Below are 144179 nucleotides of genomic sequence, written 5' to 3'. Positions count from 1 at the left end.
TCTCCATTCCAGGCTAAACAGGCAGCTCTTTCATCCATTCCTCATAGGTCCCCTCACCATCCTGGATGGCAATGTCTAGCTGGTCAATGTCTGACATAAAATGTGGTACCCAGAACTGGATGCAGGTAAGATTAGAAGCTAGGCACTTGATTGATGGGTTTGCTTGGTAGCCATGGGGGAAGCACAGTGAACGTTGGTCTTGGCCCCCAGCCACAGCAAGGTGTTCATCTGCAGCTCCTCCTAACAACAGTCTTACTTTTTTGATGCTTCATTTTAACTGCTCAAAGAGCATAGGGTAAGAACCAACCTGTACAGGTTTCTCCTGCTCATCTTCCAGCTTGGGTCATGTGAACGGGCACTAACAAAGACAGCAAAATAGGGATGGGGGGGAATAGTTATTAGAACAGCAAAGTTCTTCTAAACCAACCATGTTCCTTTGCATTAGGGACTGTGGAAAGAAGAGGCACGGAATTTTGATGCTTAAAGTGTCTGTTTCAGAGTTTAATATCTGAGGTCACAACAGCTGTAGTGAGCCAAGCTACTTAACAAGTGCTTCCCCCAGAATTCCCTTCATGGTTTAGTCAAATAGAAAATGTGGGGTGGATGAGTCTGAAAATTCACCATGGGTTGTATCTAACATAGTTGTTTAGCTTGTGCAATGGAACGTCCCCCCTTTCCTCTTCCCCCCTGGGGCACTGTGCACCCTAAACATCTGCTCCAGAAGGTTGGGGAACTCTCTGGAGCAGATTTAGGGGCACAAGGGGAGAGGAGAGGAATGGGAAGCCCTATTGTAGAATCATGGAATTGTAGAATCAGAATCGTAGAGTGGGAAGGGGACTATAAGGCCATTGAGTCCAGCCCCCTGCTCAATGCAGGAATCCAGCTTAAAGCATACCCAGCAGGTGGCTGTCCAGCTGCCTCTTGAAGGTCTCCAGTGTTGGAGAGCCCACCACCTCCCTAGGTCATTGGTGCCATTGTCATATCCCTGTGTTAGGAAGTTTTTGTTGATGTTCTGCCAAAATCTGGCTTCCTGTAACTTGAGCCCATTATTCTGTGTCCTGCACTTCCAGATGATCAAGAAGAGATCCTGGCCCTCCTCTGTGTGAAAAACTTTCAAGTACTTGAAGAGTTACATGCTGCTTGTGCAGTGTTGGATGCAGTCCCATGGTTTCATACAGGAACAGCTTGGATGAACCAGATAATATTTAGTCCAGTGTTTAAATACAGATATGCCCATCCCCTTTGTGTTGCTTACTGAATTCAGAGGTGGTTGTGTGGAGGCCCCTGATTTGTACCATGAAGACAGCCACCTTCAACAAGGCATTTGATGTTCCTGTCCATCTGCCAGGTTGCTGGGCATTGTTCCCATGATCCCCAGCACAGATGCACTGCTCATGTGCAGACAGATGCACTACTCATGTGCAGACAGATGCACTACTCATGTGCAGAAATGTCTAAGCATTCAAGAAGCCTGAGGATGACTTCACACCAAGAACTGAGAGCTCCCTGGCATTTGTTCTGTCTCTGGTAAGCCAGGGGTGGGCACATATCAAGCTTAGAACATAAGAACACTGGTGGATCCATCAGGTCCATCTAGTCCAGCATCCAGTTCTCACAGTAGCCCAACAGGACATGCACACAACAGTTTCCAGTTGCTGTAAACAGGGCCGGTTCTAAAGGGTGGCCAGGTGGGGCACTGGCCTGAGGGCCCCTGGAGCTACAGAGGCCCCTGAGGGGGCCCTCAGGTCCCATCCTGCGATCTGCGGATGGTGGGTGGCTCAGAAGCTCCTGTCCTGCGATCTGCGCTCCTGCTGCAGATCAAGGAAGGGGAGTGGAGGGGCCCGTGGCAGGCTGGTGCCCAAGAGCCCTGGCATGCCTGGAGCCGGCCCTGGCTGGAAACCACAGGAGGGGAGAGGCACTATTGCTCTTAGGCCCTGCTTGTGGGCTTCCCATGGGCATCTGGTTGGCCACAGTGGGGAACAGGATGCTGGACTAGATGGGTTATAGGCCTGATCCATCAGGCTCTTCTTATGTTCAGAGGAAAACTGCTTCTAATACTGCGGCAATACAGACATCATGACTTGCAACCATTCTCTTCCATGAATTTGTCCAATTCCTTTTAAAGGTGTTCAAATTGGTGCCCATCACTACCTCTTGTGGGGGCAAGTTCCATAGTTTAACTCTGTAGTGTGTGAAGAAGTATTTCCTTTTTTTTTTGGTCCTGAATCTCCCACCATTCAGCTTCATTGGACAAACCCTGGTTCTAGCATTATGAGAGGAGAGCATCTCTGCTGAGTCCCTACTTTCTCACCTCTCTAAGCTAAAATGCTCCACATGTGGTAACCTTTCCTCATGGGGGAGTCACGCCACGCCCTTGATCCTTTGGTTATTCTTTTAGGCAGCTCCTTTATACTGAGTCAGGTCATTGGTCCATCTTCCTCCATATGGTCTATATTGGCTGGCAGCAGCTCTCCATGGTTGCAAGCAGGGGCCACTCCCAGCACTACCTGGATGTAGCAGGGATTGAACCAGGGGCCTTGTGCATACAGAGCAGGCGCTCTACCACTACACAAAGACTTGGGGGTAAAAGCAACCAGTGTTCCCATCGAAAGTTGGAATTCAAGAACATCTGGAGGTCCACACATTCCTCACCCCTGACATAAAATTCAAGAGTGCTCTGACCAACCAAGGCTGCCTTCTTAGAACATCTCTACCAGATTATACTTCCCAGGCTAGGAGGCAGGTGGTTCTTTTGACATATTCACCTTCCAATAGTCCAATCATGCCCTGCCCCTTAAACCCAGATCCCAGTGTCACCTTGAGAATGACTCAGATTTAAGCAACACACAAGTCAACTCACAGTCAAAGAAAGCCCTTGGCACCCCCTCCTACCCCCTATCTGACTTGAGGACATGACTCTCCCATTGTCCTCATCCTCTGGTGAGGTCTTGCAGCTTCTCCTATTCCACAGCCATGCAGGAACACATAGCTGTAAAATAAGTTGGAGAGCCTTAAAAGACTGATGATAGATCTCCCAGGGGGATGAAACCATTTTAGGGAAAGGCCTCAATGTCCTTCTTCTACCTTCACATGAGTTTGGTCATTTGCTGAGGCAAGATCATCCAAACCTCAACCAGCACTGAGACCTGTCCAGGGTCTTGATTTGCCTTGTATTACCTTGCCTTGCCTTGTCTACGCAAGGTTCTAGCAATTGTTACCACTTCTCCAGTGATTCCCAAGCCCCAGCAAAACACTGAAACCTGCAAGTCTGACCCCCTGTCTAGTGAATGCACAGGATTGCCAAAATTGCATATGATTAATTGTAGCTCCAGTAGCTAGATAAAAGGTGGCCACCCTCCCACTCATCAGGACATCCCACTTTGTAGTTCATCTAGACATCCAGCCTTGAGGCAGAGTTCCATTCCACTTACCTTATGTTCAAAAAGAAGACAAATAAATTGTTGCGAGTGAGATGAAAACAATTAAACAAGAGCAATATCCACTCAGTAACTGATTACTAACGATGGGCTATCACATCATTCCGAAAATGAAGTAATTCCAAAACTAACAAGCATCCAGTGTAATAAATAAATAAGAAAGAAATGTTATGTTCAAAGGATTAATAATGCGATCAAAATGGAGCTGCAGGATAATTAACAAACGAGATGGCAAAACTTACAAACATTAATAGTGAATTACTAGGCAGTAAATCAAATCTAAAGATCACAAACATGAGGCGTTTTAACAACTGTGGCTAATCAGATAAGGGACCCAAAAATAATTCATTTATTTATTAAGAAGTTTGGCGTAACCTCATCCCCCATTTACATGGCCTTGGGAAAACAGCAATTCTTGGAGCAAAAATAAGTAAAAATAAAAATATTTAGAATAAACACTGTTTATTTATTTATTATTTATTTATTACATTTATATCCCCCCTTTCTCCCAGCAGGAGCCCAGGGTGGTGGTTAAAAGGACCAATGAAGCGATTTTGTCATACACCATCAAAAAGATCTAATATGGGGGGAAGAGTCAGGAAAAACACACTGAATTATTTTAGGGCAATTATCTCTATATAGAAACCCAGTTTTCAACTTACTTATTTATTTGTATCCTACCTTTTTTCCAAGGAGCACAAGGTGGTATACATATTAATCCCTCCCCCCATTTTATCCACACAACAACCCAGCAAGGTAGGCTAGACTGAGAGACAGCGACCGGCCCAAGGTTGCCTAGTGAATGTTATGGCTGAGAGCGACTTGAACCCTGGTCTCCCAGTTCCTCAGTCCAACATTTAGTCCATCACTCTAACCACAATGGCTATACATTTAAATACATGTCAAAATGCATATATTTATATGAATCTAAATATACATTTTCTCCCAAAATGCATATTTAAATAATACATTAATTTAAACTGTTGAGAACTGCATTTGGAGAAGTGTGAAGTCTGTTGGGGAACTAAGTTCTGATGCTCGTGTTAGTCCAGAAGGTGTGGACCTGAGCCTTTCCTGCAGGAATGTGCAAACATCAAATCCCTTTGCAAAATCCCTAACTCTGGCCTTTCCAGGATCTCAGGTGACAAGGTTGGGAATGGCCGCTGCCTGGGACCCTGGGAGAGATTTGCCTGATAGAATAAACAACTCTAGGCTTGTTGCACCAGGGTCTGACTATATATATATGGCAGCTATGCATGTTCATGTGGCAAACATTAATGTTGCAGTGCATGAACTAATGCAACAATTCAGTTAACCTATCCTGAAACTGAGACAAAGAACCCCAGAAAATATAACTTCGGCTGCTGTTCCGTGTATATGTAAGACAGGGATGGAGAACCTCCAGTCCATGAGCCAAATATAGCCCTCCTGATCTCTCTATCCAGCCTCTGGGATTCTCACCAGGCCACACTTCCTCTCCCTAGGCTAACGGTCTTACCAGCCCTACTTTGTACCTTCCTTGAGTGCTTTGGTCTGACTGGAATGTGTACTTGAAAGGTGACAATAGCTCTTATTTGCTTAAATGGAGGACAGAGGGGTGTGTGGCTGTGTGTGTGAACCTATGGCTTTTGCAGGGTTGGAATGTGGCCTACTGTACAAAGAGAGGTGCCACACATTTGATTAGCTTTGACTCAAACCAAGGCTTTCAGTATGGTGCTGCCAGCCCTTCAGAATACCCTTCCCAATGAAAATTATATAAGCACCTGGCGACTCTGATGTCAGTGGGGCAGTGAATCCGCACTGGGTTTTAGTCCGGATCTTCAAGGAGCTGTCCAAGGTGTTTTCAGCTTCTTGAAAGTTCAGACTAAAACCTGGAGTGGATTCACTGCCCCACTGACATCAGAGCCCCCAGTCTCCAACCTACAATTCTGATGAATAGTTGCTTGCGGGGAAAACATTTTTGTCCTGTCAAGCATTTTTAGAGAATTATTCATTGTTTGTCATTTGATCCAGCATGTTACATTTATTTATTTATATCCCGCCCTTCCTCCCAGCATTATTATTATTATTATTATTATTATTATTATTATTAAAACTGAAGGAGCCCAGGCTCGTAAATTTTGTTTAACTTGTTGTACACTGCTGGGCTATTTTATTATGTGCTGATGATGTATAAATATCCCTATAAACAAACAAAGGAACAAACAATTAAATCCTTTGTTCCATCTGCTGTTGGCTGTGGCCCACCCGCCATTGGCATATAGACCCTGGAAGATTCCCCATGAGGGAATGTGGCCTCAGGCTAGAGAAGATTCCCCACCTATACATCTATACCATATATGTCTACTGAGAAGTAGGTCCTATTGAGTTCATTGGAAATTACTCCCAGGTATAGGATTTCAAGCCCTACTTTGGTGTCCTATAAATCACTGGTGGCAAATTCCACTCCAGTTGACATGTATCCATTTAAATTTCTGAACAGAACTTTGGAGGAGTAAACGTGTGTAGGATTGGCTTGTTAAGTCCTACATCCTTTCTTTCTCTTGTAAGTCATTTCCCATTGGGCCTGTTTAGGGAATGAGCCAATTTCATATGAATGAAGAGAATCAAAACATTTCCTCTCCCAAAAGATAGCACTTCAGTTATTTGCTATTCTATTTTCCTTCATCAGTAAAAGTCCCTTAGTGAAAATACTCCTGCTGGGAACTGACTGCGATCAAGTTGGATGTTCATAAATATTTGCCAATAAAAGAAAGGAATTTGCCTTTTTAAGTTCTCTGATTGTGGCGATACGTTTAAAACTCATGGGACATTTTTGAAAATAGAGAGTTTTCTAGGAGTGAACCTATAAGTATCCTTAAAAATGTATCTTCAGCTACCTTGTAACTATATAGTGCATTTTTTACTTTAAGCCTATTTTTTCCCCTCTTTACCGTATGTGGAATATTTTAATTTTAACATTTGCAAATTTCTGGGAATGAGTGAATTTCAAGGCAACTTGTTCCATCCCTTCCCCCCCCAGGCCATATCTGTACCTCTGTACCACTTTAAACAGTTCCCCAAAGAATCCTGGGAACTATAGTTTGTTAAGGATGCTGAGAGTTGTTAGAAGACCCCTGTATCCCTTACAGGGTTCCAAAGTGGTTTAACAATCAATCCCTCTCCCCAGAGAACTCTGGGAGATGTAGCTCTGTGAGGTGAATAGGGGGCTCTTAACAATTCTCTGCACCCTTAGCAAACTACATTTCCCAGGAATCTTTGAGGAAAGCCACAAATGTTAAAGAAGTATAATACTGCTTTAAATATAAGGTGCAGTTTTGGCTTCAGATTTGAGGGACAGTTCTTAGACAAAGTCTAGGGGAGTTGCCCCCAACTGTCTGGGTCAGTTTCCCTCCCACTTCCCAAGCAAAGTTATCCTTAGGCTTGTTCACCCACTGCACTGAACAGAGGTACAAGCTGCCTCGACACATGTGCACTTTGATTTGTACAGCTCAACGACGGTGTAAGCAGGCACACAGACTTGAATAGGTGTGTTCACATGTCGCTGGGTGGCTCTGTTTTGATCTGCAATATTGTTTTAAATTAGGAGGCTTCACAATAAAATGTGAAGCAAAACATTTCTTCCCCATCCCTAGTGGCAAAGGACCTGCTTTGCATGCAAAAGGCTCCAGGTTCGATCCCTGCCAGCTCCACATACTGCTGGGAACAGCCCCTTGCCTGAAACCCTAAAGAGCCGCTGCCAGCCAGTGTCAACAATGCTAAGTCAATGTGCTGGGGATCTGAATGGGTACAAAACAGCTTCATATGTGTATTTTGAACTGTTGACAACATCTTATAGGACAAATCTGGTTTTTTCACATATATCTTTAATCAACAGAACAAACAACAAGGCTGCTTTGGCTTTCCAATCGGTAGAGAATAGGAAATGAGATAGAGTAGAACCTTCAACAATGTAGAATAAAGGAGATAATGATCCTCGGTATAAGCTTAGGGGTGTTCCAGGCACGTCCCATTCACAGTCTGGGGTGTTCCAAGCATGTCTTGCCATTTTCATCTGCAAAATATTGGGAGGTAAAGATACGCAGTTCCACCTCTAACGAGACAAGCCTGACTCTCTCAGGAAGCCTGATATGGGAAAAGAGAACCTTTTTGTCTCTTGCAAGCCCCGGACCAGATGCCTCATCCTTCTTGCTTGTCTCACAGTTTTCCATCTGCTATTTATCTTTTTAAGAGCAGCTATAACAGTCAGCATGTGGTTCCATTTTGCACATATTCCTTAACATCTCTGTTTACACCATGTCACAAGAAAGAGCCGTAGTTCTCTTTGGAAAGATTTTTTTTCCAAGTGTCTGCGCTTTTGCATACTAGATTCCAAAAGGGTTTCCCCCCAGGGCAACTGTGGCGGCCTCAAGCTTTGTGGGGCCTGGTGTGAGGAGGAAGGCTCTCAAAGGAACAACCCCTGCTGTCTGGACCCTGGAGTCCGTGCGGTAGGTGGGCTGCCTGAGGGTATATTACATCAAACAGAACATCACCTGCAGGTCCTGCAATATAGTTTACATCATCGAGTGCAAAAGACCAGGATGTCATATCCAATATGTAGGAAAGACCACAACTGACCTACGCACGTGCTTCAGGAACCACAAGTCGGCAATCTTGACAAGAAAAAGTGAAGCAACCAGTTGCAAAGTATTTTAACATTGAGGGTCACAGCCTGTTGGACTTTTCCATTACAGCGATAGAGATGCCAGCAGATCCAGCAGCATTGACCAAAAGGGAGAACTTTGGGATTTACTCTCTGGACACATTGGCACCACATGGCCTGAACCTGGAGGACAGTACCAGCATCACTTAGCTTCTGCAAATGAAGCCCCTCTGAGCATTCCATCCTCAAAGCTCTATAACTGCCGCCTTGGTAACAGCATTTGTATGTTGGCAGCTGATGAAGGCGGAAGCTGAAACGTTTTGTTAATATAATAAAAAACCTGTTTTGTTAATCACAATTACATTCATATTATATATATATATATATATATATGTTTGAGAACGTAGAGAGTCTGAAGGTTAACTTCAGGTAATACAGCTGCTCATGTCTCAAACCCTTCAGTTTAATGAGGGTTTTCAAAGCAGTACTGAACCAAAGTTTGGGAGGAGGGTTGGATCAGCTCTTCAATAGGCATTGGGGTGGTGTTAGCGACAGACGAATCTCCCACTTTCAGATCCTCTCAGTTTCTCATTTTTTCCGATCTTAAGTTCAGTTCTCCACATTAACCCATCAGTCTGCAAACTTTGTTTTAAGACGTCATAAAATTCATCAGCATTTTAGTGCAGATTTTTCCCAATATGCAGATATTTATATGTAATTTTCCCTTATGCGCACAGTGTGATGGAAACCATTTTCCTAATATAATGCATATTTTCACAAGCATACATATTTATGGATGCTTTCCCCTAACATGCACAGTTTTGTACACATTTTTGCCTCACAAAATCGTAAATTTTGAAGGATGGCTGTGCTGTTCGGGACGTACTGATTAGGTGGGAACCAAGTTGAACTGAGCAGGGGGCTGGACTCGATAGCCTTATAGGCCCCTTCCAACTCTACTATTCTATGACTTCATGAATTTCTTCCCAATTCTTAGGTGGGGTGTGGGTTGCCAAAAGTGGAGCTGAAAACCGCTAGCCATCACTAGGGATCTCTATAACTTTCATTAAGGGGCTTATGTTGCTTTAAAAAAGACAAAAGGTTTGGGACTGTTTTTGCATTTAAAAAGCAAAGGGGAAGGAGGAGAAATCCAATAGTCAGCACCGCTCCCAGCAAGTCCATCCCCTGCAAAATGGCTGAGAATTCCTCCTCCAAAGACACTCCAGAGAAAATGGCTGCCCCTGTTCACTACCTAGGGGACGTGTTTAGGGCAGCCATTCAAACCCAGCACTGCTTTGAAATGGTGGCATCACGTGCGGTTGTTTGAGGAGTAAGCTTGTTTCTACACACACTCAGAGCTTGGAAAAAGCTTTAAAAACATCTTTAAAAATAGGTTTAAAAACATTTTTTTAAAAAAATAAGGTTTAAAAACATATTAAAAAGCAATTCCAACACAGACGCAGACTGGGATAGGACAGGTCTGAACTTAAAAGGCTTGTTGAAAGAGGAAAGTCTTCAAAAGGTGCTGAAAAGATAGCAGAGATGGCGCCTGCCTAATATTTAAGGGGAGGGAATTCCACAGGGTAGGTGTCGCCACACTAAAGGTCCGTTTCATATGTTGTGCAGAACGAACCTCCTGATAAGATGGTATCTGCAGGAGGCCCTCACCTGCAAAGTGCAGTGATCGGCTGGGTATATAAGGGGTAAGACGGTCTTTCAGGTATCCTGGTCCCGAGCTATATAGGGCTTTGTACACCAAAACTAGAACCTTGAACTTGGCCTGGCAGCAAATAGGCAGCCAGTGAGCCAATCAGCATAGAAGGGGAGTGTGCTGGCCGCTGAGAAGAGGCTTCTAGCAGGCTTCCTTGTCCTTTCCTGCTAAATGGAGCCAAACTAGGGTTGCCAGGTTCAGGGCCTGAGACTGATCTTGCATCTTTAGGAGAAGAGAAAGTCAGCCAAGTGCAGCTGTTCTTGCAACCCTGTAATGGGAAAAGCCACAAGGTGGAATTCTCCCTTCCCCCTGCACAACTTTTAAAGATACAGAAGACCTCTTGGAGGCCGGGCCTGGGTGCTAAAACAAATTAAACCAGAACTATCACTAGAAACTAAAATGATGAAACTGAGGTTAGCATACTTTGGACACATAATGAGAAGACAAGATTCACTAGAAAAGACAACAATGCTAGGGAAAACAGAAGAGAGTAGAAAAAGAGGAAGGCCAAACAAGAGATGGATTGATTCCATAAAGGAAGCCACAGACCTGAACTTACAAGATCTGAACAGGGTGGTTCATGACAGATGCTACTGGAGATCACTGATTCATAGGGTCGCCATCAGTCATAATCAACTTGAAGGCACATAACAACAACAACAGCAGGGGATTTATTGACCAAAAGGACAGAGAAGGAGGGTATCATGCTGACTACAAGTACAGGCAGCACACATACAAAATAGGGGTGATCTCCGGGGGAGGTCCAGGTGACAAGTGCATTTGTGCTGGACCAATAAGCAGAGCTTGGAAAAGTTACTTTTTTGAACTACAACTCCCATCAGCCCAATCCAGTGGCCATGCTGGCTGGGGCTGATGGGAGCTGTAGTTTTAAAAAGTAACTTTTCCAAGCTCTGCCAATAAGAGAGCTAGAAATTTACCTTACTGGTGACGTTACAGTGGGTTTGACAAAGGCAAATTATATTTAATTAGGTGCAGGGGAAACAGTGAGGGTCTTCTCTTTGGAATCTGAGGTCCCACCACCCAGGGTGTAAAATGTCTTCACGTGGAGTTCTGTAATTCTAAGACGCTCTGTGCTGTGTGAGTATTGATCTAGTGATGTTAACCTCGAAGGTTTCTTAGGGAAGGGACAGCACCACCATTGAGAAGAAACCAGGACAGCTTGGTGTGGGAGTTATGGGGCTGTGGCATGTCTCAGTGTATTCCACATTTGGTGGAATTTGTGCAGTTTGAGCAACCAACAATGAAAGTAACCTTTAAAACTTTTAGAGAAATACATTTTTTTCATTTATGTGCCAGAACATTTCAAGTTATTTTTGCTGTTGTTAGGATTATGTTTTGGTATTCTGTTGTTGGAGCTTATGGATTGTAAGGGTATTGTTTCAATTTATTATATATTTCTTAATGAGATGTTTTCTTTAACTTACTGTTAGACTATTTTAATTTTGTTTTGCAACTGATTGAATTATGTAACTTTTTTTCATGGTGTGAGCCGCCTTGAGCATAGATGCTTATGGAAAGGCAGCATACAAATTAACCATGATGATGATGATGATTCTGTGTTAGTAGGGTTGCCATATTCCAGTTCCACAAATCAAGGCAGGCTAATTTGCATATTATGCAAATTAAGCATATTAACGGATGCATTGTCCAGCCATTTTGTTTTTGTGCCTAGTAATTACCACCAAAACTGGGGAAGGATGTGAGGAATCTTTTTTAAAAAAAACACACATTTTCAGTCTTAAATTCCTAGACTCTAGTTTCCAACACTATAGAATATTTATTTATTAGGAGGATTTATATCCTGCCCCTCCACTGTTAAAAACAGATCTCAAGGCAGTTTACAAAGATAATAAAAACAATAAAAATACACAAAATATAAAAACACAATAAAAACACAAAATAGAAACAAACATAAAACAAGTCAATGCAGCAGTATAAAAATCCAGCATAAAACAAAAAAAAACCCAACAATCATCAATTAAAAGCAGTATTGTGACTGAGAGGATGTCTGTACCAACAATTAGAAAATGTGAAATGGGAAGAAATGTGAAATGAACACACTGCTACAACTTGTAACACAGATAAGGCAGACATACTGTATGAGAAGGGCCCCTTTGCACTCTGCCCAATGTATGGGTGGTGCCCATATTAACAGTCTTTCTCTCCTTCCCCCCCCCTACAAAGCTTAGCAGAAAGAACTTTTAACTCCCATCAAACCTTGGGAGCAAAAAGAAAATTGAAAACAGAGGAGAAGGTCAGAGAAGCAAATATAATATTTTACCTCAATATAGGAAACTGTTGTATTATATTATTATGCTTAAATATGAAGGGGTAAGAAGTTAACCTTAATAATTACCTATTATTACTTTTGTTCATTTCATATTTTGTTTTTGCTGTTGTTGCCTTATTTTGTAATGCTTCTATGTAATCGAATTGGAACATTTTGTACTGTTACTTTATCTTGAATAAAATAAAATAAAATAAAAAAAGAGAAGCAAATATAATATTTGCCCAGAATTCTCTTTTTCTCCCATAAATAAGGTACAGGGAAGAAATTCACTCCTCTCTGAGATATTGCACTGCCCTACAAATTTGTCAAAATGCAAGCACAATTTGGCTTGGCCTTTCAGTCTAATCTACTTACTGTGTAGCTTGGAAGAATTTAGTAACATGTGCGTCTGAGCATATGGTGAGTGGTGAGTGGTTTCCCATGTTGTTAGTCCTAGGATAGGTAAAACTGACCATGGGGGAGGAGGGGGGAAGAGTGGAGGGGAGGGGGGAAGAGCAGAGGGGAGGGGAAGGGCAAAAAGGAGTGGGAAGGAGGGGATTGGAAGGGAATGGGGGAGGGGAAAGGAGGGGCAAAGGAAGGGAGAGGGAAGGGGCAAGAGGGAGGGGATAGGAGGGAGGAGGAGGGGAGGGCAGGTTTGATCATTTGCATGCTTTTTGAATTCAGTGGGATCTACACCTGTGCAATCATGCTTAGAATCGGTAAAACTGACCTGGGGGAGGGGAGGAGGAGGGCAGAAGGGGAGGGGAGGAGATTGGGTGGGTGGGCACTGGGCAGAATGGAAGCCCCTTTCCTTTCCAAAAGGAAAACATGAACAATATCATTCTTTTTCACGGTTTTCCCCACTTTTTTATTCTACAGCAGGCACATTTAGTCTCCCACCCAAATTTAAACCAAAGCTGTCCCTGGCTACATCCACACCAGAACTTTAGACAGTCATGGCATTTCCCAAAGAATCCTGGGAAGTGTAGTTAGTGAAGGATGCTGAGAGTTGCTAGGAGATGCTCTGTTCCACTCACAGAGCTTCAATCAGAATGGTTGACTGTTAAACCAGTCTGGCCACTGGACCTCTGTCAGGGGAATAGGAGTCTCCTCTCAGCCCCCTTCACAAACTACACTTCCCAGGATTCTTTGGGGGAAGCCATGACTGTCTCACATGAAATCAAAGTCTGGTGTGAGTGTGGCCCCCTGATTAGACAAGCCCAGCAGCTGGGAGTCTGGCTTTTAGAACACTGACAGATGGTTCTTACTGAGCATGCCCGACACTATCATTGGGTTCAAGCCAAAATTTATTAAATTAATTAAAAATCAGTCAGGCATTTTTGTAACTTTTAAACTGCAGAAGATGAAGGTCAGAGTATGGGGCAAGGTCAGTAACAGGGTTACAGGTATTCTGTGAACATGCTTTTTAATTAATTTCAACAGATTATGAGAAGTCCAAAAGGGCTCTGGGTTTTCTCTCTCTCTTTTTACACTCTGAACTCTTGATTCTCTCTGACTGTTTTGTGTATCGCCATGAAAATTTAGAGGGTTGTTAAGCAAGCGTTTCTGAGTTCAGGACTATAAGTTTTGTTTTGAACTGAGCTTATGGGAAGGATCAGAATGGCATGGGGGTATTTTCAATTTAACATTGTGGAATGTGAAAAATCCATGCTGACTATAGTATACAGCCACTCTCATGACTGTACAACAACAAGGACATAGGAAGCTGCTTCATACCGAGTCAAGTTCATTTAGCTCAATACTGTCCACACTGACTGGCAGCAGCTCTCCAGGGTTTCAGACAGGAGACAGTCCCAAGCCCTGCTGGAGATAGCAGGGACTGAACCTGATGCCTTCTGCAAGGGTAGCAGGTGCTGTACCACTCAGCTATGGCCTTTCCCCATGGCTGGCTGATACCCCAGTGCCAAAAATGTGTGGACCTTGCAGTTATCATCCAAAGCCCCAATGGCCGTATGCCTGAACTGCAGAGCGAAAACCTGGTTACTAAGCACCACACTCTGTTCCAGATTGGTTAGTTAGAGACGCAGCTTTTGTTTTCTCCATTGGTTTACAACCTTTTATTTATACAAATGTAATTAGCCAGATTACGGGATGCCACGTGTGACTTTCAAGTTGCTGAAAATGTTTTGTGCTGCTTTATTAGGCAAACACCGTTTGATTGGGCTGCTGCAATGAAGCATAATTAATGCTGATCAGGTGACACACACCCCACCTTACCGTTGTCTTTGCTTGATCGTGGAATGCTGAATGCTCATTCTACAAGCCATTTTCTGACATTATTTTTTATTTAAAGGCACATGTGCAAACCTACAAAAGTAGCTCAGTGTCCCCTACATTGGGATGAGAAACTGGATCTGGCCAGGGAACTGGATTGTAATCTCCCCCACCTATACATCCCCCAAGATCACAACAACCTCAGGTGACCTGCTATGGAAGACAGTGCTTTGAAAACTGAGTATCTGACAATCAGATATTCAGTTTTCAAAGCACTATGTTCATAAGCACATAAGAAGAGCCTGCTGGATCATTTCAGTGGCCCATCTAGTCCAGCATCCTGTTCTCACAGTGGCCAACCAGGTGCCTGGGGGAAGCCCGCAAGCAGGACCCAAGTGCAAGAACACTCTCACCTCCTGAGGCTTCCGGCAACTGGTTTTCAGAAGCATGCTGCCTCTGACTAGGGTGGCACAGCACAGCCATCATGGCTGCTCCACGAGCTAGAGGGAGCCCCAGCTGACGAAGCGTCAAGGCGAGTTAAGCAGCAGAGCGAGTTCGGCAGCAGGGCGAGGAGGCCAGGGCCCCCCACTCTGCCCGTCTGTTCCCTGACCTCAACTAAACCGCAGTCTCCAACCCATTGACATAATAAACCTTAAACAAAACTATACAGGTAAGAAGCCAGCAGGGGTGTGGGGGCTTTCCAGTGTTTTGCACCGCCTGCAGCATGTACGACTATCTGCCTGTTGGACAGAAGTCGTGGGTATGCTCTCGGTGCAATGAGCTCCTGGCTCTCCGGGAAAGACTTCATTTCCTTGAGGCCAAGGTGGCGGACCTGGAAAAGCGGAGAGAGGCAGAGAGGTGTGTGGAGGAGGCCTTCAGGGACGTTATAGCTGTGTCCCACTCCAATGATGATAGCTCTCCTGCTATCATGGACAACGATGGTTTCGGGGAAGGAGAGCATCCAGCTGAGGAAGAGGGAAACGATCCCTTAGAAGGGACCCATTCCTTGGGGGATGAGCAGCTATCCTCTCGTGCCGAGGATATATCTCCAGGGGTGGAGGGATCCTTGTAGTGGGTGATTCGATCATTAGGAACATAGACAGTGGGGTGTGTGATGGGCGTGTAGACTGCAAGGTGTTTTGCCTGCCTGGTGCGAAGGTTGCGGATATCGCCCGTCGTTTAGATAGTTTGGTAGACAGTGCTGGGAAGGAGTCAGTGGTCGTGGTGCACGTTGGCACCAACGACATGGGGAAATGCAGCTGTGAGGTCCTGGAAGCAAAATTTAGGTTGCTAGGTAGGATGCTGAAAGCCAGGACCTCCAAGGTGGCTTTCTCTAAAATGCTACCAGTTCCACGTGCAGGACCAGCCAGACAGGCCCAGCTTTGCAGTCTCAATGCGTGGATGAGACGATGGTGTCGGGTGGAAGGGTTCGGATTTGTTAGGCACTGGGGAACATTTTGGAACAAGCCGGGCCTGTACAAAAGGGACGGGCTCCACTTGAACCAGAATGGAACCAGACTGCTGGCACTTAAAATTAAAAAGGTAGCAGAGCAGCTTTTAAACTGACTGAGGGGGGAAACCCGACAGGAGCTGAGAAAGGTCCGGTTCGGAATAAACCTCCCCCCTGGGATAAAAACCAAAGAAATGATGAAATTTTAAAAGGGGTAGGCCTAGAAGTAGGCATTGTGAGAGCAGGGGCACAGGATATAAATTCAGAAGAGCAAAATTACCACAGGCCTAACCACAAGTGCTAAAGACACTTGAAGAGAGACACTGCTTACAAGTGCCTGTACGCTAATGCTAGGAGCCTCCGAACCAAGATGGGAGAACTGGAGTGCTTGGTCTTATAGAAGAGCATTGATATAGTGAGCATAACGGAGACCTGGTGGAATGGAGAAAACCAGTGGGATACGGTTATCCCTGGATATAAACTATATCGGAAGGACAGGGAAGGACGTATTGGTGGCGGAGTCGCACTATACGTGAAAGAAGGCATTGAATCCAGCAAGCTCGAAACCCCAAAAGAGGCAGACTCCTCCACAGAATCATTGTGGGTGGTGATACCGTGCCCCAGGAGGGACTTAATACTGGGAACGATCTATCGTCCCCCTGATCAAAATGCTCAGGGAGACCTTGAGCTGAGATATGAAATTGAGGAAGCATCCAAACTAGGAAATGTGGTAGTAATGGGTGACTTCAACTACCCGGACATAGACTGGCTGCATATGTGTTCCAGTCATGACAAAGAAGCAAAGTTTCTAGATATTCTAAATGACTATTCCCTAGACCAGTTGGTCATGGAACCGACCAGAGGGACGGCAACCCTGGACTTAATCCTCAGTGGGGACCGGGACCTGGTGCGAGATGTAAGTGTTGTTGAACCAATTGGGAGCAGTGACCACAGTGCTATTAAATCAAACATACATGTAACTGGCCAATTGCCAAGAAAATCCAACACGGTCACATTTGACTTCAAAAGAGGAAACTTCACAAAAATGAGGGGATTGGTAAAAAGAAAGCTGAAAAACAAAGTCCAGAGGGTCACATCACTCGAAAATGCTTGGAAGTTGTTTAAAAACACTATATTAGAAGCTCAACTGGAGTGCATACCGCAGATCAGAAAAGGTACCGCCAGGGCCAAGAAGATGCCAGCATGGTTAACGAGCAAAGTCAAGGAAGCTCTTAGAGGCAAAAAGTCTTCCTTCAGAAAATGGAAGTCTTGTCCGAATGAAGAAAATAAAAAAGAACACAAACTCTGGCAAAAGAAATGCAAGAAGACAATAAGGGATGCTAAAAAAGAATATGAGGAGCACATTGCTAAGAACATAAAAAACAACAACAAAAAATTCTATAAATACATTCAAAGCAGGAGACCATCTAGGGAGCCAATCGGACCCTTGGATGATAAGGGAGTCAAAGGTGTACTAAAGAACGATAAGGAGATTGCAGAGAAGCTAAATAAATTCTTTGCATCTGTCTTCACAGTGGAAGATATGGGGCAGATCCCTGAACCTGAACTAACATTTGCAGGAAGGGATTCTGAGGAACTAAGACAAATAGTGGTAACGAGAGAGGAAGTTCTAAGCTTAATGGACAATATAAAAACTGACAAATCACCGGGCCCGGATGGCATCCACCCGAGAGTTCTCAAAGAACTCAAAGGTGAAATTGCTGATCTGCTAACTAAAATATGTAACTTGTCCCTCGGGTCCTCCTCCGTGCCTGAGGACTGGAAAGTGGCAAATGTAACGCCAATCTTCACAAAGGGATCCAGAGGGGATCCCGGAAATTACAGGCCAGTTAGCTTAACTTCTGTCCCTGGAAAACTGGTAGAAAGTATTATTAAAGCTAGATTAACTAAGCACATAGAAGAACAAGCCTTGCTGAAGCAGAGCCAGCATGGCTTCTGCAAGGGAAAGTCCTGTCTCAGTAACCTATTAGAATTCTTTGAGAGTGTCAACAAGCATATAGATAGAGGTGATCCAGTGGACATAGTGTACTTAGACTTTCAAAAAGCGTTTGACAAGGTACCTCACCAAAGGCTTCTGAGGAAGCTTAGCAGTCATGGAATAAGAGGAGAGGTCCTCTTGTGGATAAGGAATTGGTTAAGAAGCAGAAAGCAGAGAGTAGGAATAAACGGACAGTTCTCCCAATGGAGGGCTGTAGAAAGTGGAGTCCCTCAAGGATCAGTATTGGGACCTGTACTTTTCAACTTGTTCATTAATGACCTAGAATTAGGAGTGAGCAGTGAAGTGGCCAAGTTTGCTGACGACACTAAATTGTTCAGGGTTGTTAAAACAAAAAGGGATTGCGAAGAGCTCCAAAAAGACCTCTCCAAACTGAGTGAATGGGCAGAAAAATGGCAAATGCAATTCAATATAAACAAGTGTAAAATTATGCATATTGGAGCAAAAAATCTGAATTTCACATATACGCTCATGGGGTCTGAACTGGCGGTGACCGACCAGGAGAGAGACCTCGGGGTTGTAGTGGACAGCACAATGAAAATGTCGACCCAGTGTGCAGTAGCTGTGAAAAAGGCAAATTCCATGGTAGCGATAATTAGGAAAGGTATTGAAAATAAAACAGCCGCTATCATAATGCTGTTGTATAAATCTATGGTGCGGCCGCATTTGGAATACTGTGTACAGTTCTGGTCGCCTCATCTCAAAAAGGATATTATAGAGTTGGAAAAGGTTCAGAAGAGGGCAACCAGAATGATCAAGGGGATGGAGCGACTCCCTTACGAGGAAAGGTTGCAGCATTTGGGGCTTTTTAGTTTAGAGAAAAGGCGGGTCAGAGGAGACATGATAGAAGTGTATAAAATTATGCATGGCATTGAGAAAGTGGATAGAGAAGAGTTCTTCTCCCTCTCTCATAATACTAGAACTCGTGGACATTCAAAGAAGCTGAATGTTGGAAGATTCAGGACAGACAAAAGGAAGTACTTCTTTACTCAGCGCATAGTTAAACTATGGAATTTGCTCCCACAAGATGCAGTAATGGCCACCAGCTTGGATGGCTTTAAAAGAAGATTAGACAAATTCATGGAGGACAGGGCTATCAATGGCTACTAGCTGTGATGGCTGTGCTCTGCCACCCTAGTCAGAGGCAGCATGCTTCTGAAAACCAGTTGCCGGAAGCCTCAGGAGGGGAGAGTGTTCTTGCACTCGGGTCCTGCTTGCGGGCTTCCCCCAGGCACCTGGTTGGCCACTGTGAGAACAGGATGCTGGACTAGATGGGCCACTGGCCTGATCCAGCAGGCTCTTCTTATGTTCTTATGTTCTAGTAGCCATTGGAAGTCCTGAATCTTCCAGTATTCAGCTTCTTTGAATGTCCACGAGTTCAAGCATTATGAGAGAGGGAGAAAAACTTTTCAGAAGCCCCTTTCAAAGTACTATCTTGTGAAGGGCTTTGCAGTCTCTGCTGATTAGCTGATTGGCAGTGTGTGCAAGCTGTCTTTTGGCTGATCCGGGTTTTTACCTGACCCACAGTACACATGACATCATATGACGGGTGTGCATGTGTTGACCAAAATGGCCTTGCAGGCCAAATGGGGAGGCGGGTGGGCCAAATTAGGCCCATTGGCTGGAGATTCCCCAAGCCTAGTCTACACTGCCTGACAGCGGCTTTCCAGGGTTTCAGAGAGGGGACATTCCCAGCCCTATCTGGTGATGCTGGGAACTGAACCTGAGACCCCCAAGCAATGGAAATACATTGGGAAACCAGGATACAAGTCTGTCCCCCTGCTGTACATCTACCCATACAGAACCAACGTTGGAGAGGATCCCTTTGTTGTTGCCTATATCCATGACTATATTCAGACATTTGCTCTATACGGGCCAACAGATCCCAAGAGGAGCATCTCCAGTGCTTTCACATTGTTCGGGACTGCTTACAACAGACTGACACAAAACTGCAGAACCAAGTAAGACAAGGTTCTTCAAAACAAAGTCTAGTTCTTCTGACTGCATGTCTCATCCAGGAAACTGATATTCTGACAATATCCTTTTGCACCCCAAATTTTTAGAGGTGCTCTTTTATACAACTTTGGCCCCATGTGCACTATGACATGTATAACAGTATTTTACCACGTGGCTTCCCCCCAACAAATTCTGGGAGCTGTAGTTTGTTAAGGGTGCTGAGAGTTGTCAGGAGACCCCTATTTCCCTTCCAGAACTACAATTCCCAGAGTTCCCTGTGGAGATTGCTTGTTAAACTACTCTGGGGAACTGTACCTCTGTGAAGGGAATAGGGGTCTCCTAATAACTCTCAGCATCCTCAACAAACTGCAGTTCTCAGGATTCTTTTGGGGAGCCATGACTGTTACAGTGATGTAATAGTGCTTTAAATGCACGGCACAAAAAAGGTAAAGGCGTCCCCGCACTTGTAGTGCGAGTCATTTCCGACTCTTAGGGTGACGTCTTGCGACGTTTACTAGGCAGACCGTATATATGGGGTGGGATTGCCAGTTCCTTTCCCGGCCTTTTTTTACCCCCCAGCATATGCCGGGTACTCATTTTACCGACCACGGATGGATGGAAGGCTGAGTGGACCTTGACCCCTTTTACCGGAGATTCAACTTCCTCCTTCCATTGGAATCGAACTCCGCCCATGAGCAGAGCTTCGGCTGCATTACCGCCGCTTACCACTCTGCACCACGGAGGATCTTGCATGCCACAAACATGGCCTCAAATGCATTGCTTATTAGACTCTCAAGCTCTTTCCCCCTTGTTTACAATCTCAGGCCACATTCACATCATATGTTTATTCCACTTGAAACAATCATGGCTTCCCCCAAAGAATCCTGGGAACTGTAGTTGCTAAAGGTGCTGAGAGTTGTTAGGAGACTCTTATTCCCCTGACAGAGCTATAATTTCCAGAGTAGTTTAACAATCAATCTCTCTTCCCAGGGAACTCTGGGATTTTGCAGCTTTGTAAATATTTCTTGCCGCTTTACCCCAAACCAAGTAGGATTGGTGGTGGAAGTGACAGGTATCCTGTTCTCCATCCTTGGTTGGCTTATGCTCATCTGTAAAAGGTTTAAGAACCTTGTCATTCTCTGTATCCAGTCACTTGATCATCAGTATGCTTCCAAATACTACTTGCTGGAAACCACAGAAGGAGTGAGTCAGGCCTCTACCTGGGGGGGGGGAATGGGGGCACCCCCTAGAGCTGTGCTTTGCCCACCCTAGGATTTTTTTGGGGGGAAAATTGTCTTCTTTTTAATTTGTGACATGACCGACAATGGTAACCTCCTTTTAAAGAATGACAGCTTGTTTTAAGAACAGGAGCAATTTAAGAATAGGAGCCTCTGAAAAATTCAGTGAATAAGGCAGGGCAAGTACACAACAAAAGCCTCATCTGGAAGAGCACCTAAAGCTGCACACTCAAAATTTTCCCTGAGGGTGGATTTCTCATGATCACAATCACCCTATAATTACTTATGTGAACCTGAAAAAAAAATCCAGCCTGTATAGTGACATGATCCTTGAAGAGTTAAATATTAGAACTTAGGATTAGACAAATTCATGGAGGCTAAGGCTATCCATGGCTACTAACTATGATGGCTGTACTCTGCCTCCATAGTTGGAAGTGGTATGCTTCTAAATGCCAGTCGCTGGAAACTGCAGGAGGGGAGAATGCTCTTGCACTCAGGTCTTGCTTGCCGGCTTCTTGTGGGCAACTGAATGGCCACTATGAGAACAGGATGCTGGACTAGATGGGCCATTGGCCTGATCCAGCAGGGCTCTTCATAGGTTCTTAGGAGTATTAATACATCTAATTCCACATCTGCCTCTTTATTTCAAGACATGAAAGGCCTTGCCATGGGATAGTTCTAAATATGGTCTTAACGAGCCTGTGGCTGAAGCAATCTGGATTCTCTGCCTGTGTCAACAAGATATGTTGCTGCAGGACAACAATCCTGGATTCACAAGTTTGTTGAATAAATCTTGTCTGTCCAGGCATCGATCGTAGGAGGACACGAACAGGCAAAGCATCCAGCTCAAACAGAGGCTCCATCCCCATCTGTTCATGCAAGCAAGGAGATCTGTGCCACATCAAGCCGTTAGAAATGTAATTGGAACGGATTTAACCCATCTGCTAAATCGGCGAACATTTCAACTTTTTGAAGAAGGAAGCTTTTAAAGCAACTACCTAAATTACCTAGGAATAATAATTACTAAGAATCTTTAAAGTGCAATCAAATCCAGCTTTGATCTGATTTAGACTAGCACGAAGTGCGATGCAGTTAGGAAGGAGCAATTAAATAGACTCTATGGGGCAAAGCTGACTGTACTGACAAAACAGCCTCTTATCTTAACTTGTGCTCCCCTTAAAATTGCCTTAAACATTTCCCAGGAAATATACACCAGAATGTCTTTTGAATTCTGCCCTATGTCTTTCTCTTCTGTCCTTTGGGTGCTGATTTCACTCCGACCCTCTTTTCCTCCTTTTCAAAGGCAGAAAACAGTACACTGAACCCACAGTAAGGAATGAAACAGAAGATCTCTCTCTCTCTCTCTGTCTCTCTCTCTGTGTCTCTCTCTGTGTCTCTCTCTCTGTCTCTCTGTGTCTCTGTCTCTCTCTCTCTCTGTCTCTCTCTGTCTCCAGAAAATTGCCCATGAGGTCTGAGTACGGATTGAGGTGAAATTCAGTTTCGTGCGCCTTTGAGTAACAAACTACCTAATTCACACTTTTTTAACCAATACACAAACTGAAATCTATCCTTCAAAATCCTCCCCTCTCCGAATTTTGCAATGCAGTTCTCCAACCAACCAATGTGCACAGCAATACAACAATTAGTGAAAAGAGTGCATTCAAATGAATATATCAGTGAAAATAACATTAAAATACAGTGTATTTAGGGGACATTGCTTGCAAAAACAGGTCTATTAGTCAAAACTGTATACAAACGTGTGCATATTAGGAGAAATTGGTACTCAAGAGCTGACAACTTTTCATGAGGACTTTTTAAAAACAAAATTTTAAAAAGCAAATTGCTGCAGAAATGTGGAGAACTGAAGATTAGACCAATGAGAATCTGAAATGGACAGATTCGTCCATCCCTAAGTCTGAGCATACTCAATAGCAGTGGGATATAGAATGATGGGAAATAATGGAATGGGGAAGGAGGAATGGAATAAGCCCTCCTTGGAAGGAGTGGCAGGCTGGAACCCTGATCAGGAGCTCTCTTTGTAGGATGTACTGCAAGATTTTGTTGCAGGTCCCACTTGTACATTATACACTCAATATCTGCAGCCAAAAAACTAAATAAAGAGCTTGCTAAGTCAAACTGATGTGTGGAATGTAGCCATGCTGTAACCGCCAGTATTGTTTCTTGGGTTTCACTCCTAGTTATGGATTGCCATACCACAATACTGCAGAGATGGTAGAAGCTCCAACTGGCCAAATTCCTTCTTCAGACCTCATCCTCCATTTGCCCTCCCTTCATCCTTCTTGCTGCAGCTGCCTCCTTAGCTTCCCTGCTCCTTGGACTGCTTCCAGTCCCTTGCCTGCGCCGCAAAGGGTGCCCTAGAGCCTAGGTAAGGTTCTTAATCTCTGCTAAACTGACAACATACCCTTTCCTCCCAGAAGATGGATTTCCAACTCTTTAGGTGCTGAGCAACTGAACATTCCGTGCAACTCCATCAACACAGCCAATCATTACTCGGGTCTTCACTGCTAGAAGTGTCATGAATATAAGTCCTATTCAGGAGTCCCTAGCACCACCACATAATTCCATGTGCGTTTGTGTGTGTGCGTGCGTGCACGCGCACATAACATTAACAGATTTGTCAATCCCTAATGAAGGATGTAGATTATCTACTAACAGTGTTGCATATTTTATGCAATACAAACAAAAACCCTCCAAGGAAGTGGTACCCTTAATGGAAGAGAATGTCTGGTGTGTGTCTGGTGTGTGCTCCTGTGGAATGGAAAAGAATTAGGGGATTCTTGTGCTCGGTAGAATAAAAGTGACTGCCTTTCAAGCAGGCAGCTATACGGCTGATAATACACAGCACATCTAAAAGGATACATTTCCTGACCTCTTTTATTGAGCGTGTTGATTGAAAAGTGGTTAGCCTTGTGCTAAAAGCATTTTACTTTGATCATACTTTCATAATGGTGACTCACTGATTGCTGCACGTACCTTATAGAAGTATCTCTCCTCCCCTGCCCCAGCATCCCCTTGGCTAGACTGCCTGTAAAAATTATAGTGCAGTTCTGTCTGTGTCTACCTCCTCAGCCCCTTCTTTGACACGCCCCCAGAACGTGGAAGATAGATTTCTCAATGAGCAGTCTTCATCTCACCTCCTCACACTCCCCCATCCTGTCATTCCCCCTATGTGGCACTGTTTACATTTCCCCCCTATCATTTTGGAGATGGACTATCTGGCTTAGATCCCAGCTTTTCTTAAGTGAGTATCTCCAAAGGGGGGGGCATTCACTTCAAATTGCTTTACAGGGGGGAAGGCTCGCCTCACTTCAGAGGGCCCCTACTTGGTCCAAATATGCCCGCCTCACTTTGGGATTCTGATGAAGCAGTTGCACAACCCTAAAATTCACCCAGCGTCTTTGAGGAAAGGTTGAAATGCATTTTAAAAGCAATCCATTGAAAGACAGTAAATAAAACCTAGACACATATTAAACCTTGACCCTTGTCTCACAATTTTGTAAGAAAGGCAAGGGTAATGTAGAGATTTGCTCGAGAGTTAATGCTATGATCTATTACAGCCCTGCACTTAAAATTAACCACAAATATCCTAGGCTAATTGTACAATAGAGTATTAGATATAAACAAACTCTATTATGGTAGAACATTCTTTTAAATTCCCCATCATTTAGAAACACAGAACAGGGACAAAATCTGCTACTGTCACTGCATTCCACGGAGATACTAGATTAGACTTCTGTGCGTCTTGAACTAGAACTGTATCCCCAGGCAACCAAACCTATTAACCTTTTTTCTCTCTCTCTAGCAGCTGGAAAAACACAAAAAAGGAGGGGAAAAATCACTTAACCTGCTTTAGCTTATACTGAACTGAAGAGAACCAGAGACCAAATGGGGTGGGAGGAGGAAAATCATGCAGAATATCAATTGCAGGAGGAATGTGTGAAAAAACAGCAGCCTGTATTGGAGTTGGCCAATTATAAGGCATGGAATGAGATGGACGGCCATTTGGGCCCCATCCGCATCGTACATTGAAAGCAGTGTCACACCACTTTAAATAGTCATGGCTTCCCCCAAAGCATCCTGGGAACTGTAGTTTGCTAAGGATGCTGAGAGTGGTTAGGAGATCTCTGTTCTCCTCTCAGAGCTAGTTATTTAGTTAGTTATTATATTTATATCCCGCTTTTCAGCCTAGATGAGCTCCCAAAGCAGCTTACAATACATGTGAATACAAAAATTACAAGTATTACAGAGATGAAAGGTATGTTTGGCATAAACATCTGAGGGTCTGAGAAAGGCCTGGATGGCCGCATTTGGCTTCCAGGCCTCAGGTTCCCTCACCCTGATGCAATGTAAATCTTACATTCAATTCTATTGCAATCTATCAAATACTGTCAAATATCGGGTTGTAAGTCACACTCAAAATAAACCCACTGAATATAATGACAATGAGTAACTTAGGCCTATTAATTTCAGTGAGTCTAATCTGAGTAGATATTAGTTGAATGCATCCCTTTGATCACTACTGCATGTTGGCTATCAGATATTGTCAGTAATGGACTTGTTATATGCGTTCAAGTCAATTACAATTTATGGCGACCCTATGAATATATATTCATGGCCTGAACCTGGAGGACAGTACCACCACTACTTAGGTCTGCAAATGAAGCCCCTCTGAGCATTCCATCCTCAAAGCTCTATAACTGCCACCTTGGTAACAGCATTTGTATGTTGGCAGCTGATGAAGGCGGAAGCTGAAACGTTTTGTTAATACAATAAAAACCTCTGTTTGGTTAATCACAATTACGTTCATATATATATATATATATATATATATATATATTCTCACTGGGTTTTTGAAAAGTATCATGAAGGAAGAGGCCACACAGATGATCTAAACAACAACAAGAACTTTACTATAACTAATCATATATAGGGAACAAGGCCCACAGCATGCTGCTTGTAAAGCAGGCCTGGAACGGAAATTGCCATAGCCTGGGGATGACTCAGCAGTTTCTGGTATGGCAAGCCTGGAGGGCCAATACACTACAGTTTTCACAGTAAGAAGTAATCAGAGTTGATTTACCATTGCCTTCCTAAGTCTACGGCACAGCTTGGAAAAGTTATTTTTTTTGAACTACAACTCCCATCAGCCCAATGCAGTGGCCATACTGGCTAGGGCTGATGGGAGTTGTAGTTTAAAAAAAGTAACTTTTCCAAGCTCTGGATGGCACCTGGTATTCCCATCCAAGTACTAACCAGGCCTGACCCTGCTTAGCTTCCGAGTTTGGCCATAGCTTCAGTAATGGACTGTTACATGTAATAAACTGTCAACATAAGAACATCAGAAGAGCCCTGCTGGATCAGGCAATGGCCCATCTAGTCCAGCATCCTGTTCTCACAGCGGTCAACCAGACGCCTGTGGGACATCTCCCCTTCTGTGGTTTCCAGCAACTGGTATTCACAAGCATACGGCCTCCAACTGTGGAGGGAGAGCATAGCCATCCTGGCTAGTAGCCATTGATAGCCTTACCATGCATGAATTTGTCTAATCCTCTTTTAAAGCTATCCAAACTGGTGGCCATCACTGTCTTTTCTGGGAGCGAATTCCATAGTTTCACTTTATTTATTTAACAAAATCTATATACCGCCTGATTGTAAAAAAATCTCTAACAGGTTTACAATTTTTAAAAAATATATCAATAAACATTTGAAAACAAATAATTAAAACATTTTTAAAATCTTTAAAATAGCAACAGACTGAAAATATTAAAACACATCAACATCTATGTATCTGGGTAGGCCTGCCTAAACAAAAATGTTTTAAGCAGGCATCAAAAGGAACACAGCAAAGGTGACTGCCTGATGTCAATAAGCAGGGAGTTCCAAAGAGTAGGTGCTGCTGCCACACTAAAAGAACAATTTCTTACAAGTGCAGAACAAGTCTTATGTGGCACCTGTAGCAGTGCCTGTTCTGCAGATGAACCAATCAGCCTCACAGCACGTCTTTTGCCATTTGCACTCTAGCCGTTGTCTAGCCTGTTTCATTGCCCTTAGTTCACTGGTGTACCAAGGTGCAAACTGGGCTCCACAATGCCAGAGAGGGGCAACCATGTTAAGAGGCTGACACATCTCATTGTTCCATGCCATGATAACGGCTTCAACAAAGTCACCTGCTCTATCTACTGGGAACTCCCTCAGGGCATTTAGGAATCCAGTGGATTTCATTAGTCTCCGGGGGCAGACCATCTGAATCTGTCCACCACCCCTGCAGGGGAAGATCGGAGCCATAAGTATAAACTTCACCAGGATTCAAGCTTAGCTTATGTTCCTTCATCCATCCCACCATTCTGTCCAGGCTCCTGATTCTGATGTTATGGAGAAGTAGAGCTAAGTGTCATCAGCATACTAATGGCACCTTTCCCCTAAACTCCTAACGACTGCTTTCAGCAGCTTCATATAGATATTAAACAGCATTGGGGATAAGATGCTACCCTGTGGCATCCTACAGAACAGTTGCCAGGGAGCTGAGAGACAATCACCCAATGTTACTCTCTGGAATTGGTCCTGTAGGTAGGACTGGAACCACTGTAACACAGTATCCCCAATTCCCATTCCACAGAGGCAGTCCAGGGGGATACTGTGGTCAATGGTATCAAAAACCACAGAGAGAACAAGAAACAGGAGCAAGGTTGCACTCCCTGTCTTGCTCTTTGTAGAGGTCACCCAACAGGGCAACCAAGGCTAACTCAGTCCCATGACCAGACCTGAACCCAGATTGGAATGGATCTAAATAATCCGTGTCATCCAAAAATGCTTACAGTTGCCTAACCACTACTCTCTCCACCATCTTCTCCAAGAAAGGGGTATTTGCGACTGGCTCTTTATTCCCTTGATCGTTTTGGTTGTACTTTTCTGAATCTTTTCCAGCTCTACAATATCCTTTTTGAGGTGAGGCAACCAGAACAGTACTCCAAATGTGAGTGCACCATAGATTTGTATAAGAACATTATGATATACAGTAACAATACTTTCTACCAGTTTTACGAGGACTGACGTTAAGCTAACCACCCTGTAATTTCTGGCATTGATGTTACATTGGCCATTTTCCAGTTCTCAGGTATGGAGGTGGATCAGGGGAACAAGTTGAATATTGACTGTTACTGCATGCCAGCTGTTAGATACCATTAAGTGGGGAACTCTACTGCAAGATCTGTGGATGTCCAGTGTTGAGGCTACCAAGATAAACAAATAAAAAACAATAACCAAAGAATGCATGCAGAAAATATGGACTGCAATAGACTATTATGGAAAACATTCACCATCAAAATCCACAAATGAGATCTTCTGGAGCAAAAGTAATTCCAGCTTTGCATTTCCTCTTATTTTCTTTTCCTAAGATGGGTTTTTTTTATTCCTTGTAAGTGTTGTTGCTACAGTCTTTTTTTAGTGTAAAAATATAGTCCAGATTTTGTGCTTTTCCGTATACAGAATAAACTCTTTTGTTGACTCCTGTTTGGACCTGTCTACTAATGAGAGCACAACTGAAAAAGAATTAGCATATTCATTGCTTATTTTTACAAGAACCAAGGAAGAAAAACACGAAAAGAGATCCTGCTCCTACCATTTTAGCTGCAAGGCCAACACATTTAATTACAAATCCAGAAAGTTGCACGCACATTAAGCTACCTGTATTTGATTGCAGAGAAGCCCATACAGATGACTGTTGGTTATCATTCAGAGAAGTGGGGAAGTGAGATTTTTACCACACTTCAGATGCAGATATGTGGCAGAAGATGTAGTGCTTACTGACCTCTCATATTGTCTACAACAGCTACAAGGGATGCTACTGAATAAGTGAATTTCTTTCTCTTTTTTAGGTAATTTCCCTAGATAATCATTATGGAATTTTGCAGTAATTGCCATGGAATTATGTCAAGTTTTATTTTCACTTTGGAATCTAGCAGACATGTCTGCAAGGTAATAGAGAAAAAGATGTGTAACAGCTTTCTCAGAGACTTAGTGAGGGCAACAAACCAGGCAGAGAGTACTCTATCAACTTCTTGTGCTTGCAGTCTTACATAACAAAGCATAATAATCTATTATTCTCTGAAAACAATGCAGTGATTTCCAGAAGTAAACATGGATTTGTCAAGAACAAATCCTGCCAGACTAACCTTATCTCATTTTTTGATGGGTAACCTCCCTGATAGACTGTGGAAATGCTGTGGATGTAATATACCTCGATTTCAGCAGAGCTTTGGACAAAGTGCCCCATGATATTCTGATTAGCAAGCTAGCTAAATGTGGGCTGGATGGAACAACTATCAGGTGGATCCACAGTTGGCTACAGAATCGTACTCAAAGAGTGCTTATCAATGGTTCCTTCTCAAATGGGGGGGAGGTAATGAGAGGGGTACCTCAGGGCTCAGTCCTGGGCCCACAGTGCTCTTCAACATTTTTATTAATGACTTGGATGTGGATGTTCAGGGAATACTTACCAAATTTGCAGATGCTACAAAATTGTGTGGGATACCTAATACCCTGGGGAACAGAAACAAAATTCAAAGTGATCTTGATAGGTTGGAGCAGTGGGCTGAAAACAACAGAATGAAATTTAACAGGATTGTAAGTGCAAAGTTCTACACTTGGGAAAAAGAAACCAAATGTACAGTTATAAGATGAGGGATACTTGGCTCAGCAATGCGACATGTGAGAAGGATCTCGGGATTGTCGTTGATCGCAAGCTGAATATGAGCCAACAGTGCAATTTGGCTGCAAAAGGGGAAAAAAATTAGGCTGCTTTAACAGAAGTATAGTTTTCAAATTGTGTGAAGTACTAGTTCCCCTCTATTCGGCACTGGTTACTCAGAGCTTGGAAGATTACTTTAAAAAAGTAATAAATTACAGTTACAATTACATGGCCCAAAAAGTAGTAATTACCGTTACAATTATAATTGCTCTGAAAGTAACCAATTACTTTTTCTCAAAAGTAATCACTACAATTACATTTCAGTTACTTTTTTAAAAAAACGGCTACAAGGTGCTGGTATCTTAAAAAACTTCTTTAAAAACAACTTTTAAAATGTCTTAAAAAGTAATTCCAACATAAATGCAGACTGGGGTAGGGTCTCTACTTAAAAGGCTTGCTGAAAGAGGAAGGTATTCAGTAGGCACTGAAAAGATAATAGAGAAGGTGCCTCTCTAATATTTAAGGGGAGGGAATTCCGGAGTGTCGATGCCACAGCACTAAAGGTCTGCTTCCTATGTTGTATGGAACGGACCTCCTGATAAGATGGTATCTGCATGAGACCTGCAGACCACAGTGATTGATTGGGTATATAAAGGGTAAGACAATCTTTCAGATATCCTGGTCCCAAGCTGCAGAGGGCTTTGTACACCAAAACCAGAACCTTGAACTTGAGCTGGTAGCTAATAGGCAGCCAGTGTTGTTCTTTCAGGAGCAGGGTAACCTAGCTTGGAAAAGTTACTTTTTTGAACTACAACTCCCATCAGCCCCAGCCAGCATGGCCACTGGATTGGGCTGATGGGAGTTGCAGTTCAAAAAAGTAACTTTTCCAAGCTCTGGGTGATACCCTGCCCCAGTGAGCAGTTGCGCCTGTGCGTTTTGCACCAGGAGCAGTTTCCAGACCAACCTCAAGGGCAGCCCCACATAGAGTGCATTACAGTAATCCAGCTGGGAGGGTACCAGTGCATGAACAACAGTGGTCAGGCTATCCTGGTCCAGAAATGGTCACAGCTGTCTTACTAGCCGAAGCTAGGAAAAGGCATTCCCAGCTACTGAGGTCACCTGGGCCTCTAGCGACAAAGATGGATCCAGGAGCACCCCCAGACTATGAACCTGCTCTGTCAGAGAGAGTAAAACCCATCCAAAGCAAGCAATTGATCAATATGCATATTATGCACCCTTTAATTATCCTAGTACATGTAGTTTTGGACACATTACTTGGCTGAAGAACTGCATTGCAAAACCTGGAAGAGTGCCAGCTTCAAAGGATGGCTGCGTTTACGTTTGCACATTGTTTAGGAAAGTGCACATTAGGTGGGTTTGCCTTTAAATTAAATTTGTTTCTTGCCCATATCCCTGACCACTGGCCATGCTGGTTGGGACCGATGGGAATTGAAGTCCAACAATATCAGGATGGCTACAGATTCCCTAGTTCTGTTCTCAAGAGTTCAGTCCAGGAATGACTCCTCATTTTTTTCTGCTACATGTTAGCTTACATATAATGTCTTGAGTAATTTCACTGATATTTAATTTGCCTTATACCAGGGCCCTGAGAAAGGGGTATAACTGAGGTTCTGGTGGCCAGAATGTAGAAATGACCAACTACCATATTGCAGGTTCCATTCAAGTATGTGTGGCTTATTGGAATTGTATACCTGAGGACTAGGAACTTGACACCATTATGAAAAGTGCCAGGGATCGGAAAATACTGTAGAGCAGGGAAATTGTAATTAAAAAATGCTGGAATCTTTGAAAAGGCACATGGAATTGCATAATTATGACAGCCATTCTTCAAACTTTAAAAGAAACTTTAAAAAAAAATAATAATCTCATTTCCAATTATTGTGCATCATTAATTACCACTCCCTACATTTCCATCTCAAAAGGCTTTAAACTAATCGTAATACAGGGTTGTCAACTGTAAATGTTAAAAGAAAAATTGACTTAGAGCCCAGATTGTTTTAAGAATAAGATTATAAAGAATATTCATTGTGGTTGGGTGAGCTGAACCTGTGGGATGCAATGTAGGCCTGAAGCAGCAGTCAACATAAGAACATAAGAAGAGCCTGCTGGATCAGGCCAGTGGCCCATCTAGTCCAGCATCCTGTTCTCACAGTGGCCAACCAGGTGCCTGGGGGAAGCCCGCAAGCAGGACCCGAGTGCAAGAACACTCTCCCCTACTGAGGCTTCCGGCAACTGGTTTTCAGAAGCATGCTGCCTCTGACGAGGGTGGCACAGCACAGCCATCACGGCTAGTAGCCATTGATAGCCCTGTCCTCCATGAATTTGTCTAATCTTCTTTTAAAGCCATCCAAGCTGGCGGCCATTACTGCATCTTGTGGGAGCAAATTCCATAGTTTAACTATGCGCTGAGTAAAGAAGTACTTCCTTTTGTCTGTCCTGAATCTTCCAACATTCAGCTTCTTTGAATGTCCACGAGTTCTAGTATTATGAGAGAGGGAGAAGAACTTTTCTCTATCCACTTTCTCAATGCCATGCATAATTTTATACACTTCTATCATGTCTCCTCTGACCCGCCTTTTCTCTAAACTAAAAAGCCCCAAATGCTGCAACCTTTCCTCGTAAGGGAGTCGCTCCATCCCCTTGATCATTCTGGTTGCCCTCCTCTGAACCTTTTCCAACTCTATAATATCCTTTTTGAGATGAGGCGACCAGAACTGTACACAGTACTCCAAATGCGGCCGCACCATAGATTTATACAACGGCATGATGATATCAGCTGTTTTATTTTCAATACCTTTCCTAATTATCGCTAGCATGGAATTTGCCTTTTTCACAGCTGCCGCACACTGGGTCGACATTTTCATCGTGCTGTCCACTACAACCCCGAGGTCTCTCTCCTGGTCGGTCACCGCCAGTTCAGACCCCATGAGCGTATATGTGAAATTCAGATTTTTTGCTCCAATATGCATAATTTTACACTTGTTTATATTGAATTGCATTTGCCATTTTTCCGCCCATTCACTCAGTTTGGAGAGGTCTTTTTGGAGCTCTTCGCAATCCCTTTTTGTTTTAACAACCCTGAACAATTTAGTGTCGTCAGCAAACTTGGCCACTTCACTGCTCACTCCTAATTCTAGGTCATTAATGAACAAGTTGAAAAGTACAGGTCCCAATACCGATCCTTGAGGGACTCCACTTTCTACAGCCCTCCATTGGGAGAACATTTGACAGTGTCTGACATTTAACAGTCTGCAGTGTTTTCCAGGTTCTCTTTAGAATTATAAGAATTAGAATTTTCTTTGGTGAAAAATAGCTGAGAATCTGAGAGCTTCCAACAGAGAGGAACCATTAAAAAAAAAAAGAAAAAACCTACAAGGCTAGGCCTACTGAACTGGTTACCAGTCTTCCTGAGCTTGCAACTTTGGCAGGTGAAATAGGGTTGCCAGGTTCAATCCCTGAGACTGATCCTGTATCTTTAGGAGAAGGGAAAGCCAGCCAAGTGCAGGTGTTCTTGCAACCCTATAATGGGAAAAACCACCAGGTGGAATTCTCCCTTCCCCCTGCACAACTTTTAAAGACACAGAAGACCTCTTGGAGGCTGGGCCTGGCTGGATCAAGTCAAGTTAAATGATGATGACCATCATCAAAACAGAAAAAAACACCTGTGTCCAGTCTAAAATGAACACAGATACACAACCTCCCAGGGTATATTCTATCAAATTGTGTTTTGGTCACACCATGATTGCAACATAACAATAGCACACACTTATGCATGTCTGTCCATACATAAGTCCCATTGAGTTCAGTGGAATTTACTCCCAGGTCACTTGGTATAGCAGACGTAGGGAATCTCAGCCCCAGGAGCCAACTGTGGCCCTCCAGACCTCTCTATCTGGCCGTCAGGACTCTCCCTAGGATATTCCCCTCCCCAAGTTATCACTCATCGGCCTTGCCTCAAATACTTTGCTTCATCCTTGAACTGTGATAATGCCTCTTCTTGCTTGGATGGAGAGGTGAGTGTGTAGGGAAACCTCTGGTTTTTGCTTGGCTGGAAAGTAGTAATTTGTATTTAAAGCCAAATTTATCAAATTTGCACTTTCTGAAACAATATGAGAAGTGAAACATGGCCATCCTTCAAAATGTTCATGTACCCGAATTTTTGTGATGCAGTTGTTTTTGTTTGCAAACATGCATATTTTAGGGGAAAGTGTGCATAACAAGGAACATATCCATGGTAATAACATACAAAAATGCATTATATTAGGAGAAATTGCTTGCAAAAATGTGTTCATTAATCAAAACTACATACAAACGTGTTTATTAGGAGAAATTTGTACTAAAATGCTGAAGAATTTCCATGACAATTTGATTTTTAAAAAAACAAACACAAATTTCTGCAGAAATGTGAAGCGAATTTAAGATTGGAAAAATGAGAAACGGAGAGAGGTGAAAGTGACAGATCCTTCCATCCCAAATTCCTCTTACAGGTTATTTTGATACCCTGGCTACATGCATCATTGGGTATTCCAGAAATGTGTCAGGATACTCCTCATCTGAGGAGTCCTCTGACGGGGCCATGACAAAATGTAACATTAATGACCGGTGCGATGTCACACTACTCATGCAATGGACTTCTTGAACAATAAGCCAAGCTTGGATCTTCCTGCACACTCATCCTTCAGTGGTTCTGCCAAGGGATTGCCTCTTTTTCTGTATTAGTACAGTACTTATTTCATAGGTCCACATTGGAGGGGGGGAGCAAATTGCTGCAGAAATGTGGAGAACTGAATTTAAGATTGGAAAAAATGTGAAACTGAGAAATGAAATTGACAGATCCTTCCATTCCTATCTATCACTGAATAACAGTTCTTCCCCAGTTTTCTGTCTCTCCCCTAGGGTTGCCAGGTCCATGGCCTGAGACTGATCCTGTATCTTTAGGAGAAGAGAAAGTCAGCCAAGTGCAGGTGTTCTTGCAACCCTGTAACGGGAAAAATCGCAAGGTGGAATTCTCCCTTCCCCTGCACAACTTTTAAAGATACAGAAGACCTTTTGGAGGCTGGGCCTTTAGTGTGATGGCACCTACCCTGTGGAATTCCCTCCCTTTGAATTAGGGTTGCCAGGTCACAAGCATCCCAAAACCTGAGATTTTAGGGGCGGACCCAAGTGATGTCACGGGGTGGGCCCGAGTGATATCACAGGGCAGGCCAGAGTGATGTCATTAAGCATGATACATTAAGCATCAACCACAGTTGCTTGGAGTGTACAATTAAAAAAAATATCTGACTGGAAATTAAGCTAGACATCTTAGCTAAAAGATGGAGCCTGGGTAAGGAACATTTAATCTGGCCTACTTGCTTTCGGCAAGAAGGGTCTAAGTGCCTTCAGGCCAGGCCAGTCACCAGAAGGCCACTGTAGGAAGAAAGGAGCCTAGTGTTATGGAGATGTTAGATGGGAGCATTCGGGAGTAAAGATGGATGCCCCTGAAGGCTGCAATTCTAAACATACATACTAAGGGACTAAGCCCCCATAGAACTCAACAGGACTTACTTCGAGTAGATATAGTTTGGATTGTGCTGTTGGTAAAGCTTGACTAGGGATCCTCTGCAAAGACATCCATATCCAAGCAGGGTTGGCAACCCCCTGCCTGGAATGCCCTCCTCTTATCTTTTAATGTGGCTGCTCCAAACTTCTTTACAGATTTGACCCTTCACTTCAGAAAGAGGTCTGAGAAATGAGTAAGAGTAAGAAGATTCTCTACCTTTTCTGTCTGCATAGATGCCCTCATCCTTCCCCTGCATCCAGCAGAAGCTCTGGGCCAGGTGGGACACAGTGGCATCTCATAGAGGACACCCTCCCCTTTCATGGGGTGTATGATTTGTCCCTGCCCAGAGCAGATTTTGGGGTGGGCACCCCCAATTATGATATCATTATATATTTATGATAATATCAGAAGCCTGATGATTTTGATTGCATACATGTATTGTTATTCTTGATGGGGAGAGTCCCCCGATCACAGTGATATATCATACAGGGTACCCCAACATATATTTTGGGGTTCAGAGACATGTTAATTTTGGTTTGAAGTTGCTGTAGTTGTCAACTCTTCTTTTTTAGTGTTTTGAACTTTCAAGCAAATAAGGAACTGGGAACTAGGAACCAACTTCAGCGTCGTTTCAGTTAAATAGATTAAACAGTTGCGGGGGGCTGCTGATGTTTTGGTGTATATCTCGGGAACCAGACCACCTAGAAACTTAATTTTTTAAAAAAATTGAAGCTGAGAGTCCCGAGATTAAGGGGTGCTAGCCAGAGAGCTAGAGGGGCCCCCCAAAAACTGGAGACTCCGGCCAAAAAGCAGAGACCTGGTAACTCTACTTTGAATATTAGGCAGGCGCCATCTCTGCTATCTTTTCGGCCCCTTTTGAAGACTTTTCTTTTTCATCAAGCCTTTTAAGTTGAGAGCTATCCCAGTCTGTGTCTGTGTCAGAATTGCTTAATATGTTTTTAATACTGTTTTTAATCCTTTTTAAAAGTTTTTAAAATGTTTTTAATGCTGTTTTGTCTTAATGTATTTTAAGAATTGTTTTCATGATGTTTTAAAGTGTTATTAGTGCCTTGTTTGCTGCCCTGGGCTCCTGCTGGGAGGAAGGGTGGGATGCAATTAAATAATAATAATAATGATAATAATAATAATTTTGTTATGTGCCTCCAAGTCGACTACGACTTATGGCGACCCTCTGAATCAGTGACCTCCAAGAGCATCTGTCATGAACCACGCTGTTCAGGTCTTGTAAGTTCAGGTCCGTGGCTTCCTTTATGGAATCAATCCATCTCTTGTATGGCCTTCCTCTTTTTCTACTCCCTTCTGTTTTTCCCAGCATTATTGTCTTTTCTAGTGAATCATGTCTTCTCATTATGTGTCCAATAATAATAATAATAATAATAATAATAATAATAATAATAATAATAATAGAAACTTGTACAAATATCTTTTTAAGTTATCTCCAACATTTCTTCTAAAGGCAAAACAGGAGCAGTGATTTACCAAGGACCATGGCAGAAAAAAATAGGGGTTTTCTCTGATAAGATGACTTGTAGCAGGTGTTAGAATTCAAAGTGTACAAGAAGTTATTCATTGTGGGATTTGCTCAGTGTGTACAGTAGCCCTTACTCACAGAGTAAGCTATTCCTGTTTATGGCCAAGCTGAGAGAATGTAGGCCTTTATGACCCAATGACAAGCAAAGTGAGTCAATTTTCTCTATAAACATATAACTTTGAGACTCACTTATGAAGTTGCTGTCACTGTCCATTCCACTGAAAGAGACTCACTCCACATTTCATTTTGTGCTTTGCCTCAAGGTCATTCTATTATCAGCGAGTACATCAACATCTCTTACAGGAAATCTAACTTCCTCTTCTCTCTAGAGAAAGCAGTTCCACCTCCCTCCAAACACAGGAGGTCAATCCACTATGCTCACAGTGCTAGCGCAGTGGATTCCAATTAGAAAAACCAAACAGAACGCCACCTATAAGTGGTGTTTCTTCTTTACATTTTTTTTTAAAGTGTGAATGGGTTAGGGGCCATAAAATCACCTTGCTAGATCAGACCATCACTCTTTTCCCAACAACAAACAGCCAGGTTCACAAGTAAGGAATAAAGATAATAGCCATCCCCTCTTGCTTGCCTGTAGAAGATGGTACTCAGAGATACACTGGCTCTAAAGATGCAGGTTCCTTTATACCAATAGCTAACTCAATTGCAGATGGTAAGAGCATTAAGATCAACAAATGGAACCTATTTGTCATGACTTCCCCCAAAGAATCCTGGGAAGTGTAGTTTGTGAATGGTACTGAGAGGTGTTAGGAGACCCCTATTCCCCTCAGAGCTACAATTCCCAGAGTTCTTTGGGAAAAGGGACTAACTGTTAAACCACTCTGAAAACTGTAGCTTTGTGAGGAGAATAGGGGTCTCCTAACACCTCTCAGCAGCCTTCACAAACTACACTTCCCAGGATTCTTTGGGGGAATTCATGACTGTTGAAAGTGGAATAATAGTGGAATCAATGTATGGTGTGCAATGTGGCCTGAATGAGCTCGTTTTAGTGTACATTTAAATTGTTGATGCTTATTTTAATGCTTTGATGGAAATTTTGTTATTGTGTGTATTATGTGTGTGTCTGTGCTTTTGTAATTGGTTGTACACTTGTAAACTGCTTAGAAGACACATTGGCAATGAACCGTCATCATCATCGTCATCATCATCATCATCATCATTATTCAAGTGCAGATCTATATGTAGCTGAAACTTGTGCTGTGCTGGAATCTGTTCCCCATTTTCTCAAATGTTATGTGGGTGTGGGGTGTTGAGCTTACCTTATTGTTGTGGCCAGTCATGGTGTGTGTTTGTTTCTCTTTCCAGGAAACATTTCTCCTGGACTCTGCAGCCTCCCTGGCTCACTGTGCTCCCCAATCTGAAAAATCCCCATGGGAGGAGTTACATGATGATGTATCCCCCCCAGGCTTTGATTGAACCTTGGGCACCTGGGAAGGCTCAGAGTGCTGATCACTAGTGAGATGATTTGCAGAATGAAAGAATATCATTCCTGCTTTTGCTGCAGGGGTGTGTGCGCGTGTTTGCCTTTGATATAAAGAAGACTTGGGAAAAGGACTCTCGAAAGGAGGGGTGGCCACATGCTTGTCACTGGCCAATGGGAAAGATGCTGGACCATGGCTTTATAAACTCGCTCTTCCTTGAGCTCTCCCTCCTTGGTTGTACCCGTCCGCCCTCCCCCTATGCAGTGTGGGCTCTTGCTTGCCTGTTCTAAGGGGCTGAGTAGGATTTTTTTTTAATTAGCCTTAGGATCCCTCCTTTTTCGCCTGTTTCACACTGTTAAGAATTTTTTGATCAGCAATCTGGAAATGGTGCGGACTGATTGCTCTTTGGGCATTGAGTGCGGAGGAAGGGGAGAAGAGAAACATTAAATAAATAAAAAATAAATAGATAAATAAATCAGGTGTGCTGAGGCATCATTGGGTTAAGCGCACCCTTTCAGGATCTGCCAGTGCGTCATACCTGCCAGGACTCAAGGGGGTGCTCTTTAGGCATGACATGCACATTTTGGGTAAACGCTCAGCAGCAGGGCCTGGGTGTGCGTGCTGAGTACACATACCCAAGGCTCACCTAACAAGGAGGGAGTAATTTCCTCCCCAGACAGCCGCTGCAGTACATGCCAGGGGCAGTGAGGGCTGGTGCCCACTGGGCCTGGTGGGTAGGGATGGGGCTCCGTAGCTGGTTCCTATCCATTTGAATTCTGACAAGTCTGGCTTTCAGTACCGATCCATCATTTTTTTGTTCCCAATTGTTTGTGCAATGGCCATTTTGCGGGGGAGTGGGTTTCCCAGCGAAAAAAATAACATAATTGCTAACAAAAATGATAATGAAAATGCTTATGCTGGAAGCACTTGTTCCACTGAGTTACGAATGCATCAGCTTAGAGGAAATCTGGTTATGAAGACAATAACGTAAAATTCAGGGCAGATTACAAAAAAACCCAAAACTTGCCAATGACAGCCACGACCGCCGCAAGAAATCAGTGCCGGTCCAGACACACAATGCAGATTGTCGGATTATGTCAAAATCCGGTAATAAATCCAATTTAGCGAATATTCTCCCCCATCAGCAGTGGGGTTGTGGCCAATCACTACAATCCCACTCCTCCCACAATACATATGTGGTGTTTGCTTGAAAAGGCACAAGGCTGGGTTGTAATTCCAACTACTGAACATTTCCCATTTTCTGTTAGCATCTCCGCTGCATTAGAAAGAAAAACGGCATTGCCTAGAGCTCATCTGGATCAAGACATTTAGTGCCCTCACTCTTTTTCAGCGCTGATTAGTTCTTTGCCGTCCCCTGTTTGTAATATACTGTATATGAACCGGAGCGGACAATATAACTCACCTCTTTCTTCTGAAATCACACGGGATTTGCATTTGAAAACTGTAGCACAAGCCTTTGCAAAAATACTTGCACCTTTGCACATGTGGACATAGGGAGGGAGGAAAGGAGTGGCTGGTTGGCTCATCTTTCTCTATAAGTTGTGCAATGTTTCAGCACCCCAGTCCTGCCAGACTTGTATGTTCTGTGGGTTTGGCTTCCTATGGCCCAGTGGCAAATGCACCCCTCCAAGTCTTCCTAACAAACTGGGCCTCAGAACTTCCCCAGGCCACACCCCCTCTCCTCAGGCCACATCCCTGACTGACCCTGTTTCACATTCTGAATGTTTTTGCATGGCTGGAATATTATTATTGAATAAAAATAGGTGGTATTCAATGTTAACAGCTGTTATAGCACAGTGGGGAGGAGAGCCTGGTTGGGAGTCCAGAATCTGTGAGTTCAAATCCCTGCTCGTGTCTCCTGGACATCAAGGGCCAGCTAAAGATCACCCCACAGTGAGTGGCTCAGGGGTGACGTGCCCTGCCACCTGTGCAGCCGTGGGCAAGCTGCATAGTCCCAAGGAGCCCAGTTGCCCCCCAGCTGGTAGTCGCGGACAAGGAAGGGCCTGGCTTGTGCAGCTATGGCAAGCTGAGCAGGCCTTAGCCAGCTGGGGAGGACTAGCATCAAAGAGAGGCCATGGGAAACCCCCTCTTAATACCACTTACCATGAACACCCTATTCATAGGGTCGCCATAAGTCAGGATCGACTTGAAGGCAGTCCATTTCCATTTCATTCAATGTTAGTCCTATTCAGAGTAGTCCCGTTGATGTTGATAAACATGACTAAATTAGGGTCATGAGTTTCCATGGGTCCACTCTAAGTAGGACTTAACGGAATACCATCCAATGTCTCTTGCTTGTCTGGGTGGTGGATAGAGAGGGATGTGCAAGTAGGTGTAGAAACTAGCCTATTGTACAAAGGTTAAATTTATATTCTTTGTTCCGCCCACTTTTACCTCTGGCTCAGCCCACCGCTGGCACGTGGCCCTCAGAAGGTTGCTGAGAAGGGAATGTGGCCCTTGGGTTGACAAGGTTTCTGGGTTTTCCCCACCCAGCCCAAACCCAACAACCACAGACCACATGAGGCTCGGCTGTTTTTCAAGCCTTGTCTCCAGCAACGGAACCAAAGCCGGCACTGACAATCGTGCTCAGTAATTCTGTAATCCAAAGGTTTCTGGGCTCCCAGCTCAATCAGCCCCAGCCAGGATGGACAAGGTTTAAGGATGATGAGAGCTGCAGGCCAACAACATATAGTAGCGCTGTAGTCATGGAACCAAAATCTCTGCTATGGTGAAGAGCTGGATGTGTGGATTCTGTATTCTAATTTCATAGGAGGTTTGAAAGAAGAAGGAGCTACACTACTTTTTGTCTTGCCTTTTCTTTTTCAATGCAAGGAGCTAATTTCAGCTCCGGCTCTGCACATGCATATATATGACTCCTAATTCCCCCTTCTTTGTTTGCCTATAATAAATTTTCAATTAGAGAAAGGGGGAGAAAGCTTCTGTTTGTGCTCAAGTAGACTGGTAATTAGGAAGGAAGGGAATACACAAAGGTTTTGTGTTTCTTCTCTTCCTTTAAAGCAAATTGGTTTTATAGTTTGCATTCATTGGCCTGAACGTGCTGGAGGTGCATTCAGTAAATATGCTGAAGGGAAACAATGAGGAAATTGTTGGTGTGGGAGTTTTGTTTGCTATTTGGGATTAATGATGGAAAATATCCCAAGCTCCGCTTCCTGAACAGCAGTTGTCTTCACACTGTTTCAGTGAGGAGATGGGAAACCATCAGTATCACACCCAAAACGGGCCATCCAACGTTATGATCACTTAAGCTTTAGGTGAAATCTAGCTAATGCATTCATTTTATGTAAATGCTATCAAAATGGCAATATTTTGCAGGGATTTGTCAGGCAACTGCTGTCCTGTTTGATGACTGTCAATTTCGCTTTCTCACTTTTTCACTTCTCTACATGTCCACATCAGATCACAATTTTTTAAAAAAAATCTCATGAAAATTCATCAGCATTTTAGTGCAAGTTTCACCTAATATGCAGATGTTTGTGTTCAATGTTGCCTAATATACACATTTTTGGAAAGCACATTTTCCATAATGTTTATATTTTCCCTAATAAAATGCATTTTTGTATGTTATTTGCATTCATATATGCATTTTTAGGCACATTTTATCCCAGACTGTGTCTGTGTTGGAATTGCTTTTTAATATGTTTTTAAACCTTCTTTTTTTAAAAAAAAAAATAGATGTTTCTAAAGCTTTTTAAAAAAGATGTTTTAATATGTTTTTAATGGTTGTTTTGTTTTAATATATTTTAAAGTTTGTTTTTATGATGGGTTAAAGTGTTTTTAGTGGTTTGGTTTGCTGCCCTGGGCTCCTGCTGAGAGGAAGGGTGGGATATAAATCTAATTAACAACAACAACAACGACAACAATAGTAGGTGTGTGCGTGTTGTACACATTACTTGACTGGAGAACTGCACTGCAAAATTTGGACAAATGCAAATTTCAAAGGGTGGCTGTGTTTTCGTTTCCATATTGTTTTGGAAAGTGCGAATTAGGCACATTCACCTTTAAATGCAAACTGAATTGAATTTCTCCCCAGCCCTGCTTGCAACAATATTCTTCAGCTCATAATCCCCAGCTGCTAGCGCATTGCCTCTGATGCTGGAGGCAATACAGTGATTAGGACTATCAAACATTACTCTGGCCCACCCAACTGATCACTTGCAGGCCTGAGCCCACCTGGCTCGTTGCCATTTCCCATAGAAATACCTTCTTCCACTCACTTCTGTCAGAGAAAATTAAGGGGTGCCCTCAGGGACACTGCTGAGGCGCAGATATTCCAATACTACAATAGGGCCTGGGGAAAAACGATGAAGTGTTTTTACTACACCAGTCTGTTAACATTGGCTGGAGTAGTAGATACACCCCCCAATGCATTTCCGAGACATTTTATGTCCCAGGTGTGTTTTTTTTATTTCCAGAAGGAAAACAGTAATAGGTAACTGGCTGAAATCTGGGAACAATTTTTAAAGAAAGCTTATTTATTATAGACGACTTACAAAACGGTGAATTGGAAACATAGGTGAATCATGGAATTGGCAATGGAGCTGTAGAAAGCAAGGAGAATGTACAGTTGCAAAATAATATCCACCCTGACACTTTATAAACTGCAGGCTAGGGTGGGTGAAAGTCCACGGTTGGAATTAAGTGGATTTTTCGCCACCCCACCTTGCAGCCTGTCTTTTGCCCCAAGGTGTAGTAACTCCTCTTCCTGTTCCTCTTCCTCTTCAGTGGTCTGGCCCTTCTGGGGAGCCTGTTGCTGAGGCCTCCACTCTAACGTTTGGCCCGGGGGACCTGCCATTTCCATCTCCATAGTGGTGGTGGGAATTGGTGGATTAGAGGGGGCCAGGAGGGGGCTGCCTGCAAAAAAGTAATGGGACAGTGTCCCGACACATCTCAACAAGACTACACAGCTGCATGGACACATGCACATTATGTGTAAAGCGTATATGGATGGATTATACAACTGATATTTGTCTATACTGTACTCTTTTTATTTACTTTTCTAATAAAAGAAGAGTATATCACGGTCATATGAGTTAGAGCTGTGCACTAGATTTGTGTGAGTCCTGAGCCAAATGGGGCCTATTGGGGGGGTTTCAGGCCTCAGCCGAGTTGGGCTGAGACAGCCACAGATAACTGTGGATCCAACTTAGGGTTGCCAGGGCTGGGCCTGGCAACCAAGAGGTCTTCTGTATCTTTAAAAGTTGTGCAGGGGGAAGGGAGAATTTCACCTTGTGGTTTTTCCCATTACAGAGTTGCAAGAACACCTTCACTTGGCTGAATTTTCTCTTTTCTTAAAGATACAGAATCATTCTCAGGCCCTGAGCCTGGCAACAAGGGTGTAACTAGGGTGGTGCGGCAGGTGTGGGCCGCACCGGGTGACACCACAAGACGAGGGTGACACCCAGAGCTGCTCCCCCAGGCACCGCTGGGAAGCGGAGCAGGCAGGCGGAGAGCTGCGCTGCCCTGCTCCCGCCCCGCGCTAACATGTGGAAGGCGTGGCACGGCTGCAGCAGCTCGCTCACCTCGCTGTTGGCTAGCGCACCTAGTCTGGAGGAGAGTGTGCGTGCCAGAGCCTGAAGGGATGGCGGGTGGGCAGAGAGACGGTTTTAGCCTGGCCCGGAGGCGCTTTCAGTGCCTGCCGCAGCAGCGGATCCTTCTCCTTCCTCCCCACCCACCTCTGGCCGCTCTCCACCTTCTCTCTTCCCTGCTGCTGCTGCTTTGCCAGGCAATCCAGCCTCCCTCTCGGTCTTCACTACTGGGTCAGGCTTGGAGGACAACGAGTGTGTGAGCCAGACAGACATATCCCCACCTCGCTCCCGCCTCCTACTCCAGCATACACAGCCCGCCCTCCCCCTTCTCTCTCCCTTTCATCCAGTTACTGTACAACTAGTATTCTCTCTCTCTCTCTCTCTCTCTCTCTCTCTCTCTCGCACACACACACACACCCTCGGCAGAATCCTGGCTGCTGCTGCATCTGCCATGGCTAGCAGCTCACACCGCGCGCGCAGCTAAAGAAATGGAGAGGGGGAAAGAGTCGCCCTTCCTTCCTTCCTTCCTTCCTTCCTTCCTCCCTCCCTCCCTCCCTCCCTCCCCCATTCCTCATCCCCTCTTCATCCTCCTTTCTCTCCCCCAGTTCAGGGAAGAGGAGCAGTAAGAGCAGGAGCAGCCCTCACCCGCCCCTCTCAGAGCCTCCCCCTCCTCCCCTTTTTCCTTACCACCAGCTAAAAGGAAACTCCAAGGACACCCCAAGGCAAAAGAGAGAGTGAGGGGGGAATAAAAGGGGGGGACAGCCCATCCCTTCCCCTGACCCCCCCACACGGCAATGTCCAAGGGCTTGAAGAAGAAAAGCCACTGGACTAGCCGAGTCCATGAGCGTATCATAGTGAGGAACCAGGCAGGGGCGTCACTAGGGCGGTGCAGCAGGTGCAGGCCACACCGGGTGACACCAACCCTAGTGACACCACTGCCTGGCAACCCCAATTATTCCGACTGGATGATCCAGAGTGATCTGGGGCTGTCAGGGGGCAGGGCATCAGACAGGAAGGAGAGGCAGCCATCAGGAGAAAAACCCAAGAAAAAGCTGAGTCCAAAAAGGTAGGCCCAGCGGTGCAGCAATCCTTCTTGCCTTACTGCTGCCCCACAGGAGCAATGTCTCCACTCAATAGCTCTTAAGCTGAGGGAGTGATCAAGTGGGATGTGGGTGCTCACTCCCTGGTGCAACAGCACCCTGCAGAATTGACCACCACTCTTGGTTGGGAAGGGAGGAAGGAGATGCAATGTCTGCTTCCCCATCCCCTCCCATCGTATGTTTAATTAGGTTTATCTTTACCCTCATTACACTTTAGCTCTGCCCCAGAACTTATTCAAGAGTGTCTCCAAGGCAGGGCAGGTAGTTCAGAGGTCAACCCAGGGTGGGTCGGCCTGATGCCCCCCCCGATCAAAGCTACAGCCCACTGCCTCCTGGGTCTGATCTCAGATACCATTGTGGTGTCTGATTAAGGTTCCCAGTGGTTGGAGGCTGCCTTTAATTCACCTTCACCTTCTCCATGCTTGCAAAACCAGAATAAATTATTCAAAATTAGGGGAAGTCTGTAAGTCTCCTAAATTTGCATAATTGACATGCACTCATATAGTGTAGTATAGCTTTCCTTGGTACAGAATATTGATTTCTACATGCCACCCCATACGTGCTCACTCAGCTGCTCTGATATGAGGGACTTGCACTTTTACAAGTGTCATTTAATGTTTGTTCTGCACTTGTGTCAAATCAATCTTCAGTGTGGCAGCAGCCATGCTCTGGAACATCAGGCAGGAACCTTCATTGCACTGTTTTTGATGCCTGCTGAAATCATTTTGTTCCAGCAAGCATAACCAGACATCTTGTTTAAAATTCTGTGGATCTGATCTGTATTTTTGATAATTTTAATATGTGCACTTGTTTTTAAAGTTTGATGATTTCTTTGGTATTTTTGGTAAACATTTTAAACAATTTACACTGGAACCTAACTCCATTCAGCTCAGTCACATGACCTGGAAACGTAAATGAATTTACACCAGTGTAGGTCAAATCCTATTTTACAGGCTTGTTTTCCCTCCACCAGGCTTGCGCTGGCTCAGCTAGCAGTTGCCCCACTCTGAACAGGGTTTGGATGTAGCATGCTTTGAAATGGAAACGGCCCGCCTTCAAGTTGATTCCGACTTATGGCGACCCTATGAACAGGGTTTTCATGGTAAGTGGTATCCAGAGGGGGTTTCCCATTGCCTCCCTTTGAGGCTGAGGCAGTGACTGGCCCAAGGTCACCCAGTGAGCTTCATGGCTGTGTGTGGATTTTTACGCTGGCTTAATTTAAAGCAGCATAAATTAGGCCGGCTTCCATGACTCAGGATTGCTCCCAAAGCTGCCAGCAACTTGCTTATGCAATTCTCTTGTGCAACAACGTTCTGCTAGCATAAAACATTTTGCCAGTGGATCAAGGATACCGCTAAGTGATAAGGGAGCAACCCAAACCCAAGATGTGCCAGGATGAGCAAGTTAGGATCTGGCAGATCTCCAGCTCAACCAGGGCTATGTTGGTGCAAGTTCCCTATCCCTGCTCAGCCGCATATACACTGGCACAGAGCTTGTAAAAGTTACTTTTTTGAACTACAACCCCCATCAGCCCAATCCAGTGGCTATGCTGGCTGGGGCTGATGGGAGCTGTAGTTCAAAAAAGTAACTTTTACAAGCTCTGCACTGGCAGCATCCCGTTTCAGTCGGAGCTCAGTTGGCTCAGCTCAAACCAGGTCAGTGAAGGCCAACATCAGTCCCCACAAAAGGGGCATTCTGGGGGTATGGTGAGGGTGGGAATGGGGGGGGGTTAAGCTGGATACTAACTCTATTCAGCTCAGTCATGTGTCCTGGCAACACAGGGAAACTTACACCAGCAAAAAGGGTGATGTAAGTCAAGCTCTATTTTCAAGGCTCGTTTTCTCTCTTTCAGGCTTGAACACTCCTGAACGGGACTTGGATGTGGAGTACTTTAAACCGGCTTAATTTAAGGCAGCACAAATTGCTCTGGCTTCCCATAGCACTACACTGAATACAGCCCATGATCTTTAAGCGTAAAGGCCCAAAGAGTCTAAAAAGCACAAAACACATGTAAGAGAATAAACGTGAAGATGAACTAGAAATCATTCCAGCTTCTGCCCCCAAACAAATGTGATTCATATTCAGTTCACCTGGAAATTATGGGGACTACTTTCAGATCAGGCCCTGGACGCAACCACTTTCTGATTAACCAATGACATGAGTTTAAGCTTGCGTTTTTAATGCCAGACTCAGGAGGTGCAGAATGATACAGTGCAAGAAAAAAAAAGAACAGAGTGAATTACTCATCCCGTGACTGAGGATTAGTGTTGTTATATCAGGCCTATATTACAGCATGACTGCATGTGCGTCATACAGCCCCTGTATACAGGGCAAGAACAACAGACAGACTCTAGCTATTGTGAACCATCTGCTGTGCATTTGGTGTTCATACAAAGCTGAAAGGCCCAGGGATAAAATTCTGCAGATACATCCTAGGAAATATTTGATGAAAGGTGGGGAAAGAGGGGCCAGTGTTTTCCTACCAAGTTTCAATCCCTGTTTTTATGACAATGGTGAAAGATGTAGAAAACAAGGACTTACACATGACAACTTTGATGTTAGGGATAGAGGAGAAATTGGTCTGGTTCACATTTTCAAGTGAACCAACCAAATGTCCCAGGCCCAAATATATGTGTGTATCAGAATGCAGGTATGAATCAGATTACACATTTCTCTGAATTTTGCAATGCAGTTTTGGTTCAAAAGCTGCATACAAAAATGGGTATTGCAGAGGGAAATGCATTAAAAAGATATAAAAATGTGTATTTTAAGGGAAAAGTGCACACACAATGTGAATGAAATGCACGTATTGTATTGTAACCCTTGCTGGATCATCACCTTGCAGTGGTGAGTGGGCATGCGTGCTCCAATGAACCCTGTGAGCGATGCCGTCGGGAGTCATGTACTCCCAGCAGTGTCACCCATGGCGGTAAGGTCAAGGGAGAGGAACCAGACAAAGAACGATCCAAGAAAGTCTTCAATGGCAGAACAGGCAGAGGATAACAATGTGTATGTTACAACGGCTGTGAAGGCGGATGAAGGCTGCAGCAGATAAAAGACTTCCAATTGTCGTGGTATCCATGCCATTGGTTCAAAGCCTTTTTCTGTCAAGATTGTGTGTTGATCGTCGTGCACCGATCTCCCCACATAAAACAAATTCACACACAGGTGTCTTCCAACCAAGCCAAAAGTCCCATGGCGATCGGCGAATGGCAACGAGGGCAGGACTGTCATGCCCCTAGTCATGGACCGGCACATGGGCGGTGGATACAGACTCAGTCATCCTGGCTCAAGGACTGAGGCAGTTGAGGAGTTCGGCAGCTGTATCAACAACTGAGCAGTCCTATTCAGGATCCACTCTGCTCACCCCACATGGGGAGGGGGCTAGGAAAGGTGCCCTAAACATAGTCTGCCTCATCTCTCTTCCTGACTGGATTACCGTGTCCAGTGGGGTCACCACTTAGCAGTCACAAAAGACAAATGAACCTTGGAACGTGGAATATACGGACATTGATGGACAATACAGATAGTGAACGTCCTGAACACAGGACTGCCATCATTGCAAGGGAGTTGAGACGTTTTAATATTGACATAGCAGCACTCCAAGAGACTTGAAGAGCAGGAGAGGGACAATTGAAGGAAGAAAAAGGAGGTTACATCTTCTTCTGGAAAGGACTGCCTGAACAAGAATGATGAATACATTTAATTTGCTATTAAAAATGATCTTGTGAAGCTCTTGTCAGAAATTCCTACTGGCATTAATGAACGACTCTCAACTCTCCGATTAAAACTCACCAAAACCCAGCAGGGAACTATTCTAAGTGCTTATGCACCAACATTAGATGCTGATGAAGACACCAAGGAAAATTTTTTTTACCCAGCTGGACACCATCTTATCAGAGATACCTAAGGAAGATAAGCTTCGGCTATGGGGCGGTATACAAGTGCAATAAATAAAAATAAATAAATAAATAAATTATCCTCCTGGGCGATTTCAATGCAAGAGTTGGGCGTGATTTTGATTTATGGCCAGAAACCATTGGGAAAGAAGGAGTTGGCAATAGCAACCTGAATGGCATTCTACTTCTGACTAAATGTGCAGAGCATAATCTTGTTATTACAAACACACTCTTTTGCCAGAAAGATAAATTTAAAACATCATGGAAGCACCCTCGATCGAAGCACTGGCATCTCCTGGATTACGTAATTGTCCGTGCCAGAGATCATCGTGATGTACTCCTCACCAGGGCCATGATGAGTGCTGATGACTGCTGGACAGATCACCGATTAATTCGATCCACTATGGCCATTAATATTGTTCCTCAACGTAGGTTCCAAGAAGAAAACCAAGCCGTAAAATGAACATCCATGCCCTTCAAGATCCTATTAAGCGAGCTTGCTTTCAAACAACTTTCAAGAAACATCTACCTACGGAACTCCCTGACAACGTTGAGGAACACTGGATTAAACTGAAGACATCCATTATTGCAGCATGGGAACAAACTATTGGATACCAAACTAAGAAACATCAGGACTGGTTTGATGAGAATGATAGTGAGATTGAACATATCATTGACAAGAAAAGGAAAGCCTTCCAGATATGGCAAAAAGACATTAACTGTGCTGCTAAGAAAATCTATGCCAGTGCAAAGGCTGAGGTCCAAAGAAGAACTAGAGAATTTAAGAACGCCTGGTGGATAAAGAAAGCTCAAGAAATCCAGCATTTTGCAGATGCTCATGATGCACGGGGCTTTTTTAATGCCACAAAGGCCATCTACGGACCAACAAATTATGGTACAAATCCCTTACGTTCAATAGATGGTACCAAACTTCTAAAGGACAAAGAGTCTATTGCACTGCATTGGAAAGAGCATTACCATGACCTCCTTAATCGTAACTCTATTGTGGCTGATGAGGTCTTCTCGCAAATCCCACAACAACAAATTAGAGATGAGCTTGCAATACCTCCTAATTTGGATGAAGTCAGTAAAGCCATTAATCAAATGAAGAATAACAAAGCTAGTGGACCTGATGGGATTCCTGCAGAAGTCTTTAAAGAAGGTGGGCCTGAATTTACACAACAACTTCATAAACTCATCGAAAAAATCTGGATGAGGGAGGAGATCTCGGAAGACTTTAGGGATGCCATAATTATAACTCTTTTCAAGAAGGGTGATAGAACAGATTGTGGGAACTACCGAGGCATCTCTCTTCTAGCTACCAGAGGTAAAATCCTTGCAAGGATCCTTGCAAATCACCTCCTACCTATCTCAGAAGACATCCTGCCTGAATCCCAAAATGGATTCTGCCCTTCCAGGGGGACAGTGGACATGATCTTCACTGCACGACAGCTTCAAGAAAAATGCAGGGAGCAAAACCGACCTCTGTATATGGCGTTTATTGATCTAAGACTAAGACTAAGGCCTTTGATACTGTAAATCGAACTGCTCTCTGGACCATCCTTCTGAAAATTGGATGCCCTGATAAATTTTGCTACTCCTCCATGACAACATGACGGCAAGAATTTTGGATAACAATGGCTCTCAAAGTGATCCATTCAAATTGGGATCAGGTGTCAAACAGGGATGTGTCATTGCTCCGACCTTATTTGCTACTTTCATCACCATGATTCTTGAGGGGAAACTTCCCACTGGCGTGGAAATCACATATCGAACAGATGGAAAGCTTTTTAATCTCAGTAGGCTGAAAGCAAAAAGTAAGGTAATTACAACCTCTGTCATAGAACTTCAATATGCCAATGATAATGTAGTCTCCGCATATTCAGAGGAAGATCTTCAAACTATCCTAAATGCCTTTGCAGAAGCATATGAAAAGATTGGTCTCTCACTTATCAAAAAAACCAAAGTGCTTCATCAGCAAGTGCAAACCAATCCCTCTGTAGCACCATCAATCCAGATTAATGGTGCGATGCTGGAGAATGTCGATCACTTTTCCTATCTTGGCCGCCATCTTTCTGTAAAAGCTGACATTGACGCTGAAATCAGCATCGTCTGAGCTCTGTGAGTGCCACATTCTCCTGAATGAAGTGTAGAGTGTTCGAGGATTGGGATATTTGCAGGGAGACCAAAATGCTTATTTACAAAGCCATTGTACTACCAACCTTATTGTACGCCTGTGAAACATGGACCATCTATAAACACCACTCCTAATTTCTTGAAAGATTCCACCAACGCTGCCTCTGGAAAATTCTGCAAATTATTTGGGAAGATAGGCAGACTAATGTTAGCGTATTGGAAGAAGCAAAGACCACCAGTGTTGAAACAATGATCATCCAACATCAACTTTGCTGGACCGGCCCTGTTGTTCGAATGCCTGATCACCCCCTTTCAAAGCAGCTACTTTACTCCCAACTTAAGGATGGAAAATGGAATATCGGTGGACAGCAAAAGAGGTTTAAAGATGTTCTCAAAGCTAATCTAAAAAAAATGTAACATAAGCATCGAGAACTGGGAAGCCTTGGCCCATGAGCGTCCCAATTGGAGGTCGGCCATTATCAAAGGTGCAATGGACTTTGGAGAAGCACGAGTACAGGGCGAAAGGGACAAACGAGCTAAGCGGAAGGCACGTCAAGCAAATCCTCATCGTGACCATCTTCCATCTGGAAACCTGTGTCCTCACTGTGGGAGGCTGTGTGGATCCAGAATTGGCCTCCACAGTCACTTACAGACCCACCGTTAAAGACCTTATCTTGGAAGACAATCTTACTCGGCCATGAGTGATCACCAATGAATTGTATTGTAGAAGGAAGCCTCTGTGTGTGTGTGCGCATGTTTAAAAAATCCACAAAAATTAGCTGGAAAAAGGCTATGGTTCAGTGTATGCAAAGCTGACGCTATCTACCTACAGGAAGGAGAAAAACAGAGGCAAAGTCATAAAACTTGATTAATTAGGAGGAGGAGACAATGGGCTGATTAAATCTATTTATTTATTTGGCTAGGCGACTTGCAACAGATATGAGACTAGAAGAGAAGACAATGACTGATTAAACTAATGAGCTGATTGAGAGATGCCCCTATAAATTAGGAAAATATTGGTTCAAATTTTGCTTCTGGTATGAATTTACCTGTGGCAAGCCACACTCTTTTGACCTCAGCCCTCACCCTCATCTCCAATAAGGGAACAACAGTGTTGATCTACCTTGCAGGGCTGTTGTAAGGATCACAGGATGATCGACCTGTGCAATTCTATTTGGTATCAACATCCACACCAGATCATTCAAAGGAGAATTTGTTGAAGCAAATTCATTTTGGCCAGAATAGCGAGTCTCCTACGTGGCCTCATAGTGGGTTGCCTTCAGCTTTTCCAACTCTTCATGCTACCACCATACGCTGAAATCTGCAGCGTCACTTTTGTGTTTCGTAATTGCCTTTCCCCCATTATATACTGACTATAAACAGAACCAGGACTCAGACTATGCAGCCCCATGCTGGGCTGATCTGCTACCTGTTTATTATATGTGATTAGAGAATGCAACAGTGACTTTGAAGTGCCAAAGAAGCCTGCAGAATGCAAATATATTGTTCCAACCTCATTTCCAACGTACACTCAGAGGCCTGTAATTTTCTTAATCTTCTTAGACCTTCTTGCTTCTCTGTCTACAACCTATGATTATGATTCTCCCACAGAATTAGATAACACATGCTTCCTCACCCCCCCCCGACTCTTGGGTATATGTTGTTGGAGAACAGAGAGAAATGAAAAGACCACACGATAGGTATGATTCTCCTTTTGAGAGGTGTTTTAAATACCCTGGGAATTTCCCCCCCTGATCTTCTGCTTCCAATTCCTCTAGAGACCTTGATGGAGGAGAACCGTTCCAATCAGCTCGGCCAAGAGACCAGCTGCTGTTGGCTATCCCGAACTGTCAGCTAGTAGCAGCACCCATTCCATAAGGTTGCACCAGCAAGAGAAAAGGGAAGCAGGGCTATTCCATCGGTTCTGCTAAGAAATCCAGCTGTCACTTAGCAGCAGCCATCCCATCAGGCTACAGTAGAGGGAGAGAAGGTGAAACAGAGCTATTCCATTGGTTCTGCTGAGAAACCAGTGGCCTTTGGCTCTTCCCAACAGTCACCTAGCAGCAGCCATTCCATCAGGCTGTGGCAGCAGGAAAGAAGGCAGAGCAGGGCATGTGTATCAGCTCTACTGAGAGACCAGATGCCTTTGGCTCTTCCTCAAATGTCACCTAACAGCTGCCATTTCATCAGTCTTCCTGAACTGTTTTCATCCCAGCTGATCATTATAACAACTGTTAGAACTGGTGTCTTGAGTGCTTTTTCCCTCCTCCCTCCTCATCTTTTTTCTTTTTGTGCTCTGTATTTTAGATTGTAAGCCTGAGGGCAGGGACCACTTTGATCTGTGAGATGCTCAAAGACCCCTTTCAACGAAAGAGTGGAGTAAAAACCCCTCACTTTCAGCAAAATGTATTTAAACAATTTTCACATTGATAGACACAAATATGTCCAATCCATTCTCCACCCACTATTCTTCAGGGAATTTTACTCTCATCAAATTACTTTAATTTGAAATGGCTACTGAAGTTTTTGCAGTTGAGTGGAAATTTGCCTAACATTTTACCTAAGGGAATCTGATGGAACCTCCCATGGTTAGCTTCTGCTGGGTGCCCTGGGTGCCCTGGTATTTAGCATCTATGGGGACAGTGTGACTGAAAGGCATGGGGACTAAAGGGGAAAAATGCCTCTCTCCTTGTATCTTGCTATTTGCCTTCACTGCTGCTCCCACCATCAAAACCTGCCAACTTGACAAATACCCTCCCTCTCTTTCCTTCCCTTTAAGTCAGGGATGGGAAACCTGTGATCTTCCAGATGTTGTTGGACTTCAACTCCCATCATTGGGCCAGAACACTGATTGCTTCATTCCCGTGACCAAGCTGAAACATTATTTTGCCGTGGACACGTCTATGTTGGCAAAAAGCTGGAGTTGCTCCTGTTCCGTTTCCTGCACCAGGACTGGCAGGTGTAGTACCAGCAGGACACCCCAGTGGCACCATGCTTTGATGTCAACGCATTGATGTTAAGAACTAGTAGACACTGTCAAAACATTAGGAAAGGACTGGTTGTTAATGTATTGTTATTGAAAGATGTTGCTGTTGCTTTTTTAACAATGTTAATAGTTCCTAATTTAATTTTTTTGTAAACTGTATTGTTCTTTTCTGATGTGTATTTTGTGTTTGCATTTAACTTTTGTGAGCCGCCTTGAGGGCCTTTTTGGCCAAAAGGCAGCATAGAAATAAACCATAACATAACATAACATCATTCCTGACTAGGGTTGCCAGGTCTATGGCCTGAGACTGATCCTGCATCTTTAGGAGAAGAGAAGGTCAGCCAAGTGCAGGTGTTCTTGCAACTCTGTAATGGGGAAAACCACAAGGTGGAATTCTCCCTTCCCCCTGCACAACATTTAAAGATCCTCTTAGAGGCCAGGCCTGGCAACCAAGAGGTCTTCTGTATCTTTAAAAGTTGTGCAGGGGGAAGAGAGAATTTCAGCTTGTGGTTTTTCCCATTACAGGGTTGCAAGAACACCTGCACTTGGCTGACGTTCTCTTCTCCTAAAGATACAGGATCAGTCTCAGGCCAAGAACCTGGCAACCCTATTCCTGATCATTTGCCGTGGAGGTTGGGGCAGATGGGAGTTATAGTCCAACAACATCTGGAGAGCCACCAGGATCCCCATGCTTGCTTTAAATGGGGAGAATGGGGAGTGTAGTAGAGAAGAGAGTAGGGGCTGGAAATTGTTCCTAGCTCTGATTTTGATGACAGCCCTAGAAGAATTCAGGACTTGTAAAGATTGCTTCTCATTTGAGTCAGTTTTTGCAAGCCGCTTAAGTTCATTTCTGAGCCTAACTCAGGAGAACTTCACCAGTATCTCTATACAAAACGCTTTTCAACCCCCTCCTCCCGCAAACAGTTACTCATAGTTTTTCGACAACTCAGTGAGCAGTAGATGACCACTAACTCTCCCATAACAAATGATCGGTTGGAAGTGGGGCAAGAGCAACTCCTGTTTTGTTCTTTTGTTTAAGCTCCAGAGGGAAGATAGGGCTAGGGTCCTCCAGATGGATAGGCTTTGTTTACCTTTTACCTGAGATGCTCTGACTGACTTCCTTCTGTCGCTAGACTGGGACGCCTTTAGGGAAGCTTACCTGCCCCTCTTCCTTCTGCCCTTTCCATTCCTTTGTCCTCTGGCTGACCAGGAAAGAGGAGACTCCCTTTGTCTGTGCTCTCTCTCCGAGCATGGGGCTGACTCCTACTTCTGGGAGTTATGCCTCCAACTTCGCTAGTTAGTTAGAACTAGGTTTGCCTTTTCTATCTACTATGTATTTCTATAAATAAAGTAGCTTTTCTTATTTTACTAAGTCTCCAGTCTCAGTGAGGCTGATGCAGGGTAAAAGCCTGCTTTCTTAGGCAAACGCACGCACACGCTGGCACACTCGCATTTCAGCATCTGCTGTTACTCTCTGCTGCTGTGGTGCTGCTTTTAAACGAAATTAAGCAACACAACTACACACAGCGCAACATGATCAAAATTTCCCAAAGACTTGGCATTCAAAATAGGCACCAATGCAGAACATCTCAAATTGGCCAAACATGGCTGATTTCATTTTTGGCTATTCAGTGGAAGCCTATTAAATATACATTTTTTGCAGTGTCCATTAATCACAGAAAGACCTGTTTTGAGTTACTCAATCATCTGACATAATGTATTCTGTTCCTGCACCTTGGGTGAGCAATCAAAGGGAGATTGACTTTCTTCGTTTAGTCAAATAGATTTATCTGAGCCATGTTTCAAATGACTAGATTAAGTGGGGTAATGCTTATTCTTTGTGTCAGTGGGGGAAAAATAATTCAGTACAAGTGTTCCTTTGATTTCAGGCTAAGACTTACCATTAAAAGTACCATTTAAAGTAGTGTTCTTGTTGTATCTCCTTGTATTGCAAATGGGTGAATATTCATCATGTGTGACACCTTTGCAAGGAGGGAATAAGCACACTTTGGACCAAAAGAGCATCTTAGAGGTTGCTCACAAATGTATCCCTGGTGCAAGTGGTGTTTGGAGGATCTGGCTAATGAAGATGAGTCTTTTGCAGGATCAGATCCAGAGTGGAATCAGTTTTGGGACGGTGTGAAGTAGGACTAGAGGAGAAATTTGATTCTGTTCACATGTAAATCCAAATTTATCAAATTTGCTCATCCTGAAACAATATAAGAAACGCAACAAAGCCATCCTTTGAATTTTGCACTTATTATTATTATTATTATTATTATTATTATTATTATTATTATTATTATTATTATTATTATTATTATCTTTATTTATAGCCCGCCGTTTTTCCAAATTGGAACTCACGGCGGCTTCCAGATAAAAAGCAGATACAATTAAAACCTACCAAAGTTAAAAGCATATAATACATAAATAAATAAATATAGACAGATATAATTAAAAAATGAACTCTAATTTAAAATAGCATCAAACTGTTTCTTTATAATTAAAAACTATACTCATAAAAGCAGAATAATTAAAAAATAAACAAGCAAGAACAATATAACCTCCTTTTGGGCCTATCCTTAGCCGCCTTCGGAATCAAAGGCTTGCTGAAATAAGAAAGTTTTTACCTGTTGACGAAAGGACTGCAGGGAAGAAATCTGAATTTTGTGATGCCATTCTTCAAGCAATGCTTACAAAAATGCATATATTAGGGGGAAAGTGTTTATAAAAATGATATGAGTGAAAATAACATTTAAAAGGCGTTATATTACAAAAATTGCTTGCAAAATGTGTACATTAGTCAAAACTGCAAACAAAATATGTTTATTAGGATAAATTTTGCACTGAAATGCTGAAGATTTTCCATGAAGATTTTATTTTTTAAATTGCGTGTTGCTGCAGAAATGTGAAGAACTGAATTTAAGATTGGAAAAATGAAAAAAGGAGAGAACTGAAATTGACAGATTCTTCCATCCCTAATATCAAGGTAAACTTGGGTTTTGAAACATTCAGGCATAGGGGTGGGATGTCACTATTGTGCTGGCTTCCTGGCTGCGGTGGCCAAGATGGGGTGAGGCAGGATGGCAGTGAGGGTGGCAGGTACAAGTGTGTGCCCCGCTGCACCTGCTGTCATCAACCCACTGCTTCCCCCTGTCAACCCTGACACCTTGCCCCTATCCCATGCAGGTCCTGACCAATGGCAGCACCCTCACCTCACAGCAAGAGCCATGACATATGCCCTCTGGAAGGTTGCCTAGATCGGAACATGGCCGTTGGTGTGAAAAAGGTTTCCCATCCTTGCTATACAAGCTGAACTGGGAGAGTCCCATTGAACTTGATGGGGCTTACATCTGAGTAGACATGTATAAGATTGCATGGTTAAAGGCATTAGTTTACATTTCACTGCACTTGACACAGGAATTCTAAACTAATTTCATTATATGCAGCAGAGTACAAGGGAGCAATTCTTAAAACTTAGCTATAAAAAGTATTATCAGTAAAATAAACAGATGCCCGTTCTCTGCCCATTAATGACGTCCAAACTTTACTTCATGCTTTACTGCCTCACTTTACTTCATGATAGGGCCAGCACTGTTTGACAAATGAGCCCTGGAGTGATGCAATATTAAACAGCATGAGTGGAGTGTCTATTGGTTGGAATGTTATGGGAAAGGTTTTTTTTTTTTGCCAAGAATTGATTTCCTTAAAACGACCAAGAGAAAATAACTTGTTTTCGACACTCATAAGTCATTAGTCCCAGTGTTCTTTGAAACTGATGAGTGCAATTAGCCGGCTTTGGAAAGCTTAGTTATTTCAGCATGCCATTTAAATAATAGCATGGATTGAAAAACATGGTGCATGAGTGGGGCCTGCAAAATGCTGCAGCACATCCTTGCCCTTTAACAGGAGAACTCTGTGATGTTTCATTGTTATACGTGATCATATATGCTGTTGCGAAGTCTGAAGCGGGAGGTGAGATGGCTAGAATGCTGGTGGCGGAAATCTCGCTCTGACGATGATCGAACACATGTTAGAGCGGCGGCGACAGCCTATCATGTGGCAATGAAGGCAGCAAAGAAAGATTTTTTTGCTGCCTCCATTGCATCTGTAGAGTGCTGTCCCAGGAGACTGTTCCAAGTGGTCCGGAGCCTGGTCGGTCCAGTTGCTCTGAAACCAATGGAACATGGTAAGGTCTCCTGTGACGAGTTTGCAAAACACTTTGCGGAGAAAATTGATCGTATTAAGAGTGCTATTCCGTACGCTGTGGACACAGTGAGTGAGCCAGAGGTGACCAATGGTGCTCTGGTGTTGTGGGATCGGTTCCAGCCTCTTCCATCCGATGAAGTGGACAAGGTGCTTTCAACTCTAAAGCCAACCACCTGCCTACTTGACCCGTGTCCATCATGGCTCATTATGAGCTGTAAAGATAGACTGAGTGAGGGGATCAAGATGGTGGTAAATACATCACTTGAAGAGAGAGTAATGCCATCAACTCTCAAGGAGGCAATAATTAAACCAATCTTAAAGAAGTCCTCCTTGGATCCCCAAGATCTGAACAACTACCGCCCAATCTCAAATTTGCCATTTTTAAGCAAGGCGGTAGAACGGGTGGTGGCAAAACAGTTGCAAGCGCACTTGGAGGAAGCGGATTATCTGGATCCATTTCAATCGGGCTTCAGGCCTGGACATGGGACTGAAACAGCCTTGGTCGCCTTGGTAGATGATATGAGGAGGGCATGGGATGGGGCGAATGCACCTTCCTTGTCCTCCTCGACCTCTCAGCGGCTTTTGATACCGTTGACCACGCTATCCTCTTGGACCACCTGAAGAGGTTGGGTATCGGGGGCACTATTTGGCAGTGGTTCCGTTCCTTCCTCTCCGGTAGGTACCAAAGAATAGCATTGGAGGAGGAGGTTTCGGATCCCTGGCCTCTCACTTGTGGGGTGCCACAGGGTTCTATCCTCTCCCCGATGCTGTTTAACATCTATATAAAGCCACTGGGGGCAATCATCAGGAGATTTGGGCTGCAGTGTCATCAATATGCAGATGACACGCAGCTCTATCTCTCATTTAAATCTTCACCAAGGTTGGCTGTTGAAACCATGTCCAAATGTCTGGAGGCGGTGAGTGGCTGGATGGGAAGGAATAGGCTGAAGCTGAACCCGGACAAGACCGAGGTACTGTTTGTGGGTGACAAGGGAAGGTTGGGGGATGTGGACCTTGTGCTTAATGGGGTACGATTGCCCCTGAAAGAACAGGTCCGCAGCCTGGGGGTCATTCTTGACTCCCAGCTGTCCATGGAGCCTCAAATTTCGGCTGTAAGCTGGACGGCGCTGTATCAACTCCATCTGATATGGCGGCTGCGCCCCTACCTCCCCAATCATCTGCTCCCACCAGTAGTGCATGCCCTGGTCACCTCTCGCCTAGACTACTGTAATGCACTCTACGTGGGGTTACCCTTGAAAACAGCCCGGAAGTTGCAGCTGGTACAGAATGCGGCGGCTCGTCTGACTAAAGGTAGTCGCTCACAAGATCACATCACTCCTGTATTGAAGGAGTTGCACTGGCTACCAGTTGCTTACCGAACTCAATTCAAGGTGTTGGCTTTGACCTTTAAAACCCTATACGGTTTTGGACCAATCTATCTGAAGGAGCGCCTCCAACATCGTCAGGGATGCCGCTCAACAAGATCAGCCTCAGAAGACCTTCTCTCGATCCCACCGGTTAAAATAGCCAGACTGGTGAGGACCAGAGAGAGGGCTTTTTCAATAGTGGCGCCCACCCTTTGGAATTCTCTCCCAAATGATCTCCGTCATGCCCCTTCTTTGATGAGCTTCCGCCAGACCCTGAAGACATGGCTCTTCAGGAAGGCTTTTGGGATGGCTTAGGCTTTTACTGTCGTTTTTAAATTTTAATGTTTAATGTATTGTTTATTCTGTACGTCGCCCAGAGTGGCTGGTGAACCAGCCAGATGGGCGACTAATAAATTCAATAATAATAATAATAATAATAATGTTTGATATGGGTTGGTAACAGGGACCAGACAGTCCGAATATATAAAACCGATTCTGGCCCGCTTGCACTGGCTGCCTCTATGTTTCCGAGCTCGATTCAAGGTGCTGGTATTGACCTATAAAGACTTACACGGCTTGGGACCACAATACCTGATGGAACGCCTCTCCTGATATGAACCCACCAGTACACTACATTCAAGATCAAAGGCCCTCCTCCGGGTGTCTACTCCGAGGGAAGCTCGGAGAATGGCAACAAGGGAGAGGGCCTTCTCAGTGGTGGCCCCCAAATTATGGAATGATCTTGCTGACGAGGTGCACCTGGCGCCAACACTGTTATCTTTTCGACGCCAGGTTAAAACTTTCCTTTTCTCCCAGGCATTTTAGCATGAGTTCTATATTGTTTTAAATTTTTTAAATTGTGTTTTAAATTGTTTTTAAAAGATGTATTTTAAATTGTATTTGTTTTTAGTTATTGTAAACCGCCCAGGGAGCTTCGGCTATGGGGCAGTATAGAAGTTTAATAAATAAATAAATAAATAGGTTTGCATTAGGGTAAATATGGTGAGTAAGAGAGGGAGGGAGGGTGAGGAAGTGAGTTGCAATGTTCAGGAGTGCTGTGTATTGACTGGCTGAATGAATGTGGGTTGGTGACAGATAAGGCATGATCTTGGAAACAGAGATTTAGTTTGGAAGGGGGGTTGGTAGAGGGTAGAGTAGGCAGAATCCATAATCACATGCTTTTAAAACCTAAGTATTAAATATTCTTGTTTTGCTTTACAGCTTCTGTTGAAAAAAATTGATTTGGTTTGAACACGCGCCTAGTTCTTAACAAGAATCACGAAGAACACATACATTGGCAAAAAGTACACAAAGGTTGAAACAATAGCTTATGATGGCAGCAAACTTTACCACAGTGAGAGAAACAGGTACAGGTTTCAGGCAAGCAATCCATAGCTGTGATCTTTAAGTGCAATAAAGCAACCAGAGGAGTTGTGGCTATCTGTTGCCTGAACAAGTAATAAGCAGAGGTATTGCTTAATGGTAACATGTAAAAAAAATTTTTTTTTCCTGCTTAAGGCAGAAAGTAATAGCAAGGTGACACAACAAGCTCCTGTCAAGGGTCTCTGCCAGATAGTCAGCCAGCCAGCCAGCCAGCCAGCCAGCCATGCTCTTACCCAATGAACTCCATTCCCTTCCCTCCTTTTCTTTTCCAAATGACAGTCAACATTCCGTGGCTTATCAGCATGCACAGACCACATTGCGATCTAATTTCTTTCAAGCCCCTTCAGCTTATGCATGACTTCTACAAACCCCAGGGCTTCCCCCGAGCATGCTGATATCTCTCCCTTGATTCTACAGGATTGTATGGGGATGGGCCTCAGCCCAGGAGTAGAGCATCTGGTTTGCATCCAGAAGGTCCCGGGTTCAATCCCTAATGGCATCCCCAGGAACAGCTGGGAGAGAACCCTGTCTGAAACCCTGGAGTGCTGTTGCCAGTGATTGTGGAAAATATTGAGCTAGATGGACCAGTTGTCGGACTTGGTAGGCAGCTTCCTATGTTCCTATTCTAGGTGGCCTTGCTGGACCTCTATTTCTGTTAGCACCAACCATCTGAGCTTTCTAGGGAATGATGGGAACCTTGTGACATTGTTTTACAAAAATATTTAAGCTAGATCTTATTCCATATATCTAAGGTACGCAAGCTTCCATCCTAGGGCCACAGCAGTTCAGGCACTGGTGACTTCAAGACTGGATTGCTGAATGCACTCTTTGTGGGGCTTCCCTTGCACTTGACCTGGAAACTGCAATCAGTGCAAAATGCGGCAGCCACATTGCTGATAGGAGTGAGACTCTGTTAGCATATATCACTTCTGCTCAGAGATCTGTAATAGTTGCTAATTTGTTACTGGGCCAAGTTCAAGGTGTTAGTACTGGCAGGGGCGGCTCCAGGAATGCTGGGGCCCTTGGGCATCAGCTTGCCCTGGCCCCCAGCATGTGTATGTGCGTGCCCCCCACCTACCTGTCTGCTATCTTTTACCATTGCCCTTAACGAAGATGCCGGCTGTGGTTTCCCTAAGGGGATGACGCCTCCACCACCATTTTTGTTGATGGCATGCGTGTGTGCTACTCGTGTACATTTCTGCCATCAACTAAAATGGCGGCAGGGGCTGCAGTACCTTAGGGGAACCACGATCGCCATCTTCATTAAGAGCAATGGTAAAAGACAGAAGACAGGAAGGTGGGGGGGCGTGGAGGGGCATGGATCATGGAAGGGGAGTGAAGGGGTGGCTGAGGGGCCCCCCATAGCTCCAGGGGCCATCGGGCCAGTGCTCCACCTGGCCGCCCTTTAGAACCGGCCCTGAGTACTGGTATATAAACCTTTAAAAGCTTGTGACTCGTTTATTTGCAAGACTGACTTAACCCATATGTGCCCACTGGAGCACTTCAGTCTGCAGTACTGGCTCTGTTATAGGTGCCAGATAATATTAGTTCCACACTTGTAAGAAATTGTTCTTTTAGTATGGCAGCACCTACTCTGTGGAACTCCCTGCCTATGGACATCAGGCAGGCACCTTCGCTATACTCCTTTTGGTACCTGCTTAAAAATGTTTTTGTTTACGCAAGCCTATCCAGACACATAAATGTTGACATGTTTTAATCTTTTTAGTCTTTTGCTATTTTAATTGTTTTTAAAATCTTTTAGTTACTTGTTTTTAACTATTTTATTGATAATCCCCCCCCCGTAAACCGTTTAGAGGTCTTTTACAATCAAGTGGTATGCAAATGTTAAATAAATAAATAAATGCAGCCCTTGGCCTAATTTTATCTGTACTCATTCTGATTTGGAAATCTCTTTGCAAAGAACCAACTCAGACCTGTAGCATAGCGGTGGGGAACCCGAGGCTCTCGTATCTAATTATTTATTTATATTTCATTATTGCTTTTATATGCCACCTTTCCTCCAAGGAGCTCAAGGTGGCATACAAAACATGGTTCTCTCCCTCCTGATTTTATCCTCACAACAACCCTGTGAGGTAGCTTAGGCTGAGAGACAGTGAGCTTCATAGCCAAGAAGGGAACTGAACCCAGGTCCCAGTCTGATACTCTAACCACTACAACACACTGGGTCTCTAATGTGCCCCACTCTCTGATTAGGCCCACTCGGCCTCTCCATTTGGCCCATAAGGATATTTCAGGCATGTTTAACCTACTCCACACTTGATGACATTTTATATGATGTCAGGCATTGGGCAGGTAAAGACGTAGCTGAACCGAAATGGCGCTTTGAAGCAGCACTAATCAATGGCACCTTCAAAGCCCTGTGTACTGGGCTTCGCAAAACTTGGTAATCAGCTGGTTGCCAGTGTTTGTGGAGCGCTGTGCATGGAGCTTTGCAAGACCTGATCATTGTTGCTTACAGAGCTGGCTATACAGCAGCTGATCACTGGTGCCTTGATTTCAAACCATGTGGGCAAAAATAGGTCACCTGATATCATCCCCCCAAGAGTTCTAATTGCCCTATGTTAGATTGGATTAAGCATTCATCTTTTTTTTTAATTAACAGAGCAATCCAAACTATAGGAAGCCAGCATAATTTACACTAGGGTCACTTATGCCAGTGTAATTTACCCCTGTTCTAAACTCCATTCAGGAGCAGGGCTACTGCCAGCTCAAACAGCCTGAGCCTGGCGGAAGGAAAAACAAGTCTATAGAGTTTGATTTACACTATCCTTTTTGTTGATGTAACTTCTTCTGGGTCGTCAGGTCACTAAGCTGATCAGAGTTTGGAAGAGGGATAAGTCTCCCCTTGCCCTGCCTCTGCCACACCTCTACGATGTCCCCCCTGGCTGAGTCCTGGCTGAGCTGGGTTGGATTGCTAATTTTCAAGGAGGCATAATTTAGTCGTAATAATGGGGGACTTCAATTACCCCGATATCTGTTGGGAGACAAATTCTGCCAAACCCAGCCACACCAAGAAATTCCTGACTTGGAGATAAATTTCTCCTACAGAAAGTGGAGGAAGCAAGTAGAGGATCAGCTATCCTTGACTTGATTCTGACCAACAGAGATGACTAAATGGATGAAGTGGCAGTTACGGGAACTCTGGGGGAAAGTGGCCAACATTATAATTGAGTTCTTGATTCTAAAGGAAGCAAAAGTTGAGAGTAGTCATACTCATACCCTGGTCTTTAGGAAAGCTGATTTTAATAAACTCAGAACAATGGTAAGTTAGGTTCCATGGCAAGCAACCCTCATGAGAAAAGGAGTTCAAGATGGGTGAGATTTTCTCAAAAAGGAAATTCTAAAGGCACAATGGCAAACAATTCTGTCATGGAAAAAAGGGGAAAGGCAGCAGAAGAAGCCAGTGTAGCTTCACAGAAAGCTTGGAGATGATCTGAAAACAAAAAAAGACACATACAGGAAGTGGACGGAAGGCCAGGCCACAAAGGAAGAGTACAGGCAGGTAGCACGGAATTGCAGGGGAGGGAGTCAGGAATGCTAAAGCTAAGAATGAGATGAGATTAACGAGAGATGCCAAAAGCAACAAAAAAGCTTTCTTCATCCATAGATGACAGAGAAAAGAAATGGTGGCTAAATGTGGACTGGATAGAACAACTATCCACAATTGGCTACAGGATCATACTCAAAGAGTGTTTATCAATCGTTCCTTCTTAAAGAAGGGGGGAGGGAGGTAATGAGTAGGGTACTGCAGGGCTTGGTCCTAGGCCCAGTGCTCTTCAATGTTTTTATTAATGACCTGGGTGAGGAGGTGCAAGGAATGCTTATCATATTAGTGGCCTTCTCAAGTCGGGGAGATGGCTGAATGCAGACATCCACATTTTGCTTAGTGGATGTTTAAGTCTAGTGAATTAGAGCAAACCCAGAAGTTGTTGATGTTACTTATAGATTCAAAACCTCTTTATTTGTTTCTGTTCCCGTTTCATTGGGCTTTAAAAGACAATTAAATGGGGCTGTTTAGGAGTTAGTTTAATGGCTGCTGCAATCACATACTTTTCCAGCACCCAAACGTAGTCAAAAGCTTCCCCTTAACTCTGCATCTATCACCCAGCAAAATGTTGTTTCCTTGAATACGATACAGAGAGATCATTTCAATAAATGCAACTGCTCAGGGTGCAGCGTTAATTACAAAATGTCCCTGACTGTTCCTTTTGGAAGAAGAACAAAAATAGCACTTGGACAAAGAGGGAGAAAGCAAAGATGTCAGGGCCAGCTGTAAGAGAGGAGAAGGTTGCCTCATGCTCTCTGTGATTGACATTCCATTATAAAGACCCTGCCTATTACCCATAGGCTGAGGTCACCACCCAAAATGCTGACACAATGCACTAAATCCTGAAGAATCATATTCAGGAGGAAGACTTTTTAATGGACAAAACAACCCTGGTTTTGCACATCTTTGCAAAATGTTCCATGCAGGTACATGAACAATGAATTGCAGTGGAGTGAAAACGAACTACTTTTCGGGGTGGGTGCATGGGGGAAGGTGAAGGTTATTGGCAGTGCCAAAAAAATTAGTCTTGTTTTGGCTTTGTTTTTCAGCACTGTTTGCATAACTATTTGATTATTTACTTGCATTGCTCTCAGTCTCAGTTGTTCCCACTTGCATCCGCAATATCACCAGAAAACCATTCTCTTATTAGCTATGTAGCATTGTGATGTAATCAGTACATGTTCCCTGACTGAGTGGGAGAACCCATGTGGCTAGCCAAGGAAGGGCAGCAGCCATGGGGAAAATTTAGCAGTGAAATCTAGCAGGGGAGGGAATGACAATCATCCTCTCGTCCTTACAGAAAAGTGACATCCATTCCGTTACACATTAAGCGGGAACTGGCTCTAGATTCGCCGCTGGCAAGTGTCAACACTAGTGTGGAAGAAGGCAGTGCAGAGGTGAATAAGGCAATTTTTATCCTTTTGTATGATTGCTACTTTGTCCTGCTAGATGCACATTCCTACTTCAGATCAAGGATGGGGAACCTCAAACCTGAAGGTAGCCCTCTAGACTGGCCTCTCTGTCTCCCCATAGGGATCCACACCAGGCCACACACCCTCCCCAATGCCACCCTCTCTACTCAGGTCACGCCTCATTTCCCCAGGCCATATCCCTCACTGGCACAGCTTTGCACTCACCTCAAGTGTTTCTTGCCTGGCTACAACGTGTCCATTGTACTCTGATAATTAGCATTTGGTGCTCTGCCCACTTTTGCTCCTGGCCCTGCCCACCAGTGGCATGTGGCTGAAAAAACTTAGCAACACAGAACAGACAATGTTACAGGTAGGGGTGGAAAGGTCTGTCCGTTTCGGACCTCCCTGTTTCTCATTCTCCCAATCTTAAAATCCAGTTCGGCAGCAGTTGGTGATTTTCTTCAGCATTTTAGTGCAATTTTCTCCTCCTCCTCCTCAACACATTTTTTGAATGCAGTTTTCACCATTGTGCACATTTTTTGCAAGCAATTTCTCCTCATAGGATGGATTTTTGTATGTTTTTTCCGCTAATATATTTGTTTTTACGGACATTTCCCCTTAATATATGCATTTTTGTAAACATTGGTTGGCTAGAGAACTGCAGTGCCAAATTTGGATAAGTGTGAATTTTGACGAATGGCCATGTTTCAGTTCTCATATTGTTTTGGAGAGTGTGAATTTGATAAATTCAGCTGTAAATGTCAACTGAATTGAATTTCTCCTCCATCCTTAGCTACAGGTTATAATACTCCGGAGATCTTTGCTGCACCTACATGGGGAAACCAGAACTTTCTGAAAAGTTCTTTTCTCAACTTGTCTGCTGTGCGACCTCTCAGTTATCCTTAGGGAAGCTGGTTCTAATTTGCTTGACTTTTAGTTAAAGAGCAACTCAACTTGGCAATCAATTCCTGCCCTTTGGGTATTGCTTATGGCAGGTTTCCTCATGTCTTTAATTTGTGCTATTTCTATAAAGACAACTTCAGGAAATTAACACCTGGAAGATCCTGGGCATCAATTCACTGAGGATAAGTATCAGAATAGGACTGTGGAGAGGTTTTTTGGTTCATTATGCCCCAAATTTATCCAGTTCAGTCATTTTCTACTAGGTAATAAGATCAAAATCAAGTGGATGGGTAGAATTTAGGGTTATTGTTAGAGGATCTATTATTTATTATTATTTTAATGAATTTACTGTTATACAGATTGGTTTGGATCCAGACATTGCCCCTGCCAGGAGGAATATTGCCCACTGTGGGTGGTGAGGAAGGCGACTTTTGCTAATTTCTCCAGTCCTCTGCATCCCTGAGTGCCATTTCCCATGGACACTCTTCCAGGTGATTGGGGGAAGCACCTGGAGCAGTGTGGGAGGTAAAGTCTAGGGACTACAGAATAAGGATGTGCTAGAATTCCTCCCAGTTTGGATTTGGTACCAAATTTTCCATTAATTTGCTAATTCTCTGTTGTTGCAGATTGGATTTTAATGTAGTGATTTTCCATGGCAATTTTTGAAAATAGATTTCCTTTAAAAATACCCATATCAATATCAATATTTTTTCATTGGGGAGGAGGATTGGAAAAAGCAGCCGCAAGCAAAGAACAAACTTGAACTGATACTGGCACTAGCCAATGGGTCCCATCCCTACTGCAGAGGGACGGGCAAAGTTGGTTCACCTGAAGGATCCCTCCACTGGATAGTAGCCTTCTATGGATGGAGGGCAGTAGCAGATGGCGTGATGTAGCACTAGTGCTGACCTGACCTCCCGACAGCTGAGTCACTACTGCTTAGCAGGAAGGACAAGGGGAGGCAGCAGAGAGGTTTGCACTGTGCAAATGCACTAGCAGGAGCATCAGATTGGCTCCCCCTGGTGTGTTTGCCCCACACCGAATGCCCTGCACCCTTGCCCCTCTTGATCGCCTTCCTAGTAAGCAGCAGTGACTCAGGTGTTGGGAAGTCAGGTGAATGCCACTGTCTCGCTGCACTGTCCACTACTGACGGGGCGAGCCATTCCATCCAGAGAAGGTGAAATCTGGATCCACAACAGTAATGTTTACAGCACCATCAACATTCACAGTGCTTTATAAAGCAAAACAGAAAAAGAAAAAGAAGGTTCTTTGCCCAAAGGAATTTGCAATCAAATGTCAACGGGGAAGACAAACAGAAGATGCAGAGGGAAAAAAGGAACGAGAGAACTAAATGCAACAGGACGAATGTGCACACCTGTCATCATGTGCAGGGATCACCATTTACACATCTCTACACATGTTTATTCCATTCTGTTAAGTTTCTACCTTCAGTTTGTGATTATTTTCTAATACACACACACACATATAGACAAAATCACATTTAATAAACACATTTAAATATGTATTTATGAATGTATTATAAAATATGCATTTCTAAACATTTCTAAGTGTATCCTATCTCAAAATTTCAATTACATTGCAACTACAATGGAAATGTGCATTCCAATCCACACATTCATCTGGGACAGCCTTTCCCAACCAGTGTGCCTCCAGTTGTTGTTGGACCACAACTCCCATCAGCCTCAGCCAGCATTGCCAATGGTCAGGAAAGATGGGAATTGTGGTCCAACAACATCTGGAGGCACACTGGTTGGGAAAGGCTGATTTGGGAAACCTAGATCATGTCAACTCATATTGGAATCCACAAATTTCCCAACCATTCCTAGTCACATGCCTCCTGGTGTCATTTCAGTGGGGCCATGGCTTTCAGCATACGAAGGCACACACAGTCTGTGTCCCGACTATCTCAGGGACTGACCTCTGCTATATAAACTCTTCAGGGCTTTAAGGTTAGCTGATAAAGAGCTACCATGTTTTTAAGGACTGGGATTGTAGTCCACACAGAGCACAGCTTCTTTTCTTAGGGCTGCAGGGCTGGAGTTTGAAGGAAAAAAACAGACAGTGCCATGTAAAGCCGGTGTGGTGTAGTGGTTAGAGTGTTGGACCTGGAGCTCAGAGACCAGTGTTCAAATCTCTACTCAGCCATGATGCTCACTGGGCGACCTTGGGCAAGTCACTGTCTCTTAGTGCAACCTACTTCACAGGGTTGTTGTGAGCATGAAATTGGGAGGGGGAGAACCATGTGCACCACCTCAAGCTCCTTGGAGGAAAGGAGGTTTATGAATGTAAAAAATAAATGAATGTACCCGATAGGGCAAGGGTTGCCAACACAGCACCCGTGGGTGCCCTTGTGCTTGCAAGTACCTCCTATGGCACCCATGAAAGATCTTAGTAAATATCCCCTCAAAAATCCACAGTGCATTAGAGACTGTTTGCTTTTCCTGCTCAGTCCCTGTCTGCTCTAGCCTGGCCTCTCCTATACTGAATATACCCAGATTTCATTGGATGACAGGACTGGACACTCAACCTCCCTTCTGTTCTAACAAAGTCAAGGTGCAGAGAGCTTTGCTCTTTGAGGAAGCACAGTGGTGACTGATGTAGGTGCCATATTTCCCATTGATGGAGGGGAGGCTGATTGGGGGGTATGGCTATACTATACTGGCATTCTGTCTCTTTTTCTGCTTTTCTCGAGGGGGCAGCCATATTGCATTATGCCTTGGCTGCACAGCAGCCATTTTGTCTCAAGCCACACACACCGCGGCAACCATTTTGTATTATGCCTTACCCCCACAGCAGCCATTTTGTGTTAAGCCACACACACCCTGGCAGCCATTTTGTGACTGGCACCCATAGCACTTTGTCAACATTCCAAATGTGCCCACTGGCCCCCCAAAAGACAGCAACCCCTGCCATAGGGACAACAACTTAAAATATGTCATTTTCCCCACACAGATCACCCTCGCAAACAAATTGGTTTAAGAAAAAGAAAATAAAGTATAATGGATTTAGAAGATTTGGGGGGGGGAACTCTCTAAGCATAGCAGCAGCTAAAGAATGGAATAGGCTGCTCAATAGGCCAGAGACTGGCTGTCCTAACTTAGGGTAGCTGGTTGAACCCTATAATTTGTCAGATCTCTTCAAAATAATTATTTGATGAGTTTTTTCTTCCCTATCTCATGTTGCAATTAAGTATTTAAATCATTAAAGCAATCTGAGCATTTTTCTTTTGATTTCTAAGCAACACAGCCATTTATAAAAATATTACCTGAGATAGGAATAAAACCCGACAAAAAGCAATTAAATTGGCTTCTAAGACAGACAAATTAGCCACTTAAATTTACATGAAAAGTGACTCCTTATTTCATCCTCGCTTAATTTTTTTTAAGATGCAATTTTTTTTAAGATGTAAAATGAAATCAACATCAAACACTCGATGTACTAACTTTAAAATTACAAATTAGAGGGCAATCCTATATTCCAGGGATAGGGAGCCTCAGGGCCAGGAGAAGAGCTTGGAAGTAATTCGTTAGGAAAAATGAATTACTGGATAATGAATGAGTGGATAATTTCTTTACATTTTGATTGTAAAAGAACAAGGAGTTATTTTATTACTTTTGAGGTGTAATTGTAATGTTTCCAACATTACTTCTGGGCATTACTGGGATTCAGGGCTTCTGCGCAATGTTGCTGTTCCTTCATGCTCTGTGGGTGTTTAGGAGGCGACAAGGGAGAAGGTGGAGAGCAAGATGGGGTGGAACAGAGAGAAAAAATTGTTTTAAAAAATGGACGGTGGTGAAGAATGGAGTGGAGGGATGAAGAAACAGGTTCCTATCACAAGGAACAAATCTCGCCTAAAATCACAAGCATTGCAACAAACCAAAAAAAGCAAAAATAGAAAAAAACCCCAAATTTTTCTAAAAATCAAACATGAACTTCCGAAATTTATATAACTTATTAGATCCCCCACAACGAGCCACAAAAATAAAGAAAATAAGGAAAGCGAGAGCCAAGGAAAAGAAGGAACGTAAGAAGCCTCAAGAGACGGAACTTGCCCGAGGAGCAGAGGCTGTCACATTGATACAACATACCCCACAAGGGACTATAGCCCAGGGGATAGAAGAACAAAACTGTTCTTTATCAAATCAGACACTATTGGAATACAAAAGCAACAATGAGGTGACACCAAATCACCCAAGGAGTCAACACTGGCAATTGAGTTTAAATTGAAGGTAATTCTAAACTTTCCCAAACCTAAGGGTTGGCTTACACACATGGATAGAAGACATCATCTATGGCAACTACTTGAGGGAATAACTCCTGGTCTCATTAATATAAGTTCTATCATAGCGGTGCAATACCTCTTCTATAATTACACTTCGGCCAGAGCAGTAGTCACGTTTCAAGATATCGGATCCACCAACCTGCTATACAAAAATAAAGATAAATTTTTGTATTATCAACTAGGGTTAACAAGATATTTCGAAAACCATGCTAAGCCGCAAAACTTGATGAATCTCCGACCAACAGACTCGAACCTATGTAAGCAACCAAAATCATTAAAAAAGACCGAAAGGGTAACGAGGGATATCAACTCACTCATAATGCTAGAAGAACAACAACCAAAGATGGAATCTACTAAGCCTGATTTACCAAATACACATGATAAACTCAAGACACTGAACTTCTTACCTGAAGAACAGCTGCTTCTTGATTCTTTCCCCGACTTCAACTCCAAAGAACAACTGGAGACTATTAGCAGACTAAAAAATCTAATACAGACATTGGAAAATGTAAGGATTGTACCCAACTTACCTGACTTACACAAATCCTTAATTGTCTCCACCCCCCAGGACGATACAAAGCTAATAGATGACCATATTACAAAAAGATGACTTTCTACTATGCAGGAAGATCTACAGCAAGACGGACATGAACAATCTGACCTGGACTTATTAGGGGTAGGGGGGCCTGCCTGGGCATCAGGCACGGAGGGGGACATGTGCATAGCGGAGAGGGCCATAGTGGGGAGGGTGGGAAGCCACGATATTAAGAGGCTAGGCGGCAGATGCTGGAAAGGTGCAGGTGGCAGGCCATGCCAGTTTAGGGGAAGAAGGGATAGATGTATTATATCCATCCCCTGTTCCGGGCCTGTTCATAGCCAGAAGATAACTGGGGGATGTACGACTCCATCCAACCTTCGACTGCTGTTGTGTAATGCCAGGTCTGTGGTACAGAAAACAACACTCATCCATGATATGATTGTGGATGAGAACGCAGACCTGATGTGCATCACGGAAACCTGGCTGGATGAGGCCTCAGCCCCGGTGCTTGAGGCCATGTGTCCAGCCGGTTTCCAGTACGCACAGCAGCCGAGGGTTGGTAGGCGGGGAGGGGGAGTGGCAGTTATTTATCGTGAGTCTTTGATTTTTGCCAGACCCCCTCTCCATGAGACCAAGTTTGTTGACTGCATGTACTGGAGGTTGGGCCCAAAGGGCAGTTTAGGGATTCTACTCGTGTACCGCCCACCCCGCTGCACAGCAGACTCCCTGACCGAGGTGCTGGAGGTTGTCTCTGGTGTGCGGGTCCTTTCCCCCAACTTACTGGTTTGGGGGGATTTTAACCTGCACGCCGAGGCAGCTCTCATAGGAGCTCCTCGGGATTTCATGGAAACCATGACTTCCTGGGAACTGCACCTGAGTAATACTGAATCCACCCATGTAGCCGGTCATGCGCTTGACCTTGTGTTTGTCTCGGGGGGGAGGAAGTGCTCTGAAAATGGGGGCTGTTGTGTTAAACCCCGTGTCATGGTCAGATCACTATCTGGTAAATATAGACCTCTCAATGCCGCACACCCTCCGCAGGGGACAGGGACCTACTAGGATGGTCCGTCCCAGGCACCTGATGGAGCCTAAGGGATTCCTGAATGCGCTGGGAGATTTGGAGTTGTCTGAAGGTCGCCCGGTCGAAACCCTGGTGATGGAGTGGAATAGGGAGATCACCAGGGCAATAGACCGGGTGGCTCCGAAACGTTCTCTCCCCCTGAATAGAACTCAGACTGCACCCTGGTACACGCCACGGTTGCGGGGTCTGAGATGGGAGGTGAGACGACTAGAGCGCTGGTGGCGGAAATCTCGCTCCGAAGTCGATCGGACACTGGTTAGAGCAGCAATAGCAGCCTATCAAGTGGCAACAGAGGCAACAAAGAGGGATTTCTTTGCTGCCTCTATTGCATCCGCAGAGTGTTGTCCCAGGAGGTTGTTCCAAGTGGTCCGAAGCCTGGTTGGTCTGGTTGCTCAGGAACCCATGGAGCATTCTAAAGCCTCCTGTGACACATTTGCCAAACACTTTGCTGATAAAATCAAGCGCCTGAAGAGCATGATTCCGTATACCGTGGATACAGGAAGTGTGCCAGAGTCGGCCAGTTGCATTCCGGTCCGGTGGGATCGGTTTCAGCCTCTTCCCTCTGAGGAAGTGGACAAGGTGCTCTCTACTGTGAGGCCGACCACTTGTTTGCTTGATCCTTGCCCCACATGGCTCATTTTGGGCTGTAAGGAGAAACTGAGCGAAGGGATCAAGGCAGTGGTGAATGCTTCCTTAGAAGAAGGTGCAATGCCATCAGCCCTCAAGGAGGCAGTAATAAAGCCCATTCTGAAAAAGTCCTCCTTGGATCCCCAAGAGCTGAACAACTTTCGCCCAGTCTCTAACTTACCATTCTTGGGCAAGGTGATCGAGCGAGTGGTGGCCAAACAGTTACAGACACACTTGGATGAAGCAGATTATTTGGATCCATTCCAGTCGGGCTTCAGGACTGGACATGGAACTGAAACAGCCTTGGTCGCTCTGGTAGATGATTTAAGGAGGGCGTTGGATAGGGGAGAACATGCATTCCTCGTCCTCCTGGATCTCTCAGCGGTTTTCGATACCGTCGACCACGGTATCCTTTTAGATCGCCTGGGGGGAATGGGAATAGGAGGCACTGTTTTACGGTGGTTCCGTTCCTATCTCTCAGACAGGCATCAACGGGTGGCATTGGGGGATGAGGTTTCAGACCCTTGGCCTCTCAATTGTGGTGTGCCACAGGGTTCTATCCTCTCTCCCATGCTATTCAACATCTATGTAAAGCCGCTGGGAGCCATCATCAGGAGATTTGGGCTGCGGTGTCACCAATATGCGGATGACACCCAGCTCTATCTCTCGTTCAAGTCCTCACCAGAGTTGGCTGTGGAGACCATTTCCAAGTGCCTGAAGTCAGTAAGCGAATGGATGGGAGGAAATAGGCTGAAGCTAAACCCGGATAAGACTGAGGTGCTGCTCATGGGAGACAGGAGAAGGTTAGGAGATATAGACCTGGTGCTCAATGGGGTAAAACTACCCCTAAAGGACCAGGTCCGCAGCCTCGGGGTCATCCTTGACTCCCAGCTGTCCATGGAGGCTCAGGTATTGGCAGTGAGTCAGGCAGCTTGGTATCAATTACATCTAATACAGAGGCTGCGACCCTACCTTCCTGTCCATCTTCTCCCACGGGTGGTGCATGCCCTGGTCTCCTCTCGCTTAGACTACTGTAATGCGCTCTACGTTGGGATACCCTTGAAAACGATCCGGAAATTACAGCTGGTACAGAACGCGGCAGCACGTTTGATTAAGAACAGCCGTCACCGTGATCACATCACTCCGGTGTTACAAGATCTACACTGGTTATGAGTTGTCTACTGGGCCCAATTTAAGGTGTTGGTATTAACCTTTAAAGCCCTATATGGTCTCAGCCCAGTTTATCTGAAGGAGCGCCTCCAGCTTCAACAAATATGCCGCCTGACGAGATCAGCCACTCAAGACCTTCTCTCGGTCCCACCAGTTAAAACAACCAGGCTGGTGTGGACCAGGGAGAGGGCATTTTCGATTGTCGCCCCCACCCTCTGGAACTCTCTGCCTTATAATCTTCGCCATGCCCCCTCCCTGCCAAGTTTTCGCCAAGCCTTGAAAACCTGGCTATTCAGGCAGGCCTATAAGATCCCTGGGGTAGTTTAATTTATCTTGCTATAGCTATGGGTGGTTTTAGATTAATTTTATAGTTAGGTTCTCGGTTGATATGTATATTTTATATGTTGTTTTTACCCTATGTTGTACGCCGCCTAGAGTGGCCGCGACTGCGGCCAGATAGGCGACATAGAAATAAAATTTTATTATTATTATTATTATTATTATTATTATTATTATTATTATTATTATTATTATTGTTATTGTTGTTGTTGTTGTTATTATTATTATTATTATTATTATTATTATTATTATTATTATTATTATTATTAAAGGAGCCGGAGGTCAAGGATGTAGATGAAGGAGGAGAAGGAGGAAGCAGTGGAATGGAGATGAAGAACTGTGGAGGTAAGAGATGACGGTGTGTGTGTATGTGTTAATAATGTGTTTGCACTTGGCACGCCAAGTGGCCTTCATCGCCCTACATAAGAACATAAGAAGAGCCTGCTGGATCAGGCCAGTGGCCCATCTAGTCCAGCATCCTGTTCTCACAGTGGCCAACCAGGTGCCTGGGGGAAGCCCGCAAGCAGGACCCGAGTGCAAGAACACTCTCCCCTCCTGAGGCTTCCGGCAACTGGTTTTCAGAAGCATGCTGCCTCTGACTAGGGTGGCAGAGCACAGCCATCATGGCTAGTAGCCATTGATAGCCCTGTCCTCCATGAATTTGTCTAATCTTCTTTTAAAGCCGTCCAAGCTGGTGGCCATTGCTGCATCTTGTGGGAGCAAATTCCATAGTTTAACTATGCGCTGAGTAAAGAAGTACTTCCTTTTGTCTGTCCTGAATCTTCCAACATTCAGCTTCTTTGAATGTCCACGAGTTCTAGTATTATCGGAGCCCGCCCCTGACTAGTCTATTTTAACTATAAACCCCTTGGCTTGTTTTTCTTTTAATGTATTTTAGGTATTGTGTGTGATCACTTGTAATAGGAGTCTTTTATAGTTTATATGGTTTTATTTGCCTTTTCCTATTTGATTGGTTGTACTATATTGTGATGGCCACTGGCTACAAACAATAAATTTACCTACCTAAATAAATAAATAAATAAAAGTTCTAGTATTATGAGAGAGGGAGAAAAACTTTTCTCTATTATTATTATTGTTGTTGTTGTTGTTCTTGTCTTTATTTATACCCCGCCCTTTTTCCAAAACTGGAACTCATGGCAGCTTCCAGATAAAAAATACATATAATGAAAAACATACAAAGTCTACATTAAAATAAGATTAGACTATTTCCAATATTAAAACCATACACACACATAGCTAAAAGAGTTCAAACTAGTTTAAAAATGATATAATAGCCATTAGCAATGCAGCACCCTTCACGCCCGATCCTTAGCCTTCAATTCCAAAGGCTTGTTGGAATAGGAAGGTCTTTGCTTGTCGGTGGAAGGACTGAAAAGAGGGGGTCATTCTTATCTCCCTAGGAAGGGAATTCCAAAGCCTAGGGGCAGCCACCACTTTCTCAATGCCATGCATAATTGTATACACTTCTATCATGTCTCCTCTGACCCGCCTTTTCTCTAAACTAAAAAGCCCCAAATGCTGCAACCTTTCCTCGTAAGGGAGTCGCTCCATCCCCTTGATCGTTCTGGTTGCCCTCTTCTGAACCTTTTCCAACTCTATAATATCCTTTTTGAGATGAGGCGACCAGAATTGTACACAGTATTCCAAATGCGGCCGCACCATAGATTTATACAACGGCATTATGATAGCAGCTGTTTTATTTTCAATACCTTTCCTAATTATCGCTAGCATGGAATTTGCCTTTTTCACAGCTGCCGCACACTGGGTCGACATTTTCATCGTGCTGTCCACTACAACCCTGAGGTCTCTCTCCTGGTCGGTCACCGCTAGTTCAGACCCCATGAGCGTATATGTGAAATTAAGATTTTTTGCTCCAATATGCATAATTTTACACTTGCTTATATTGAATTGCATTTGCTACCTGGCTACTTTGCTGCATTTGCAGCGTTGTTACTTGTTTGCACCGTGGGGGACAATGTTTGCTTGGGTGGGTGTGCCTTATTTGGTGGCAGGGCAGGGTCCAGGAGGTGGTTGAGTGAGAGAGACAATGCTTGCTGGTTGGGGAGGGGTTGCACTTGGTTGATGTACAAAGCTCTGAGCAGTGGCCTCTGCCTCCCTCATCAGCAGAGAGACCACCTTTGCTACTCTCTCTGTGTTTATTTTTAATGTTGCTTTAGGTGACTTAGGTGTGCAGCAGCCAAGGCCAGCACCTTGTAGGCACTCTAGTTTTTTTTTAAGTAACTGTAGTTGTAATAATTACTTTTGAGTAACGGTAAAGTAATCACTTCATTTCAGAACAATGGTAATGGTAATGGTAATTTATTCCTTTTTGGGGCCATGTAACAGTAACTGTAATTTATTCATTTTTTAAAGTACCTTTCCAAGCTCTGGCCAGGGGCCAAATGTGGCCCTCAAGGATCCTCTGTCTGGCCCTCTGGACTCTCCCCATGTTACATGCCCTCGCAAGCCTCACAAGCCCTGCCCCTTCCTTGAGTGGTTTTGCCTGGCTGGAGTGTGTCCTTGAACTCTTTTCATGTTACCTGCTTCCCGGGGGGAGCATAGAGGGGACAGTGGAAACCTAATACCTTTCAAGTGTACACATTACAGTAATACCTCAGTTAACAAATCCTCCAGGAAAAAAACTCCTTTTAACAGTCTTTTTTGGGTGGGGGCGCGCACACTCTGACATAGTCAGAATGTGGCTCGTCTACTGGGCTGCAGATGCTGCAGGCAGCTCTCTCACGCGGGGCTGGAATGGTGCTCCTTGGCACGTGGTGCAGGCACCTCCACAGTAAACAGTGCTTTGGGTGCCCTGGAAGCACTGTTGACTGCAGACACATCTGCTCGAGTGTAGGGAAGGGTGGCAGAGAGAGAGAGACCCATCACAGGGGTGATGTTGGCGGCTGCCCCTTCCCTGCCTACTGGAGTGTACAAAGCCTTGAAGTGGCCTGTATGCAAGGCGTCCCGGACCTGGTTGTTTCCTTTCAGACATGCATATTGTTAGCTTTGAATAAAAAGTTTGCTGAAATATGTTGAACTTTATGGCTTAGGAACCTATCCCTATTCTCTCCTGTTATTCCAACCTCTGGAACCAAGGTTTCTGTTAAAGAAGTAATGTCCAGGAATGCCTCTACTTCGTTAATTCAGGTATTACTGTACTTCCTCCAGTCCCACTCATGCTTCGGTGTAAAGAACTGTCTGTTTTCTAAGATGTAGGTGAGATAGTATGGGCATAGCACCAGTGAAGCATGAATGATATCTGATTATCATAATTAGAACTCCTGCAATTATGCTGCTCGCTCATTTAAATGAGCCCATTTGGAAGAGATGGGTGGGGGGAAAGGAAGTTCTTAAAGGAGGCTAAGATCTCAGGATCCATCCTGTTCTATTTCACCCTGAGTAACCATGTTCTTATTTATTTTTTAAAAAGTTAGGGTGTTGCAAAATGTCATCAATTATGCCTCAGTAATCCCTCCAAGGCTCAGGGAGCCTTCTGAATAGAGCGAATGAAGGATAATTCATATATGCACTACTCCTATGCCTCTTCTAAGTAAAGGGGAGCCAAAATGTACCTCTCCCATTTTCCTGCCCTGGTGAAATGGGTAGGGAGCATTTTATAGATTTTCAAGAGAAGGATGGGCAAAACTGAGGTAGGGCAAAACTCAGATTTCAACTGGAAATCAGGAAAAACTTCCTAACTGTTAGAGCCATACGACAATGGAACCAATTACCTAGAGAGGTAGTGGGCTCTCCGACACTGGAGGCATTCAAGAGGCAGCTGGACAGCCATCTGTCGGGATTGCTTTGATTTGGATTCCTGCATTGAGCAGGGGGTTGGACTTGATGGCCTTGTAGGCCCCTTCCAACTCTACTATTCTATGATTCTATGATTCATTGCAGCCTTTATTGTTTATTGAGTCCATTATAGAACAAGGGGGTTATTATTTTTTCGATAAATTCTATTGGAATTTTATCATCCGTGTTCCTCTCCTTCCGGCATGCTGGGGCTTCCCCCTTCCCTTCCCTCTCTCTCTCTCCTCCCTCATCAAGAGCCCGACAAGATGAGGTCAAAGGCCAATCTATTCCAGCTTCCTGTTCCCTCAGTGGCCAACTAGATGCTTATGGGAAGCCTGCACATGCTTTCCCCATTTGTGATTCCCAACAACTGATATTCAAAAGCATATTGCCTCCGACAGGGGAGGTAGTAAATAGCTGTCATGGCTGCTAGCCATTGATAGCCATATCCTCCATGAATTTGTCTGCCGTTTAAAGCTGTCCAAGTTGGTGGCCATCAGTAGCTGTTGTGGTGGTGAATTACATAGTGGAACTATGTGCCTTCACACTATGCCCTGAGACAGTATTGTGTTCTCCTCAGTGAATGGCATTTCTGCTCTGTGGGTAAATGGAAATTGCATTCCCTCCCTCAGGGAACGGGATCTGAGTGAAGTAACCTTGTTTAATAAGCCTGGCAAGGGTTCAGACAAATAGTTCCAGGGGCCATTTTGCTAGGTGATTTTACCTTCCTTATACAGAAAAGTTACTGGGTGTTTGTTTTTTTCTTTATCCTGAGAGAGAGAGAGAGAGAGACAGAGAGAGATTATTTTAATTGTTTGTGATGAAAAAGAATGATTGGGAAAGAAGCAGGCCACCCCAACAGTCTAACCAGTGGTGGCCGGCAGCTCCATGTCAGTGGGGCAGTGGAATCTGCTCTGGAAAGAGAGGTTGACTGTTGAACCACTCTCTCTATATATTAGCTCTGTGAGGGGAACAGGGGTCTCCTAACCACTGTCAGCACCCTTCACAAACTGCGCTTCTCAGTATTCTTTGAGGGAAGCCATGACTTTAAAATGGAACAATAGTGGAATTCACTAATAGGCAAAAAAAGTCTTGCGGTTTAAGAATTTTCTCGTAGCCAACAGATATTTCTATCAACCTTAAAAAGCAGGGAGATTGGGCAGCTATAGTGAATGCACCAGGGGAGCAGGAGACCTCACCTCCTCTCTGAGATATTGGACTGCCCTACAAATTTGTCAAAATGCAAACACCATTTGGGTTGGTCTTTCACAGTACAATCCACTTGCTGTATAGCTTGGAAGAATTTGGTAACGTGTGTGGTGTAAATGTAGCCCCCATCTCATAATACTAGAACTTGGGGACATCCAGTGAAGCTGAATGTTGGAAGATTCAGGAGAGACAAAAGGGAAGTATTTCTTCACACAGCACATAATTAAACTCTGGAATTTGCTCCAACAGGAGGCTGTAATGGCTGCCGAGTTGCATGGCTTTAGAAGAGGTTTAGACAATTGGAGAATAAAGGCTATGAATGGCTACTAACCGCGATGGGCATGTTCTACCTCCACTGTTGGAGGCAGTATGCTTCTTGAATACCAGTTGCTGGAAACTACAGAATGGGAAAGGGCTGTTGCACTCAGGTCCTGCTTGTTGGCTTCCCAGAGGCATCACACTGGCCACTTTGGGAACAGGATGCTGGACTAGATAAGCGACTGGACTGATTCAGCAAGGCTCTTCTTCTGTTCTTATGTGCTCCTGGCCATGAGAGCTTGGAGTTTCCCCGGTCAGCTTGGTTTCATTTCTCCAAAAATAAAATAAAAGGTTGTGCATTTAATGTTTTGGAAAACCAGAGCTACTCAGAAGGTTGGGGACTCCCTGTCCACCTTGACCTACCTTGTTAACAACACAGTCCAACTCTGCCCCAAATCATCTTTATTTGCCTTGTTATTCGGGGTGCACACACAGCTGATGCATACCCCTAGCATGCCATTTTAACTCCAGTATAGTTTCCTAGAGAGCCAGTGTGGCATAGTGGTTTGAGTGTTGGACTACGACCTGGGAGAACCTGGGAGAACCTGGGAGGGGAGAGTGTTCTTGCACTCAGGTCCTGCTTGCGGGCTTCCCCCAGGCACCTGGTTGGCCACTGTGAGAACAGGATGCTGGACTAGATGGGCCACTGGCCTGATCCAGCAGGCTCTTCTTATGTTCTTATGAATCCTCACACAGCCATGAAGCTCACTGGGTGACCTTGGGCCTCTGGGTGACCTTGGGTCACTGCCCCTCAGCCTCAGAGGAAGGCAATGGTAAACCACCTCTGAATACCGCTTACCATGAAAACCCTATTCCTAGGGTCACCATAAGTCGGGATCGACTTGAAGGCAGTCCATAGTTTCCTAAGATGTTGCAACAAAGAACATTGTCATAACCACAGCAATCAAGAACACAGAGAAGACCTAATGACTTATGAATATGCTGGAACAGAAGTGCTAACAAATCATTACCAGAGGAACGTGTAATTACAATGCATTGGTTCAAGTACCCAAAACCTGATTTTCTTTTTCTTTGGCAAACAAAGGTCTCAGTAACGGATAATCAATTAAAAACCATCAAAAGCAAATTGATGCTATAAGTGGCTGTATTAATCCTGACAACTGCATTCAAGTCATGGTGCTTGTGGAGTCGTTGATATGTGTGTATGTGCTTACTCACACCTGTATTTAAGTCCTAAATGCAATCCTATATATACTTACCTGCAAATATACACCACTAAATTACTTCTAGTAGACGTATAAAATCACATTGTTAAAGACTCCATGCAATCAGAGACCTATTCATGTATACACAGACATTTGTCCCACTTTGTTCTATGTGAGCACTCTCAAGTGAGCGTGCATGGATTGCAGCACATATTTAATGGTGGGCAGAGCTGTCCAAACCCAATGTGGGGTTATAATCTGTAATTTCTAGCTGTCAGAAGCATTGATTTGGATTCCAGATTGAGGCCTGAACAGATTGGGCCTCTGAGCTTTGTGTTCAGAGCTTAGAAAGCTCTATTTAAAAAAGAACTAGCTCTAGTTCAACTTCAACATGTCCAAAAAGGAACTAATTCCATTTTCCCTAATGTACATATTTTTGTATGCAATTTTTCATAATACATGCATTTCAGCAAATAGTTTTTCCCTAATATAATGCATTTTTGTACACGTTAATTCTTCATTGCTAAATCTGGAGAAGTGTGAATCTTGAAGGATGGCTGTGTTTCAGTTCTCATAATGTTTTGGAAAGTGCAAATTAGGTAGATTTGCCTTGAAATGTGAACTGAATCAAATTTCTTCCACACCACCAAGTCAGCCATTTTCTGTAATAACATGCCCCCATGGCAACCGTTTTGTGAATGGCACTCATGACACTTGCTTAAAATCCCAAATGTGTCCATTGGTCAAAAAAGGTTTGCGACATTCTAGAGGAGCATCTAGGGAATGTGCAGAACCCTGAGAAATTGTTGTGTTATTCAAAACCCTCTCTCTCCCCCTGCCAACATTCTGCAGCTGTTCCACCTGAAGATTACTCTCTGTCCTAATTTTGCTTCCAATTTCGTGGCAACTTTCCTGAAGGTTATAGGCTCATCTACATGGTGGTTTACTGTGAGTTTGGTGCTGTTCACATCTCCTTTTAATTTGCATGGTTCACATGACGTTACTGGCAAACAGAAGCTATTGCACAGTTCTCCCCTGTAAATAAGTACTAACCCAATCCGCTGATAATACGAAAATTGGAGGTAAAATCATGTCAACTGCCCTGAGCTCCTCCTTGCAAGTGCTTTGCTACTATTCTTTTAGGTGGGTATGTCAATAGTTTCCCTCTCCATGCCCACCATCTCCTCCTCCCTTCTTTCATTTTGTTTCCTGTGGGCTGACAAGCAACTTCCAGCTGCTCTCCTCAGTTCTGCTGGCCTTTTTTATGTTACTACAAACAGTGCTGTTATTTCCCCCCTAACTTGTGCAAAAAAAATAGTACTGCTCAAACAAAATTTGTATTTCAGCTGTATCGTACCAGTGAAAATACAAATAGTTACACTTATGGGTTGTTTTTTTTAAATGGATCCTGTTGCACCTGGTAAAACAAACTGAGCATGCCCAGTTGCCAAGAAATCAGAGGGAGTGGAAATGTTAAATTAGAGGACTTGGTCATTAGGAAACTGTGGGATTGTTCCTTCCCCTCAGCATGAATAGAAAACACCATGTTTGCAGCTGGCATTGAGCCCTTACTGTTGACGGTGCAAATAGAAAATGGAGGTAAAAACAGTGTCTTTAGTACAAAGTAATGCTCCCATATGTATAAGCCCTATATCACAAAATACTACTACTACTACTAATAATTAGTATTAGTATTATTAGTGTTAGTATTATTTAATTTGTTCATTATCCACCCTTCACCAGCAGATCCCAGAGCAGGTTGCAACAAAATTTTAAGTTGTTGAATATTGTTGTTGTTATGTGCCTTCAGGTCGACTACAACCCATGGCGACCCCATGAACCAGTGACCTCGAAGACCATCTGTCATGAGACACCCTGTTCAGATCTTGTAAGTTCAGGTCCGTGGCTTCCTTTATGGAATCAATCTATCTCTTGTTTGGCCTTCCTCTTTTTCTACTCCCTTCTGTTTTTCCCAGCATTATTGTCTTTTCTAGGGAATCAGGTCTTCTCATGATGTGTCCAAAGTATGATAACTTCAGTTTCATCATTTTAGCTTCTAGTGACAGTTCTGGTTTAACACCCAATTATTTGTCTTTTTTGCAGTCCATGGTATGCGCAAAGCTCTCCTCCAACACCACATTTCGAATGAGTCGATTTTTCTGTTATCCACTTTTTTCACTGTCCAACTTTCACATCCGTCCATAGAGAATACCATGGTCTGAATGATCCTAACTTTGGTGTTCAGTGTTCAGTGATACATCTTTGCATTTGAGGACACTTTCTAGTTCTGTCATAGCTGCCTTCCCCAGTCCTAGCCTTCTTCTGATTTCTTCACTATTAAACACAGTTAAAACAAATTACAGTCACCAGAATAGGGTGGGTCCTGAAAGCACACATCTCAGGTGTAAAAAATCATCATCATCGTAAGCATCAGAATGCAACTCTTTCTTTCCTTCCCAGGTGCTCCTTCCCTCCTTTTCTTTGCCTCCCACAACCCCTCACAACAATCCTGCAAGGCTGCTACTTCTTTTTTTGGTACAAGAATGTTTATTGTTTATTGAAAATGAACACCATATATAATACCTCCTCCCTCCTCATTAAACCAAACACAGTTTACTGAAACATGACCATTACCTCCAGATGTTGTTGGATGGACTATAACTCCCATCACCCCTGATCATTAGCCTAATGAGAGCTGTATTTCAACAACACCTGCCGGACACCACATTTCAATCCTGATCTACACTGACTAGCAGTGACTCTTCTAGGCTCCAGAGAGGAATCTTTGCCATCCCTACCTGACAGAACCTGAGACCTTCTGCATGCAAAACATGTTCTCTACCACCAAGCTGAAGCTTTTCCCCACTCCTTTCAGGGATTTACTGAACACCCTGACAAATTTAGCCTAATCAAAACTCATTTCATTGCCAGTGAAATCCCTTAAATGCTTTGCCCGAGGAGAAAACCGCCATAAAATTTTGCTTTATGTGAAATTTGGTGGCACATCAGCGCAGCATTAAAATGCACAGCTCCTTTGTGTTCATTTTTACACCTTGCCTTTCCCCCTCTTTTATTTTAAACCCTATCCAACCATTTTAAACCAGCTTAAGCCAATTCAGTTCTTTAATTCTGATGCCTGTGAAAACAATTGTACAGTTTGAAAATGGCAGAGCTGGAAAACGGGCTGTGCAGCATAACTACAAATGTGCTTTGTTTAAACAAAGCCATCTTATCGGACAAGTACTCAATTATCATCTGCATGTGAATATATCTGGGTCTTATTTGCTCAGAGCAAATATTAATTTCAGCACACAGGATGGACAAAGCTGAGGATCCTGAAGTTCTGTTTTTGAAAGGTTTAGAATCTTTCAGGCAATCAAGCTGGCAATTCTGATTATTAAAATGGTTTCCTGTGATGATTACTAAGAAGACTCTTGGTATTCCTTAATCTTTAATTACTGTAGTTCATACTGAATTTCTTTTAAAAACTGATCTAATGCAGAGGGTCCTGCTCAGGCAAAATGCAGAAGAGAGAGGCTAATTCTTGTATGTATAAGAATATATGCAGACAGATTTTCCATGATCCTGCCCATTGTTCCATATGAAGGTGTAAGGAATACACACACACACACACACACACACACACACACAAAGATATTGCAGAGCTGGTAAAGGTACAGAAGAGAGCAGCCAAAATGATAAAGGAACGGAGCCATTCACAGTGAAAGGTCACAAGGTTTGGGGCTTTTTAGTTTAGAAAAAAGGCAAGTAATGGGGGGGCATGTTAGCGGTGTGTAAAATTATGCACTGTGTGAATAATAATGAAAGTTTTTCTTCCTCTCTTATAATACTAGAACCAGGAGTCCTGTAATGAAGCTGAATGGTGAGATATTCAGTACAGACAAAAGGAAATATTTCTTCACACAGTGTGTAGTTATACTAGTAAAAACCATAACCATAGTTAAACTATGGAATTCCACAAGAGGTAGCGATTTGCCGCCACTTTGGATGGCTTTCAAAGGGGATCAGGCAGATTCACGGTGGGCAAGGCTATCAATGGCTACTAGTTCTCCAGCATCAGAGGCAGAATGCCGCTGAACTTGACTGGCTGGAGATCACAAATGGGAGAGTGTGGTTGCACTTGTGTTCCGCCTGTGTCATTCCCACAGGCATTCGGCTGGCCTACCTCTATCGAAGCTCCAAAAGGTGCCTTTTTAACTCTCACTGAATTAGGGACGGGTGAGGATTTCGATGCAGTTCGCATTTCAAGCAGAATTTATTAAATTCACACTTTCCAAAACAATATGACAACTGAAACACAGCCGTCCTTTGAAATTCGCATTTATTAGAATTTTGGGATGCACTTCGCCAACTAAACAATACTTACAAAAGTGTATATATTAGGGGAAAGTGTGCATAAAAATGAATATATGAGTGAAAATAACAGGCAAAAATGCATGATGTGATGAGAAATGGCTTGCAGAAATGTGTACCTTTGTCAAAACTGCCTACAAAAATGTGTTTATTTGGAGAAATTCGCACTGAAATGGAGGAGAATTTTCATGAGGATTTTTTTTTAAAAAATCGCAGGTTGCTGCAGAAATGTAGAGGACTGAATTTAACATTAGAAAAATGAGAAACTGAGAACCGAAACTGACAGATCTTTCCATCCCTACCCTGAACTGACGTCCCCCTCGCCTAGGTGTCACTGCCACTTGTTATGGGCTGCAGTCAGACTCCTGCTGGCTTCCTCAGGGCCCTGTTGTCTTCCCTTTTCAAATGGGATGCTCAAAGGACCGTGCTAAGCATGGTAGCTGCCCTTTTCAGGGATTCTTGGGGTGCCACCCCTTCACGTTCTCTTTTGTGTTTAACTGCTCATGTTAAGTGGTCTATGCGTTTGAACACATGGAATTCTTGAGGAGGGCATCCATGGAAGTTTACAGATCAGCTTTGATGAGTCTGGCATGCTCTCAGATTACAAACCGCAGCTTACGGAGGGTGATCTGCTGCAACTATCTGTGAGATCTCTTCTCTGATGTTACATTACCCACATGGAGAACCTACCTCTGGCATTCTTGCTTGTGAAAGGAAGGTGGCAGTTAACGAACCTAAGTTAGTCATGTCTATTAATGTCAATGGATCTATTCTGAGTAGGACTAACACTGAATACCGCCTAGTGAACCTAAGTTAGACATTTCGATTCATTTCAATGGGTCTTCTCTGGGTAGGACTAGAACTGGATACAACCTTCTCTCCCGTGCCAACAGCACTCTGCATCTCATGCAAACCTGGCTGATTAAAGTGTTGCCGAGCAAAGGTTCAACCTAGATTGCAATAATTGTCTGCTGGCCCCACAGGCTAACACCAGCTCCCCAAGTCTTATAAAGTCATGACCTCAGGGCTGGCCTACCAGTCTGAGCATTGGTAGAATCCTGTTGCCTCACCTTGCCTCATTGGATCTCGAATCTCAACTGTGCTTAGGAACATGGTGAATTGCCTTATTCTGAGTCAGACCACTGGTCCATCCAGCTCAGTATTTCCTACACTGACTGGCAGAGGCTCTCCAGGGTTTCAGGAAAGGCACATTCTCAGCCCTACCTGAAGATGCCAGGGATTGAACCTGGGGCCTTTTGCATGCAAAGCAGATGCTCTCCCACTGAGCTATAGACTCCTCCCCAACTCTACTACTCCTGGACCCTTGTATCCTCTTTTGACTGCTCCAGGTTCATCCATGCCTGTATGGACCACATCCTCATCTTGACACCCGACAAGCAAGAACAGACCTCAGTTACCAAATGAACCAGCAAACTCTTTTGACTGCATTTCCTCAAAAGCAAAATTTGTGGCAAATTTGGAGGGTTGTCTCACATTCAGCTGAAGCGTCTGCTATAATTTCAAGGGAAGTCAAAAGAATTTCTGTGAGTTTTGTCCCTTATTTATCAATGTTATTTTGGCTTCTTCCACCTGAGGAAGGAACATGACCACCTAAATTCACTTCAGACATAGTGGCCAACTAGTTGATATTAGTAACAGTACTTCTTTGCTTTAATATATTAATATTTGTTCTGCAATTATCTAATTATTACAAATGTACACTATGTAAAAACATAAAACAAGCATATGATCAGATACACACTTGTACATTAAAACAACTATCACACATACATACTTATCCAGCTTTGATATTTAAATACTACATCCTCTTCATGTGAGGAGAATGCTGGTTTAGCTATCAGCCTACATACTGTTATGTTGGCCCATGTGACGCCCTTCCCTGGTTCTCCCTGTCAGGTTCCCACCTGCTTATTTTATTTATTTATTTATTTTATTATTTTTGTTTCATTTTTAAACCGCCCATAGCGAGTAGCTCTCTGGGCGGTGAACAGAACAGGATTAAAATACAATATACAATAAAATCAGTGACGAACAACAGCAAATTAAACAAAAACATTAGATAGAACATATTGACATTAAAATTGAACATTATAATAACATTAAAATGCCTGGGAGTATAGCCAGGTCTTAACCTGGTGCCTAAAAGAAACCTGCTTGTGGCTACTGCCTTTCACTAGGCACCACCAGGGATACCACCAGTCCGGACCGTCCTTTACATGGTTTCTCACTCCGCTCTAGCACAGATCTCACTAGATCCCACTGCTAGGCAGCACCACCACTCACGTCCTGTAACCAATACTCCCAGAGACTTTGCCTGAGTCTCTCTCTAGCTGGTTACTTTTGTGACTGAGTGCTTATGCTGTTCCCAACCCCCTTGTATCTTTATATAAAAAGCATACAACTCTGGGTTGCTCTGGATACTTGACTTGTTACAATTCCTCCCTTCACCGCTGCCACCATTAGATACTGTTTCTGTTCAGCCTTGGTAATTAGCTGCCCTCCCTTCTGGTCTGTATATTCCCCAGCCAAGGATCAGGCCTTTGGTAAACCAAATAAGTATTTATTTACTAATAACAGGAAATAACAAGATTACTTTAGGAATGTTTCACAAGCGTATGGTTTCATATATGGTCACTCTTTATGTTTCTGTTCAAATATATCCTCTTTAAATATCAGCCAAATCCAATCCAAACTTCCCTCAGAACTCTGCCAACCAACCCTCACCAAACGACCTCACTCCAACCAACTCAACAACCTCTCTCCAACCGACTCTCTAACCGACTCTCCAACTCTCTTCATCACTCACAAACCTCCATTTATACCTTCAGCCAGCCAGCCACTCAGCCAATCATCCTCCAGCACACTTCAGCTTCTCACCCATGTACTACCCCCTTCTCTCTCAGTCAATTACCATACATCACCCAATAGACCCGCACTTACCATATTTACAGATGCTAACTTATAGGAACATCACAGCCCACCCCAGCTAAATCAGAGATTTACATGTAATGGTCCACACAAAATTAGTAGTAAGTTGATCAACCCTTCCTTTGGGCTGACTGATTGATCGCCATAATTTTGAAGGATTAGTCGTTATACATTTTTCTTTCCGTCAGGGAAAGTGAAGTGGAAAGGGCTATGGAAATAGAACCCAAGTCAGTAATGCAATCTCTCCTAAGTGTATGTGTGTTTGTGTGACAATACTGAGAGAAAGCAGGCCATGCCAAAGAAAATTTATGTCCATTAATAACACTAGATAACTGCAACATGAAGAAAACCCAGTTGAAGTGAACTTCTGAGCTTCAGAAAATATCCAAAAAAGAATGAATTCAGAATCAAAATACGATTCAGTGCTTTTTCTAGGACATTTTATCTTACTATATAATATTTTTGTAAGCCATCATGCAGCATGACAACAGGATTCCATGGTGAGTGTGAGGTAAGCGAGATGAAGGCACGAGGCAAGCAAGGATGGCAGGTGAGTGAGGTGGGTGGGTGTGACGCGTGTGAGCATGCAAGGTGGGTGTGCGAGGCAGCCCAGGCATGCCACAGAGGACAGGCCGGGGCACTGCCTCAGCAAATGTGCTGCTCTGCTGCCTTCCCACCGCAACAACAATGCTGTTTGAGCCTCAGCAGTGGAGGGCGAGGAGGACAGAAGTGGTAGGAGAGGAGGACATTTGATGAGGTGCTGCCCCAGTCACTCCTGACTATTCCTGTGTAGCTCGCCTCAGCCGGCCACCACCAGCCTCTGCTTCCAACCAGATGCCATATGGGAAGCCTGCAAGCAGAACCTGAGGGCAAAGGGCTCTCTCCCCTCTTGCAGTTTCCAGCAACTGGTATTCAGAAGCATACTGCCTCTGACTGTGGAGGCAGAGCATATCCATCAGGGCTAGTAGCCACTGATAGCCTTATTCTCCATGAATTTCTCTAATCCTCTTTTAAACCCATGCAAGTTGGTGACCATCACTGCTTCTTATGGGAGTGAATTCCATATTATGCAGAAGTAGTTTCTTTCATCTGCCCTGAATCTTCCAACATTCAGCTTCATTGGAGTTCTAGTGTTATGAGAGGAGAAAAACTTTTCTCTGTCCACTTTCTCCATTTGTTGTTATATGCCTTCAAGTCAATTATGACTTATGGCCACCCTATGAATCTTTTTTTGGATATATTCATAGGGTTTTCATGGTAAGAGGTATTCAGAGGTGGTTTACCATTGCCTTCCTCTAAGCCTACGGCACCCGGTATTCCCAGACGGTCTCCCATCGAAGTACTAACCAGGCCTGACCCTGCTTAGCTTCCAAGATCAGACCATACCAGTAAATACCAATCATATTCGCTGGACTTCCATTCCGGATGAGACAAGTAAGCGACCATCAGCCATTTCTGCTCCCATTCCTATACAGTATCTGTCTGAATTCTCTCACATCCCTAACTGGATACAGCCCATATTTTTTTTTAATTCCTTGTTGATGGAGACTTAAAAGAAAAGAAAAATCAGTCTTGCTGAGACATTTTGAAATAATCTATTACATTTTGAAACAAAAATGTATGCCTCTGAACACCATTTGATGGAAATCTCAGGAGGGGAGAGTGCTCTTGTGCTCAGGTCCTGCTTGCTGGCTTCCCATTGGGGCAACTAGTTGGCCACTATGAGGATGCTGGACTAGATGGGCCGTTGGCCTGATCCCAGTGTCTTCCTATGATTTTAATCTGCCAGTGCCCATGAAAAAGTTGTTGCTCTATTTATTCATTTCTGCAGGAAATGAGAGATGGATGTCACTGCAGAATCCTCTGAGACAAGCTCCCATTTCCCTTGGCAGGTATTTATTTATTTTATAAAAAATATGTATAAGCCACCCACTCATATAAAATATCCAGGTAGTGTTCAACGATATATCCAGGTGCAATGAAGATACAGTTTAAAAAAATGATGCAGAATAATCCTGAGAAATGGCTGTCTCATCTTAAGAAAATGTAAACAGCTGAATAGATATGTCAAAATAATAATAATAATAATAATAATAATAATAATAATAAAAGGTCTTCAAGAGATGTCTGAAAGTTAGCAGCGAGGAAGAATACTCTGCTGGAAGAGTGTTCAGCAGGATGGGACTGGTGACATTAAGGCTGCATTTGGACATGGGGTTTATTGCGTTGGTTTTACTGAGAGGCAGAGCTTCTGTCCTGATTTCTAACATTCCTTTCACAGGGTAGTACCTATTGCCTTATGGAACTGTGACATTTTGACTGATATACCACCATATCGTGCTAAATTTCATTCACACCAGTGGGCATGGTGTGACACAAAAATGAATGCCACTGAACGTGTTGTTACTCCCCCACCCTTTCCGCACATGTGCACATCTGTTCCCATCTCATCTCCCCATGAAAATGGGGGCAGGGGGAGAACTCTATGTCGCTACACCGCCCCAAATTTCATCACTTCACTCCACATTTTTTTCTGGATGCAATTGATGCAGAAATGATCACTAAACTTCTACTATATTCTGCTAGATTTCCAGAAGTGTCTTTTAGATCATGTGAAAGATTACATAAAATGCAGAAATCAGATAAGGAAAAGCTGGGGAAACTGAACCAACTGCTATCTGAATGCAGCCTTAATACCTGATTTCTAGTTGCAGCCAGTCAGTTTTCTGAAACACGGAGGCATGCTTGGAGGCCAAGAATACGAACAAGGAAATAATTCATTTGGTCAGCTTTTTGTAGCAGACTGACTTTATTCAATGCTCCTGAACTTTCTTGCAGATTGGAACACCTCCCAACCAGATCATGTGCTTCTCTGGATTTTGTTATGCATTTTCAGTGTGCAAAAAATAGCATATCTTCCATAAAAGATGCATACAAAATGCATCTGAATGCACTGTAAAAAACGGCATGCAATGGGATGGAACAGCATACAATGGCATGCCATGGGAGAGGATGGACCTGTGACAGAGTGCCAATGAGACCAAAATAGGATGGAATTAGCTGCTCAGCTCATCTGTAGCCAAGGAGAAGTAACTCCCTTGTGCTTCGTAGAGCATGAGGGAGTCACTAGTGAATATACTTCTTCAAGGTTTTTCTCAAACTAAAAATAATAACTCCACAGGCTCTGGTTGCACCACAGGAACCTCTGAGGTAATTATCAACTCCCTTCAGAGCTCTGCTCACCAGGAGATAGACAATCACCCCAGAGGGCCCTGTGATTATTTCGGGGATCCATTGGCTTGTCTTCCATTACTTGATGGGCACATTTCCACTCCCTCTGGTTTCTTGGCAACTGGGCATGCTCTTGATGGAGGAGCTAGCAGAGAGTGATTTCTCTTGTGCTTTGTTCATTTTGCTGCTGCCCGGCTCTTCTGCCACTGAGAAAGAGGGAACTGTAATAGATGGTGGGCCCTCTGCCAGGGTGTGGGGCACCGGGGAGCGTCCAGCTATGCCCACCCTTGGTGCCAGGCCTGCATATCAAAATGTTAAAGTTCAAGATATATCTCAAGACAAAATACACATGTAAATTGGTCTTTAAAATATATATTTAAACGGTAGGTTGAGATTACAACAACAGATTGATGAGGAAATGGAATGGAATTATATGCAAGAACATGCAAAGGTGTCTCGGAGCAGAAAGAGGCCAATTTGCCTATCCCTCCTTCTCAGGAAATTCCTCGGATGTCACACCCATACAGAAACCACCAAATTCACCTTGCATGCAAAAGGCGGCGGCAGGGGAGTTAATTTGCTTTGTGTATATTTGGGGTTTTTTTGCATTTCATTCATTGAGAGTGCAAACCAGTCCCCTGAATTTTTCCTTGGAGGTAAGTGCCACTGTATCCAATGGACCTAGTGTCTCTAGCAGGGATGGAGAACCTTTTCAATCCTGAAAAACACATTCCCTTCTGGGCACACCACCCATGAAATGTTCACCAACAGTATCACTCTCCTTTCATAATTTTCCAATTCAGTTTCTATTCTCATAATGGATGGAGGATTATCTGAGAGTAGTAATGTAGTGGCAAATTCAGAAGTGCAGGGTCCCTTCATGATAGTCACAGCCACACCCTGTCCCATCCTTCTCCCCATCCCCCGCTGGGATGAGAATGAGATCCTTGTTAATGCCTTCTCCCACAACAACAGATGTCCCTAGGAGCCAACAAGCATAAAGGAGGAGAGTGTTAGCTACTAAGAAGAGTCTTCTTAGCAGCTGACTCACCTCCTTTCATTCTGATTGGTTCCAATCAGCAGGAAAGGATGAGGAAGCATGCTAGTAGATTCTTCTTAGTGGCTAACACACTTCCCTCTCATGCTAATTGGTTCACAGAATGCTGGAGACATAGGGACCCTGTTGGGACCCTGTTCCCAAAAACATCAGGAGTCTAAGACCCCCCTGAGTCCCCAGATAACTACACCCCTTTCTGAGAATATGCAGGAGAAATGCTCAGTACAGCAATAATATATTCAGAAGTATGACCCCCATCTGTACTATACATTTAAAGTTTGTAGTTTGTGAAGAGTACTGAGAGTTGTTAGAAGACCCCTGTCCTCCTCACAGAGCTACAATTCCCAGAAGAGGAATTGACTGTTAAACCACTCTGGGAACTCTGGGAATTGTAGCTCTGTGAGGGATGTGAAGAAATGTTTTCTTTGGTTTAGACATTTTTGGTTCCTTTGCTCAGACCTCTGGGTAGACTAATGAAGCACAATGGGACATTGGAGAATATTTTTAGATATTTTTATAATCGTTATATTTGCCTTGTTTTATTTATTCTGTTATTATGATGTATTTTGTTGAGATGTATTGTTTAGTTATGTTTATTTAAAATGTGATGTATTGTTTTTCCTTGTAATTGTACCAAATATGAATTGTATATCGTATATTGATTTTTATGTTGTACACCGCCCAGAGAGCTTCGGCTATGGGGTGGTATAGAAATTTAATAAATAAATAAATAAATAAAATAAAATAAATATTGGCCCATGTGAAAAAAAGTTTCTTTCCCACTGATCTGAGTTCATCCTCACATCGGTGTTGTTTGGTATGAGCTAGACTTCAAGGCCACTATGGGTGGTTTTGTTACTTGGATTAGATGCCTCTGTGGTAAAAGCTCACGTATCCCCAAATTCTGGAAAGTTCCAGCCAACTAGCCTTCAGATTGTCTGAGAGAGTTGGTTTGCTGATGCCTTGTTCCATAAAAGTGATTTAGTTCCTTTGATCTGTGCCCCATAACTTGTTGCTACACAACTTGGATCCTGACACCTGTGAACATTCCTCCTCCACTTGCTGGTTTCCTGTGGGGTCATTTGCTCTACCTGGTTTGTAACAGTGTTGGACAAGTTAGCTAGTCTGGCTTTTAGCTCTTGTTCGCTGAATCTCAAGGAATGTCTCAAGGCATACAGCTTGGGGACTCCTGACTTCCTCAAGCTGGAGTGGAATTAAGGAGTGATGGCAGCATTCTGCCTTGCAGGGTTAGTTTTACCCTGGTCGTGTGGCATGTACAACATCAACAAAACTCTGCCCCTATGTTTTAGGACCAGCAGTCCTTGACAAGGGAAGAGGGAGTCTCCTTAATAATTCTTATCACCCCTAATAAACCACAGTTCCCAGGATTGTTTGGGGAAAGCCACGACTGTTTAAAGTGGTGTGATACTGCTTTTAATGTATAGTGCAGATGGGGCCTCAGTCTCATGTTTAGTGGGTTTTATGTCCAAGTAAGTGCAAATGGAATTGCAGTTTCAAGCTTTCAAACTGCAGGCAGGATTGCAGCCCAAGTTAGAAAGCCAGAAGAGTTTAAAGGAATTCGAGCAGACCCATTGGATCCTTTCTTTATGACACGCAGGAGCTATCTGCTCTCTTTCAAAGCCAATCTTACAGGCTAAAAAAGAAAGACCAAAAGAAAAAGAAATCAATGGCAGGTTGAATGTTGTGCCTTTGAGTTCTCTGACATATCGCCCATTTAATGAAAGGATTTGACCGGTCATAGCCACATGCAATAAATACACCACAGTTTACATGCTCCCATTTAACAAGGTCATTTTGAAATGATCCATCAAGCAGGCTGCGCAGGTGCTTTAGGAAGATGGAAGGAAATGGGACATTTCATGCCGTGCTCCTTGACTGACAGAAATGTAGAAAATGGTCTCGGTGAAGAACGAAGAGGGTCTTGGATGGGATGCGACGGTGGAAGGGCTCTTGCGTTTAATCTGGGCAGTGGGGGGCATTGAATGGGATACCTCAGGGGTAGGTATGGGTTTTTTCAGCCCGGGCCCCACATTCCCTTCTGAGCAACCTTCTGGGGGCCACATGCCAGAGGTGGGCGGGGCCAGAAGCAAAAGTGGACAGAGCAACAAGTGTCTTTCCCCTCTTTTGTACAGTAGTCTAGTTACTTCACTCTCGTACACCCTTCTCCATCCTCCATCAAGGCAAACATGAAGCATGATCAGAGTGCAAGACACATTCCTGCCTGGCGGAAACAGTCAAGAAGGGTGCAAAGCAAGAATGGTGAGGAGTGTGGCTCCCCCCCATCCAGCCTGAGGTGCCCCATCCTTGATCTGATATATCTGCATTGCCGAATGCCATATTCTGATTTCTAGGTCGCAAATAACTAAATGGCCAAACAAACTTTCTCCCCCCGCCCCCCAAGTAGCTCTGAAATGTAACAAAAGGCTAATGAACAATTAAATAGGAAACAGTGATGCCATTTGCATGGGCTGTTGCATTGATTTCCAGGGCTTTGCTTTACCAGAAATATACTGATAAATAGCATGGATATCAGTCAACAGGGACTAAAGTGAATGAAGGATTAAAATCATTTACATATGAGGAAATGCAGGTGACTCTGAGAGGAGCCAGACTGACAGATGCGGTTCTTATATGTTGTGATCCACAGGCCAACTGAGTCCGTGCCTGGCATCTTTTTAGGGGTGTGAGAGAGCTAGGTGGTTCAATAGGCAGAAACACCCGTTTATATCTCTGGCAGGGTGAAGCAGTCAGAGTAAGACATCTGGCTCCTTAGAACATGAGAAGCTGCCTTATATGGAGTCAGACCATTGGTCCACCTAGCTCCGCATTGTCTACACTGACCGGAAGCGGCTCCCCAGGGTTTTAGGTAGGGGACATTCCCAGCACCACCTGGAGATGCCGGGGATTGAACCTGGGGCCTTCTGCATGCAAAGCAGATGCTCTACCTCTGAGCTATGGCCCTTCCCAAAGGCTCTTATTGTCTCGCTAATGACAGGGTCCTAGCCGATCTTATAAAAGGAAGCAGTAAGAGGATCCTGGCAGGTGGGACAACTCATGCTTAGAGCTCCTTGATTGTGTCACCTTATGTTTTCGGTTCCAGGTCTTGGCTATTTAGTTTCTCACCCACCCCTCCCCCTCCCCCTCTCCTTTCCTAGGAACCAGCTTAACCCACATGAGACACATCTGGGTCCCAGCTAGAATCTGTATCCATACAGTCTGATCTGTCCCCCCCCCTGAAAAGGGGAGAGGCAAAATGGAGGAACACACTGAGTTCTGGAGGTCTCCTCCCCCCTCCCACTGTGCTAGGCTTTTCAAGCAGCCTGTAGGTTGTTTCTTTGATATGTCACAAATGTGATACGACAAACAGGTCGTCCCCTTTAGATGATGTCACTGCATATCCCGAATCTCTCAGCCATCACCTCTGCCAGTTTGAAGGAATCCTCAGGAGGGTCAAGAATGGTGAGAGGGAATCTCTAAATAATGGGCGTTCATGTCATCCATAACTTCTCTCTATATAAAGATTCTTGGGTCGCCATAAGTCGTAATTGACTTGAAGGCATGTAACAACAACAAAATTGTTTCTAATATCATTATCAACTTCCAGGTTCCTTCCCAACCCCACCCCAGCTTGTTTGTGATGGATGACTGTGCAGAGATAACTTGCATACAGGAGTTTGCATCCTCCTCTGACGAATGGATGTTAACGTTTAAATGAACATATATGCTACCTCTTACTCTCACCCCTGTCACCTCCATGCTCTGTTACTTGGCAACAGGACCTGCCTGGCTGCTTTAGACATTGACCCAAAGGCCAGAAATGGAGACACTCCAACTCCAGTTGCCAATTTCCTCAGTAGAATTACACTTCAGGATCCTGAGCAAAAAAAACATTGGTAGGATTCTTACTGGATTACATGAACCTTTTGATTTAATCCAGGGTTGAGGAAGCTATGGCCTTACAGATGTTACTGGACCACAACTCCCATTATCTTTGACCACTGACCATGCTGGCTGGGACTGTTGGGAGTTGTGGTCCAACAACATCTAGAGAGCCATAGGTTCCCAAAATCTGATTTAATTGGTCAAGGTAATGGTTAGATTCTTATCTTGGATTCATTCCTCCAATAGCAGACAATGTTGTTTAGCTCCTGAAACAGTATGACTGAGCCGGCCCCACATTGCCACAGTTTCCCAGTCAAAAATACCCCACTTCCTTATTTTTTAACAGTCTCATCATGTGTTTAAACATGAATATAAAAGTGAAAATACATACAAAATGTAATATATTGTGGGACATTGCTTGCAAAAACGTGTATGTTAAGAACATAAGAAGAGCCTGCTGGATCACGCCAGTGGCCCATCTAGTCCAGCATCCTGTTCTCACAGTGGCCAAGCACATGCCCAAGGGAAGCCCGCAAGCAGGACCTGAGTGCAAGAGCACTCTCCCCTCCTACGATTACCAGCAACTGGTATTAGGAAGCATGCTGTCTCCAACCATGGAGGCAGAGTATTGCCACTGTGGCTAGTAGCCATTGATAGCCTTATCCTCCATGAATTTGTCTAATCCTCTTTTAAAGCCATACATGACAGTGGCCATCACTGCCTCTTGTGGGAGAGAATTCCATAGTTTAACCATGTGCTGTGTGAAAGACTTTCTTTTGTCTGTCCTGAATCTTCCAACATTTAGCTTCATTGGATGACCACGAGTTGTAGTGTTATGAGAGAGGGAGAAAAACTTTTCTCTATCCACATTCTCCATGCCATGCATAGTTTTGTACACCTCTATCATGTCACCCAAATGTTGCACCCTTTCCTTATGAGGGAGTTGCTCCATCCCCTTGAGCATTCTGGTTGCCCTTTTCTGATCCTTTTCCAACTCTACAATATCCTTTTTGAGGTGAGGTGACCAGAAATATAGACGGTATTCCAAAGGCACCGTAGATTTGTGTAATAGCATTATGATAATATGCAAGGCAAAACGCATTCAAACGGGTACATAAAGAGAAATTTGCACTAAAATGCTGATGAATTTTCATGAAGGCTTAAAACAAATATCCCAAACTGATGCTGAAATGTTGAGAAATGCCGACTCATAAGGTTTTCATGGTAAGCAGTATTCAGAGGGGGCTTACCATTGCCTTCCTCTGAGGCTGAGAGGCAGTGATTGGCCCAAGGTCACCCACTGAGCTTCATGGCTGCGTGGGGATTTGAACCCTGGTCTCCCAGGTCATAGTCCAACACCTTAACCACTACGCCACATTTAAGACTGGGAAAAAAATGAAACCAAAACCGGCAGATTCGCCTATCCCTACGGTGAAAACAGAGATACTGATGAGTATTCTGAAGCATCAAGGCCAATGAAATGAGGATTGCCCAATGAGGGGAGACAAAGTAAATGGAGATTTCCCTAACCCCCCATAAGCTTTAAGCGACTTTACACAGGGGCTGGGAAATTGAGCAAGCAGCAAATTTAACTCAGTCATGAGGGGTAGCATATATACAAGAGGATTGCATTATTGCATAGGCCAGTCATTTGCTGATACCAATCTGAGCATCAGCCATGCATCCCAGTGGCTGTAGGTTCAGCATCAGTGTGACGGCAGTGTACATGAGCACAGATGTGAATGTCCAGGACTTCTCCACACAAGGAGGAATCCTGAGCTAACCAGGGGTTCATCTGTACACATGTATAGTCCCTTGACACTGATGATGAATGTGTGGCCATTGAGCATATAGCTAGTGAGCACATTGCTATGGAGGGGATATGGTTTGTTAGCACAATCCCACTCCCTCCCAATGCATGAAAGGTATCTTTATTTGGAGTGTAGGGCCAATGACCTTCACATAAGCTCTGCTGAACTCCAACTACACTCCTGACCTCGCAGATGCTAAGTAGCTGTTAATTGTTGATAAATTCTTGAAATAAACAAACAGAAGCTCTTTAAGGACTTCCTTTTTTCACCATTAACATCAGGTTGCGAGTTCATTATGGAAACTGTATGAAGTCATGCTAATTGACTTGTTGCATCACCAGGCGATAATGCGGGGGTTGTTTAAATGGCATCTCAGTTGCAAAATAAATCAGATCCAAGCCCTGAGAGGGATCAGCGGATTTTAACTACAGCCGAGCCAAATTTTCACCAGTTTTATTTTTTTGTGTCGAAATGTGCATGTTTGATTAGGGAGGGGGAATTCAAATTCCACCAAATTCAAGAAATATTCCTTGGCTGTTTTTTTCTTTTCTTTTCTAGTCCTAGTCCTGCACACTAATCACAACTCAGACAGAGCTGTGCGACCCATCCTTCTGCAAAGGTGGATCTTAAAGACTCCCGGGCACTGGGTAGTGCAGAGATAGGCCTGTGTCTGCAGATGGTGCTGGACATCTAGCAGATCTTGCTGTACTATAACTCCCATAATTCCTGGCCATTGGCCATGCTGGCTGGGGCTGATGGGAGTTGGACTCCAGCAACATCCAGAGGGCCACAGGTTCTCCCCCTGTGATGTAGTCATTGAGCTACCACGGAGAACACAGTTCTGGGAACCTTTCTAGCGCTGGGGGCACGGGAGCTCTGGCATGCTTCCTCACCAAGATACAATAGCCAGATGGGTCTATTATATATTTAGTACCACTCCCTATATATATGTGTGTGTGTGTGTGTGTGTGTGTGTGGTATTTTATGTATTTTAATTGTATTTTATATATTTTAATTTATTTTAATGTTTTGTGATTTTATCGTTTACAGTTTTATTATGTACGTATTTGATTTTATCTTTGTAAGCTGCCCTGAGTGCCCTATTACAGGGTAGAAGGGCGGCTTAGAAATATTTTAAATAAATAAATAAAATAAATCAAAGGCAAGGCTCCTGCACCTTTAAACGTGGTGGCAAAGAAGGAATCTCAGCAGGGAGAGCTTGTATGCTGGAATACTCATGCTAAAATTGCCTGCTCTAATGAGCTATGTTAGGAAGGCTCCTTTTATGCCTCTGTAATGCCTCCCATCAGCCCATGTGCTGATAGAAAAAGCTGGTGGGACTAGATGGGCTTTTTCCCCATGTTTCCCCTCTCATCTGTGAAATGCACTCTCTCTTTTAGCTTAGGTGTGTGTGGAACTCCTGCGAGACTCTTTGGAAGCCTTTGGGTCAAGCATGATGTTTGAACATACGTAGCTGTCTAGGATTGCCAGGTTCTTGGCCGGAGACTGATCCTGTATCTTTAGGAGAAGAGACAGTCAGCCAAGTGCAGGTGTTCTTGCAACACTGTAATGGGAAAAACCACAAGGTGGAATTCTCCCCCATGCACAACTTTTAAAGATACAGAAGACCTCTTGGTTGCCAGGCCCGGCCTCCAAGAGGTCTTCTGTATCTTTAAAAGCTGTGCAGGGGGAAGGGAGAATTCCACCTTGTGGTTTTTCCCATTACAGAGTTGCAAGAACACCTGCACTTGGCTGACGCTCTCTTCTCCTAAAGATACAGGATCAGTCTCAGGGATTGAACCTGGCAACCCTAGCACTCAGTGACAGTGGCTCTCCAGGGTTTCACACAGGGAGTCTCTCCCAGCGCTACCTGGAGGATGCTGGAGATGCTACCACTGAGCTATGGCCCTTCCCTGCAGGAACGGGTTAACCTTCTCCCAAAGCACCACTGCTTTATTTGCAAACCAGCCACATGAGGCTGATTACATACATCCCCTGCAAAGTCTTGTTTGGGCCTTGATGATGTGGCTCCCACAAAATTCCCCAAGAAGGAGGTTGCTGGTAAGAGATTCCTGCTATTAAAATAAACTATTTCTGGAAAACCTGCCGCCTGCCTTCCCCCCACTTCATGTTGGACTATTGCTTTAATTCACAGCTCTCTGGGATTCTAAGGAACTAGTTTGTTTTGATGCGTATGGTTGGCTGGAAAACAAATGCTTTTTTTGTACTTGCATTGCTAGCTACTAACAAAATAAGTGGGAGATGCAAGGATGGTATAACCACCTTCTGATGGATCAGAATCTTTTATTATTGTTTTCAATTCCCTTATGGTCTAATTTACTATCTTAACATTTTCTTTTAATGAACAAATACAATGACTGATCTCCTTTAGCATGACTGCTTCCACTGATGCGGTGTGGTCATTTGAGATCCTGGACAAATGGCCTTGAGGGGGTGGGCAGAAGTGCTCATCCGGTGGGGCAGAGCCGCTATGCTAGCTTCCTGGCAGGAGGGTCACTGTTGCTTGCCGGGAGGGGGAGAGACAAGATAATAATAATACTAATAATACTAATAATAAATTTAATTTTTGTGTCGCCTATCTGGCCGAAACCACTCTAGGCGACGTACAACATTAAAATTCAACAATACAATATAGATACATAATAAAATACAGTGCAGTCAACAATAACCATTTTAAAAAGCGGCAGTACAGGGCCATCAATAGACAATTTTAAAACAATATAAAGAAATTAGCCCACCCCGGGGACCCCATAGGCCTGTCCAAAGAGCCATGTTTTTAAGGCTCGGCGAAATGTATCCAGGGAAGGGGCATGGCGAAGATCGAACGGGAGGGAGTTCCAGAGAGTGGGGGCCGCCACTGAGAATGCCCTCTCTCTAGTCCCCACCAACCTAGCTGTTTTCGTTGGTGGGACGGAGAGAAGGCCCTGTGTGGCTGATCTGGTCGGGCGGCTTAGTTGGTGGTACTGGAGGTGCTCCTTCAGGTAAACTGGGCCGAGACCATATAGGGATTTAAAGGTTAAGACCAACACCTTGAATTGGGCCCGGAAAACAACTGGAAGCCAATGTAGATGAAATAACGCCGGCGTGATGTGATCACGGCGGCGGCTGTTTGTAAGCAGGCGTGCCGCCGCATTCTGCACCAGTTGTAGTTTCCGGACCGTTTTCAAGGGTAACCCCACGTAGAGCGCATTGCAGTAGTCTAATCGAGAGGTGACCAGGGCATGTACCACCTGTGGGAGCTGATGAATAGGAAGGTAGGGTTGCAACCTCCGTATGAGGTGTAATTGATACCAAGCTGCCCGGCTCACTGCCGAAATCTGAGCCTCCATGGACAGCTTGGAATCAAGAACAGCCCCGAGGCTGCGGACCTGATCCTTCAGGGGTAATTTTACCCCATTAAGATTCAGGTCAGCAACACCCAACCTTCCCCTGTCACCCACAAGTAGCACCTCAGTCTTATCAGGATTGAGCTTCAGCCTGTTTCTTCCCATCCAACCACTCACGGATTCCAGGCACTTGGACAAGGTCTCTACAGCCAACTCCGGTGAAGATTTAAAGGAGAGATAGAGCTGCGTGTCATCAGCATATTGGTGACACCGCAGCCCAAAACCCCTGACGATAGCTCCCAGTGGTTTTACATAGATGTTAAATAGCATGGGAAAGAGGATAGAACCCTGTGGTACTCCACAAGTGAGGGGCCAAGGGTCTGAAACCTCATCTCCCAATGCTACCTGTTGATGCCTGTCAGAGAGAAAGGAACGGAACCACAGTAAAACAGTGCCTCCTATTCCTAATCCCTCCAGGCGATCTAACAGGATACCGTGGTCAACGGTATCAAAAGCCGCTGAGAGATCCAGGAGGACAAGAAAGTTGAATTCTCCTCTGTCTAGTGCCCTCCTCATATCATCTACCAGAGCGACCAAGGCTGTTTCAGTACCATGTCCAGTCCTGAAACCCGATTGGTATGGATCTAAATAATCCGTTTCATCCAAGTGTGCTGACAAGATAAGGTGGGTGTGGTGCAGACACCTCAGTAGGAGCAAACTCTCCTTCCAGCGACCCACCTGCTGGAAAGCTAGCTGGGCAGCTCTGCCCCACCTGGAAATTTGCTTCTAGGGGTGGGGCTTTAGATGACCACGGTCATTGCTTCAGTTGTGAAGCGCACAATTAACATTTCTCCTGCCAACCACCATTCCATCCATGCTTAAGAACATAAGAAGAGCCTGCTGGACCAGGCCAGTGCCCATCAAGTCCAGCATCCCGTTCTCATAGTGGCCAACCAGTTGCCCATGGGAAGCCCCCAAGCAGGACTTGAATGCCCTCCCCTCCTGCAGTTTCCAGCAGCTGGTATTAGAAAATTTCTCCCTTTGACACTGGAGGCAGAACATAGCTTTCACGGTTAATAGCCATTGTTAGCTTTACCTTTCATGAATTTGCCTAATTGTCTTCTAAAGCCATCCAGGTTTATGGCTGTCACTGCCTCCTCTGGGAGCCATTATACACCATTGGTCCATCTGGCTCAGAAGTGGCCCTCTAGGGTTTCAGACAGAGGTCTCTCCCAGCCCTACCTGGAGATGCCGGGGATTGAACCTGGGACCTTTTGCACGCCAAGCAGGTGCTCTCCCACTGAGCTATGACCCTTCTATGCTTTTTGACTGCTTCCACATCTCTGATATATTAAAGCAAAGGCCAAACAAGCCCCGGACCTGGGTCTAATCCATGAAGCAACTGTTGTGTTCTGACAGCTGATTCATCCTTTCACAGCTGACTGTGCTGGACTGAGACCTGCCAATGGTGCAGATTCACTAGAAGCTAAAATGGTGAAACTGAGGTTATCATCCTTTGGACACATAATGAGAAGACCTGATTCACTAGAAAGACAATAATGCTAGGAAAAACAGAAGGGAGTAGAAAAAGAGGAAGGCCAAACAAGAGATGGATTTATTCCATAAAGGAAGCCACAGACCTGAACTTACAAGATATGAACAGGGTGGTTCATGACAGATGCTATTGGAGGTCGCTGATTCATAGGGTCACCATAAGTCGTAGTCGACTTGAAGGCACATAACAACAACAACAATGGTGCAGATCAGGAGTGAGGAACTTTTAACCCTCCAGATGTTGTTGGAATCCAAATCCTATCAGCCCCAGCCAGGGTAGCCTAGTGGCTAGGGAACTGTAGTCCAAGAACATTTGGAAGGCCACAGGCTCCTCATCCCTGATGCAGATCGTGTTGCTGCCTGGAGACTACATTGGCCTTCAAGCATTTAGCAGAGAGCTACATGAAAGCGTCCTCAGCTGAGCATCTGCTTAGAATGGAAATAAATGAAAAGCAATTGAAATAATACTTCAGCTCCTTGGTACTCAGCCTTGGGAAGGGATGTGAGTTCTCACTAAAGTGACATCTCAGCCTCTATCTCTTCCATTGTGTGCAAGCACAACCACACACAGAACATATTCCTCCCCATTCCCCCCACCTCTTGAAAGGAGGGGCTGAAATGGAGAAAGATGAAGGACGCTTCCATTAGAGATTTCTCGTTGAAGTTCTCAAAGTACATTTTTTCTCATTCATTGTAGCAGCGTTTGTTCTCACGTGTTCTATAAATAGAGCATGGCTACAAGGAAGCACTCAGAAGCAAGGTCCACTTGGCCATTACGGTTAACAGGTTGCAATACAAGCAAAAGACGACAGGAGAGACTTTTTTACAGTAATATTTCACCGGACTGCAGGAACCTGGGCAGCATTTTCAGCTTGACTTTGAAAGAGCTGAATCAAAGCCCACCAAGGTTATTCTCCAGTAGGGATGGATGAGATTTTTTGATTCAGTTCGCATTTCAAGCAGAATTTATCAATTTCACAATTTCCAAAACAACACGAGGACCGAAACACAGCCATCCTTCGAAATTCGCATTTATTAGAATTTTGGGATGCAGTTCGCCAACTAAACAACATTTACAAAAATGCATATATTAGCGGACAGTCCATAAAAATGAATACATGAGTGAAGATAACCGGCAAAAAAGGCATGATGTGATGAGAAACGGCTTGCAAAAATGTGTAAAACTGCCTGCAAAAATGTGTTTATTTCTAGAAATTTGCACTAAAAAGGTGGAGAATTTTCATGAGGATTTTTTTTTAAAAAAATTGCAGATTGCTGCAGAAATGTAGAAAACTGAATTTAAGATTGGAAAAAGGGGAAACGGAGAGAACCGAACTAGACAGATCTTTCCATCCCTATTCTGCAGCGGAAGAGTCTTGGCCATTGAATTCTGGGCCAGGAGGCAGGGATGGCCGCCAACTTGGATGGGTTTAAAAGAGGATTAGACACAGTCATGGAAGATAAGGCTATCAGTGGCTACTAGCCAGGGTGGCTATGCCCCACCTCCATTGTCAGAGGCAGGATGCTTCCGAATACCAGTCGCTGGAAGCTACAGGAGGGGAGAGGGCTGTTGGACTCCGGTCCTACTTGCGGGCTTCCCATGGGCATCTGGTTGGCCACTGTGAGAAGAGGATGCTGGACTAGATGGGCCAATGGCCACATCCAGCAGGCCTCTTCTTATGTTCTTAAGTTTACCATCCCCACTTTTAAAGTGCCGTACATTAAACCAGAACTGTCACTAGAAGCTAAAATGATGAAACTGAGGTTATCATACTTCGGACACATCATGAGAAGACATGATTCACTAGAAAAGACCATCATGCTGGGAAAAGGGAGTAGATTTTCGAAATCGACTTGAAGGCACATAACAACAAACATACAGGTAGTGCTATAAAATTTTAATATTAGTAGCATTGGTATGATCAGCAACAGCATTGGACAGCTGCAAAATGTAAAGAGATGTATTTATTTATTTATTGTTACATTTACATTCTACCTTTCCTTGCACCAGCCTAAGGTGGCATAGATGGTTCTCGCCCTCCACATTTTATCCTCACAACAAGCCTGTGAGTTGGTGATTGGCCCAAGGTCACCCAGTGAGCTTCGTGGCTGAGTTGTGATTTGAACCCATGTCTCCCATGTCATAGTCCAACACTCTGACTGCTATACCACAGTCGTTCTCTCAATACGTGTTCTCCAGGTCTAGAGCAGCCACTGAATTTGCACTTAAAAGTGACATTCAAAGCGGAGGTCTGGGAGGTTTTTTAAAGTAAAATGTCAGAGGAATTTTGAGGGAAGTCAGACGAGTTCTGGTAAGACTAGGAAAGTATGATCTTCATTGCTACTGGACTTTCCCTAAAGAGAAATGTGAAGAAAATTGGGGAGGGGGTCCTAATCAAACACCTGGGGATTTTGAGGGACGTCAAAAGGTATGTGACACAACTAGTAAAATATCTTGGATGAAGAAGGGCCATAACTCAGTGACAGAGCTTCATATGTAGAAGTTCCCAGGTTCCGTCCCTAGCATCTCCATGAAGAGCTGGGAAAGACTCAGCTGCCAGACAGTTTAGGCAATACTGAGCTAGATGGACCAGCAGTATGACTTCAGTATACGGCATCTTCCAGGGAAATTATCTTGAACTCCATTCCGCTTGGGTTTTTCAGAAGTTTGTCAAAAGTCGTTCTATGGATCTGAGTGATGAAGCAGATAGCGTTGAGCTTAGCAGAGCAGAACAGGACAGAGTCATTCACCCTGGAAGTAGGGAAACAGAGGGGGCTGAGCCCACCCCCACTCCAGGGATGAACAGGGGGGAAAGTCTCCTATTACAGTCAATGCTGATGGATGCTCTGTATTTTTAATTTTGATCAATTACCTGTCCTTACATTTCTTTTATTCATGTATATGCATGATTGGGATAACCTCATTTCAACAGGATTGAATGTGATGGCTTCTAACTTTAGTAGCTGCCCATTAAATAAGCTGATCTAAACCTAGGCAACGTTCATCACAGTTCACAACTTTACTCAACCATTAAGGTCACAGTCTGACCATGAAATAGTGACACTCAACCTAATCTACTTTACAGGGTTGTTATAAGAGCAAAACTGGGGGGGGGCAGGGGAGAGACCACGTACGCTTCTCCAAGCTCTTCAGTGCAAGGGCAGGAAGAAAATTCAAATGAATGGGTAAACTGAGCCAATGTGTGGGTACATGCAACTAGGAATGTTGGAAAATTCCAACAAAAACAGAAATGGAAATGGAAATTGCTGATGTTCACTTACTCCTCCTATGTCCAGAATAGAAATCAATTCAGTGAATATGATTGATACTCAGTGTTGCTGTTGTTGCTTTCAGTTCAGAAATGATATGTACCTGATTACATTTCCCCTATTTGCATTGTGTTTCCTTTGCTTTGAAATAAATGAGGTAGAATAACATAATGGCAATGTAAATGTAATTTATGTAATTAATGAGATGGATAATGTTATTTTGGGCGGAAGATGGACTGCAGTGGAATGGAAACAGTTCTGCATGTGACAATATAGGGTGGGATAGAAAATGATGCCTTCTTATATCCCTACATTTTGCAGGATCCCAGATTGTGCACAGAGACATTTCAGATCAACACATGGAGATCAGAAACAGGGACTTTGGGTACACTTCCCCTCCCCTTTCAAGTTTTGGGATATCGGGAAAGGGCCAAAGACTGAGAGCCTGAATGATGGCCCTTGAGGGACTGGGAATGGAGCAAAGATGAGAGCGAGAGCGAGAGAGCAAGAGCTATTCATGTCTTCAAGTCCTGCATAGGGTCTTCCCAGACACATGTTGTTAACCACGATGGCAAAGGAGATGCTGGACTAGATGGGCCTTTTATCTGATCCTGCAGGGCTCTTTTAACATATCTTTGCCTTCTTTGCTGATAAGAAGAAAAGAGCTGGTGTCAGAGTAAGGTACTGCTGCTTTGAAACAGCTATCAGTGTTTACTAGCCATGATTATTATGTTCTCCTCCCTCCACTGCTGGAGGCAGCATGCCTCTGAATCCGAATTCTTGGGTATCACAAGTAGGGTGAGTGTTGTTGCTAGATGTGCCTTTGGCCTGATCCAGCAGGGTTCTTCTTACGTTCTTATCCTGCCTGATCCCTAAGAGCAGAAGGAGAAGCTTTCCTCTGTTTCCTGCCAATGGTGGAAGCATGGCTGGGTGGGGCAAGCAACAGGGCCTTCTTTGGGGTTACACCCAGGTGATGTAACACCTTGTCCTGTGAAGTGCGGTTTGTCCTCTCCTTCACTTTTTTCAGCCAGTTATAAAAATCCTTTTTATGCTGGCAGGTTTTAATGTTATGAAGCAGATACAGTTCTCGTGATATTTATCTGCAGATCCTCTCTTTCTCTTTTTGTAACTGCTAATATTGCTTTTATGAAAGTATAATTTTATGGCCCTATACAGCTCAGACCAGGATACCTGAAAGATCACCTTACTCCATATATACCCAGTTGATCACGGCACTCTGCAGGTGAGGGCTTCCTGCAGATACCATCTTATGAGGAGGTCCGTTTCGTACAACATAGGAAACTGACCTTTAGCGTAGCAGCACCTACCCTGTGGAATTCCCTCCCCTTAAATATTAGGCAGGCACCATCTCTGTTATCTTTTCGGTACCTACTGAAGACCTTTCTCTTTCAACAAGCCTTTTAAGTAGAGACCTTATCCCAGTCTTTGTTTGTGTTGGTATTGCTTTTTAAGATGTTTTCAAAGTTTTTAAAAATATGTTTTTAAAGATGTTTTAAATGTTTTTAAAGATGTTTTAATATATTTTAAAGTCAGTTTTTAAAGAAGTTTTAGAGTGTTCTTAGTGTTTTTGTTTGCTACCCTAGGCTCCTACTGGAAGGAAGGTTGGGATATAAATTTAAATAATACTAATAATAAATATGTTGCAAGCCACACTAGGTGGTGCATTTACAGTAGAAGAGCAGGATATAAATGCTCTAATAAGCACAATAAAATAAATAAATAAATAAAGGTGCAATATTTTAATTGGGGCACTGCTATCCAATGAGTAGTTACCAACGAGTGTCCCAATTCAAGCACACTGTTGGTTATTTTACCCTTTTCATGGTGGGGATCGATCTGCACACTGTAGGCATGGGAAATAGGTTGCTCTGGTGGAGAACTTCAGGCCTGCTGGCCATATGTGGCCCTCCAGGCCTCTCTGTTGGTGGCCCTCCAGATGTTGCAGTCCAACTCCCATTGGTCCCAGCCAGTACAACCAACAGTCAGGGGTGATGGGAGTTGTAATCCCAACAACATCTGGAAGGCCATGGGTCTCCCAGTCCTCTGCTAAAAGATCCTGAAATGCTCTTGCTGTCTATGTTTCAAACATATTACTGGGCAATGGAGATTCTAGGAAGGGGGAAAAAGTAGACCGCACCAAATTTAAGAGAGTCCAGCCATGTTGTCCATTACTGATACCAGCTTTGCTGTTGCTTGCCATCTGTTTCAGTAGGGTGCATCACTTTTTAGAAATATCTTCTTTTTGTATTTAATTGCACTGCTAAAGTGATACATTTCATCTAGATATAGCTATACATTCATGTTCCTTGTCTGCACTCTTCTTAGGGCACAGCATTTATCCAGTGTCAATCCTACTCAGAGTAGACCCACTGAAATAGTGGGTCAATGGGCACAGCTAACTAATAACAGTATATGTATTTTTAGAATTTTTCTAACTGTAACTGTTTTTAGAATGCTTTTTATTGTTTTGCTGATTTGTTTGCTGATTATTTCATTTATTTACTTATTTAAAATATTTCTACCCCACCCTTCTACCCTATAATAGGGCACTCAGGGCGGCTTACAAAAATAAAATAAAATAAAATGTGTACATAATAAAATTGTAAACAGTAAAATCACAACAACCTTAAAATAAATTAAAATACGTAAAATGCAATATATACATACACACACACACATATATGTGTTCTTACTTTATCTTATGTTCTTATCTTGCCTGGTTCCTAAGAGCAGAAGGCTCCTTTGGGAGGATATAAATTCAAATAAGAATGATAACAATAATCACAACGACTACAACATAACTTAAGTCCATTGATTTCAATAGGCTTACACTCAGCGGAAGGACAAATGCTGGTCATAACCCACAATCCCCAACTCTTCAAGAACCATGGTTTTTCTGCACGCTTGGTAACATCTCAAGACATCTCTCAGTCTTTCTCTTTCCTAGTCATCCGACATACTTACAAATTTATGCATCCCAGAAATATCATTTCCTGTCATATTTATAGTAATTATGTCAAATGGTGAATTTAAAGCATTTGATTTGATTACTGCTGGTTTGGGAAAACACACTGTTTGATCTAGTTGCATGCTGTAATTACTGTATGTGAAATGTAATCACGTGGAATAATATATTTTAAAAAACAGTTTGGGAAAGTAATATATACATGTATATATAAAGGGCGTGATTCTGATGTGTGTGTGTGTGTGTGAGAGAGAGAGAGAGATTCTTAAATTTGTTCCAGTTGGGTTTGGCTGGATGATGGCATAAAAATATTGTTCTTTTTTATCCAGCATGAGTCAGTAATTTCTCATTCAGAGGCACTGGTGGATGTATTCAACACAATTCAGCTAGGGCTATCTGCTTATAGAAGCAGGCTGTCACAGAAAGGCACAAGCGGCACAAAAAGGTGTGACGCATATCATTCCGCTTCCAAACCCAGCAGCTGGGCCTCTCTGCACATAGCCCTTTGAACAAAGCTGAAGCCCTAGTGGTTAGCCATTTGAGGAGTGGGAGAGGGCTGCATTCACTCATCTCTGTGGCACAGAGCTGACAGGCAAGGATTCTGCTTTTTCCTGCGTGTCTGCACCCCCACGAGTGTTGTTATGCATTATATTATGCATTTGTAGTATATATTCTGTACTGCACTTCTGTCATCCTTCCTTCAAGGAGTTCAGGGGAATCCTTTTAGCCCAAGGGCTGTACTCCCTTCTGAACAACCTTCTAGGGACCACATGTTAGTAGTGGGTGGGGCCAGAACCAAAAGTAGGCAGAGCAACAATGTAAAATTTAACACTGTAAAGCAGGCTAGTTTCTGCACACGACAGCCCTCTCTATCTTCCCCCCAGACAAGCAAAACACATTGTGAGATTTTCAGGGCAACATTTCATCCAGGCAAAAGCACTCAAGGAGGGTGCAAAGTAGGGCTGATCAGGGCCATGGTTTAGGGGAGGGAATGTGGCTGCAGAGAGGACCAAACGCCATATACTGGGTCTTGGAGGGCTACTTTTAGCCTCAGGGCCTGAGATTCCCTATCCCAGGCCTATCTGAATCAAAACTCCTTTGTCTATTGGCAGTGGGTCACCAGAGATGAGGCATCCTTTAACTTAAAATGCATGCACTGATTGGTACTGTATCCATAATGTAAACTGGTGGTAGTTTCTTGTTATCATTATAAGTATTCATATATTATTATTATTTTTCTTTCATTTATTTTTGTACTTTCAATATTTTTTGTTTATGTTATTGTTGTTCTTTGCTTTTTCTTTCCTTTCATTCTTAAATTTGCAAATAATTAATAAAATGTAAAAAAAAAGGCAGGCCTATATCCCCTTCTCTGGAGAAATGTTGCTAACTTCATCAATTGCTATTTCATTGTTTTTATGCATCATCTGATTACGTTGCAAACCATCTTGCAAGGGTAGATATGTACCCTGAAAGCAGGTTTGCCAAGTCTCCAGATTTTAGTTCGAGACTGAATTTTGGGGGTCCTCTCTGGGTGGGTCACCTTAATCTCTGGACTCTCAGCTTTCATTTTGTTTCTAGGTGGTCTGGTTCAAGAGATATATACCAAAACATCACACCCACACCCACACCTTCTGTTAAATGAGCTTGTAGCTGGCTGCTCTAACCCCACTCTTTCAGATTTGTAGTCAAAAGTGAAGTCAGGTTTGTGTTTGACAAGGGATTTGTTGAACTTCAGGCAGTAGCTAGAGCACATTGCAAGGCCAGAAAACTGTTGTTTTTCCTGCTTTTCCGGATATCTCATAAATTGAGTAAGTATATAGCTTTCAGCAGTTACAAAAGTCTTTTTCTCTTGTGTGGAGGAATCAAGCAAGTTTAAATTTTCCTGGGCTGTTGAAGAGAGCAATGTTTTGAAAACTTTCCCAATATGAAGCTTTAATCCAATACTTGCTTTTCGGGGAGTAAAGCTGCAATGTTAATCCCACATACTGGGAGTAAACCCTATTGAATTCAATAGGACTTATCTTTGAGTAGATATGGTTGGGATTTTGCTGTAAAGTAATGGGACTTTTGAGTGAACATAGCAAAGGATTGTGTTTGTGTTGTAAATCTTTCTCTCCCACTCCAATCCTATTTTTAAAAGCAATTAGGCAGGTCTTACATAAGTATTACGGTTTTTATTATGTAGGAAACTAATACTGATTTTATTTTATTTTTAAAATGTTCTACAATGACCAACTGGTTTTGACAATAGACTATTGTATGGGGTGTATGCATTTTTACATCTCCAGTGTGTGTGTGTGTGTATGGAGTCATCCCAACAACCCTGTGAGGTAGGGCTGGTGATTCAAAACCAAGGCAGCTCACAACAAGAAATACATCTCTTGAAAATCCAATAACCAGAAAAAACAAATATAAACCATTGCAAACGAGCTTAAAGTGACATGATTCTGAATTTTGTGTTGGGTGAGTGAAGTTTCTTATCGCTTGAGGTTGCAGTTCTGTGCATGCTTCCCTGTTTGAGTAAGCCCCATGGAATATATTGGAACTTGCTTCTGGGTAAACAAACATAGGATTGCACTATAATTATATTTACAGGTTGCATCAATAATAAATATATTTGAGGACTTCCGGGAAGTGGTGCTGGCTGGTGGTTGTCTCTGAGGGAGCTCTGCCTCAGAGGAAGCTTTTTTCAGGTTAAAAGTCAGCCAAGAGGAATCTTGGACTGGCTTAAATGTTCTCCAAGGTATAGGAGAACCGATCAGATCTTCCACAAGACTTCGTTGAGCTGTCGGCGGCTGGAATTGATCAGGAAATTCCTGAGATAAGAAGGCAAGCCGATCGGCTGAAGACGGAGTCAGGATTTTCACGCAAGCTGGACTGGAATGAAGCGAAGCGTTTTTTCTTTTCTTAAAAAAAAAACGTTCTTAACCAGCGAGCCCACTTCTGCCTAAACCTTATCATTTGGCTTAAATTACTGCAATAAAAGGGATTTGTTTATGAATCAGCAATTGAGAAACCTGGGTGAGTCATACTTTTTCTCTTTTAAATATAATTAAGGAAGAAAGAAAATATAAACAACTTATTTACTTTTCTACGACAAAAAGCTGGCTTGAATTTGGACTTTTAAAGTTTAAAAACGGATGAGAGGTAATTATTATATTTTGGACTATTTTTCTCTTTGGACTATTTCTTGTTGGATGAATCCGCTGCTCGTATATGCTACTAATTGTTTAGTCTTGGCAACCAGAATTGTTTTGCATTCTTGGATGCAGATAAGGACTGTGTTGTGCTGGCTGGATTCCAATTACAGGCCTGGAATATTAACTCTTCTTTTTGGTGGAGGGAAAAAAAGAAGAAATAGACTGCCCTTAGGTTCTGAAACAGTGATTAATTTTAGAAATTAAAGGCCTCTTTTTGAAAATGACAACTAAAAAAACAACTAAGGCCCAGGGGCGAAGAGGTTCTATTGATACACAGGAAGAGGATATACCCCCAGAAATGTTTCAAAAAATAATGGAAGGGATTAATGCTATAAAACAGGAAATTAAACAGGAAATGAAAATTGAATTGACAGATATAAAAGACTATATTAAAACACAAGTGGATGAGATTAAAGGGACAATTGGGCAAATAAAGGAGGATGCAAAAAATACTAAAGAAAAGGTACAAACCTTGGAGAATAGAACAGATATACTAAATCTGGAACTAGAAAAAAATTTGGACTATTTAGCTATGACTGAAATGAGAAATAAAGAGCATTGTTTGAGATTCCGTGCAATCCCTGAGGAAACAGGTGAAGACATTAGAGACAAAATTGTTAATGCTTTAGTAAAATTTCTGGACTTGAATGAAGATAGGATGGAATTTGAAATAGACAAAGTTTATAGAATTAACTCCAGATATGCAACAATGAAAAAAATTCCAAGAGATGTGCTTGTTCACTTCGTAAAGAAAACGACCAGAGATATGGTTTTACAGCAACACTTTAAATATACCTTTAAAATTGATGGTAAGGAAATACTGGTGATGAAGGAAATTCCTATTAGACTTTTACGTAAGAGAAAAGAATATGCTTTCCTTACAGAAAAACTTAAGCAATGCAAAATTCAATTTAGGTGGGACGTTCCAGAAGGAGTGATTTTTACATTCAGACAACAGAAATATAGATTGAATACTGTTCAAAAAGCAAGGGACTTCTTGAGAAAAGCTTCAAAAGATATGGAAGAAGATAAACTCAAAGATATGGATACAGTTCCTGGGAAACAAAGTCAACAAGGATACGCAGAGGAGGGGAAGGAAGATGATGGATCAAAAGGAGCATCAGGCAAATTTTAAAATACACGCTTAACGATGGATTACAAATACCTAACTTGGAATATAAATGGAGCCAACACGGCGCAGAAGAGAAAGAAAGTGTTTCATTATTTGAAAAAATTAAAATTGGATATAATTTGTCTACAAGAAACTCATATTCAGAAGAAAGATTCTAAATATTTGATTTGTAAAAATTTGGGTGAAGAATTTATTTCAGCTGGACCAAAAAAAAAAAATGGAGTTGTTCTCTATATTAACCCACAATTGCTTCCTAAATTGGTATTATTGGACGATAGTGGTAGATTTGTGGGGGTTGAAATTACTTTACAAGGTACAAACATTTTGATAGTGGGTATTTATGCCCCCAATGAAGATAAAACAAGGTTTTATACAGGACTTATGGAAAAATTGTCAGAGTTTTCATATGAGCATTGGTGTGTCATGGGTGACTGGAATGGGGTAATCTCACCAAAAATTGATAGGCTTTCTGAAAAAAATATCAAAGAGACACAAGGTAAATTACCGAAGATTTGTTTTGAACTCATGGAACATCTAGAATTGGTGGATACCTGGAGATATATAAATGATAATGCAAAGGAATTTACTTATTTTTCAGAAAGACATAAAACATTTTCGAGGATTGATATGATTTGGATGTCAACAATTTTAGCGAAGGATATTTTTAAAATGGATATATTACCAAAAACTTTTTCGGACCATAATCCTGTGATATTAACTTTAAAAAAAAAAATCTTGGATTTAGATGGAGACTAAATGAATCTTTATTACAGAATGATAAAGTAGTACAAGAATGTAAGAAGAAATTAAAGGAGTTCTTTGAATATAATTTACATAAAGGAACAAGTGAAAATATTGTTTGGGATACAAGTAAGGCATTTATGAGGGGATACTTTATTAAATGTAATTCTGAATTAAAAAAAAAGAAACAACAGAAAATGCAATTAATTTTGGAAGAAATAAAACAAAAAGAGGAAGAATTGAAAAAGAATCCAGCTAAAGTTTCTATTGTAAATCAAATTAAAATGTTACAGAAGCAAGTATCAATGTTGACAGTTAGAGAAATTGAAAGGAAATTAAATTTTGCTAAACAAAGGACTTTTGAATTTGCAAATAAACCTGGGAAATGGTTAGCATATAAATTAAGAAAAGAACGTCAAAAAAATATTATTTTAAAGATACAAGAAGGAGATGAGACGCTGACAGACAATGTAAAAATCAAAAAGATTTTTCATCAATATTACTCAACATTGTATAAGTGTCAAGAAATTCCATCTGAAAAAATAGAAGAGTATTTATTTAAACAGAATTTGCCTAAAATTACAGATTTTCAGAGACAAGTTATTAATGGCCCTATTACGTCAAGAGAGATATCTGAAGCTATAAATAAAATTAAATTAGGAAAGGCACCAGGACCAGATGGGCTATCTGCAATGTATTATAAATGTTTGGAGGAAGAACTCCTGCTACCTTTACAGTCTACAATGAATTCTATTTTGCAAGAGGGAAAGATACCGGATAGTTGGAAAAATGCTAATATAACATTAATACCTAAAGAGGACCAAGATTTAACTAAAACAAAAAATTATCGGCCAATATCTCTACTGAATAATGACTATAAAATTTTTACAATGATTTTGGCTGAAAGATTGAAAATAATATTGCAACAATTTATTCAGGAAGATCAATCAGGGTTTTTACCTAAAAGACAACTACGTGACAACGTCAGGAATGTTTTGAATGTGTTGGAATATTTAGAACAACGAAATGATAAACAAGCAGCTCTGATTTTTTTAGATGCTGAAAAAGCATTTGATAATTTGAATTGGAAATTTATGTTCCAGGTTTTGGAGCAAATGGACTTTGGAGACAACTTTATAAAATGGATTAGATCGATTTATACATCACAGAAGGCCCAGATAATTGTTAATGGAGACTTAACGGACTCATGTGAAATACAAAAGGGTACAAGACAGGGATGTCCATTATCTCCCCTTTTATTTATTCTGGTTTTAGAAGTGTTGCTTAGAGATATAAGGCAAGATAAAAGGATTTCGGGATTAAAAATAAAAAAAGAAGAATATAAATTGAGAGCATTTGCTGATGATTTGATAATTGTACTAGAAAACCCTTTGGAAGGAATTCATATACTGATGGACAAATTAAAAGAATTTGGACCTTTAGCAGGATTTAAGATCAACAATCAAAAAACAAAGATGTTGGTGAAAAATTTAACTTTAAGGGAACAGAAAGAGTTAATGGACAAGACAGATTTTACAATAGAAAAAAAGTTGAAATATCTAGGCATTATTATGACAAATAAAAACTCAAAGTTGTTTCACAATAATTACGAAAAATTATGGACAGAGATTAAGAAAGACTTGCTAAAATGGGATAAACTACAACTGTCATTAATGGGTAGAATATCTGTGATAAAAATGAATGTATTACCGAGAATGATGTTTTTGTTTCAAACAATACCTGTAATATCCTCTGATTTACCTTTTAAACAATGGCAAAAAGATATTTCTAAATTTGTATGGCAAGGAAAAAAACCAAGAGTTAAATTTAAATTACTTCAAGACGCTAAAGAAAGAGGAGGACTGGGATTACCAAATTTGAGACTTTATTTTGCTGCCTGCTGTTTAGTCTGGATAAAGGAATGGATCTTATTGAGGAATAAAAGACTATTGGATTTGGAGGGCCACAATCTGAAGTGGGGATGGCATGGATATCTATGGTATGACAAAGTAAAAGTAAATGTAGACTTTAATAATCATTTTATAAGACGTCCTCTGTTGAAAATATGGAATAGATACAAACCAAGGTTTTATTCGAAAATACCATTATGTGTCTCAAGTCAAGAAGCGTTTTATAGAAGAGAAATGTCTGGAAAAGAGAAATGGTTAACTTATCAAGAACTATTAGAAAATGTACATGGAGAATACATAATGAAAGAGAGAGAACAATTGATAAAGGAAGGATATAGTTTTCATTGGTTTGCATATTTACAATTGTTAGAAAGATATAAAATGGACAAGAAAATGTATGGGTTTGAAATAAATAAATCTGATTTTGAAATAGGTTTGTGTACAAATGATGAAAACATAATTGCAAAAATGTATAAACTTTTATTGAAAATGGATATGGAGGAAGAACAAGTAAAAGAGTGCATGGTAAAGTGGGCAAAAAATTTTGGTCATAACATACAAATGGATCAATGGGAAAATATGTGGAAAAAAGGCTTGAAATTTACATTATGTTATAATCTTAAAGAAAATTTTTATAAAATGATGTACCGTTGGTACATGACTCCAGAAAAGCTGTCAAAAATGTATAGTAATGTCTCTAATGTTTGTTGGAAATGTAAACAACAAGAAGGATCTTTTTATCATATGTGGTGGTCATGTAAAAAGGCGAAATTATTTTGGGCACAGATAGGTAGGAAGATGCAAAAAATTCTAAAGATAAATATTCAGTCAAAACCAGAATTTTTTTTATTGGGTTTTATGGATAAACAAATAGAAAAGAAATATGGAAGAATAATATTATATATGATTACGGCAGCAAGATTATTATATGCACAAAAGTGGAAAATGGAATCAACACCAACAATGGAAGAATGGTTATTGAAATTAATGGACTTAGTAGAAATGGATAAATTGACATGTTTACTTAGAGAAAAATCGACAGATACATTTCTTAAGGAATGGAAACCTCTCTTAGACTTTTTGTTGAAAGATCAAAATAAAATGATGATACTGGGATTTGACGATTAATTAAGACAGCCTATGGAGAAAAGGGACTCTGTATGTATACATTAAGGGACAGGTTTGATGTATATTATATACTTATAGCTGATCTGCGACAAATCGGAAGTCAACTATTTTATTTTCATTTTTTTGTTGATGTATTGTTATGTCTTTTTGACTTTGTTTTGTTTGTTTTTGGAAAAATTTGAATAAAAATTATTAAAAAAAAAAATAATAAATATATTTGACAGACATGCTTATACAAATATTTTTTCTTACTATGTCCTTACAAGTATCTGATTTCACTTTATGGTTTTACATTATTATTTCCTCTACATTTTAAGTGTGTCCTTCATCCATGGGGTAGTCATGGTTCCTCTCTATTGTTTTCATCCTGAGGGCCAGATTAGGCTGAGAGATGGTGAGTAGCCTATGGTCACCCAGCTCATTTCCATTTTTTTAAAAATAATTAAAACAATTTACATGCAGGCAAAGTTTATGAAGTAGATCCACACAATACATTTAAAGCACATCGAGATCACATTTAAAGGGCATGGCCTCCCCTAAAGAATCCTGAGAAGTGTAGTTTCCTCCTCACAGTTATAGTTCCCACCACCCTTAACAAACTACAGTTCCCATGATTCTATGGTGTGATTCACATACTTCAAATGTGTGTTGAATATGCTTTAAATGAATTGTGTGGATCTGCCCTAGCTATGATGTGCATTCATTAGTGAATTGATAAGAACAATTTTAAAATATACTTTTTTAAACAGGGGGAGGGTTATAGATCAGTAGTAGGGCATATGCTTTGCATGCAAAGGTCCAAAAATCAATTTCTGGAAAAGATTATTGCCTGGAATCCTGGAGAGCCAATGCTAGTCCATGTCATCAGTACTTAGCCAGATGGCACCAAATGGCCTGAGAGTCCTTTGTTCCTAAAAGTGGAAAGACACCAAGGGCCACAATGACTCCAAAATTTATTTATGTATTTTACTTACATTTATATACTGCTTTATTGTAAAAAATCTCAAAGTGGTTTACAGAAGGAATTAAAACAATACAATTACTGGAAAAAACAGTTTAAGACAGGTATTTAAAAACATTCAAAATAATCAAACCAACAATGAGTTAAAAACTATAAAAAAACAATAGTTTCTACATGCCTGCGTGGGCTTGCTGAAACAAAAATGTTTTTAGCAGGTACCGAAAAGAGTACAATGAAGGCATCTGCCTAATGTCAATAGGCAGGTAGTTCCAAAGTGTAGGTGCTGCCACACTAAAGGACTGATTTCTTACAAGAGCAGAACAAGTACTATGTGGTACCCGTAACATGGAAAGCACACCTTGAACTTGGCCTAGTAGCAAATCAGCAACGAGTGCAGATTTCAGAGCAGAGGTATTATGTGCTGATAGGGTCTCACTCATGTCAGCAATCGTCCCACAGCATTCTGCACTAAGTGCAGCCCCCGGGTCAAGTTGTGCTTCATGGAGATTTCTGTGACCTTGGCTAACCGCTGCCAGGATATTTTTAGTTTTGGTTTTTGGTTAGAACCCTGACTGGTCGTGGGATGTTGAGTTTCCTGCCTTCCTCATAAGAATCTTGTTGTGGTTGGTGTGATATTGCATTTAGGAAATCATCACTGCCTTTTCTTTTTCTGTTTGCATTTCATTTACCTTTAACCTCACTGCCTTACATCCATAGAAACAACAGCAGTGGTTCCATGTGTTCAGCTCAACCCCCTTAAACCCACTGGTGATGCACCTTGTTGGTTGTATGATGATTTGCTTCTTGCCCAATAGTGGTAGAAGATAATTCACATACTGGGAAGTGTGGCTGCAACTGATGTTGTTCCCAAGCTGCTGCCTATGAAGGTAGACCAAACCATGTGTGTTTTCTCTCTCAGTTATTACTCACTGGAACTGGGTTGGTTGTCAAAGTTAGTTTATAGCAGCCCACAGGGGAGACAGAAAAGGGTAGAGAATATTCTTACTCTTGCTCATTTCTCAAACCTCTTTCTGAAGTGAAAGGTCAAATATGTAAAGATGTTTGCAGCAGCCATGTTAAAATGTAGGGGCAGGGCATTCCAGACAGGGGGTCGACAACCCTGCTTTGATATGGATATCTTTGCAGAGGATCCCTAGTCAAGCTTTATCAACAGCACAATCCAAACTATATCTACTGAAAAGTAAGTCCTATTGAGTTCTATGGGGTTTAGTCCCTAGCAAGTGTGTTAAGAATTGCAGCCTTCAGAGGCATCCATCTTTACTCCTGAGTGCTGCCATCTAACATCTCCACAACACTAGGCTCCTTTCTTCCTACAATGGCATTCTGGTAACTGGGCTGGTCCGAGGGCAAACAAACCCTTCTTGCCGGAAACAAGTAGGCTAAATTAAATGTTCCCCACCCAGGCTCCATATTTTAGCTAAGATTTCTAACTTTATTTTCAATCAGAGAAATGTTTTTATGTGAATTGTATGCTCCAAGCAACTGTAGTTGATGCCTAATGTATCATGCTTAATGACATCACTAAGACCCTTCCCGTGACATCACAAAGGTCTGCCCTGTAACATCACTAAGTCCTATCCTGTGACATCACTCAGGCCCACCCCATAACATCACTAGGACCTGCCCTGTGACATCACTAGGGCCAGCCCCTGAAATCTCAGGGTTTGGGATGCTTCTGACCTGGCAACCCTACATGAAAGGCAGATAAATAAATCTATTAAATAAACAAATAACATTATTTCAGCATCCCTTGAAATATTCCTGATGTTTCACCTTCAAATAAGCATCTAAACAGGACCATCCCTTGGCTCATTCTATACATCCATTCTGTGGCAATTGTGTTCCTCAGATGGGGCACCATTGAGAGTGTCACATGCCCCAGAGGTTTGCTCAGAATGCAATAGAAACTGAGCTTTTAGTGTTGCAGCTCCAGTCCTCTGGAATCATTTGCCAATCGAAATTAGACAGGCACCTAGCATCTCAACATTGAAGACCTTTTTTAAAAAAGAAGGCTTTCCCCAAGTGTCATCCAGTCATTTTATGGAATAGTAATTGTACAATTGAAGAGATTGTTTTCTCGCATTTCGTTTATTGCATTTGCGATCTTTGCATTTTATTTTTTTAAAAAACTTGTTTTATACCACTTCAGTAGCTTTTGGTTGTGAATGGTGTATAAATTTGCAAATAAATAATAAACCGGATTTTAAAACAACACACATCTGAGCAAAATCATTACCTTCCACTGATTTTTTTAAAAAAGTTAATGTTCCTGGAAATGTTTCATCTAATCAGTGCGATTGTCCCCTTGTGGCAACAAGTAGAGAAGTGTGAAAAGTCAAAACTTCAGTGGGTCCTTTGCTACTGAAGGACCTAAATTTCTCCTTAGGTGAAACTTCAGCTTCAGTATGAGCAGTGACTCTGAGAGAGTCCTTTTTACAATAGTATTTTCTCCGCTGAATTCAAAAAATCAAGAGTACAAAGAAGTCTTGGTGACAATATTTCAGCTAAAGTATTTCCTACCTCTCAACCATGATCAGTCCTCCAAATTCCCTGCAGCTGCAACAAATCTGTGCTCTCAGAACATCCTACATGACTAGAAAGTCATAGAATTATTAGAGATGGCTTCTCATTTTAATGCAGATGTGCCTAATCCATAGCTCCTGATCCAATATGCTAAATGTAACTATTTTTCCAGTTCCAGTTTTCCAAATGTTGTGATGCTGTTCTCAAACTAAAAAGGCACGGAAGAAGGGACATATTATGGGAAAGTGCAAACAAAAATACATATAAGGTGAAAATGCATCCCATTAGGTAAAATTGCTTGGGGAAGTGCATCTATTAGGCAAAATAGCATACAAAATGTATATATTACGAAAAACGCACTTGAAACAGTGTGCAAGTTTCTCACAGATTCTTTTTTTAAAAAACCAGCCACACAAAGGGATAAGGAAATGGGGTGAACTTGAACTTAAGAATGGAGTGATGAGAAATGGAGAGAAACTGAAATGGGCAGATTCATCCATCTGTAAATTAGATGAAAAGAAAGGGGAAAATAGGAGCCTTTCCTTAGGACTGATGTATGTAAAAGTTACCATCGGGTAAGCCATTACTGGAAAGTGGTGTGCTTTCTCATCAAACTTCAACACTGGCCAAAACCTAAACTGGATTATTAAAGCATTTCCCTCCCTCCATTCTCCGCTTCTCTCTTTTATGATGATGATGAATTTTTCCCCATAAAAACATAAAACAAATTGGAGATCAGTGCAGGCACAATCCGTCAGGATTATATGAGGTGCCCTAAAGGTCATATTTCTATCTACATAAAAAAAATGAGGTGGATTTTCATTACCTTCCAATCTGTCAATGATGCAGCAGTAAAATATTCTACTATGGAGAGCACTAGAACGGCATGTACAAGTGTCAAGGCAAAATTGAAGTTGAATAACCACATGGAGAGGCGATATAGTTTCCTTCTCAAAAAGTAACCTTTTTTGCTTAAACATTGCGGTACACTTTACCTTGTAATCAAGGGAGGGAAGCAATGCCCTTTGGCACACAAAAAGCACCTACTTATCTGGACAATTTTTTGTTTAATTTTAAAAAATGTATTCCATTGACCTTTTAAAATCAGCAGGTCAAATCCTATCAATTGTTGGAGCTGCCTAATCATTATATTTTTAACTCCAGATTGACAAAGGTAATTTGGTATGCAGACAGGTTTTAGAGAAAAGAACTGCAAGGAATGCATGAGTAATTGCAGAGATATTTTCACGCGGAGGGATTGTGTCGTGGGGAACTGATGGAATGGGCCCTTATCTGAATTTAAAGGAGTCCTCATTTAAAGGACGCCAGTGCCCCCTGCCAAGTCTCCTGAAGAGTGAGAGTTGGCAGAGAATAAAACAGTAGCTCAGTGGGAGAACACCTGCCTTGCACCAGAAGGTCCCAGTTTCAATCCCCAGCATCTCCACATAGGGCTGGGAGAGATCCCCCATCTGAAACCCTGGACAGATGTTGCCAGTCAGTATAGACAACACTGGATGAACCAATGGGTCTGACTCAGGATAAGGCAGCTCCATATGTAACGGGTGGGGAGTGTGCATAGGTACTCTTTTGGCTACATAAGGTCCAGAACACAGAGAATGGAGTCCATTTTAATATCTATGATGATCATCATCTTAGGGAAACATTCTACTCTATCTTGAGACCCAGCTTGATCAAAAAGCAGGAGATATTTCCCAATTGATAAAGAGCCATACCCCAAACCACGTGTGTTGCATGCAGAACATCTAATTCCCATCATCTCCAGGTAAGGCTGGAAAAGACTCCTCTCTGAAACCCCTGAAGACCTAATGCCAGTCAGAACAGACCAGGGATGGCCAACATGGTGCTCTCCAGATGTGGTTGGACTGCAATTTAATAACCTCTAGAAGGCACCACATTGGCTACCACTGTTGCAGAAAGTCCTGAGTTAGAAAGAACAATGGCCTGTGTTACGACAGTTCCTAAAGATGCAGATAGCTGCATAACGCATTCCAATTACTATCAAGGCAGTTAAGAACATCAGAAGAACCCTGCTGGATCAGGCCAATGGCCCATCTAGTCCAGCATCCTGTTCTCACAGTGGCCAACCAGATGCCCACGGGAAGCTGGCCAGCAGGGCACAAGCACAACAGCACTCTCCCTTCCTGCATTTCCCAGCAACTGGTAGTCACAGACTCATAGGATCATAGAGTTGGAAGGGGTCTATAAGGCCATCAAGTCCAACCTCCTGGTCAAGGCTTACAGAGGCTTGCAGAGAAGAACAGGGTGACAGAAGTAGTTCTCTGACCTGACCTCGACATTGCTATGTGCTCTGCTACTGGATTTGGTAGCCAGGGTTTTATTTGGGGGGGGGAGGGCAAGCACTTTCAGTGAGGGGTTGTTCTTTGCTCCTCCACTGAGATCAGGACAGTCAAAACCTCAAGTAGACATCAGACATAGGGTGAGGATGCTGGCTCCTTTGTTCTAGGGAAGAATACCTTTTGCTTCATTTCACAGCTTGTTCCAGGGAAGAACAAGCTGAAACTAATTCCCCAGCCCTGACCTATAAGGCGGGTAGGGATGGGTGACGATGTTAATTTCGGTTTGTCTCTGCTTTTTCCCACTCAATTCTCCACATTTCTGTATCAGTTTGCAATTTTTTTTAAAAAAAAAATCCTCATAAACACTCATCAGCTTTTCTCCTAATATATGCATTTGTGTTTGAAACTTTGCCCAATATACACATTTTTGCAAAGCAATTTTCCTGAATATAATGCATTTTATGCTGTTTTCACTAATACATTCATTTATATCCACGCTTTACCCTAGTATATGCATTTTTGTAAACATCACCTGGCTAGATAATGGCATTGCAAAACTGAGAGAAGGGTGAATTTCAAAGGTTGGCTGTGTTTTGGTTCGCATATTGATTTGGAAAGTGTGAATTAGGTAAATTCAACTTTAAATGTGAACTGAATCAAATTTCTCCCCTACCCTTAACACCGGTGAGAATTCAGGATATAAATCTGTGAAATATATAAGAAAGAAATAATGACTAGGGCTGCATTCAGACAGCAATTTGTGCATTTCTGCTAGTGTTCCCTTACCTGATGATTTATGCATTTTATGTGATCTTTTGCATGATATGAAAGCCACTTCTGGAAGTCTAGTGGTATCTGGTGGAAGTTTAGCAATCATTTCTGTGTTAATTACGTCCAGAAAAAAAAATCTGTTTGCAATTCTACTAACTCAGAAAATTGCAGGGGTTAAGTGATGAAATTTGAGGCAGTACACCAGGATAGAGTTCTCCCCCCCCCAAATCACGGGGGACAGAAGTGTGCATGTGAGGAAAGGGTGGGGGCGTAGCAACATGTCCAGTGATGTTCATTGTTGTATCCCACGACAATTACTGGTGTGAATGAAATTCAGCATGTCATGGCAGTATATTAGTCACAATCAGTCAATCATAGCCTGGTCCCAGGCTATGATCTGAAGGCGCATAAGGCCAGTTCCCTGCTGAAGCTAAGCAGGGTCAGGTCTGGCCAGTGCCTGGATGGGAGACCACCTGGGAACCATATGTAAGCTGTCTTGGGTTTCTATCATGAAAATAAATGTATTAATAAATGTAATTAATTAATTAATTAAAAGCCACAGTTCCATAATGTAACAGATACTGCAGTGTGAAGGAATGTTAGAAATAGGGACAAAAGCTCTACCATTATCAACAAATGCAACAAACCCCAGGTCTGAATGCAGCCTAGATGGCTTCTAAGGCCCTTTCCAACTCTATGGCTCTTCCTGAATCCAGACTGAGTGCTTTCTTCCCCTTCTGCATTTTCCCTGTGCCACCTTCGACTACTCAGGAGCTTTGTCCCCATGTTACCTTTTGAAATAACCCAGGGTGGTGAGCTGACCACATTCCCTTACTGCTGATGATGGGAAGGATGGAAGCGGAGGGCTTGCATTTCATTCCAGATTGATGGAACTGGAATGCTGCCCACTCTTCTCTCTGAGAGACAGACGTATTGACATACCTAGGTGGCAAAGTACAAAAGGATTACATTCTCAAAGTAGATGCATCAGAGAGCAGGTGCTAAGCGTTACTCATAGTTTGGATGGACCTGCCAATATGATTAAGTAACAATTGTGTGCCATTCCAATCTTTAATGTCAAGCATCTGCATGAGCCCTTTCTTTAATGAACTGGGACAACCATCTGGGCCCTGAAAGCTTTGCCTTCCCTGACAGGCTGACTCCACAATAATGGGTGACATGGACCATTTTTCACCTAATTAGTTACATTCTACAGTATGTGGTATGGAACATTAAGTAAACTCCAGGAGGGCCACATTTGGGCTTTTTTAATCTCCCCCCCTCCAAGAATTAATGAATTAATTTAACTACAACAGTGCATACTGTGCTAACAGCACCTCTTAATTAACTGGAAAGGTTTCTCATAATTAATTAATTATTGGCATAGCCAATTAGGGTTGAAAAGGGGCGGGGGAACCCTGAACAATTTTTTTTGAAAGATCATGTTAAGAATCTTAGAACTTTCTAAGTTTTAGAAGTGGAGAGGACTTTCACTAGTTCATCCTGTACATATTGATGTCCCATCTAGGGATATATTGAATCCCACCCAGAAGAAATGCTGCTAGCCTCAGTCTTTTTGTTCTCAAGATTCCTTCCAAATTTACTGTGATCATTCATTTCAGAAGAAACTCAGGGAAGAACCATGGAGGATGGTGGCTCAGTATTACCTCCAGAATGAGGAGAATATGAAAACCATCCTTCAAAATTAGCATTTATCCAAATTTTGTGATGCAATTCTCCAACCAATCAATGGTTACAAAAATGTATATATTGGGAGAATGTGAGCACAAAAATGACTGTAACTGTGAAAGTAACATATAAAAATGCATTGTATTAGGAGAAATTGCTTGCAAAAAGCTGTACATTAGTCAAAACTGCCTTCAGTTTATTAGGAGAAATTTGCACGAAATGCTGAAGAATTTTCATGAGGATATTTTTAATGGTTTTCATATTGTTTCAGAGTGTGCACTTTTTATAGATTTGACTGTAAATGGGAAAATTTTTCTCACATTATTAGACTGTTGGAATGAACAAAAACTTGGGGAAACCAGGAGTAGATTTGTGTGTGAAAAGAACTGTGAGCAGAGTTGTGCTTTGGGACAACTGCCTTAGGATATGATGGGGACTTCTTTACTGGTAGTGTTTAAGTAGAGCATGATCAACCATCTGTCAGGGATGCTGTAACTGCATCCTGCATTGGCTAGATGACCTTCAAAGTCCCCTCCAACTCTAACATTCTAAGGTTCTTATAATGAAATAGATTCCTCAGCTGAATATGTGCTCAACGGCACCCTGTTAGTTCATTCTAAGTATATATCTGCTCTTAAAGAGCCACTATTGAGGTTCTAGTGGACATTGAGGTTCTAGTAAAAACAAAGGAGATCCTGTAAACCTGAACTCTGCTCAGTCCTATATACTAAGGGGATAGCTAGAAGAGCCTGCAGTATCAGATTCAGTATATGCATATGGGTTAGGAAGTTTCCCAGAGCTTGGTTAAGCAAATGTCAGGGTTAAGCAAGCATCGTGCTTGTGTGCCAGTCCCTGAAGTCTTAAAAATCCCATTTTGGGGTTGGTTGTTTAGCCAGGGCTTGAACGAAAATGGGTGAGATGTTAAGCTAATGTAGCGCAGAGCAATCAACACTGAGCTAATTTAGACCAATCTTTTCCCTGAACATTCTCTAAGAATGTACATAATTGCTAACCCATTTCCAAATCAAATTCGCTCATCATCAGTTCTCTTATACTTATTTATATTTAAATGCAACCCATTCATTGATGGATGAATCAGTTGAAAGGCAGATGATGGATCAACGAAGACTTCCGTCCAAGCCCCCTTTGCCATTAGGCTGGGGCGGGTTTTGTCTGGGCAGAGTGTCCCGTAACCCAGCACTGCTGGTCTCCACTGCCTTACGGCTGCTGAGTAACACCAGCATCACTCTGCCAGGATGGAGCTTCTCGTTCTGCCTGCTGAATGTGTGGGCAGGTAGAAGTGCCAGCAATGAGATCCCTGCCAGTGGTGGCCCATGGAAAACCCCTGAAATGGGGCATTCTGGGGAGAAGGAGGGACTGAGCTACCCTGGAGTCTACTGGATCCTGAACCAGCCCCACAGCTGTAACTTAACAACATTCAGCCCAATCTGGGCCCAATCGCTACACCAGTTCTAGGCTAACACAGTGATTCCTTAGCCCCCAGAAAATCTGCCAGGTGGGGCATGCAGCAGTGCCCCCCTCCTTCGGTAGTCGTCCCTGCTGGCGCTTATCTGGGGTTTGGATTGCAGCATAACATATTTTATTCTGTAACTTGTGACTCATCAAACTCATGGTGGATATTACATAAGGGGAATGAAAACGTGAGTTAAAATCATTTTTGATTCTAGCAGATTCATTTATTCTGTTTGAGTAGTGTAACTTTTCTCCTAGAAACCTGTTGACATTTTAATTTATTTTATCACATTTACATCCTGCGAGTCTTCTACAATGGAACACAAAGTAGCATACATGTGGTTTCCCAGACACTCACCCATCCAGACACTGACCAGCTTAGGTTCAGCAAGGTGGTAGGAAGTTTGCAAACTGCCTTATGCTGTATCAGACCAGAGGTCCATCTAGCTTAGTGTTGTCTGCATGGACTGGCAGCAGCTCCACAGGGCTTCAGACTGAGGACACTCCCAGCCCTTCCTGGGGATGCCACGGATTGAAACTGGGGCCTTCTGTGTCCAAAGCTGATGTTCTACCTCTGTGCTATGGTCCTTCCCCAGGCCCTCATGGTACCTTCATGAATGGTCAGACCATACTCTGAGACTGTTCTTGAAGCAATCTATTTTTTGACCCAAGTCAACAGCAAACAAGATTAAAGATGCCCATCTCTCTCTCTCTCTCTCTGATTAATAGAGCAAAAGAATATCTCAGAGGAAAATGACATCCACAAAGGTGCTTGCTAATTAACAGAATCAAGAAAGGATTATTTCTAAAGTTCATATAGGCTAATATTATAATTTCAAAGCAATGGAAACAAATAATATACTTGGATTACAACCATTTTTGCATGGTTGAAAGTGCTGTCTAGGTAGATGTCCTAAGTTAACCATCTCTGTTTAACTGTAAGAAAATGGTATAAAAACAAGCCTCTGAGCTCAAAGAAGGCGTGCTGCAAAAGGCTGTGGCGGCTGATGGCTCCATGTCAGTGGGGCAGTGGAATCCACTCCAGGTTTTAGTCTGAACTTTCAAGCAGTTGTTCAAGGTGTCCATTGGCAAAAGGGGTACTTCGAACCAGCTCTGAGGAAACTGCTTTACATCTATAGTTGTGTGTAAGGTACAGAGTCTAAGACTTGCTCCTTAAAATCATCGTATTCGTTTGTATTGTGTTCTGTCTAGCTTTTTGGGTAATCAAGTGGTGTGTATGTTTTGCTTTTTATGCCGCCTTCACCAGCCTGGTGCCCATCAGCTCCTGCCAGCACACTGTGAACCAGATTGGCAGAGGCTAATGCAGTGTAATAGATTGCTCTCTTTCTGCTAAATGAAATAGCTCTTAAGGAAGCCTTGTCTCACCTATTCTCTTAATATCAGTAAATTAGCCATCAGACCCACAAATACAGATGCACTTTCTTTGTGAGAGATTTCACAATGCTCAATTACCTGAGCAATTTAGGTTTAGCCTTGATACCAGAGATGTGAGAACTGTCCCATAAGGAGTGGATTATGACAAGTTAAATGTGGTCCACCAGTCATATATCATGATCCGCCAGGATTGCCCACGCAGCCCAGAATGAACATGAGACTATCCATGGAGTTCAGAGCCATGGCCTTCCTTGCTTTCTAAAAACAGCTGCAACTAGCATCTCTTCTCCCAGGCATTTTAGCATGTGTTTTAAATTGTGTTTATATTGTTTTAAATTTTAAAATTGTGTTTTAAATTGTTTTTAAAATGTGTTTTAAATTGTATATTTGTTATAATGTTTTTGATTGCTGTAAACCACCCAGAGAGCTTCGGCTATGGGGCAGTATACAAGTGCAATGAATAAATAAATAAATAAATAAATAAATTTAGTCAACACATACTGGTTCAGACCTCTTCTAAGCTTAAGAAAGCTAGGAGAATCTTCCACTGTATCTCTTAGTCAGGCAACCCCATCCTGGTTCTCAGCACCAAATCAGTCAATGAACAGATTCACACCTTTATCTGCCTGCTCCCTTTAAAAGTGTGCCAAAGAGTCTGCTGACCCCTTCATGCCGCCCTTGATAGGCAGCTTTGGATGGGCCAAAGCTGGCAGGGCTTAAAGGTAGGGATTAAGGGACATAGTTCCAGTTTAGGGATGGAAAGATCTCTCTGTTTTTCATTTTTTCCAATCTTAAATTCAGTTTTCCACGTGTCTGAAACAATTTGTGGATTTTTTTTTAAAATCCTCATTAAAATTCTTTGGCATTTCAGTGTGAATTTCTTCTAATAAACACATTTTTGTATACTGTTCTGGCTAATGTACATTTTTGCAAGAAATTTCTCCTAAGATAGTGCATTTTCCTCTAATATGTGCATTTTGTAAATATTTTTGGTTGGAGAACTGCATCACAAACTCTGGATAAGTTCGAATTTCAAAGGATGACTGTTTCAGTTCTCATATTGCTTTGGAAAGTGTGAATTTGATAGATTTGGCTTTAAATGCAAAGTGAATCATATTTCTCCCCCATCCCTATTCTAGTATTCCCAGTTTCTCATTTTTCCAGTCTTAAATTCAGTTCTCCACATTCTGCAGCAATTTGTGTTTGTTTTAAAAAAAATCTTGCTGAAAATGTGGACACATTTTAGTGTGAATTTCTGTTAATAAATACAACCTTGTACACAATTTTTGCCTCATATATACAGTTTTGCAAAGTAATTTCCCCTTATAATGCATTTTTGTATGCTTGCTGTTGTTGTTATGTGCCTCCAAGTCAACTACAACTTATGGCGACCCTATGAATCAGTCACCTCCAAGAGCATCTGTCATGAACCACCCTGTTCAGATCTTGTAAGTTCAGGTCTGTGGCTTCCTTTATGGAATCAATCCATCTCTTGTTTGGCCTTCCTCTTTTTCTACTTCCTTCTGTTTTTCCAAGCATTATTATCTTTTCTAATGAATCATGTCTTCTCATTATGTGTCCAAAGTATGATAACCTCAGTTTCATCATTTTAGCTTCCAGTGACAGTTCTGGTTTAATTTGTTCTAACAGTCAATTATTTGTCTTTTTTGCAGTCCATGGTATACGCAAAGCTCTTCTCCAACACCACATTTCAAACGAGTTGATTTTTCTCTTATCAGCTTTTTTCACTGTCCAAGTTTCACATCCATACATAGAGATCGGGAATACCATGGTCTGAATGATCCTGACTTTAGTGTTCAGTGATACATCTTTGCATTTGAGGACCTTTTCTAGTTCTCTCACAGCTGCCCTCCCCAGTCCTAGCCTTCTTCTGATTTCTTGACTATTGTCTCCATTTTGGTTAATGATTGTGCCAAGGTATTGATAATCCTTGACAAGTTCAATGTCCTCATTGTCAACTTTAAAGTTGCATAAATCTTCTGTTGTCATTACTTTAGTCTTTTTGATGTTCAGCTGTAGTCCTGCTTTTGTGCTTTCCTCTTTAACTTTCATCAGCGTTTGTTTCAAATCGTTACTGGTTTCTGCTAGTAGTATGGTATCGTCTGCATATCTTAAATTATTGCTATTTCTCCCTCCAATTTTCACACCTCCTTCTTCTTGGTCCAATCCTGCTTTCCGTATGATATGTTCTGCGTATAGATTAAATAAATAGGGTGATAAAATACACCCCTGTCTCACACCCTTTCCGATTGGGAACCAATCGGTTTCTCCATATTCTGTCCTTACAGGCTTCTTACTACCTTTTGGAGTGTTGTCTATTCCAGCTGTGGGTCTCTACTAGGGAGTGATCCCCTTCCATTAGTGAGTTCACAACTGCTCTTCCCCATTTCTGTGGAACACATAACAGGCCTGTTACCTCAGTGTCCTTGGGAAAGGGTTAGGTTTGGTTATTATTGGTTGAGATTTTAATATTTTAATGTAACTATGTGTTTTAATTTTGTATGTCGCCCAGAGTGGCTGGATTGCCAGCCAGATGGGCGACTAATAAATTTAATAAATAAAATACAGTAGCCTCTTGTGCAGAGTATAGGCTGCGCATCAGGACAATCAGATGCTGTGGCACCCCCATTTCTTTTAAAGCATTCCATAGTTTTTCATGATCTACACAGTCAAAGGCTTTGCTGTAGTCTATAAAGCACAGGGTGATTTTCTTTTTAAATTCCTTGGTCCATTCTATTATCTAACGTATGTTTGCGATATGATCTCTGGTACCTCTTCCCTTTCTAAATCCAACTTGGACGTCTGGCATTTCTCGCTCCATATATGGCAAGAGCCTTTGTTGTAGAATCTTGAGCATTACTTTACTTGCATGGGATAGTAAGGCAATAGTTCGATAATTACTGCATTCCCTGGGATCCCCTTTCTTTGGAATTGGGATGTATATGGAACGCTTCCAGTCTGTGGGCCATTGTTTAATTTTCCATATTTCTTGACAGATTTTAGTCAAAATTTGGACTGATTCCGTCTCAGTAGGTTGTAGCAACTCTATTGGTATGCCATCTATCCCCTGTGATTTGTTTCTTCCAAGTATTTTCAGAGCAGCTTTCACCTTGCATTCTAAAATTTCTGGTTCTTCATCATACGGTTCCTCCATGAATGAATCTGTCATCCTGGCATCTCTTTTATAGAGTTCTTCAGTGTATTGCTTCCATCTTCCTTTTATTTCATCTCAGTCAGTCAGTGTGTTTCCCTGTGGACTATTCAACATCCCTACTCTTGGTTTAAATTTCCCTTTCATTTCTCTAATCTTTTGGAACAGGGCTCTTGTTCTACCCTTTTTGTTGTCCTCTTCTATTTCTATACAGTAACTGTTGTAATAGTTCTCTTTGTCCCTCCGTACTAGTAACTGTATTGTTGCATTTAGGGTTCTGACTGTGTTTCTATCTCCTTTTGCTTTTGCTTTCCTTCTCTCTTTAACCATTTGAAGAGTTTCTTCAGTCACCCATTGGGGTCTTTCTCTCTTTTTAACTAGAGGTATTGTCTTTTTGCATTCTTCTCTGATAACGTCTCTGACTTCATTCCATAGTTCTTCTGGTTCTCTGTCAACTAAGTTTAAAGCCCCAAACCTGTTCCTTATTTGATCTTTATATGCTTCTGGGATGTTATTTAAATTGTACTTTGGCATTATGATTGCTTTGTTGGTCTTCTTTAGCTTTACTCTGATTTTCGATATGACCAGTTCATGATCTGTACCGCAGTCTGCTCCTGTTCTTGTTTTTGCAGAAAGTATGCAACTTCTCCATCTTCTGCTACCAATTATATAATCAATTTGATTCCTATATTGGCCATTTGGTGATGTCCACGTGTACAGTCGTCTTTTCGGTTGTTCAAAACATGTGTTTGCAAGAAACAAATTATTGGCTTCACAGAATTCAGTAAGTCTTTCTCCTGCTTCGTTTCTGTCTCCTAGGCCCCATTTCCCCAGAATTCCTAATTCTTCGCTGTTCCCTACTTTTGCATTCCAGTCCCCCGATTATCAGCACATCTTGTTTTGGTGTGTGATGAATTTCTTCCTGTACTTCTGCGTAAAATCTCTCCAATTCCTCTTCTTCTGTGTTTGCCGTCGGAGCATAGACTTGGATGATGGTTATGTTGATAGGTTTCCCATTTAATCTCATTGATATCACTCGCTCAGACCTTGCGTTGTAGCTCCTAATTGCTCTTGCTACATCAGTTCTCACTATTAAAGCAACCCCATTTCTTCTTAATTTCTCATTTCCTGCATAAAATATTTTGTAGTTGCCTGATTGGAAATGTCCCATTCCCGTCCATTTTAGTTCGCTCACACCAAGTATTGTAATGTTGATGCGTTCCATTTCTTGCTTGACAATTTCTAACTTTCCCTGGTTCATGCTTCTCACATTCCATGTTCCTATGGTGTGTGTCGTACAACTCCGGACTCTCCTTTTTCATCTGTGCGGATCAGCCTCTGTGCTTCCTTTTGGCTTTGACCCAGCTGCGTCATTAGTCACAGCGCTACTCGTAATTGTCCTTTGTTCTTCCCCAGTGGCTCGGTGAGTGCCTTCTGACCTGGGGGTCTCATCTTCCAGCACTATCTTGTGTTGCATTTTGGATGCTCTGTTCATAGGGTTTTCATGGTAAGAGGTATTCAGAGGTGGTTTACCATTGCCTTCCTCTGAGTTTGGATGCATCTTAGTCTGGTGTCTCAGCTTTGACCATTCCACCTTGGATGCCCCTGCTAGGAGTCTAGTCTCTTGGTCTAGACTCCTGACGGCATTGCTCTCTGCTTCTTCAACACTCTCAAACCCCCTCACCACGTTAAGGTATGCATCCGAAGAGGAGGTTTTGTATGCTACTTTCACTTATATATGTATTTGTATGCAGACTTTACCCCAGTATATGCATTTATGGCTGGAGAACTGCACTGTAAAATTCAGAGATGTGCAAATTTCAAAGAAGGCCTGTGTTTCAGTTTGAATCTTGTTTTGAAAAGTGAGAATTTGATACGTTTGCTTTTCAGTGTGAACAAAATTGAATTTCTCTGCCTATAATCCCTAATTATAGCTCCTCCTTGTGTGGTCCCTACAAAGTAAAACTGAGTGGGCCTCACCGTGAACTCTCTCCTTAGACAAGTCTGCTTTGCATATAGAAGGTCCCAGTCTCAATCCCCAGCATCTCCAGGTAAGGCTGAAGGGTGGCTGTGTTCAGTTTGCATATTGTTTCACAAAGTACAAATTTGGTGGGTTCACCTTTAAGTGCAAACTGAATTGAATGTCTGCTCCATACCTCCTGAAGAGCAGCTCCCTTTCCATACCCCAGGGTTGGGGAGCCTCCAGTCCATGAGCCTAATTAGACCCACCAGGCCTCCCTATTTGGCCTGTGAAGCTGTTTTGGCCAAGCGACATCCACCTGATGTTGTATATGCCACCCTGGGCTCCTACTGGGAGAAAGGGCGGGATATAAATCGAATAAATGAATGAATGATTGTCAAGTGTGGGGCAGGCAAAGATGTGGCTGGAATAGGATTGCCAGGTTCAGGGCCTGCCAGAGCTTGGAAAAGTTACTTTTTTGAACTACAACTCCCATCAGCCCCAGCCAGCATGGCCACTGGATTGGGCTGATGGGAGTTGTAGTTCAAAAAAGTAACTTTTCCAAGCTCTGCCTGAGACTGATCCTGTATCTTTAGGAGAAGAGAAAGTCAGCCAAGTGCAGGTGTTCTTGCTACACTGTAATGGGAAAAACCACTAAGTGGGATTTTCCCTTCTCCCTGCACAACTTTTAAAGATACAGAAGACCTCTTGGTTGCCAGGCCCAGCCTCCAAGAGGTCTGCTGTATCTTTAAAAGTTGTGCAGGGGGAAGGGAGAATTCTACCTTGTGGTTTTTCCCATTATAGTGTTGCAAGAACACCTGCACTTGGCTGACTCTCTCTTCTCCTAAAGATACAGGATCAGTCTCAGGCCCTGAACCTGGCAACCCTAGGTTGGACAAAGGGTGGTTTGCAGGCACCACCTATCACTTTTTTCCCCAGTGTCTAGCACAATTCTTGCTCTGTATAAAGACTACACAGCAGCAGCAATGTTATGTTTGATTCAAAGCCAGTTTGATTTATCCAGAGAGAAAAATCCTTTCATTCGGAAAATAGATTGCAAATCACGATTAGCTTCAAATGCTACTGTCCAAAGCCAGACTCATTTGGCATGGCTTTGAGAGCCCATAATTCCTTCCCTCCAGCTGATCTTTGGCCAGAATAAAAAAACAACACCATTTTATTTGATTGCAAATCAGGAGACAAGTTCTTGTTTGCAAAAGACGAATGATTTGCAGCCAACAGCATCTCAAGCTTCCCCAATTGCATACTTGCAAACTAACCAGGAGTGAGATATATGCATTGCAGTTTAGTTGTAAACATCACAAGAACAGTTGCATTTCCACTCCAGAGTGACAGGGGGACTGTAAGGTGACCTAGTTGCTTGACCTCTGCCAGTGCAGGTATAGGGCAGTATTAATGTGTGCCTTACAGACATATTCAGAATAATAACATCTCATGATAAACTGTAAACTGTCTGCCCAGATCTGGTGGGTTAAGCAAAAATATCATTTTTGGGGAGGAGGGGGGGAGGAAGGCATATATATTTCACTCTGTTATCTTTTTCTAAGTGTCATGCTACCTGTGAATGATTTTGCGCAAGTACGCACCTGTGCAAAACAGTTCACAAGTAGCATGACATTTAGAGGCAAGGCTAGGCAGGGCAGCGGTGGCGATGGTGATGGCAGCAGGGGTGAGGCACCTGGTGGTGGCGGTGGTGTGCAAATTGCATGAGGCGCCTGCCGGTGGTGGCGCATGAGGTGTCTGGCAGTGGCAACCGATCAGCGAGAGGGGCAGAGGCAGCTGTGCTGGCTGGCCCTGGCCCTCGGTGAGTAGGTGGGAAGGAGTTCTGCGGGGGGAGGGAAAGGGGCTGGTGGCCCATGGGAGGAGGGAGGGGGATTGCTGGTGATCTGTGGGGGGAAAGAGAGGGGGTGCACTGGTGACCCATGGGCAATGGGGGATGGAGGGAGGAGGAGGAGGGCTGGTGACCCATGGGAGAGAGAGAGGGGGGCTGATGTGGGGGGAGTGTGGGCTGATGACCTATGGGAGAGGAAGGGAGGGCTGGTGACACATGTGGGAGGGAGGGAGGGGGAGCATTGGTGACCCATGGAGGAGGGAGAGGGAATGCACTGGTGACCTGTGGAGGGTGGGGGAGGGAGGGCTGATGTGGGGGGGAGGGCTGATGACCCATGGGGGAGAGAGGGAGCACTGGCAACCCATGTGGTGGGGGAGGGAGGGGATAGCTGGCAACCTGTGGAAGGGAAGGCTAGCAACAGTAAGCAGGGTTGCCTAGCAAATACCACAAATTATGCAGTCGAGTTTTCCGCATTTGAGGAAATAGCAGGGGTCAGCAAATATATGCCCAGCCTTTTCCTGACTCATAGCACTGGAACTTGTTATTTCTGAATTCATGTTTTGACCTGTTCTTGGTTGTATTAGTTTTTATAATGCTCTTTTTCTGTTTTGACAACTATTTTATTGTTTCTATTATACCATTTTATTGTATTTATGTTATTTTTGTATACTGCTTTGAGATTTTTAAATATTAAGTGGTTTAGAAATGTGTTTCAATGGCCTCTCCCTCCCTCCCCCCCTCTGTGTGTGTATTCATGAAGGCATTGCAAAAACAGACCATTGTAGCTACATTTTGAATGAATGAATGAAAGGAAGGAAGGTCAGAAATAGGAACACAGGAAAAGCTTCCTTATACTGGCTCAGACCCTTGGTCCATCTAGCTCAGTGTTGTCTACACTGGCTGGCAGTGGCTTTCCAGGCTTTCAGGTAGGAGCATTTTTTCAGCCCTGGGGATTGAACCTGGGACCTATTGCATGCATAGGCTCTTCCACTGAGCGACAGCCCTTCCTATCTACATAGGAAGCTGCCTTATACCGAGTCAGTCTGTGAGTCCACTTAGATCAGTATTGTCAACGCTGACTGGCAGTGGGTCTCCAGGGCTTCAAGACGGGGTCTCTTCCTGTCCTATCTGGATATGCGGGGACTGAATCAAGGCCTTCTGCATGCAAAGCAGATGCTCTACTACTGAGCTACGACCCTGCCCTTAATGTCAGTAACAAATTTTTGGCAAGATGTTGTTAATTCATATTTTTCTTTTATATATGCATGTTTATATATACTAAACAATGAAAATGGTGGGGAAGGAAGGGAGGAAACATTCAAAAAGCCCTGCAGAGCTTCCATCTCCATCTCCCCTTCTCCACCTTCCCCTTCCCCAAGGCAAAACACCTCACTTAGATAAGGGGGCAGTGGCAGTGGTGGGCCTTCTGATCAACCTATGGAGTGCCATTTTTTCCCACTGGGAACCACGGACAACTCCTCCTCCATGCATCAATGGGAACACCCACCTCCACCTCCTTCCCTTTCTCCCAGGTAGGTTAATTTGCCTTGGGGGAGGAAATGGGGAAAGACAAAGTGGTTGCTCCAGGAGGGTGAGAAGAACTGAGATGTGGGCCTGCTTGCAGCTGGCTGTGCCCTCCCCATCAGTTCTGTCCTCAGTCATGCAAGCAAGAAGATTAGACAAGCTTAGCTGAGCACCCGTTTTGCATTCTCAGCCTAACCCTATCCAAAATTTCTGATACCTGAAGCACACTTCATTTATCAATCCCTCAAAGGTGCCAAGAAACATAACACATTTCTTGAATTTTGTTGTTTTGCTTTACTTTACCGTCCCTGTTCTCTTTTCGGCACCTACTGAAGACCTTCCTCTTTCAACAAGCCTTTTAACTAGATACTTTATCCCAGTCTGCATCTGTACCGTAATTGTTTTAAAGATTTTTTTTTAAAAAAGATTTTTTTTTAGTGTTTTGTCACTCATTGTTTGCTGCCCTGAGCTTCCTTTCGGAAGAAGGGTGGGATATATTTATTTAACAAAGAAAGAAAGAAATGAGGGTGGTATTTGGTGCTACTCAGAGTAGAGCCTTTGAAGTTAGATGGGAGTAAGTTAGGTTCACTAATTTCAATGGGCCTACTCTGAGTAGGACTTTGTTGAATGCAACTTTTAATGACTTTGGGTTATATCCAGTGTTAGTCATACTCAGAGTAGGCCTATTGGATTTAAAGGGCGTGACTTAGCGCCATTCATTTCAATGGGTCTGCTTTGTGAAGAATTTAGTTGGATGTAGCTCTTTCTTTCTAATGACTATATTTTTTGTAGTGCCCTAGAGCACACTTTGGGAACTGCAGCCCGATCTGGTCAAAATGGCACCCATCAGCACTGGGAAAAGATTTGGAGGTGCTTAACAATATACTGAAGGAGTCATTCCCTGCCCCTTTCCACCATCTGGCCAGCTGTCCCTACTGAACAGGGCAGGATTCCAGTTCAGACATGGCTGCCGTGTGGTTCAGATTCCAAAATGGAGCCAGCTGCTGTGGACCTTTCATCAAGGTGCTGTGCTAATTTTTCACTGATGTTTTTTTAAAAAAAGAAAAGGAAAGAGAAAAAGTTGCTTTCAAGGAAGGAAAAGGGGAGGGGGACAAAAGAAATGCAAAGTAACAAAAGCCAACTGCCTTCATATCATTTTACTATGCTTGGTTTTAATGAGGCCAAGAGCAGAAGACGGCTCCCCACGGGCTGCTCATTAATCAGTGGAATGTGGGGATAGAGAAGAATTAGCCCTCATCCCGGCTCCATGAAAGACAGGTGATTGTGGGCACCAATTTGCAGGTAATGAACATACTGTCAAAAAAAGAGAGAGCATGAATGAATTAGGTGCAGCAAAACAAGAGATCCTTCTTGGCAGGCAACTTGTGTAGGGATTGTTGGGAAAGGGATTGAAAATAAAACGGCCAATATCATAACACCGTTCTACAAATCTGTGGAGAGACAACACTTGTGGTTGGCCGCTGTGAAAAGAGGATGCTGGATTAGATAGGCCTTTGGCCTGATCCAGCAGGGCTCTTCTTGTGTTCTTAACAGAGCACCCCCTCTCCAAAAGCCACTATAGGTACACAACAAAGTGCAATTGGAACGGAAAAACAAATAAACATTTTTAAAAAGAAACACAACAGGTGCAAATATTGGGACTGAGCTGGAAATTTGACAGTTATTGGGGTGGGGGCTTGAAAGGGGACTTTTGAGAGAGCAGGCAAATCTCTCTCTCTCTCTCTCACTCACTTACTCACACAGACACACAAACACACTTATCTTGGTTGCCTTATCCTTTTGCCAACTGTTTGTAGTCCAGTTGTCAGGTGGCAGAGAAGGCCAATGGAATCTTGCCTCATGCTCGAGAGAAATCAGGCTTGGATTCTGAGCACAGGAACTGTAATATTTGCAAGATTTTAAATGAACTACAAACCCTGGATAGAAGGAACAAACTTTACTTAACAGTGTGTTGCTGCAGTACCAAGAGCTGTACTCCTTAACCCAGACAGAGAGCTCTTGACTCCCTTTTCCTGCTGGTCCCACCCCCAACTGATTCCTCCATACAACTGTTTCTAATTCACGAGTTCCTACTCACATTACAGGAACCTGTTGTGGGAGATGTAGGACTCTTTCCCAGCACTACCTGGATATGATTTGGATTGAATCTTGGACTTTCTGCACAAAGGGAAATGCTCTACCACTGAGCTACAGCACTAGGTGCTCAATTACCATTGCACTGCCGTGTCCCACGGCCTGGGGGCTGTGTAATATGTGGCAGAGGACTCTGATGAGGATGATGTTCAGGACACTTCCAACAGGTGCTGCTGCTGCTAGTCCTGCTCCAGGGTCCTCCCAGCCTGAAGATGCAGCTCTCCCACCATCCTTTGCCTCTCAGGATGAGTGCCATGATGCAGTGGTGGCTGATGGCTCTGTCAGTAGAATCTGCTCCAGATTTTAGTCCAAACTTCAGCACCTTCGACAACTCCTTGAAAGTTCTGACTAAAACCTGGAACAGATTCCGCTGCCCCGTTGCCACTGCCGTGCTGTACCTCTGTCTTCCTTGTCTCACAGAAGCCAAAGACTACAAAATGAGGTGAGAGCCCTTTCACTAGGTAGTCCGCACGTCCAGGAAGGCAGAGCACACCACACTTCAGGTCTGGTCAGCTTACATAAGGCTTCCACCAGTTCTAGCTCCCTGCAGGGCTTCTTGGAGCTGTCCAAGGTCCTGTTCATTCTCTGCTTGGCTTGGACTCCTGACTGCTTTCCCTGTGAGACTCAAGCTCCCTCCCCACTATGCCCCAGTCTATCCCGAGAACTATTTCATATTGGTGAGTATTTTTTTTAGCATCCCTGTGAAGAGGAATGCTCAAAATGCAATAACAGGTGAAGCACAGCTCTTCCACTCCTGCCAGTCCACCTCTGTCTTTCCAAGTTAAAAAAAAATGACCTAAGGAACTAGCAGACAGGATCAGGAACAGGGGGAGACCCACTACCGCACAGGGAAAGCTCTGGACGCACTCTGCATAGCTGGAAATGATGGGTGGGACATCAGTTCCTAGCTTGAGACTTAAAATGCAAGCAGTTCTGTTGATTCATTTAATATTATGTTGCATCATATCATATATTATAGGATTGGGGTGGTTGGTATGGATGATGTCTGTGGGTGCCCTCCAAGCCTGTAGAGATGGAGTTGGTAGTAAAGGAATTTGCTGGTCAAACCAGTTCCTTTGTTAGGGCAGTGGATTCTAGACAAGTCTGTCAAATACCCTATTTACAAGTTGAAAGGGTCAAGAGCAGATGCGTTGCCATAGGAACAACTGGAGTGATGCTCTTTCAAGGAAAAAGGTAGGTCTCTCCCCCATGCAAGGACAAGGAGGTAGCCTGGGTGTTTTTTAGTCTGATGTGTAACTGAGAGCTGAGAAGAGACAGAAAAAACTAACAGTTCTCTCTGTCTGAATCCAAAGCCGCGGCTTTGGGGAGCCTCCCTAGAAACCTAATGGGGAGCAGATCTGTTGGAGTGTTAATGCTGTGAGACCCTTCATCTCATGCTCAAGTTATATATGTGTTATGTATGTTAGTTTTATATATATAGTTATATATGATGTTATTGTTCCTGCTCTGGGAAATAAAAAGTCCTGGATATGTTTTCCCTCACATTCCCCCTCCATTACATGCTGGGAATTGGGGGGGAGGGGCTTATAGACTGAAAATTGGCTACCACCAGATCCTTCCTGTATTGCCAAATTACCATGCTCCCTTCTGCCTACCTGTGTGTCTATCCCAAAGCCCTGCCTCACCTTTGGGTCTGAATGATTGGGGTTGGGGTGGGAATCATCAGCATTTGCAGAGCAGGGAGGTACCAAAGTCCCAGGCCGCCCAGACATTTATCTGTCTTCCCAAAGAGTTTTTTCTGCCTGTGTTCAACCATTTTCAAAATCCAATTGCTGTTTTCTATCCATGTATCTAGACTTGATCAGTATACACTTTCTGATGTTTTCGCTCTCTGTACGGACTATCCAGGACTCCCAGAGCAGCTGGCCCATGTGCAAATTACTCTCGTTTCCTTTAAGAGCTGACCTGATTATGCTTCATTGGCCAAGTTCAACCATCAAATTAATTGCTTCACCCTCCTGACTCACGAAAACTCCCCCATCGTCCCCAAGTCACAAATTCTTAATTGATTTTACACACTTGCGTACACCCAAGGGGATGTCCAGGATTTGCAAAATGAACATTGTGTGTACCAAGTATGCTTACTTTAATAATCACGGCCAGATAGGGGAAAATTAATCGAGGGAAATGCGGAATGCCCAAAAAGTTAGGGGAAAGTATGGGGGGAGGAATTTGACCCATAAACATGTATCAGAATTGGATAAGATCTTGCCCCACAACAGTAATTCCAGCTGTGTAGCTTCCCCAGTCCCCCACCCCCATTTTGGTTACTTCTGAAGTGGATAAAAAAAAAGATTTACTTCAATATTAATCTTCTGGTCCTTAATAATGTCTGGCAGATGTGGCTTGACTGCGCATTACATCATAAATGCAAAAGGAAAATTAATACAGGTTGATAGTCTCTTTGCTCTTAGTTTTTTTGTGGCATGATTAAGAGAGCCATTTTTTTGAAACAGAACAGGGACTCAGCTTGGGAATGTAGGTCACCTAGCAAGTTAGGTGGATATCCCACCACATTATGTACAAAAAGCTGGATTATTTGTAATATTTGATTTGGTGTGACAGATTAGATGAATAGTGCTGTGGCAAACCTTTGTAATGTTTTTTGTTTGCTGCCCTGAGCCCCTTCTGGGAGGAAGGGCAGGATATAAATTTAACAGAAAACAAAACAAAACAAATGTTTTCTTTAAATAAAGAAAACCCAACAACTTGTAGCTGTTATATACAATGTGGGGTAAGACTTGAAAGCCTTGTCATCACCTGATTCACTTGCCTTACCAAGGAGATCTGGTCAGTGGCCCTGGTGCTGTGGCAGTTGATGTCTCCCAGACTCTTGCTCTAAGAAAAAAAACAAATCCTGGAGTTGTGTCCCAACGAAAGTAAGAGAGGTCCACCAATCTCTTGTTCTTTCTATAGCTTCCCAATTTTAGTTTTGGTGCTTGGCTGGAGCCATTGTTTCTCAGTCTGCTGTTGTTTGGGACATCATTTCACCCTCATCTGAACAAATGCTGTCTGTCCTCTCTCTTTTTTAGTGCTATGAGAGGATTGACATGCTAGTAATGCACATTAAAATAGTCTTAACAAAACACATTTGTGGATGTGCTTAAAAACCCGGCTTGAAAAATACAATTGCAAAATTAAAAGGCTCTTTTTAAAAAGGCCGTTGCTGTGTCTAAAAGCACCTGGATATTTAAAAGTTCATTGCTCTATGCTAATTTACATTAAAAGATGTACGAAGCCCTCAGCACAATCACAGGCATGCATGCTCAACATTAATTCAATGGGGCTTACGCCCAGGTAGGTGAGTACAAGACTGCCAGCCTTACAGTGCAATCTTAACCATGTCTACTCAGAAATGTCCTATTGAGTTCAATGGGGCTTACTACCAGGTAAGTAGGTATATGATGGCAGTTTTAGTGGGAAGTTTTGACAAATGAAAGTTACTGTTTTATTCAGGATCGCCCCCCACCCCACTGTAAAGACAAATGTTTCTGTTTTGAGTATTTCACATTGAAAAGAATTGTTTTCAGTCACATGGAATCATGACTTTCAGCCAAATCCAATCAATAAATAGTGACTAATTTATTATTATTATTATTATTATTATTATTATTGCAGTTTGAATTACTATATTTTCCATCCATCAGAAGGACTTCTGATTTGTTGGCTAAGCCAACCAATGGAGAAAAAAGAACCCAAATTTCATCAGGAAACAAAGGACTTGAAATATTTGCAGATGGCAAATAGCCTATAAAGGCCACTTATTTTGACACAGCTGCTATTATATATTTACATTTTGACAGAATACAGTGTTTGCTGAAGCGTTCCAGTGGAGGTGTGTGGGCTATTTAATGAGCACGTGGAATTTAACTACTTGGCTTTATGGAGGCACTTGTCTGGCAATGTAAAATCCTTTCATAGTCCAGTGGGAAATGATTAGAATGGAGAACCCACAGGAAGACTGTGATAGGACCAGGATTGTGCAGACTAACATTGCAAGTCCCCTGGATGGTGCACAGGTGCCCCTTGTGGTGAGCAACACAAAATTGTAAAATGGAAGAAAAGAGGATAATATTCTCCTGGGCTTTAGGAGATCTACCCAGCAGCAGGTAACTGGGTAGGGTCGATCTGCTATGGTAGCCAGGGCTGGCTCCAGCCTGCCTCGGTTACCAGCCCACTGTGGACCCCCACCTTCCCCCTGTGTATGTGCATGCATGCACGCACATGCACTTAAATACACCTGGTTTTATTTAGTTAGTTATGTATTGCATTTGTATACCGCCCCATAGCTGAAGCTCTCTGTGCCACCTCATGCAGCAGCACAGCAGTGTGTATGCCTGCCATCACCCAAAATGGTGGAGTGGGCATATTGATGGCCCTCGCCTCCATCTTAGGTGATGGAAGGCATGTGCTCA

This window comes from Rhineura floridana, chromosome 5 (assembly GCF_030035675.1).
Source record: "Rhineura floridana isolate rRhiFlo1 chromosome 5, rRhiFlo1.hap2, whole genome shotgun sequence".
Lineage (NCBI taxonomy): Eukaryota > Metazoa > Chordata > Lepidosauria > Squamata > Rhineuridae > Rhineura > Rhineura floridana.
The sequence above is the reverse complement of the archived record's forward strand: the minus strand, read 5'-3'. Positions refer to the sequence as shown.